Source organism: Lepidochelys kempii, chromosome 8, assembly GCF_965140265.1.
Source record: "Lepidochelys kempii isolate rLepKem1 chromosome 8, rLepKem1.hap2, whole genome shotgun sequence".
Taxonomy (NCBI): Eukaryota; Metazoa; Chordata; order Testudines; family Cheloniidae; genus Lepidochelys; species Lepidochelys kempii.
The window spans coordinates 54,590,905-54,733,255 of record NC_133263.1 but is presented as its reverse complement, the minus strand read 5'-3'; the positions used below and the strand labels follow the sequence as shown (position 1 = coordinate 54,733,255).

Here is a 142,351-nt window from a genome sequence, read left to right as displayed (position 1 = left end):
TCAAAACCCTTACTAAAGTCAAGATATACAACATCTACTGCTTCCCCCCAGCTGCAAGGGGGGAAGCGGAAGGGAAGGGGGGATGCTTTTGAGCCACACAGAGCTCTTCCTCACGTCTGGGAAACTTACTCAGGGTGTCACAGCTAAATACACGATGGAGTGTATTTAGCTTTGAAACTAAGTTTTCTAGACCTGCAGAAGAACTCTGTATAGGCTGAAAAGGTTGTCTCTCTCACCCACAGAAGTTGGTCAGTAAAAGTCATTACTTCACCCCCTTGTCTGTCTCTGACAAAAATTTGTTTTAAGTTATACAATCATTAAGATGGATCAAAAATGAGAATTCTACCAAGCTATCTAGAGGAGATAGCAAGTTACTAAAAAGTGAGTCAAAAAGTAAATAAGTCACTGAGTACAACTTGCAAAGTAGGTATCAGTACCTAAATACATTACATTAGGTCTGAATTTGGCTCAGAGTAGATCGGTCAATGCTATGCACGGCTCATGCGGCGCCTCATGGTCTCGGGCACCATCCGATGGTCCAGGGACATCGACATAGAACACATCACCGGCCACCAACAGTACCAGGAGGTGTGAGCCGGAACGACATCGTGCATCAACTACGAGAAAGGGACCTAGAGACTTTTTCCTTTGGACCATATCAACTGGAACCGTAAACTCACTGAACATTAAATCACACCAAATGAGGATAAATCCATCCTCATCATCGTATCCACTCATTATTCTCCACACCTGAACATAGCCATTATATGAACAACATACCCCCATATCTCAGTGTCTGTACTTTGACCCGTTAACCTTTTACCCCCAATCGGGGATATCGTAGATTATGTATTCCGTATGCCACCCAATCCTAAACCAAACATCACACCCCTTGATAATCTCTACCTTATTCCCTGATAACCAGAAACTTCTATGCTTAAACTCTGTACCATTTTCTTTTTATTTTAACATCATCTTAATAAAATTATTAAATTTGTTGGACAAGATTAGAGCACTGTTTCTTAGCTTGGCTCCCCCTTCTAACCTCTGCTCTCCTCACCAATAACATTTTGGTTGTCCAATACCCTGATGCCATTCAGTAAAATACAGCCACTCATGCAGGGAGAAATCCTCTCACTGAGTGAGGTGCAAGTGGAGTTTCAAGCAACATGTAAGGAGGGAGTTTAATACAACTTTAATAAGTCATACAAGTCAGGGTGAGTTCAGACCCCCAGGAGCTAGAAGGCTTTAGCTGCTTTAAAATGCATTTGAGGTATTTCCTGTCATTAAGCTTCTTTGCACTTTAGTCTTCTTTGGGGGGGGAGGGGGAAGGGAGGAAATAAAGGAGGAAGTGAAGATGCTGGGAATGGAATACATTTTTCCCTTGGGTACATAAAACTAACTGTAAAATTTAACCAAATTGCCTGTTTACTTTAAGTTCTCTGTAGCTTCCCTTTAAAATACTCTCTTTAGCTACATTCCAACATCCTGCTGAATCATAGATTATTAGTGTCCCTATGACTCATCTTGTAGCCTCTGGGCCAGAATATCCTGAAGTTTCAGATTAGGATTTAGCAGCTGAGGTTCCTAGGAGAGTGGAAGGAATAACAGGAATATGTGGGTCATTTTCATTATTTACCCATTGGCTTCATTAACCAAGAAGCAAAGTTTTATACTTTTTTTATAATAGTATTAATTTCTTTAAAATTTTACTAACTGTCTCTTAGAAAAGCCAATTTTAAAAAATCTACTTGTGATTGTAATTTTGTATGATTATGTTTAACATTTCTATGTCTCCCTCTAGTACTGCAGTTTGTAAAAATTTGCAAAGAACTTTTTTAAAGGCTATTAACATCAAGAAACTTAAAGTTTGTCAAGATTTTTAAGTCAGTTACTAGTTGCCAATGAGACTTAACCCTAAAAAATCTGAAAGTATACCAGGGTTTTGTTTTACTTATGGGGCTGGGAGTGAGAATCATAATCAGCCTTATAATAGCACTCCAGTTGCAACTGTAACTACTGCTTCTGCATAATGAATCCTTACCTTACTTTTGTGAGGTAGATAGGTATTATCCTCATTTTACATATTGGCAAAACTTAAGCAGAGAAAAGATAAGGGACTTACTCAAAGCCACAGGTAAGTCAAACAGAACAAGTAAAGAAAACACTCTAAATGATCATAAAGAATGGCAGAATTATTTGTCTGTTTGGTCAGATTGGTGTACTCCCCTCCTCTTTTTTAAATTCCTAATAAACTCATCCTCCTGAACATCATCCTGTCTGAACCCAGATCTCTGTAGCGCTTGGAGGCATCAGCTCTGCCAGACATGGCTACAGACTGGGTTCTGATTTATTGCTACTAACAACGAGACAGCTATCACTATGGGATCTCCCTGCAACTTTTCAGATTCAGGAATGCAGACAAACTTATGTTTGCTCTTGTGTAAACCCAGATCTTCTGCTATGTAGAAAAAGGGTATTTCTCCAGAGATTTGTTTAGTAAACAGGAAACGTCACTCTGTTAGATATGAGCTGATTGACAATTGAAGAAAACTGACATTCTCTGCATCATGTTTATACTTCATAGCCAAGAGCCTTATGTCTACAGTGGAGTGAAATGCTAGATCACTCATAGCAATGGCATATTAGTGAAGCTAGTATTCCAACAGCATCAGCTTCCTCAACATAGTACCACACGTATTTCAGTTTAAAATAATTATATTTTGTTAATTTAAAATGAGAGAATTGAGAATACAGCATTTTGGTGTAACAGCATGAATGGTTAATGAAGACCTAGATCAGGGGTGGCCAGCCTGTGGCTCAGGAGCTGCATGTGGCTCTTCAGAGGTTAATGTGCAGCTCCTTGCATGACTGAGGCTGGAGCTATAGATGCTAACTTTCCAATGTGCTCACTGCTCAACCCTCTGCTCTGCCCCAGATCCTGCCACCACTCCACCCCTTCCTCACAAGGCCCCTGCCCCTTCCCACCAGAGCCTCCTGCATACTGCAAAACAGCTGATTGCGGCGGGTGGGAGGCATGGGGAGGGTGGGGGAGGCACTGATTGGCGGGGCTGCTGGTGGGCAGGAGGCTCTGGGGGCTGGAGGGGGTAGCAAATGGGCGGGGGGCTGCTGACATATTACTGTGGATCTTTGGCAATGTTCATTGGTAAATTCTGTCTTCTTCTCAGGCTCAGGTTGGCCACCGGGGCCTAGATTGTGCCTGGCCCTGCACAGGTATGCAAAAGGGGAAAGCTACAAGGTACCCATGCCCAGGAACTGATTCTAGCTAGTTTTGCAAGCCTCTAAAAAGGGGACAGGTGTAAAAAGAAACATGGGGGATTCTCAGGGTTCAGAGAGCAACATAATTACACAATCACCATCAAACTATAGAAAAAAGTGACGATTGTGAATATCAGCCTCAAGATGTAACAAAAGTACTATGGCTTTGTGGCACAAGCATGTCTTCATGGCTAAAAAAAGATGCATTTTTAGTACAGATTAACAAACATGTTAACTAGGTGAGGTCAACCATGGATTTGGGGGTGGGGATAGAGTGCTGACATCACCTTGCTACCTTGTGGTAAAAACTATAAGTGCTTTTTTCTGCTAGGATTTTACAGCTGTCTTGCCTCTACTAGGATTTTGCATCAAGATAGCTAATGCACAGTAGTTATCTTGCTGTAAAGAACATTTCTTTTTGACAGTGAAGAAAAAGCCTATGGAAACTCATGGCAGCAAGGACTGCTACAAATGTGTAAGGAAAATAGATTTACTTGTCAGCTGACAGAGACCTATTCTTTGCAAACATCTCTTACCTCAGACCTAACAAACTCACTACACCAAATGTCTTACAGGCTATGTACCCATAAAGAGTAACAGGTAAGATATTTACAGAAAGCTCATAACTTGTGAAGATTCAATCATTGCAAGATGTAGGTACGGATAATATTTAAGGAACAATGTGTATAGAACGTATGCTTTATGGATTTGGAGTAAAAATTAATCAGGATAATGTGTCTCGGTGAGGGCTCATTCAAACAAGAGGGAGTTGTCACCCCTCCCTAGTCAGCTGTCAAGGTAATGCAAGGTTCTATCATTTACCCTTGCAACATCCCAGAATGGTCAATGGAAAACCGTCAAAGACAATTGCAAGTGATCAAAACCGCTTGAAGGTGAACAGACCAGTATAGCAGGCAGGAAATTGCCCTGGCTACAAATAAAGACAAAAGACTGTTTCAGTACAACAGAATGTAGGGAAGACACTCTGTATCCATTCACTGAGGAAACCCCGTGAGGAGCAAGGAGCTTTCATGAACATTTGGATTCTGGTTCTTATGAAACCAGCTAGTTCTGCAACAGACTGAACTTTGGGGAAAAGCTTACTTTATTAGATAGGAAGGATAATTACTGATAAGCGTAGACCTCAGTTCGTGTTTTACGATTTTGTTTTGTCTTGTAACCACTTGTTTCCTATCACTTTCTCTCCCTTCTAGTTAAATCTTTATTCTTTTTCAATAATAAAACAAAAGTATGTTTATTTAAGTGCTCACAATTGCCATGTGCTTTACGGGAGCAGTGATTTAAGGTAAAACTGGTAAAGTGGGGTACACTGCTCCTGTGGGTGAAAAGGATCTGGAATTTCTTTGAGTAGCCAGTGTCAGGGGCTCGATATCACAGGGGAATGATTCAAAAGGGACTCAGGGATTAGGGTACACCTATTGTTAACCTGAAAGGTGAACTTAGGGCTGTCATAGCAGAGAGGAGAGTGCTTGAGTGGCTGAAAGGCTAGTGGTTTCAGGAAGCTGACACCCAGCTACCACAAGAAAGATTCCCTCTTGCTGGAGGCAGGGGGTAACGAGGTGGCTCAAAGTTCTGGGTACCCTGAGGGCTGTCACATCAGCCTATAGGTTGACTAGCTGGTATCCACCCCACGCCCGCCAAGGTTCTAGAATGCATGTTGCTTGTTAAAAGAAATGAATATATAATGCACCTTTTCTTCACAAGCTAACAGTGTTCCTGTTTGGGCACCAATTGTGGGAAGACTATATGGCAGTTCTATGGACCACCATTGCATGAGTCACATAGTTGCCTCTTATTTACCCTGGGACTCCTCAGGTCTGGAACCCTGACATCTGGGGAACAAACATCTGAACTACACAGCTTTCCAGTTTGATATATTTTATTAGCTAAGTTAAATAATCAAAAGCATAAAATAAAAATACATATAACCAAATAAAATTAAAATCAAGGGTTTATATAGAATCAAATTAATCTAATATCAGGTTGATCAAATCATATCAAATAAACCCCAAATTATTGAGAGGTAATAGTCAATCTTTTCCCTCACCCCACTATAGGGTTACACAAAACATTGTAATATGATCCAAAATGATATAGTAGAACCTCAGAGTTGCGAACACCTCGGAAATGTAGGATGTTTGTAACTATGAACAAAACATTATGGTTGTTCTTTCAAAAGTTTCAACTGAATATTGATTTAATACAGTTTTGAAACTTTACTATGCAGGAGAAAAGTGCTGCTTTCCCTTTATTTTTTTAGTAGTTTACATGTAACACAGTACTGTACTGTATTTGCTTTTTTTTTTTTTTTTTTTTTTTTGTCTCTGCTGCTGCCTGATAGTGTACTTCTGGTTCCAAATGAGGTGTGTGGTTGACTGGTCAGTTCGTAACTGAGGTTCTATTGTGCAACTTTTTAAATTTGTCATTTGAATTCTGAATGTAAGTAAAAACAACAATTTCTTAAGATAAAACATACAACTCCTAAACCATTAAATATATGCATGTGTGGTTTTGTCTAGCAAAGTTGTTTAACCTAGGGCTTTTTCCGGTATTTCATTATTTATTTTATAGCCACCATTCTAAAACAAATTCTGTTTGTTTTATCTGCATATGCACTGACTACCATCCATCTGCTGCAGTTAAAACAAACAAAAAACCCAAATAACAACAAAACAAAGAATGTGAAGGTAGAGGCATCCCTCTACACATAAAACTGGAAAGAGAAAACAAAATAAAAAAAGACTGATACTTATGCAGGATGATTGTTGCAACTCTTGTGTTTTCATTCAGCTTCAGGAACCTGGTACTTGTCTGAAAAGACTAGTCAGTGATCTTATCAACTCTGATGTTTTAACATCGATGGACTTGCTGCTGAATGGTTAGAAGTTACTTGCTTATAAACGTTGAATCTTAGTTATTGCATGTTGCTGGACTCCCACCTGTTGATGGCAGCTGGCAGGGTGGAGGAAGCACAGGCCCCTTTGTGAGGCACTGTGGCATCGCATGGCCAGGAAGCAAAGGTTTCAAGTCAATGGTCAGAAGCAAGAATATAATGACTTCTACCTTTCCTTCAGTTTTTTAAAGATGGTGGCTTAGCTGTTTATTTCCCTTGGAATTCCTTGTGATGCTTTTTGGGGTTACCTTGAGGTGAACACCACCACCTGTTCACTGCAGGAGGGAGCCCTGTCTGTGCCCAGCAGGGGAAATTCTCTCCTACCATCTGCTGTTGGCAACACAAGCATTCCACTCCAGGCTCGGTGAGCACCACTCTTTCCCTCTGCAGGCCAGCAATTTACACACCCCACTTCGTTACATTTGACTGCTTTCTCTCCAGGACGCCCGCAATGTACACTGATTTGCTGCCTCTATGGAAGCAGTGCACCCCAGTTCACTGGTTTTGTTGCAGTTCAGCACTTTTCTTAGCGCAAGGCACTTAGACATGTCTATAGTAAAACCAAAATTGAAGTTTATTTAACAGAGCTTAAGATAGTGATTTAAATAAAAGCAAATATAAGGGTTTGGAAACACAAGGTTACAGGTAAAAGAATAATGTAAAAAATGTGTAGCCTAAACTTATTAACAAGTTACTTTCCTATCTACTAGGGTATTTCTCACCTAATAATTCATCTTTATGGAGTTTGTCCAGTTCAGAAAGTTGGGATCCACCTTGCATGAGACAACCCCTGCTGGCAGAGTCATGTAATGGAACCAATCTTGTCCTCTCTCCTCTTCCCTTATGCAGTTACAGATCTCTGGGGGTCCCCTGTTGAGACTTTCTTGGGGTTTTATTGTCTTTGAGTATGACCAAGGCTGCATCTTCCTTAGACAGTAAACAAAGTGCTGTCTCCAGGGACATCCATTGTTCTCAAGATTGATTGAATTAGCCCTGAGGCACACTCCCTTGCCTCAGGAAAGGAGTCTCACTTCAGCAGTTTTGCAAGCTACTATTCTTTATTTCACATTCTTATAAACTAATTCCCATCCAAACATCTTGCAATAACCATGACAATCGGCTAGTTCTGAGCTCTCAGCAGAGACTACAGATGAACCCCTTCGATGAAATATTGAGAAGGTGGTTTGACACAGGGCAATTTACCTACCAGGGTATGTCTGGGCATGTCTGTCACATTCCTCCTCAAGAGTCCCTTGGCAGAATGGGTCACTTTTCTTCTGAAGTTAATGGCAGCATCCAGTCAGGTTGGATGGGATCATCTATATGCAAACTAAACCTCCTCATTCCACTAATTTGGGGCTTGGAAAAAATGAGCAGATCCAAAAATAAATCCACGTAGTCAGCCAGACAGTACATACATATTTTGAGATGTTTGAGGTCATGGGTTAGTCCACAGATCTGATCTCAACCATCCTACAAAGTCCCAACTAAAAATAATTTTAAAAATGGAAAATTAGCAAAAAGATGGAACTGAAATACCAGGAAAACACAAATCATATGTCCACTCAGTCATGTACAGGCAGGAACAATTCCTGTTCTACAGACAGAAGCTTATAACTTTAAATCAAGATTGGATGACTTTCTAAAAGATATGCTCTACTTCAAATGATAATTAATTCAAGAAAGTCCTGTGGAGGTCAGACTGCATGATCAGAACGGTCCTTTCTGGCTTTATAACTTTGAACCTCCTCTTTCATATTTTGGTACTTATCAGCTCAATGTTGAACAGCATTTTTGATGCACAACATTGGAGTGAAAGGTTAGACTTCAACTTGGTCAGAGCCAAAAGTCCTTTCTTCCTAAATTCACAGTTTTGGAACTCAAATTTTATATAAAAGCCTAGCTGCCTCATAAATGATAAAACCAGACTATTTAATTTGTAAAAAGAAAAGGAGTACTTGTGGCACCTTAGAGACTAACCAATTTATTTGAGCATGAGCTTTCGTGAGCTACAACTCACTTCATCGGATGCATACCGTGGAAACTGCAGAAGACATTATATACACACAGAGACCATAAAACAATACCTCCTCCCACCCCACTGTCCTGCTGGTAATAGCTTATCTAAAGTGATCATCAAGTTGGGCCATTTCCAGCACAAATCCAAGTTTTCTCACCCCCCCCCCCCCACACACACACAAACTCACTCTCCTGCTGGTAATAGCCCATCCAAAGTGACCACTCTCTTCACAATGTGTATGATAATCAAGGTGGGCCATTTCCTGCATAAAGCCAGGTTCTCTCACTCACTTCCACGGTATGCATCTGATGAAGTGAGCTGTAGCTCACGAAAGCTCATGCTCAAATAAATTCGTTAGTCTCTAAGGTGCCACAAGTACTCCTTTTCTTTTTGCGAATACAGACTAACACGGCTGTTACTCTGAAACCTATTTAATTTGTAAATCTCCCTGACTGAAGCAAGCTACAGCAAGACGCAAAGCAACAGTGTTTCAGGCATTCCTTTCATGTTAGTCTAAAAATAGATTTTAATGGAGTTGCAAAGGCAATTAGTCAAAAATTTGAACCAGTTTCTTTAGTTATAAAGGAATGATGCTGAAAATAGCCATATTGCTAATCACAATTTTGTAAAAAAGCATAATTTTCTGGAAATGTTGCTTCTTCCCTAAGTGCCTGATTCAGGAAACATTCTGCACCCAAACAGGCTACAGAATAAGGCCCTAAAAGAATTGCCTGAATCATGCTAACTTCAAATAACTGGAATTTTAAGACATGAAGCAAAAGATGGTAAAAGCTGTCAACAAGCTTTGCATAATTTTCTGCAATACAAGATGAATATTAATGTCTTTTTCTATTGTTCCTATTCTTTCAGTATTAATCTAATTCTCTTTTCTACAGAATATGTAGAATGTTTTTTTTCCTTTTAAACACAATTTTTTTTTTATGTTTCAGTAAAATATGGGTTCTTCTCCAGCCCCCTCCAAAACAGGGCAATGTATTATGACTTTCATTCTATCATGCCATGAGGGCTGCTGTCAGGAAGATATGCCTATAGATTTCTCAAAAGTAAGCAAATCACTTTATGTTACCATGTTTAATCTGAGCAATTCCCAGTTGTCCTCTCTGCCTACTACTGGTCTGTCTGTTGTAGAGATGACTGGCTGTCAGCTCTGCATTCCCCCTTCAGCTGGTCAGCATTCAACCAATAGTTATCCCCACATCATGTTGAGAGTGATTTGTGTGTGTTGCTGATACAAAGTGTCATGTTTCATCTTGTAAATGAATGTCTTGCCCCTCATTTTCCCTCCATGAACGTACATAGAATTTCATCCCAACACTAATAAATTCCGAGGCACAGTTGTGTGTGTGTGTTCAGAGAAAAGATCAAAATAGTTCAGTCAGATACATGGTGCCATGAAAGATTAATCATAACTTTAAACACAAAGCCTGCCTTAAGCATATCTCCAAATAGGCAAATATCACATATCAGTAGTGCAAAACAGTTCACTGAGTTTAGCTCACAGATCCCACCAGTTCAGATTTAGTACTAAACAGCACATAGTAGCAATGTAACAACTCTGCTAAACAAAATGAAAAGTGAAGTAAATCCATGAATAACCACCTGCCTGCAGACATATCAATTAACGCCGCATACCACACTATTCACTGACATGTATGTCACGTGCCCTTGACTAGGTCTGGAAACTCTCTTATTCCTGATAGAGTTTATCACGTAGTGTTTCCTCACACATGTATAGCATTACATATTGGTGCAATGGTTCACCTTCTCTATTTGCTTCCTCAAAACGGGTATGAATATTTCAGTGATGATACATCCTTCATGCTGAAAGGTGAGTGCTTAAAACATTTCTGAGCACTGGTGTAAGAAACATGGGTATGTTATGAAGCCACTGGTGCACCCCTACAGTTAAAAGGCGAAGACTGGCTATTTACTAACCATGATGCTTTTATGAAATGTGAGGATCTGGTTAAAAAAAAAAAGCCTAACAAGAAACAAAAGGGAGAGAAAAAAGAAGAGAAGAAAGAAGTGAAGAACAAGTAAAAAGTATGGACAAAATACTTTTTTGTATAAAAATGATGTTGCTATCCATCCACCTTCAGGAACTTAGGAAGTGCCAAGGCCTGCAACCTACATTGATTTCTGAATTCTGGAAAAGACTTTCTAAAAGTTGGCATTAGAATTAGAATTGAATTAGAATAATAAAAGTCCCCATACACAAGGCTGCCAATTACTTAAAATTACATTCTGAAAAGCAATTCATTCAGCTCACCCCATCTACCAAGCAACAGCTCAAACCAAATACTAACACCCCATACAGAGGGTCTATACGTCAATCATCTTACCTCTACTCAGAGCACATAAAACAATGTACTTTGGGATTCAACAAATCTGGCCATCCAAGAATCCGAGGGCCCTTATAGAGAACATCCTGCCAGCCACCCTCTCTATATTATATTGAGAGGGATAAAGCATCAATGCCTATTTGTGTACCAAGTGTAAATATATATGTCAAAAGAAGGTATTGAGAGGTACTAGAGTTAGGACTCCTGAGTTTGATTTCCTCCATCTGTCACTGATAATTGCGTGATCTTGGACAGGTTGCTTCACTTCTGTGTCTCAGTTTATATGATGAGAATAACACTCTCCTACCTCTTGTGATCTTTTATTAGCGAAGGTCTGAAAAGGGCTTTGAGATCCTCAGCGGAAAGGGGTTATAGAAGTGCAAATTATTCTTAAACGTAAGCCTAAATTGAAAAGTGAGAGACAGATCAGCCCACTTGCTTATAATCATGCTAATCATTTGAAGAGACACAAAGTATGCTTACAAAAGGTCACGTGGGACAGTCTGGTTGTTTTGTGAAATGTAAAGAGTTTCCAGCAGCACAGTTTATACCACTCTCTTGTCTGTCTAGCATATTCAGCAGAGGAAGTATACGTGGTGCTGGGAGATGAAGCCACATTCTGCTATGCCCTCCATCCTGTGGAGACTTCCCACAGGCTTGTCTAGCTTTCTCAATAGACACAATCATAACAACAGTGATTGCAGCAGACACCCACACAAAATCCAGCAAATAAACTAAACCGAGAGAGAGAGATGGGGAGAGAAATATAGCCCATCTTTGTTTAGAAAGTCTCCAACAATGAAAGCAAAAGGATAAAAACTTGGAAAATTTGAGTGACAATATTCAGATGTTCTCACAAGGGTGTTTGAGAACTTCATTTCAGTCTCCGGTAAAACATCAGGAAACAGATGAGGAAAATCCTCTTTCCATTAAAAACAAAAACCTAAATGTATTTCTTCCTCCATCCTAATTGAATACTGTATTTTGTGAAGTGGAACTGAGTATGTCATGCGAGATCTTGTTTAATAACTGAAGTTAACTTGTTCATGCAGCTCGGTGTCATGCAGGCTGATTAGAGTCCACTTCTCACAAACTGGGTGCTAGCTCAGACTTATCAATGCTCTAATAAATTGGTTAGTCTCTAAGGTGCCACAAGTACTCCTTTTCTTCATACTGATAAGATGACTTGATTTTTTCCAAGCACTGACATAAAGGCACACCTGAAATAGGAACCAAAACTCTGAGTAGAGGTGTGTCACATTTTAACTTAGAAAAAACACAAACTGAAAATGAATTAAGTGCCTTTAAAGATATCTCAGTTCTTTCCACATGCAATACAGCAACTGTGCTGTGTAAGTAATGTACTTATTAAAATTAGCATAGTGGTTTCAAGTCACTGCTTTTATATAGGCCACTCCTAAAGTAGTCTTGGCCTTGTGACTGCCCTGCAAAGAGTATGAGCTAGCTTGGCAAAATTCACGTGTCTGAGATGTCAGTGCTAATTTCCCCCTAATTCAGGGCTACACTTCGGATTTACCAAGAATAGTAATAATTATTATAAATCAGAATCATGTCAGCTGCTTAATACATACACCAAGATTTCATGAGAGCAGAAAGTTAGTGTACGCCCATAGATAAACTGCAGAAGGGAACTGTTGGCTGTACAAACACAGCAAATTTTACAGATTATTTTATTTAAATCTGACTTCGTCAGTTATTCATTTGTAGATTACACCAAGTCAATCTACACAATAACCATTGGTATGTGAATAAAATTTCTCTGCTCCTTTTAATGAGATAATTTCACAAGAAGCAGATTCTATGTAAACTCAAGAGATATAAGTTGGTTGCTTTATGGAGTGGGTGAGTGCTTTATTCAGGGGTGTTCTAATTTTCTCTTTTTTAGAGCCCTCCTTTGGAGGGAATGGATTCAAAAGACTAGAAATAGGAAATGCAACCTTTTACCATTAGGTCATGGTTTAAATACAATCCTTCTTGGACGTGATCAAGAGTTGTTAGCACAGGTGGCCTATGTGTAATAATTGGGCGTCTCAATCTTCCTGTTAGACAAACGTTCATGTAATAAAATCACAATCACCGTATAGTGGGACTATTTGGCACCTTCATTGGCAATCTCAGCACAGAGGCCAAGGTTTGAATGGGACTTGAAACTGTCCATGTAGATCTATTTATTGTTAGTTGAAAAATACATGTTTCTATTGTTTATTTCTGCTTAAATTAAATCATGAGCACAAAAATCCACAGATCAACCAAAGCTATTGTGCACACCCATTGAGAACATGTGTTAAAAAATGTTTTAAAACTTTTAGGACCAGATTGCATAGTGTTAATTTTAGAAGGTGCAGCACACAAGAGGGAGCGCAAGCAGAAAGGATGCACTAATTCAGGACCCACTAATTCTGAATTACTCCACATATTATAGTTATACAGCAGCCTTTCATGGCTGCTCCCTATGGGCCACTGCAGTGACATGGAATCTCTGGGGCACAGGACTGCCTTAACTATGACCTCCTCTCACTTCAACTCTATGAAATGCCCCCTGCTTGAGGGCCTCCTGTAGGGAGAAAAGAGGTGTGTGTGTGTGTGTGCAGGGTATTCCCAAGAGCACATCTTGCATCCCTCCAGCAGTCCCGTTACACCAGTGCAAAGTGTTGCAGAGCAAGAGTGCATTCCCCATGTATGTGCAAAATTTATTGAAATTAGTGTGCATTCTGAACATAATAATTTAGACTCTGGACTGGGTGTTATCTTTGTCACTGTGCTACAACTTTCTCACCTAGAAGAGAAAAAAAGATATGGTCTTCTTGTACTAGGGGATTTTCCTGTCACACAGAAGTATGAGAGTTTAATCCTTCTAGGAGGGTTCACTGACATACACCCAACTATATAAACATTCCTCTCATACTTAGATTTACAATAGTGTGTGGTGAGGTTCTCACTATAAAGACTAGAGACTGTCTACCCAGATCCATTTGGAAAATGGCAGAGAACTGTTCTGTGTTGATTTATACAGCTGTATGAGAGTCCTTTGCATGCATGAGCTCAGGCTGTTTGATAAGGGATTGATAATCCATTCTGTTCTTACTAATTGAGAAATATTCTCAATAGACCAGAGGTCCCTAACTTCCAAGCCTGCGAATATAAAAAGAAGTGTGTGTGTTAAGTGAATGGTGGTTGTTGAACAATACATTGGGTAGCTGTGTAAAAGAACCTGGGCATTCTCATGACGATGCTCTTCAAAAAAAATGAAGAGTTTCTTAAACTTTTAGCAGAATTGCACTAGGGTGTTGACACTATTTCATCAGATGAAGAGAAAAAAAAAGAGATGCTGATGGTGACAAAAAAATAAAAAAATAAATAAATAAAGAGATGAAGCAGTTGAAGTTGATAAAAGATAATGAAAAAGCAAGATGCTTAAAGAGGTGACCTGCTGCCTACTTAGCATTAATACATTTGAACATTACGTTCTTTTTATATTTACTATCTGTTTTACTTCTGTTTAATTTCATTTTTCTTTTGTAACTGTTCAGTCTTGAGTGTTATTCACATTTAAATTCTAACCCAGTGGCTCTCAACCTTTCCAGACTACTGTGCCCCTTTTAGGAGTCTGATTTGTCTTGCGTACCCCCCAAGTTCCACCTCACTTAAAAACTACTTGCTTACAAAATCAGGCATAAAAACACTAAAGTGTCACAGCACACTTACAGAAAAATTGCTTACTTTTCATTTTTACCATATAATTATAAATTATTTGGAATATAAATCTTGTACTTAAATTTCAGTGTATAGTATATAGAGAAGTATAAACAAGTCATTGTATGAAGTTTTAGTTTGCACTAACTTCACTAGTGTTTTTATGTAGCCTGTTGTAAAACTAGGCAAATATCTAGTGGAGTTGATGTACTGCCTGGAAGACCTCTGTATACTCCCAGGGGTACGCATGCCCTTGGTTGAGAACCACTGTGCTAACCTAACATTGCTAAAAAAACCCATACGTGAGCTGGTGTGTTGGTGCAGCAGCACCACCTCTAGCCAGGCAGAGCATTGCACCTGAGTTCACTCAGCCTACCTGGGCTCAGAGTAACAGCCGTGTTAGTCTGTATTCGCAAAAAGAAAAGGAGTACTTGTGGCACCTTAGAGACTAACCAATTTATTTGAGCATAAGCTTTCATGAGCTACAGCTCACTTCATTGGATGCATACTGTGGAAAGTGTCAGTCAATTCCTGGTGCCCTGAAAATCCCTTCTGTTCTTAAATCCATCAGGGGTTTGGTAGGGGAACCCAAGCCTGCCCACTTCACTGGGTTCCAACCTAGACAAGCCAAACCAGGACTCGATGACTCCAGCCAAGCTCTAAGCTTCTTCCTACTGCCCCCTGGTTTCTGTAGGCTCTTCAACCTGCTGGTCTGGCCATCCCTTCTTAGGGTGCTGTCTCTGAGCAGCTTACTGGCAGGAGTTCCCTTCTCCAGCCTGCTTACTCCTGTGGCAACCACCCCACCCCTCTGCTTCCTAGCTCTTTTATCCTTCCAGCTGCTGTGAGACTGCCAATCCGCATTGGCTGGGACTAACTGCATTAACCCCTTGGTTGCTGGGCCAGCATGGGGTATATACATATATATGCACCTTAATAATCATTATTTCATTTTTTTAGAACTTAAATTCATTGTGTTTTGCATTTTTTAGAGTTAAAATAACTCAAGTAACTTGGTTTTTCTTTTTCTTTTTCTTTTTTTGTAATTAAGTTACGTAAGGGTGCGAGTCTGTCATGGAAGTCACGGATTCTGTGACTTTCTGGGACCTCTGTGACTTCTGCAGCGGCCGGTGCGGTGCGGCTGCTGCTGTGGTCCTGCCTCCCCCCAGGTCCCCGGAGCAGCAGTGGCGCGCCCAGGCCATGCCCCCACACATGCACAGCAGTAGCGGAGGTCCTGGACTGCACGCCCCCCCCCCCCCAGCAGCAGTGGCAGTCCCGGGCCACACATCCCCGCCCCCCGCAAGCAGCATCAACGGCCCTGGGCCACACACCCCCATGAGCAGCATTGGTGGTGAAGTGCAATTTTCAGCCAACTCAGCCAACTTTGGGTAGATTTTTACAAGGACAGTAAAAGGCATATCCTTGACACCAAACCATGCAGATGCTAGAATTTCTCAATGAAGTGGTTGTACCAATTTTTTAATATGAGCATAGTTTCCCCTAATCTAAGTTCACAGAAACATCTGGACCACTTTAGCTGAAAAGTTAAAAAAAAAAAATCTGCCTGAGGCAGACACCTGGCTTGGACAATTTCAACCCAAACAGCTAATGTTTTGTAAAGTTATTAGCAACACGGTCTTATAAAGGAACATGTTAGGCAAACTTATCTAGAAGTGTTACTACCAGTTCTGCTTATATTCAAAGAAAGTATGTCAATTGTGGCCCTAATAAAGAAAGAGGTGTAGTTTAGTAGTGTGATCCTAAGCTGTAGCAGTGTGGCTCTGATGTTGACTTCCTCTAGGGTCTTGGGCAAGACTTCATAAACTTAAACTTTGTCTCCATTTTCCTGTCTGTAAAATGGGGCATAATACTACTTACCTATACCTACCTCCCAGATGTCATGCCATAGACCCACTCTGTCACCTTGGACAAATCAGTTCACTTCTCTGTGCCTCGATTGCCTGTCATATCTATTTAGATTGTAAGCTCTTCAAAGACTCTCTCTTACTAAGTGTTTGTATAGTACTTAGCAAAAAGTTATCTTGATTGAGGCCTATACAAACTACATACTAATAAAAAGTTAAGCATTTATTCCAAATTCTTCTCTGCTTTGTATTTCCTGTCTTCTTTGTCTGACCTTTAATTATAAACTCTTTTGGGCAGGATCTGTATTCATTCTGTGTCTTCTGCATGGCTGAACTCTTTGTCAGGGCTTACTAATCAAATAGAAAGTAGTAGTATGGGCCAGATGGTCCCCTCTACTTCTGGAGAAGATCCAGCTCTGGTGGTCTGGCTGGGGAATAGCTGAGTGCGTGCCGGCTCCATGGCATCATCCCCTCCCCCTTTTCCTTGACCCAGTGAAAGCTGCTCAATGGATCCAGGAGAAGGGGCTCTAAGCATAAGGAGAATTACAATCTGTGAGTGGAAAGGAGTGTAGCCAGGAGCATGACTGCTCTCCATGACCCCCAACCCCTACTGAGGATCCCAGAACAAAATAATGTTGATTCTGTTAACATTCTATTACTTGCTGTTAACCTAAACTGATTGGGGTCCAGTGGTGGATCCCATGAAACCATGGCTCTTACAGAGTTATGTTCCCATGAGGGTTGGGGAACGGTGTGAAGGTAGAAGACTGCCATGTGGATGGTTCTGCCATCTATGGATCTTCCAGTATGTGGGGATTTAAGAGGCCAGTTCTCGTTCTGCAGAGGCTACATGGCTAAATTCTGCCCTGTGAAGGAACAATGTGTTGGAAATGCAGTGTGTGGAAACTTCCAGAAATTCTTGTATCCTTGTGTGTATGTGCTCAGTTTTTTTTAAAATAAGACAATTTGTCCTCTTAACTTTGAACATGAAAAGTGCTACGTGAATGGTAAGTATTATTAATAATTATTATTATTATTACTAATGGAAAAGGATAACTAATTATGTCAAATGGAAAAGGATAACTTTGTTAGGGAAGGAAATTATATTTTTAAACTTCTAAGTGGATATTACAAACAATGGAAAGAAAAAAATCACGAAAAATGCATTAAAAATAGACTGTTTCCTTCGAAACATTTCAACTCCATCTTCATTGCTTTTGAAGGGTCAGTAACAAGATATTTAAGGAGGAGATATCACAATGTATATATAAAAAAACTTTGGAGGTAGAACAAAGTGATAGTTTTCTACTTTCAAACCACATTTGCCCTGTGTCAGTATCAGCATTCTGCCCATCTTTTCACCTCTGCTCCTCAGTTCAACATGGGAATAGCAGAAATATGAACTTGACAAGATCTCTAAAGTACACAGAAAATACAGTGATTCAGACTGGAAAAGAGATTCTAATTTCTGCCACTTAATTTTATTTTTTCTTTATTTTTAAATAATAGCATATACATTTTTGTGTTTTAATATAGAAGAAAATATTATGATATTTTAATTGTAACCACACTGAAAAAAGTCAGTCTTTCAATGGATGGCTTGTCTACCTGTTTATAAAAAGTGTTTATAAATTCTTAGTTTATATTGACCTTCTGGATATATAAAGAAACCTCTGCTCTTCTTTTAACGTTTTCTAATTTGCTACAGCTTGGAGCTCAAGAGATTTATTTTATTAAAGAGGTTAATTCACTTAAAATTTTTTAATCTAAGCAGGTGCAACTGCAGCAAGCAATTCAGCCTTTGAGGTCACTTTTGCTTCACACACTAATATGTCATTTTAAAATAATTTTTGACTCTTCTGAACTGCAGCTGTTTGCTATCAAGAAGTTAAACACCAGAATTTAGGTTAGTTTACCATACAGTCCATTTTAATGGATTACTGACTGTTGGCAACTCAGGCTTCATCACCAAAGTTCTTTTAACTTTATCGTTAAAAAGGACACCAGGGCTTCAAAAATCCTGATTCAGTAATGATAGGAAAACAGTATTAAACATCTAGGGCAGGGGTGGGCAAACTACAGCCCGGGAGCCGCATCTGGCCCTTCAGATGTTTTAATCCAGCCCTCGAGCTCCTGCTGGGGAGCAGGGTCCAGGGATCACGCAGCTACCGGAAGCAGCTGCATGTCTCCCCTATGGCTCCTATGTGTAGGGGCAGCCAGGGGGCTCCACATGCTGCCCCTGACCCAAGCTCTACCCCCCACAGTTCCCAATGGCCAGCAACCATGGCCCATGGGATCTGCAGGGATGGCAGCTGCGGACAGGGCCGCGAATAGACCCGCCAGGCAGTGCCTCTGCGTAGGAGCTGGAGGGGGGGACATGCTGCTGCTTCTGGGAGCTGCTTGAGGTAAGTGCCACCTGGAGCCTGCACCCCTGACCCCCTTCAGTGCCCCAGCCCCAGTCCTGATCCCCCTCCCACCCTCTGAACCCCTCAGTTCCACCCTCCTGCACCCCAGAGCCCGCACCCCCAGCTGGAGCCCTCAACCCCCCACCCGCACCCCATCCCCTTGCTCCAGCCCGGAGCCCCCTCCTGCACCCTGAACCCCTCATTTCTGGCCCCACCCTGAGCCCACACCCCCAGCTGGAGCCCTCACCCCCTCCTGCACCCCAATCCCCAATTTCATGAGCATTCATAGCCCGCCATACAATTTCCATATCCAGATGTGGCCCTTGGTCCAAAAAGTTTGCCCACTCCAATCTAGGGCCACATTTTCAACTGGGCCTCAATCTTGCCACTTAAATTTGTGTCTTCAGTTTTGTATGTGTATATTTTTGAATGCATAAGCCCCCCTTTTATATTTATATACACTTAAAACTAAAAAAAATCCTCCCTTGATATGCATGTTAGAGGAGAAATATTAAATGTTTTGGCTTTGTAAGATATTAAACGTTTATCAAGCATCAAAAGTCAATTCTATCATGAATTTTAAGAGTTTCTACACTAATTTGGGGGTTCTATAAAGGTAATGAGTGTAATTCTTCTAAAGTTATACCAATAGTTTCTTCATCTTTAGCTCTCTTAAGTAAAGTCTATTAACTTTTTTTAAGATTTGTGTTTGCCTTTTCCTAGTCCATCTCATCTATTCCAATAATTTTTTTTTGTCAGACACTTGATCACTACTGTCTAGAGTTGCTTTTCTATTTGCTGCTTATCACTCAATCTATTTTTCATAACCTAGAATCCTCCATAAACACTTTCCCATTTCTGTCTCTTTCAGGTGCCAAATTGTTTGGCATACAGATGAGAACAATTCATAAGAGAGTCTCAATATTTTTTCAGTTACTGTGACCCTGCATTCAGTCACTCACAAACAGTCTTTCTGAGATGTGCCACAGAATCCTTTGCACAAGCTCCCACAGAGCTGAAAAGGAGAGGCTGCTGGGATCAGGGCAATGATTTATGGGGTATTCTTGGCATCTGAGGAAGAATAGTTGCAAATGGTTGAGCTAATGTGCATCAGCAGAAGACCATCCATGGCGAATGAGAACAGGTTTGCAACCCACACAGACAAGTATAGACGGAAAAGGGAAGGAGAGCTATGAGGTAAAAGAAAGAAAATCAGATGGGTGAGCAAATAGATAAAGCAGAAAACTAGGGAGAGAATAGAGAAAAGAGATTTCAGAGAAAAAGCATGTAGAAAACAGGAAGGGAAAGTTAGATAAAATCCTCCCAAAAGAAAGAGTGCCTCTTGTCCTTAGAAAGACAAAGTACTGCTTCTACAACAGTTAATTCAGGCATTGGGAAGGAGCAAGAGAACTGAGAATGACCTAATCATCTGATCTAAGGAAATTAAACTAAAAGAAAAAGAAAAACCAGAAAAGGAAAGGGTGTCATTTCTTTTGGCCTTAGAACACTTCCAGTCTGCATCCATTTTTCAAATTGTTTTCTGAAGTGGGTCCCCCAAGATTTCCCCACTTCATTTATACATGGCAATTCACAACCTCCAGCTGCTTCCCTTGGCATCATTTCTCCACTTACTTCTTCCCATGTTACAAATGGAATTTGAGCCTATATATAGCAAAATTCAAGCAAACAACAACAAAACCAGACAAAACAATGCAAACAAGAATATTCAACTTCTGTTCCATGACACAGAAGATCCCATAAGGAATAATCTGGATATATATTGTGCAAAACTGGATTCAATTAGTTTTGCTCCCTGAGGGTGTTTTCAGGCTACGCCCTTCAATTTTTGCTGGCAAAGTAGAATAAACAACAAAAAATGAGAAAAAAAAATTCCTCTTAGAGTACTCACTGAACATAGATATATTCAGAATCACAAGGGCCTTTTCTTCATTTTGCTGTCATTTTAGAAAATATTTAAAGGTCTTTCTCCTCTCTTTGCCCCCACCGCTTTCTTCAGGGCACCAGTCAGTTCCAGGTACTCTCCCTGGTCTCCAAAGTGATTCAGATCTATCTGAAAGAGCTAGACTGAATGAGTTACCAGGTCTGAGGTTAGCAAAATGAACCAGGATATAAGGGTTTTACTGATACAGATCCCAAATACAGGTGCACAAGATTTGTAACAAATATACTCCACTCTTTCAGATACACAAGTATAGGGTAATATGGCAAAAGTAGCTATTTGCTCTTCATCGGTTGAGTTCACATGGCTAGGTCTTACTTTAGTAACATCTGGATATTAAGACAGAAAGTCCAGGATGACTAATGATGGACAAATGCATGATTGATATCTTAAGTTTTCCCCTGAAGTACATTATTATACTAGACAGCTAACATTTTTCCCATACTGACCCCAAATACTGTCTAACAAAATGTCCTTCCAGATGGGTGTGTGAGGTGGCAGATGTTCTCCCACAATGTTTTACTCATCTTTCCCTGACAGTATTGCCAATTTATTTAGGTTCAAGAGTGTAAACAGGAGTTAGTTAGTCCAAATGAGGAGACTGTTCATTAAACAGGAAAATGATGTTAGATAATTTTGGAGAGTTCTCCTTTTACATTACTACTTTAGATAGGTCTGAGCCTAAGAAGTTGTCAACTTCTGAAGAGTCTATGGAACCGGAATGGTCAAAAAAATACAGCACCTTATAAGTCAAACACAACCCACAACCTGTGTCTATCCCTTAAGCACTATTCCAGGCTGCTCTTGGTTTTCAAAAAAACCTGAGGCGTACTTGTGGCAGCTTAGAGACTAACAAATTTATTTGGGCATAAGCCCTTGTGGGCTAAAACCCACTTCATCGGCATGCATCTGATGAAGTGGGTTTTACCCCACAAAAACTTATGTCCAAATAAATTTGTTAGTCTCTAAGGTGTCACAAGTAGTTCTTATTTTTTTTGCTGATACTGTCTAACATGGCTACCTCTCTAAAGTCTTGGTTTTCAGTGATTTCTACTAGTATGGGGAGATGAAGGACCCAGAAAATATTTATCACGAAGTGGTGATGCTAGACAGGACACGCACATGCAGCTAACATTTGCTGTCATCCAGGCATGTTGTTCTGAAATAGAGATGTTAATAGGTCTTCACATGGATTTCTTTACTTGTTTGCACTAAAGAGATGACTATACATTCCTAAGGAACGTATGGAAATTGCCACCTTGCTTTGGTGGTGCTGGATCAGCATGTGCTGGGTCCTGCAGGCGACGGTGCAGAGCAGCACAGTGGCCCTGGGCACGCCCAGAAGCCACTTGGCTCAGGCTGTGGAGGGGAGGGGAGGGCATGCTGGGAGAAGGCTCCCAGCAGGCTGCTTTGCTTGGTGGGCAATGACGCAGTGCATACTGGCACCTGGTGTTCCAATCTACCCCCTCCCCTCCGACCCAAGGGAGTCACCTCATGTGGGAGGCAGCACCTCAGGGTGTGAATCAGGTTACAAACAAAACCCTTCTGCCACCCACCCAACCCTAAGGGCTTCATGGTGGCTGAGCAGCCACCAGGCCACGCAACCAGCGGCCAGAAGGAGGGGGACACCCCCGCCACAAACAAGTAGAAGGGACCGCGGAGGGGGAGGAGCTCATGTGGAAGGCTCTCATCAGGGGAGGGGGCCAAAAAGAGGGAAAGAGGCTGAACCCCCGGGACCCCCAGTTCCCCAGAGGGGAGCAGGACCTGGCCCCGCCCCCGTGCTGCGACGGGGTGGGGCACGAAATAGGAAATCTGAGAGCACAGAAGAGACATTGAAGCCACACCCCGTCACCGCGCAGGAGGAACCTCGCGCGCGCGGCTAGTTTAGAGAAAAGAGCAGCGCACAAGAGGCGGAGTCTTGCTAACGGTTGGTGGTCACGATCCAGATCCGCCATTGGCTGGGTGTCCCGCGCCGGCCGCCCATTGGCTGTGGTTCCGGCTCGGCGGGTAACGGCTCGGGGCCGCCAGGCGCGTGGCTGTCTGAAGCAATGGCCTCGAGTAGCCCCGAGGAAGGGGCGGCCGAGGTGGACCCGGCCTTGGGTGAGAGTTCCAGCTCATGGCCAGCTGGGCCCTCGTCCGGCGCTGGGCGGAGCCGGCGGCCGCTCCTTGCCAGTCAGGGCGAAGAAAAGGCGGAGGCCGACCCATTGCCAGCCCAGTACCCGTCCCACCTGGGGGCCGTGCCAGGGCGGGACAAGGTGGCCTTGTACTGCGACAGGCTGCTGCGGGGCTGCAAGGTGAGCGTGGCCCGCGCCCGTGAGCGCAGCACTGGCTGGGGCAGGCGGGGAGTTCCCTGGAGGCCGCCTGCGAGGGGAGGGGTTTCTTTGGGGGGTGGGAGGGGGTCTTCAGGGCACACGAAGAGGCGAGGCGCGCTCAGCCCCACGCGTGCCCGTCCTCGGACGGTAAACCGCTCCAGCTAACGAGAAATCCACAGCAGGGACCATGCGGACATGCCCTCCGGCCGCTGCCCCCGGAAGGCGAGAGAAAGAGTAAAGAATATAATGGAAGAGGGGAGCAATCGAAACGAAGGGAGGAGAAAATGGCAGATGGAAAGGGGAGGGGCCGGGCAGAAAAATAAAAATCCAAGAAGCGGCAGCTGTAAGGTTAGAGAACACTGGTGCAGAGTGCCACGGTGTTTACGGGGCTTGTTAGTTCCGAGACATGAGAGAGACAACATAAATGATATCTTTTATTGGACCAGCTTCTGTTGATGAGAGTCAAGTTTTCCAGCTTACACAGGTCCTGAAGGGGAGCTTGATGTAGCTTGAGAGCTTGTATCTCCTTCCAACATAATTTGGTCCAATAAAATACATTAGAGCACCCACCTTGTCTCTCATGTTATTTACTAGCTGTGTCAAGTCTACTTCACCATGGTGTTAGTACAAGAAACTATTGACATTTTATTTCTCAGTAAAATAAAATAAATTTCCCATCTGTGGGAAAAGTTGCACACTTCACAGATATGAAATAATCTCACCACCCTAAACTATGTCATGTATCACTCAACTGGCATTTATTTAAAAAAAGGATGGTGGTTCATAGTAGTGCACAGAGCCTTAGTCTTCCCATATATTGTCTTTTGATGGTAAGTTACGCTTTAGAATAGTGAAGCTTGACAGAATTAATTGAAAGGCAATTCAGTGATCCCCACTGTGCTGTTTTGAGAAAGTGTTACCTCCTTTCTTAGTTATAATGGCTGTCTCTGATAAACTGGAAAGCTATTTAAAAACCGTCCTCTTTCCCTAAAGAGTAGCAATATAATACAATTTCAGAATTTGGTTATTATTTGTCAACACATTCACTCACAAAACTCTGATTTAAAGTAATGAATTAATTGTGTACTGTATTTAATTTTAACATTGTCAGTTAACTTTTTTTAAAGTATTTTTCCCTCCCACTGGGTTTCGCTTTTTTTTTTTTGCTTGTTTTTTCTTTCCTGTAAGAGAGTATACTCTCTCTCTCCCCCCCACCCCTATGATTTTTTTCCTTCTTCCTCCTCCCCATTATATCCTTCTTCTCTGCTGCCCTTAGCGTGATATTCAACAACTTATGAATTACTGTGAAGTTTTATATGAATTTAGTTTTAATTAAAAGTGCAGTGCCTTTAAGATAGGTGAGTTTTTTTTCTCGTCATTCATGTAATAGGCAGAAGATGCCAATGAAGCAATGAGTAAATATCTTTTGGAAAAATTGAAAATGAAAGAAAAATGGCTTGGAGTCTGGAAGACCAATCCAGAGCTTTTCTTCATCAATTCTGAAGACGTCCTTATACCTTTTGTTGGAATACTTGTTGAAGTAATTTTCCTTTTTATTTTTTCATTCTAGTTAGTTGTCATTAAAATAAAGCATTTAGGTTTTTAAAGTTTAATGGAAAAAATAAATAAAAATAACCATAGCATCTTGCACACTAATTATCATTGAGTTTTTTCAAATTTCTCAAAGTTCTCAAACACCTGTGTTTTCAGATCTCTATATAGTGTTGAGTATTCAGCTATTCTTCGAGTGCTTGTTCATGTCCATTCCAATCAGGTGTGTGCGTGTGCACGGGCCTGGAAGATTTTTCCCATAGCAGCATCCATCAGGTGCCACCCCTTCAGTTCCTTCTTACCGCCAGTGACGGTTGCCTAGAACTTCCTGTAGCCCTTGCTTAGCAAGTGCATTCTATAGTTCTCTGTATATAGTTACCTTAGTTATTAATAATTAGAGTTTTTAGTAATTAGAGTTGTTGGGGGTCCCTCCCCATTCTGACTCCCCAGAGCCATTGTATGCTGCAGTCCCTGGGGTTTAAAAACTGTGTGGCCTGGGCGAAGTGCATGCGAAGAGCAATCCACATTCCTCATGTTTATGGTGCTTACGGGAGGGTCACCAAAAGGATCGCTGTAAGATCTGCCGCAAGTTCCGCCCTAGAACTGTTAAAGAAAGGGAACAGCAGCTTAAGGTGATCCTCCTGTAGGCAGCTGTACGCTCCCATTCTGACCCAGGCTCAGGGGACCCGGCTCCTAACACATTGTCCTCGACACAGAGCGTCCCAGCACTGTCGTCAAGCTTGGCACAGAGAAAAGACTCGTTCCAGGATTCTTGGCACCGGCACAGCACCTCATGAGGCCCGGCTGAGAGCAGGCACTGATCCCACTCGCTAGTGCCTCAGAAGAAAAAGAAGCTGGACAGTCGGTCACCTCTGGCTAAGTCCAGAGAAATGAGACCCCAGGCGGGCCACAGCTCTGGATCCCCTACTGGGGCCACATCAACTCCTGCCCAGGCAAGGAAGTTGAGTCCAGGTCCCCCACGGTCACCAGTCCCTACAGGCCAGTAGCTACAACTCCCTTTGACGCTGGAAGCTTTTGAAGCTGCTTGGAACCTGCAGCACCTTACGGCACTGTTCTCACCCCTAAGGAGGAAAGAACCTCTCGTGCTGGTAGCCCCGCCCTGCCCCCCAGCACAGTCAAGAGGGAAGCCAGCTGTGATGTCCAGGCGCTCCCCCTCTCCATGTCCCTCAGCACCGGCCCACGCGGACAGAGAGCCTACCTGCTCCCTGAGCTCTCCTTCTCCTCCGTGATTTTCAGTCTTGGAGACCTTGGAGTCAGAGTCCGACTCCTTCTGATCCAGGAGAAGGAGGAGCTGAAGATAGAGGTCTGAGAGAGACAGGAGAGAGCCCCAGGTGTGGCCACCGCAGTGGCAGAATCCACCACAGTGGCCATTCTGGACCCCCGGGCCTTTCATCAAGGCCAGGGAGGGACCCAAGGTCACCACTGTGCTGCGTTTTCTGTCGCCTCAGCCACCTTCATCCCACCATCGTCTATGCAGCTTCCCTTGGCACCTGCCCATATGCCAGTGTCTCCGGCCGTGGCGCCAGCACCAACCTTGGCACCACTGACTTGTCTGACTTCAGCTCCAGCACAGATATTGATACCGACTACAGCGCAGGCACTGACGACCCTGGCACAGATACCAGCGACGGGCCTGCCACCTTTGTCGGCGCAGACAGGGGGATTTGCACCAGCTCCATTGATGGTTCCTACGGTCTTACTGATGGTGGCGCCAACACCGGGTTCAACGTGCACAGCCCCAGTGCTGGTGAGCGCCCCATTGGCACTGATCCTGCCCCGAGTGTCACGGGGTCCCCTGGGGACGGATGGCATGAACATCCGCCTCTTATAAGTGCCTCCTCCTCATCGTTGCCAGACAAGGCATTGGCGGATACAGCCATAGCCCCAGCACTTGAAGACAACAGGGTGCTGCAGAAGTTGCTGTGAAGGGCTGCTCAGAGACTGGGCATTAAGACCGAGGAGGCTGATACCGTGGTGGACATCCTCGCTCCCTCAGGACCTTCTCGTATTGCCCTACCACTGATTAAGACTATTGTGGATGCTACCAAGACCCTGTGGCAGACCCCAGCTTCCTTGCTGCCCCCTCCCAAGCACAATGAGAGGCATTATTTAGTGCCCTCCAGAGGGTACGAACATTTATACCCGCAGTCACCCTCTGACTCTCTTGTTGTGGACACTGCTAACCAGTGTGAGAGATAGGGTTTCCAAGCCCTCCCCAAAAAACAGGGAGGCTAAGCGACTAGACCTTGTCAGGAGAAAGGTCTATTCTACAGAGGGTCTGCAGTTCCGTATTTTGAACCAACAGGCCATCGTCAGCAGGTACTCGTATAACACTTGTATGGCGATCGCCAAATTTACGGAGCTCCTCTCTTCGGACTCCCGAGCCGAGTTCTTGGCCTTGGTGGAAGAGGGGAAGCTAGTGTTCCCTCCAGGCCATGTTGGATGGTGCAGATACTGCCACTAGGGTCATGACTATTGGGGTGGCCATGAGAAGGGGCTCGTGGCTCCAAGTCTCGGGGCTCCCTTATGAGGTCCATCAGACTATTCAGGACCTCCCATTTGAGGATGTGACTCTTTTCTGAAAAGACAGACAAGAGGCTACACAGCCCGAAAGACTCATGAGCCACCCTCAAGTCTTTGGGCCTGCACACTCCCGTCATGCAGTGGAGACACTTCAGACTGCAACCTCTTTTAAGATTCCATCACCAGAACTGCCAGTATGGTTCTCGGAGGAGGAACAGGAGTGGCAGGAGGAGACAACACCTGTCTTCAAGCCAGGGCTCTGGCCAACCCAAACTGCCTTCTGGCCCTAAACTGTCCTTTTGACGGAGCGGTCGAGGACAGCGCACCAGATCAGAGACTGGATCTACTCCACCTTACCTTTTCCTCCTGAGTGTCTACTGTGCATGGTCCCACACTTTGGACCCCTGGGTGCTCCGCACAGTAGAGAGGAGATACTCCATCCAATTCTGTCCCCTCCCGCCCTTCTACCCTCCTTCCCCGTCCCTCTTCAGGGACCCTTCTCACGAGCAGCTCCTTATCCAGGAGGTGTAGTCGCTCCTATCACTAGGGGCAGTGGAGGAGGTTCTTCAGGAACACAGGAACGAGGGCTTTTATTCCTGGTATTTCCTAATATCAAAAGCCAAAGGTGGCATCAGGCCTATCCTGGACCTGCGAGAACTCAACAAGTTCATGAAGAAACTCAGGTTCCGCATGGTCTCCTTGGCCGCCATCATCCCCTTACTAGATCCAGCAGACTGATATGGCACCCTTGACTTGAAGAACGCATATTTTCATATAGCAATCACTCAGCCCCACAGGAAGTACCTCAGGTTTGTGGTCAACAGAACCCACTACCAATTTACGGTGTTCCTGTTCAGCCTGTCAGCAGCACCTCGAGTTTTCACCAAGTGTACGGCAGTCGTCACCGTGTTCTTGCGAAGGTACCAGGTACAGGTATTTCTGTACCTCAACCACTGGCTGATTGAAGGCTGCTCCAGGACCCAAGTGGAAGCTCAGGTCAGATTCAGCAGAGCCACCTTTGACAGCCTGGTCTACTTCTAAATGAAGCAAAATCGACTCTGTCTCCTGTCCAGACAATAGAGTTCAAAGGGGCAGTGCTGGACTCGACCGAAGCCAGGGCATACCTGATGGAGGCAAGGTTTCAGGCCCTCAACAATGTAATTAGAGGCTTCAGACAGTTCCCTCCCACTACAGTGAGGAACTACCTGAAACTTCTCGGACACATGACTGCCTGTACCTACGTGGTGCAGCATGCCAGACTCAGGCTTTGACCACTTCAGTTGTGGCTCAAGTTAGTGTATCGCCCAGCCAAGGACAGCTTGGACCCCAGGATCGTGATGCCTGCCTCACCTGGTCCTCGACTCCCTCCGGTGGTGGATCGACGCTCAGGAGGTATGCTCAGGGGTTCCCTTTGCCGTCTCTGTCACTGGTGACGGATACGTCAGACTTGGGCTGGGGAGCTCATCTGGGAGACCGCAGAACTCAAGGCCTCTGGTTGCAAGCAGATTTGGGTCTCCACATCAATGTCAGAGAGCTGAGAGCGGTGTGCGTAGCATATCAGACCTTCCGTCCTTACCTAACCAGACAATGTGTATCAATCATGACGGCCAATACAACAGCAATCTATATGAACAAACCGGGGTGCATGCTCCTCTCTCCTGTAGCAGGAAGCCCTCATGCTTTGGGACTTCTGTGTACAACATTCAATACATCTGCAAGCATCGTACCTCCCTGGGGTACAGAACAAGCTGGCGGACTACCTCAGCAGGTCATTTCACAGCCACAAGTGGTTCCTTCCCCAGACATCGCAATTTCAATCTTCCAGAGGTGGAGTTTTCCCCAGGTGGACCTTTTCGCCATGCGACGCAAGAGGAAGTGCCAGTTGTTCTGCTCCTTCCAAAATCACAGCCCGGGCTCCAGCACGGATGTTTCATTCCTCCTCCATTGGGAAGGTTCTCTCCTATACGCCTTTCCACCCATACCACTTGTTCACAAGGTGTTCTCAAGATCTGCACAGATGGAGCTCAGGTCATACTGATAGCACCGGCCTGACCCTGTCAGCACTGGTACACACACATCTCCTAGACATATCTGTGGGAGCCCCGATTACCTTGCCACTCTTCCCAGACTTTCTCACACAAGATCGCAGGCGTCTCCAACACCCGAACCTCCGGTCACTTCATCTCATGGCATGGAAGCTGCATGGCTAAATCCGTTGGAGCTTTCCTGTTCAGGCCAGGTTAGACAGGTCCTCCTTGGCAGTAGGAAACCCTCTATGAGAGCCACATACCTTGCCAAGTGGAAAAGATTTTCAATCCAGTCGGCACAGCACCATTTGCCCCTGAACTACCTCCTTCATCTGAAACAGGAGGGACTCTCGGGTGCATTTAGCCGTCATCTTGGCCTTCCACTTGGGCGTGCAGGGCTGCTCTGTGTTTGCTAACCCCATGGTAAGATGATTCCTAAAAGGGCTCGACAGGCTATACCCTAATGTCCGTCAGGCTATCCCTGCCTGGGACCTCAACTTGGTCCTCTCTAGGATCATGGGGCCACCCTTTGAACATTAACAACATGCTCCCTGCTCTACCTCTCTTACAAGATGGCATTTCTGGTAGCGATAACCTCGGCCAGGAGGGTGTCTGAGCTGAGGGCCCTAACATCAGACCCTCCCTATGCTGTGTTCTATAAGGTCAAGGTTCAGCTCAGGCCTCATCCTGCTTTCCTCCTGACGGTTGTGTCACAGTTTCACATCAACTAGGGGTATGTCTACACTATGAAATTAGGTCGAATTTATAGAAGTCGGTTTTTTAGAAATCGTTTTTAAATAGTCAATTGTATGTGTCCCCACACAAAATGTTCTAAGTACAAAAGGTGCATTAACTTTGCGAAGTGCTTCCACAGTACCGAGGCTAGCGTCGACTTCCGGAGCGTTGCACTGTGGGTAGCTATCCCACAGTTCCCGCAGTCTCCGCTGCCCATTGAGATCCCAATGCCTGATGGGGCAAAAAACATTGTCGCGGGTGGTTCTGGGTACATGTCATCAGGCCCTCCTTCCCTCCCTCCCTCTGTGAAAGCAACGGCAGACAATCGTTTCGCGCCTTTTTCCTGAGTTACCTGTGCAGATACCATACCACAGCAAGCATGGAGCCCGCTCAGCTCACTATCACCATATGTCTCCTAGGTGCTGGCAGACACAGTACTGCATTGCTACACAGCAGCAACCCATTGCCTTGTGGCAGCAGACGGTACAATAGGACTGGTAGCCATCATCATCATGTCCTAGATGCTCCTGGCCGCGTCGGTCAGGAGTGCCTGGGCAGACGTGGGTGCAGGGACTACATTAGGAGTGACTCTACCAGGTCACTCTCTTTAGTCCTGCAGGCAGTCTTGTTGTACCATCTTATAGTGAGCAGGCAGGAAGTATGGATGGCTAGCAGTCCTATTGTACCATCTTCTGCCGAGCAGCCAAGAGATGTGGATGGCTTGCAGTCCTTCTGCACCGTCTGCTGCCAGCCAAAGATGTAAAAGATAGATGGAGTGGATCAAAACAAGAAATAGACCAGATTTGTTTTGTATTCATTTGCTCCCCCCTCCCTCCCTCCCTCCCTCCGTGAAGTCCTGCCTGAAATGTGAGAGGGAGGGATAGCTTAGTGGGTTGAGCATTGGCCTGCTAAACCCAGGGTTTTGAGTTCAATCCTTGAGGGGGCCATTCTGTGTGACAGTTGTTTTTGTTTCTCCTTGATGTAAAGCCACGCTCTTTGTTGATTTTAATTCCCTGTAAGCCAACCCTGTAAGCCATATCGTCAGTCGCCCCTCCCTCCGTCAGAGCAACGGCAGACAATCGTTCCGTGCCTTTTTTCTGTGCAGACGCCATACCACGGCAGGCATGGAGCCCACTCAGATTTGGCAATTAGGAGCACATTAAACACTACACGCATTATCCAGCAGTATATGCAGCACCAGAACCTGGCAAAGCGAAACCGGGCGAGTAGGTGACGTCAGCGTGGTGACGAAAGTGATGAGGACATGGACACAGACTTCTCTCAAAGCACGGGCTCTGGCAATGCAGGCATCATGGTGCTAATGGGGCAGGTTCATGCGGTGGAATGCCGATTCTGGGCCTGGGAAACAAGCACAGACTGGTGGGAGCGCATAGTGTTGCAGGTTCGGGACGATTCCCAGTGGCTGCGAAACTTTTGCATGCGTAAGGGCACTTTCATGGAACTCTGTGACTTGCTTTCCCCTGCCCTGAAGCGCAAGAATACCAAGATGAGAGCAGCCCTCACAGCTGAGACGCGAGTGGCCATAGCCCTGTGGAAGCTTGCAACGCCAGACAGCTACCGGTCTGTTGGGAATCAATTTGGAGTGGGCAAATCTACTGTGGGGGCTGCTGTGACGCAAGTAGCCAATGCCATCAAAGATCTGCTGATATCAAGGGTAGTGACCCTGGGAAATGTGCAGGTCATAGTGGATGGCTTTGCTGCAATGGGATTCCCAAACTGTGGTGGGGCCATAGACGGAACCCATATCCCTATCTTGGCACCGGAGCACCAAGCTGCCGAGTACATAAACTGCAAGGGGTACTTTTCAATAGTGCTGCCAAGTACTGGTGGATCACAAGGGACTTTTCACCAACATCAACGTGGGATGGCCGGGAAAGGTACATGATGCGCGCATCTTCAGGAACTCTAGTCTGTTTCAAAAGCTGCAGGAAGGGACTTTATTCCCAGACCAGAAAATAACCGTTGGGGATCTTGAAATGCCTATAGTTATCCTTGGGGACCCAGCCTACCGCTTAATGCCATGGCTCATGAAGCCATACACAGGCAGCCTGGACAGTAGTCAGGAGCTGTTCAACTACAGGCTGAGCAAGTGCAAAATGGTGGTAGAATGTGCATTTGGACGTTTAAAAGTGCACTGGCGCAGTTTACTGACTCGGTTAGACCTCAGGAAAACCAATATTCCCACTGTTATTACTGTTTGCTGTGTGCTCCACAATATCTGTGAGAGTAAGGGTGAGACATTTATGGCGGGGGTTGAGGCGAATCGCCTGGCCGCTGGTTACGTGCAGCCCGACACCAGGGAGGTTAGAAGAGCACAGGAGGGCACGGTATGCATCAGAGAAGCTTTGAAGACTAGTTTCATGACTGGCCAGGCTACAGTGTGACAGTTCTGTTTGTTTCTCCTTGATGAAACCCCCCGCCCCTTGGTTCACTCTACTTCCCTGTAAACTAACCACCCTCCCCTCCTCCCTTCGATCACCACTTGCAGAGGCAATAAAGTGATTGTTGCTTCACATTCATACATTCTTTATTAATTCATCACACAAATAGGGGGATAACTGCCAAGGTAGCCCAGGAGGGGTGGTGGAGGAGAGAAGCACCGGGAGGGGTGGGGAGGAGGGAAGGACAAGGACACATAGCACTTTAAAAGTTTAAAACTTTAAAACTTATTGAATGCCAGCCTTTTGTTGCTTAGGCAATCCTCTGGGGTGGAGTTGCTGGGTGGCTGGAGGCCCCCCCACCGCATTCTTGGGCCTCTGGGTGAGGAGGCTATGGAACTTGGGGAGGAGGGCGGTTGGTTACAAAGGGGCTGTAGCGTTGGTCTGTGCTCCTTCTGCCTTTCCTGGAGCTCAACCATACTCTGGAGCGCATTAGTTTGATCCTCCAGCAGCCTCAGCATTGAATCCTGCCTCCTCTCATCACGCTGCCGCCACATTTCAGCTTCAGCCCTCTCTTCAGCCCACCACCTCTCCTCCTGGTCATTTTGTGCTTTCCTGCACTCTGACATTTTCTGCCTCCACGCATTCGTCTGTGCTCTGTCAGTGTGGGAGGACAGCATGAGCTCAGAGAACATTTCATCACGAGTGCTTTTTTTTCACCTTCTAATCTTCACTAGCCTCTGGGAAGGAGAAGATCCTGTGATCCTTGAAACACATGCAGTTGGTGGAAAAAAAAGGGGGGGCAAGTGGTATTTAAAAAGACACATTTTATAGAACAATGGGTACACTCTTTCACGGTAAACCTTGCTGTTAACATTACATACACAGCACATGTGCTTTCGTTCCAAGGTCACATTTTGCCTCCCCCCAGCGCGTGGCTAGCCCCCCCCCCCCACTCCCTGTGTCTAACAGCGGGGAACATTTCTGTTCAGCCACAGGCAAACAGCCCAGCAGGAACAGGCACCTCTGAATGTCCCCTTAAGAAAAGCACCCTATTTCAACCAGGTGACCATGAATGATATCACTCTCCTGAAGATAACACAGAGAAATAAAGAACGGATGTTGTTTGAATGCCAGCAAACATACACTGCAATGATTTGTTCTACAATGATTCCCGAGTACGTGCTACTGGCCTGGTGTGGTAAAGTGTCTTACCATGGTGGACGGAATAAGGCTGCCCTCCCCAGAAACCTTTTGCAAAGGCTTTGGGAGTACATCCAGGAGAGCCGCAAATGCCAGGGCAAATTAATCATTAAACATGCTTACTTTTAAACCATGTATAGTATTTTAAAAGGAACACTCACCAGAGGTCCCTTCTCTGCCTGGCGGGTCTGGGAGGCAGCCTTGGGTGGGTTCGGGGGGTACTGGCGCCAGGTCCAGGGTGAGAAACAGTTCCTGGCTGTTGGGAAAACCGGTTTCTCCGCTTGCGTGCTGTGAGCTATCTACAACTTTATCATCATCATCTTCTTCGTCCCCAAAACCTGCTTCTGTGTTGCGTCCATCTCCATTGAAGGAGTCAAAGAACACGGCTGGGGTAGTGGTGGCTGAACCCCCTAAAATGGCATGCAGCTCATCATAGAAGCGGCATGTTCAGGGCTCTGACCCGGAGCGGCCATTTGCCTCTCTGGTTTTCTGGTAGGCTTGCCTCAGCTCCTTAAGTTTCACGCGGCACTGCTTCGGGTCCTTGTTATGGCCTCTGTCCTTCATGCCCTGGGAGATTTTGACAAATGTTTTGGTATTTCGAAAACTGGAACGTAGTTCTGATAGCACAGATTCTTCTCCCCATACAGCGATCAGATCCTGTACCTCCCGTTCGGTCCATGCTGGAGCTCTTTTGCAATTCTGGGACTTCATCATAGTCACCTCTGCTGATGAGCTCTGCATGGTCACCTCTGCTGATGAGCTCTGGCCAGCGTGGCAAGCTGCAGGTGACCATGCAAACAGGAAATTGAAATTCAAAAGTTTGTGGGCCTTTTCCTGTCTACCTGGCCAGTGCATCTGAGTTGAGAGTGCTGTGCAGAGCGGTCACAATAGAGCACTCTGGGATAGCTCCCGGAGGCTAATACCGTCTAATTGCGTCCACAGTACTCCAAATTTGACCCGGCAAGGCTGATTTAAGCGCTAATCCCCTTGTCGGGGGTGGAGTAAGGAAATCGATTTTAAGAGCCCTTTAAGTCGAAAAAAGGGCTTCATCGTGTGGACGGGTGCAGGGTTATATCGATTTAATGCTACTAAATTCGACCTGAACTCCTAGTGTAGACCAGGGCTAGGACATCTTTCTCATGGTCTTCTACCCTAAGCCACATTCCAGGGGCAGGGAGCAAAGACTCTACTCTCTGGATGTCCGCAGGGCACTGGCCTTTTACATCGGGAGAACAAAATCGTTCATGAAATCAGTCCAGTTGTTCATGGCAGTGGCAGACAGGATGAAACGTCAGCCTGTGTCATCCCAATGCATTTCATCATTCATAGGTTCCTGTATTCGTGAGTGCTACAACCTGGCAGGTGTTCCTGCACCTCCAATCACTGCACACTCCACCAGGGTGCAGGCTTCATCTACAGTGTTCCTGGCCCAGGTCCCCACTCAGGAAATCTGCAGGGCGGCGATGGGGTCCTCCATACGCACTTTCTCCACGCACTATGTGATAGCCCAGGAGACCAGAGATGATGCAGCTTTCGGACAAGCACTACTCCAATCAGTGGACAACTCCGATCCCACCTCCTAAACTTGGGCTTGGGAGTCACCTGATGGGAATGGACACGAAAAAGCACTTGAAGAAGAAAAACGGTTACTCACCTTCTCGTAACTGTTATTCTTAGAGATGTGTTGTTCGTGTCCATTCCAATACCCACCCTCCTTCCCCTCTAGGCGGCAAGAAGGAACTGAAGGGGTGGCGGGTTGGCAGGGCCCTATGTTGAGCGCCATGAAACTGTGACTCCAGGTGGTGCCCAGACTGACCAGACGGATGTTGCTATGGAAAAATCTTCCGGCCACCGTGCACACACACACCTGATAGGAATGGACATGAATACCACATCTCGAAGAATAACAGTTACGAGAAGGTGAGTAACCGTTTTTTCAGGTCCTCCATTTGCGCATGCTTTTGGAACTATATTCATTCACTAAAATTTTCAAGTGCAGAAACGGATATAGTTTGAGCTATTGTGTATGGTAGTCAGATTGTAGAAAATAACATCTTTGTATACTCTGCCAGTCCGTATTTCTGAAATTTATAGAGAAGCTAGTTGGAGTTTTATCAGTTCACATACCTATCATTATTCCATTGTGGCAGCTTGGATAGGAATCTTATAGCCAACTTTTTTGAGAGGTAACTGTTGGTCACTCACCTGCAGTGTGAGATCCTTGTGGACAAGCATTGGAAAAGAGGCTATTTACCTTACAGAAAGTGAACTTAGAGATGCTTTGGTCCACACAGATTTCATGACCCTTCCTTCCCCACTGATTTGGAATCCTTATGGCAGGGGAGTCCCAGCAATCTTCCACAAAGAAGCTAAAATCTAGGAATGAAAATCCTGCAAGATAGTGGTAAACAGCAGAATTAGTGGTAAACAGTTTTCCTATTTCCCCAGTTTCATTCTGGAGGTGTGTACAGCTCCTGGTGAGACTTACTGAGCTTCTCCTGACTGATAACTACACAAAACTTCATGGGATTTGAACTGCTATCTAGCTATGGAGTAGTGTCTTTGTTCTTCTCCCAACTTTATGGATATAATCACTTCACTGCTTGGGGATCCTGGTATGCAATACGATCTCTTTGTGTTTCTTCTGAGACTGGTTCAAGTGCTTGTAATTGCACGTTGGTCTCTGAGAACTGGAAAAAAAGCATACCTATATCCTGTTTCCTTGAATTTGCAGGTTGGAGGATAACGGTAGGGACAGGATTAGACTATCAATTCTTTTTTAACTAACTTTTCCTTTCTGCAACATGTGATGTGTAGTAACACACTTAAATTATTTTCTATTTTCAATGTAGTTTTTTAAAAAAAATTCTGAAGTTATGGTTAAAAATGAAGTATTCCAGCGTCTGGAAATGCCAAAATGAAGGTCGCTTTCACATTCTTAACTTCTGCTCCTATAAACATTACAGTATTTAATTATGAGATTACATGCTATATTCCCCCCACCCCAGGATTCCTGTGATGGATGCCTCCCTGGGGTGCCACCTAGAACTGGGGTATCACTGAGCCCTCTGACCCACCAGCTCCCTCTCACATTGTGTTGCCATGACAAGTTGCAAAGCCCTCCAAGCTTGCACTTTCACCAGCATTCACACAGGTAGGGACACACCCAGCTGCAGTCACATGCAGGTTCTCTAACCACCAGCCTCCCAGCCTAGGACCTCAGAGCAGTACCATTCTGTGCTGGTCAAATCTGGCCAACATATGGGCTTAACCTCAGTGTGAAGAGGGCCATGCATAGTTGTGGTAACCAAGCTGAGATTTTCCCCAGACACCTTAGTCAAACGCACACCGGTTTGGATTAAAACAAAATAAGTTTATTAACTACAAAAGAATAGATTAAGTGATTATAAGTGATAGCAAACAGATCAAAGCAGATTACCTAGTAAATAAAACCTCATACTGAGCTTAACATACTCATGTTAACATACATGGATAGGTAGAATGTGAATTAGCAAATTCTCACCCTGAGTGATAAACAGGCTGGCAGATTCTTAAGACACAAGCTGCCTTGGCTTTGCAGCTTGGGTTTCCCAGGTTTTCATACACAGGCTAGAAATCCCTTTAGGCTGGGACCATCATTTCCGCTCTACCCCTCCTTCAGCCTTTATTCCGCAGGTGTTTCCAGGTGTGTTGTAGAGAGAGTGAGGTACTATCATGATGTCATTTTCCTACTTTTATATCTTCCCACTTGCTAGAAAGCTCTTTTGCTGTTCATAGAATCATAGAATATCAGGGTTGGAAGGGACCTCAGGAGGTCATCTAGTCCAACCTCCTGCTCAAAGCAGGACCAATCCCCAACTAAATCATCCCAGCCAGGGCTTTGTCAAGCCTGACCTTAAAAATAACTAAGGAAGGAGATTCCACCACCTCCCTAGGTAATGCATTCCAGTGTTTCACCACCCTCCTAGTGAAAAAGTTTTTCCTAATATCCAACCTAAACCTCCCCCACTGCAACTTGAGACCATTACTCCTTGTTCTGTCATCAGCTACCACTGAGAACAGTCTAGATCCATCCTCTTTGGAACCCCCTTTCAGGTAGTTGAAAGCAGCTATCAAATCCCCCCTCATTCTTCTCTTCCGCAGACTAAACAATCCCAGTTCCCTCAGCCTCTCCTCATAAGTCATGTGTTCCAGTCCCCTAATCATTTTTGTTGCCCTCCGCTGGACGTTTTCCAATTTTTCCACATTCTTCTTGTAGTGTGGGGCCCAAAACTGGACACAGTACTCCAGATGAGGCCTCACCAATGTTGAATAGAGGGGAACGATCACGTCCCTCGATCTGCTGGCAATGCCCCTACGTATACATCCCAAAATGCCATTGGCCTTCTTGGCAACAAGGGCACACTGTTGACTCATATCCAACTTCTCGTCCACTGTAACCCCTAGGTCCTTTTCTGCAGAACTGCTGCCGAGCCATTCGGTCCCTAGTCTGTAGCGGTGCATGGGGTTCTTCCGTCCTAAGTGCAGGACTCTGCACTTGTCTTTGTTGAACCTCATCAGATTTCTTTTGGCCCAATCCTCTAATTTGTCTAGGTCCCTCTGTATCCTATCCCTACCCTTCAGCGTATCTACCTCTCCTCCCAGTTTAGTGTCATCTGCAAACTTGCTGAGGGTGCAATCCACACCATCCTCCAGATCATTTATGAAGATATTGAACAAAACCAGCCCAAGGACTGACCCTTGGGGCACTCCACTTGATACCGGCTGCCAACTAGACATGGAGCCATTGATCACTACCCGTTGAGCCCGACAATCTAGCCAACTTTCTATCCACCTTATAGTCCATTCATCCAGCCCATACTTCTTTAACTTGCTGGCAGTTGCTGTTACCTGAGTCAAACAGTTTCCATTGTGTAGCGCTATCTCTTCTATTGTACATAGTTCCTGGGGTAATCCTTGGGCGCGTTTCCTCAATATGCCATTAACATCATTTGGCCTTTTTACTGTTGTAACTGAAAGGTTGCTTGTGGGTATTTTCAACCTCACAACTTGTTTCAGTAACAGACATAGTCAAACTTCATAACTTCACATACGACACTAGCACATACAATCCAACGAGACATTAATGTCTAGCAGATCAAGACTCTTAGAATGATACTTCACAAGGCATGCTTTGTACAAAATATATCCTAATTACATGATAGCGGTGAATATTGGGGTGCCAGGGTATCAATTCCCATTTCACTTCATGTGCAGGTTGGATAAGTTCTAAAGGGACATGGCTAATTTGAGTTCTTCATAATTGACTGAGTTAAAAAAATTACAGCTTTTGATGATGAAGCATCCTTTAAATACCATAAGCAGAAAAAAGTAAAAAAAAATTAAAATAAAATTCTGTACATCTGATGTTTAGAAGGATCTTTTGGATGAGCTCAAGAGCAAAAACACCAAACATACTCAGGGTTATCCCTCTTCCTTTCTGGGCTATACCTGCCTGCTGCCTCTTATGCTTCAATTTTAGCTTTGCTACCAGATTGTTCGTAAATAACTTTTAGTAGGGCTTGGGAAAGACTGTATATGTGAGGCCTCACCCTCCCAAATCGGTACCTATATTGAGAGATTTCTAAGATCAGAAAGGTCCACTTTAATCTATTCTAGGCTAACACAACCTGGATAACACATGCTATAAACTTCACCCAGTAATTTCTGCAGTATGTAAATGAACACTACAGAGTCCAATAACTTATAATTGAACTAAATCATATCTTTTAGAAAGACATCCACTCTCTGATATTAAGATTTCCCTATGTAGGTACATAATTAACCTTAATTATAAATAGTTAAATAGATTGAGCTCCTTACATTTCTCATTGCAAGATGTGTCTTCTAGACCTTGAATAATTTCTGCCATCTTTGAATGCTCTAATTTTGTGAGAACAGGACACACCATTTCAGTGATAGTCTTGTCAATAGCGTATACTGAGGTAATATCATTGTTCTGTTTATACACCCAATATTTTTATTAGCCTTTTTTGCCTTACATTCATTTGGTTATCTATGTGGTGTGCTGCATCCTGAGTGCCCCTTGTGGCTTTAAGGGCTGCCCTGCAGTGGCCCTGCCTCAGTTTTCCCTCTTGGACTTGGCCCTATGGATAAGCCGTTAACAAAAAGTCTGCCCCTTCTGGGATATACAAGTCCAAAACAAACACTTTGTCCTAGTCTCAAACTGGGCCCAGCCCCTCCTTCCTGAAGGGTCTGTCTTCCCTCCGTTCGACTCAAGCACTCTGCCCATACTGTGGGCTCAGCTTTCGCTCTTCCCGGACTCCTTTTCGTCTCTCACCTCAGCTCCTTCTGAGCTCCTTTGAGTAGTTCCCTGCTTCTTCCTAAATAGCCACTCCCTGGCCTTCTCTCCTGGAACTTTCCACAGGCCTCTGCCTGTCTTGTCCTCTCCATTCCAGTCAGCCCTCTACTGCTGGGCTACTTCTTTTAGCCAACCCTGCACAGGGCTAATGGAACATGGCTGACTGTCCCAAGTCCTTGGCCCTTAAAGGAGGCATGTCAACCCTTGTATATCTGCAATGACTTAAATCCTCTGAGTTGCAGTTTTCCACATAGTCAGCCTAATGATGTCAGTTTGCCAAATTTCAGCTTTCTAGCCCAAGCCATTGAGATACTTAGAACTATTCAAGAACAAATGAATTTTTAATAAATCCCTCCCTTCTTTGGTTCAGCTGCTTCTGAGAATTTTTATTCAGACTTTAACAAAAAAATCTCTTTCACACTGAGACCAGACTTGGAAAATTTCATCCTGAAAGGTAAAGGCTTGTTAAAGTTAGAGGTAACTGAAAAAGGTTATTTAATGTGGAAATACTTAATACTAATATTGTTTAGGCAACCTTGAATGTATGTCTTAAGTATAATCATAATTCTTATAAACGTAAATTCAGGAACTATTGCTTAGAACTGCTAAAATGTGCCATTTCATTTAGTTTTAAATACTGGCCTTTACAGCTGTCTGTAGTGTTTAGATTAAAAAGTAACTCATAATTTTCAGTTTACTTATTCTGTAGCAAACTTATCATTTTCTCTTAAAATCATACTACTGCTTTAAGGTAAAATTAAAGGAAGATGTCATTTTCACTAATTATTTTTAGTTTTATAGTATGGTCCACTTCTACAGATGGCAGTCCCATGAAAGTTAATAAGAACTTTGTGTGTGGCAGGATTGCAGGATCATACTAACAAAGAAATAGACATTTTAAAATTTTTTTGTAACTGTATATTTCTTATGTCTTAGGTTACTTGCAAACCATCTCAGAGCACCTCATCTCACTTGAAAGCTTCTGTATCTGTTGCTGAACCATTTTCCTCTAATATTGCAAATATTCCAAGAGAGCTTGTTGAGAATGTTTTGGATGAACTGGACCATTGTGTACCTCTGCTGGAAATCTACCCTGTCGAGGGGCCGGATATGGTAGTATTTGATATTGCCCAGGCTTTGGACGTTGTGAGGTATTTAGCTTTTTCCCCTGTATTTTTGCTATTCAGAGATGCTAAAATGTTAACTGAGGAACTGTACCTAAAATAGAAAGATTAGAAAGATTTACTTTGCTTCATTAATAGTGTAAGAATATTCACAAACAAAAGTCTGAGTTTAAAAAGTGGTAAGGATGAAAAAGTATTTTGATGAAGTCCAGTTAATGCCCCAAAAAACCCTTGCAATTTGATTGGATTTACCTAGTCCAGGAGTGAACAGCTTCTGGACCTGAGATTCAGCAGCTCTATCTGGATTCTGATGCTTTGCCTTAACACTTCTGCTTTTTTTACTCTAAAAGGTGTTGACTCTTATTTTAATGCGCCAACCATATGGTGTTTTCAAGGTTTGCAGTACTGTATCTTGAGTAGAGCCAGTCAAGAATTTTCTGACAAAATGCTTGTTAATGTGTAGAAACAAACTGTTTGCAGAAAAGGATTTCTTTCAGTGAGTCATTTCAACTTGAAAATATTTTGCCATTTCTTTCTAGCTTCACAATGTAGTGTCACCAAGTTGGAAGTGTTCATGGAATTGATTGCCTCTCTGCTGCCCCAGTGTTTTGCCTCTGCTCAAAGAACCTAGAGGTTCCCCTAGGACTCATCTCTAAGCAGGAGTTACTTCCATTGTGCATATTTCTTTTTTCTTCCTCTTCTTGATGCCCCCAGTAGGTTAGGGCAGGTCTACACTTAAAAAGCTGCAGTGGCACAGCTACACCAATGCACCTGCACCATTGTAGCACTTTAGTGAAGATATTATGATGCTGATGGGAGAAACTCCACCTCCATGAGAGATGGAAGCTATATTGACGGGAGATACTCTCCTGTTGACATAGCGCTGTCTATAATGGGTTAGGTTGGTATAACTGCATTGCTTTGGGGTGTGGTTTTTACATACTCCTGAGCGACGTAGTTATACCAATGTAAGTTTGTAGTGTAGAACGGGCCTTAGAGGATTTTTGAGAAGAGGAGTGTACAGGAAAGCTATTATTGAGGAGAAAACATGGTAGTGTAGCAAGCTTAGCTATGATCACCTCTTACTCCACTCTACAGACATCTGACAGGCAAGCCTTAAGCTGGTTGGAGTGGAAATTCTGCAGCAGGACCTGGCATTTTGGAAGCAACAAGCCAGAAGTCCCTAGCTTTTTATTCTTCTCTTTTGACTGTGGTGAAGTATGGGATCAAGGAATGTTCCCAAGAGGCTGGCAAGTCAGCAGGGTCAGGAATCACCTGTGAGCATGACTTGCCTACTGCTTTCAGTTTTCCACAGTACCTGGTGTTTTTGGCCCAGCTGTCTAGTACGGGCCTTAGACAATTTTTCTTGTGCTTAAGCTCTGACTTCTACAGGCTCTGAAAATGTAGTTTAAAAAAATACCCCCAACAACATAGCACTCAAATGTTTCAGATTCCCTGTATTTGGTATCAGTTACCATTTTTTTAGGGCAGCCTGAGGGTTGTGCAGATATGGATTTGTGAAGAATATCTAGCATGCATTTCCCTACACCCTATTACCACTCCTTCTGCTGTCTTAGTCGAGTGGCCTGGTCCAGCCTGCTGATGCCAACTAGTCCTTTGTTACCCTGGCTTCCTCAAGTGTAGTGACAGTATGACCTAGTGTAGTCCTTTGTTTTACTGCTGCTTTCTCTTCCCCTGCCACCAATTTGATTTGATTTTTCTATTTTGCAGGATGCAGAGTGATCTAGCCCATACTGCTAGCCTGTCAGTATCAGTAGACCTTTTTTCTGTCTGGCCTCCCTTAGCTCAGCATGGTCTAACTCAGCTTGTCTTTTTATCACTTGTGCTGACTTTTCTTATGAGTGCAGTAGAGTATCCTCGCCCCTACTGCAAGCATCCTGCCTATACCAATAATAGACCATCAAAATAGCTGGAATCTGCAGATAGGGATGTGACTGAGCTTCTATAATAAATGAAAGGAGGGGGGTAGCTCCCTTTCATGAACACCCAGCCAGCCAGTTAGCTATAAAATCCCTCTTATTGGCTGTTCTTTGCTTGCTTTACCTGTAAAGGGTTAAAGTTCCCCAGGTAAAGGAAAAGGAGTGGGCACCTGACCAAAAGAGCCATTGGGAGGCTAGAACTTTTTAAAATGGAAAAAAAGCTTCCCCTTCCGGAGAAGGAGACATGGAGCACCAATTCTACATGCAGGAATGCTGTGTAAGGGTTGAATCAGGTATGAAAATTCATCTTCCATACCTAGAAGAAATCATTGGACAGGAAATGTTGACATAGACACAATCAGGTTTATTTCCTTATTTTGGCTTGTGGATCTCCTCTGTGCTAAGCCCAGATGCTTTTGTTTTGCTTGTAATCTTTAAGCTGAACTTCAAGAGAGATATCTTGATGCTTAATTTTTATAATTGTTTCTTTTAAGTTCCAGCAAAAAGCCTAAGTTCCGAATGTATTTCCTTTCTTTTTGTTTCTAATAAATGTTACCTTTTTTAAGAACAGGATTGGATTTTTGGGTCCCTAAGAGGTTTGTGCATATGTTGTTTAATTAGCTGGTGGCAACAGCTAATTTCCTTTGTTTTCTTTCTCAGCTTTTCCCCAGAGGGGGTTGAAAGGGCTTGAGGGTACCCCACAGGGAGGAATTCCCAAGCGCTCCTTCCTGGGTTCAAAGGGGGTTTTTTTGCATTTGGGTGGCGGCAGTGTTTACCAAGCCCAGGTCAGAGAAAAGCTGTAACCTTGGGAGTGTAATATAAGCCTGGAGTGGCAAGTATTAATTTTTGAAATCCTTGCAGGCCTCCACCTTCTGCACTCGAAGTGCCAGAGTGGGGATTCAGCCTTGACAGCTTTTTTCTTCCAGTTTCCTTTCATGTGTTCCAGACTGGTCTAGCCTGCTACTTTATTAAGCCTGACAGCAATTTTCATTCAAGTGATATTGCCGAGTGTCTAGTTGCTTACACCATTAGCTTTCCAGCTCCAATGGACAATTCAAATGGCTGTAATCCTGTGCTAAAATGTTAGCATTAAGGAAGGAGAGTTTTGTTCCACAGTTTTAAAACCACTTCAGTAAGATTTTAAGGTCAGAGCATGTTCATCTCAGCTTTCCCTCTGCTTTTATCAACTCTTTCTATCATTTCTTTTTTAAAGCAGTCCTCTGTCTCTTCAAGGAGCAGATCATAGACTGGGGCAGCAGCAAAAGCTATAGATGCAGAAGCAGCAGTCTTTACAACAGTTAAGATGGATAGCCCTCTATATTGGGGGTTGCTCGGTCTTCTGAAAAGGTCAGTTCAGGCCTTCAGTAAGATACCTTAGTGTATGTGACCAAAAAAGCATTTCAAACTTCCTGGTCAAGTGGAAACTTATATTTCAGGATCCTCTCAGACTTCAGCACGTGAAGTGTTTGGCCTGGAACTTGAAGTTTTTGCCTTCTAGAGCATGAATATTTGGGAGAGCTCATGGAACATGCTAGTCAAATCTAGAAATTGTCCACAAATCTGACAACTTCAGAGGATTTTGAGAACTTGATTCTCATGGTGCTCTTGAAAGGACATATATTGGCGTTCCTTCTAGATAGGCACTTGCTAAGACTATGACACAATCTTCCTGCAGATTCAAGGTCTCAATGTTAGAATTGGAAGGAATATGCTACAAGTAGGCTATCATTTTTTGCAACACCCTCACATTTCCCAATTCCTTAAAGCTGTCTCTCTGCAGAGATGCTGTTAGGAGACTAGTAGAATAGCTTCAGATGATCTAATTTTTCCTAAACACATGGGGGAGTTTTCTCCATACTTATTAAAGCATTTTACCTGTTCGCAATTACATTGGCCAGGAGAGTTAGTTGATAGATGGAACCATAGGGTTAGACGGGACTGCAAGGGTCATCTAGTCTAAAGTTTGGGGGGCTTTATCCATCTGGAATCTTTCTATGCAGTTTTTTTGCAGATGAAATGATTCTCAGACCTGCACCAGAATTGCGTCCCCTGAAATGTTCGTTTCCACTTGAACTAATCTATTTGCTTTCCTTGTATTCCACCACTAAAAGTCAGTTACTTGCTTTTAGATGTTGAGATATTCAAATTCTGTTTACATAAAGCTAATTCTTGAAGAAAATCAGATGCAATGTTAATATTAGATGGATGACCTAAGAAAGGTTGCAACAAAAGCATCATAGCCAGTATTCCTAGATGGATAAATTAAGGAGTTTGTCAGGCCTACAGTTTGTTCTTAAAAGATCCTCCTCCTCCTGTAAAAGTTCAGACATATGTCCATTTTCTGGGCAGAATAGCATTATGCTTTGTTTAAGTAATTTTGTAGTATAGCTATGTGGACTTCAGTGCATTCCTTTATCGTTTTAAAACAGATGTTATGTCTTCGACATAGCTTTTGAACAAAAGGTCCTGCAAGCTCTCTCTTAGCTTTCTTTCATTAAAACCCTTCACATGCTGAGGGAAGGCAGAAGAAAAGTAAAACAAACAAAATAAACTTATCCTCAAGCAGCTGTTTTTTCCTTGTGGTTCACTCTTGATGTTTCAAGTTTCACTCCTGTTTATGTAGATATGTTTTACTGGCTACTTCCCAGTTGTAACGGATTACTGAGTACCAGGTGCCCATGATGAAGAAAGGTTAAATTTACTTACCTACATGTAACTTTTCCTTCTCTTAAGTGGGCATCTGGTGCTCTGTGAGATCTCTCCCAGGTTGTCACTTAATTTGCATTAATTTCCAGTTGGAGGGGAAATGTCTCAGTTCTTCCTTTTTTCTCTTTATGGAATATTCCTGCAGAGAGAGATGGAGAAATCTTGTGATCCCCTTATTTTAGGATCTTTCTTTGCTGTAAGTGGTCTCTTCCATTTCCCTGTGTTCTAATCAAAATTAATAATTTGTTGTCTTAGCATGAGTAGTTGATTGGGGAGTTAGAGAGAGGCAACCACTTCTCTTATCAGCTCTAATTGCCAGCACTGCATTGTGAAGCTAGTGGAGTTTATTTTTTTAGTCTTCAGGCTTGGAAGATGAGGAAGAATAACCTAGTTATAACAGATTATGGAGCAGTAGGTGCCCATTACAGAGAAGGAAAAAATGAAGGGTAGGTAACTAAATTTTATCTTTTGGACAGCGACAGCCATAAACAGCCATATGGATGAACTTACAGAAGAGCTGTTGAGATTTTACCTAAGGCTGCTGGGTGAGGTGAAGAGAGAAATCAAAATGCAGAAATTAAGAAGATTTTTCTTGTGGGGAAATAAGATTTGTGGTGTTGCAGCTTTTTATGAAGTGAAAATGTTCTTCACAACTTGAGATCACTACGATAGAAAGTTACGAGGTTGATTGCCAAAACAACATATGGAAGCTTTTTTTCCCCTGCTTCTCATGAAAGAGCAAATGTGGTGGCAGTATAATACAGGGGTTCCCCGGTATACGTTTCCCCCTTATCAGTTGTTTCTTGTATCCGTTGCTCACCAATGGGGGAACATGTTCAGATTCACACTGGTCCCGATCCACATATCCACTTCACATTTTGCAGGGCATTTCTTTGGGTGTGTCCCCTGGTGCTCAGGAGGTGCTGGGAGGGAGGAGGAGGAGCAAGGACTGGACACGCTCAGAGGAGAGGGCAGAACTGGGCGGGAAGAGGCAGGGCAGGGCTGGAGCGGGGTGACCCATTATTTCTTGTGGGGAAAAATTAAATTCCCCGATATCCGTAGTTTCAGTATCCATTGCCCTATTCAGGAATGCAACTCTGATGTATACTGGGGACCCCCTGTAAAGTCAATATATCTTTTAGGTTTTTCTATGACTTCCTTTGGAGGGATTGGGATGAAGATGAAAGTTGTGAGACCTATGCAGCACTGATAGAAGAGAGAATTAAACTGTAAGTATATTACACCAAAAAAGAGTGAGGTTTTTGTGTGTGTGGTTTTTTTTGTTTTTTGTTTTTGTTAAAAGAAGCTGTGAGGGCTCTCCTCATGGTCCATTGGAGCACTATTCACCTTGTCATGGGGTCTCCAAAGGTCAGTTGCCACCTCTCACAGGGTCTGCTGCATTGGTGCTTTAGCCTTCCAGGTAAGGAACACTTGAGTCCTACCCCTTCTAGGGGATTAAAGTAATAAACAAATAAATAAATAAATAAAGGAATGCTATGAACTCAAACACAGTCATCCAAGGAATCTTCAGCAGGATCCTGCCCTTCTGTTTAGAGCCTGTCTTCATGCGGCCAGGCCTTTAGGTCAGTCTTCCTTGGCCTGGTCATCTCATCCTTTGGGAGGTTCATCCAGACAGCAAGCTGCATCTGACTCTTGGCTGAAACCAGGCTTTCCTCGGCAATGAAGAAGCAGAGCTCTGCTTTCCTTCCTGGTCAGCCCTGCACAGAGCTGGGACTTCTTTTAACTCCCCTCTCCATACCTGAGATCTGCTACAGGTGTAGTGACGCAGGGCCAGTTGGGTCCAGAGTCCTTCATTAACACCCTCCTTGCCAGTATGGGGCTTGTACGCCCTATGACAGAAGTATAATTTTTTTTTATTTTCACAGTGGGTGTGATATTGAGAATGGAACTATTCCTGCTCCAATTGGTCAACGTTTTAGAAAAAATCTGGAGAAGTATAAAAACATGCATTTGGAATTGATTCAGTACCAAAGTAATATTAAAGAAGAACCTACAGCAGAAGAAGCTGTTGAATGTTGGAAAAAATACTATGAATTAGTAATGCTATGTGGATTGCTGAAAATATGGGAGGACCTTCGCCTCAGGTAACCTCTATAGCAGTGGTTCTCAAACTTATTTGATTAAGTCCCTTTCTGTGTGTCTGTAGTCATTTACGGCCCCGACACACAAGTACATATGCCTCTGGCCAGGCGCCCAGCTCTGAAGGCAGCATTGTGCCAGCAGCAGTGCAGAAATAAGGGTGGCAATGTGAAAAATGGTATTTGTCAATGTCACTTTTCACAGCAGACTTAGCTCCCCATTGCCACCCTTACTTCTGCGCTGCTGGTGTCCCGGGGCTGACAGTGGGAGCCCTGCCGCCACCTCCAGGTGAAGGATTGGTGGGGGTCGGGGGAGGAAAGCCCAGGCTACATCCTGGTGAGGGATTGGGGTGTGGGGGGAGAGCCCTAGGATAGCGGGCCTTTGGCTGTCCTCTTTATCCCCTCACCTCCTGGTTGTGCGTGGCCCTTCTGCCCAAGCCCCAACCATCCAGGGCTGACAGCTGGAACTCTTAAATTAAAAAAAAAAAAAAAAAAAAAAGGCACACAGCTCACGCCGCCCTTGATTCATTCCCAGATGCGCCCCATAGTTTGAGAACCACTGTTCTATACTTACTAGTTCATACTTGAGGCCCTACAACAAAATCCATTCTAAACATCGTAATTTCTTGCTTGTCCTTTCTAAATGTTAATAGAAGTTAATTAGCACTGTAATTAATTATAAACTATGAATTTAAAAGCTTCCTGCCAGTAGTTGAGACTGTGATATCCTCCCTAGTGGGATTATTACATTAAGGTAACCAACTGATTGCTACTTACTCTCCAGTGGAACTATTAAATCACTAAATTTAGAAAAATCTGTCCTTCGATTTTTCTTTAGTTTATCAGCATACTTCAGTCCTTATCCAGACGCTGTCTGAACTGCAGTATTTCACTGTATAAAAATGTGTACTATAAATCCATATTATATTAAAAAACCCTACGTTAAAAGAAGGTTGAAAGTCAAGCATTCAAAAATTGGTAAATGCCAGTTAGGTTTGCCCAGAGGCAACCTTAATTCAGGCCCTGGTGTGCATATGCTCTATGACAGTCTTTAATTATGTTATTACTTTTTTCCCCCCAGGGGATCCCTGCCTCATTCATTGCACAGGATAGATGGTTCACTGTTTCTTTCTATCCTCATAATTATTTACTGCACACTGTACTCAGTGTAGGATTTGAACAGAATTATTAATTTGCTCATGTTGTTTTCTGTTTTTCTCATTGAGATCTTAGTTCTTTATGAACATTAATGAATTAATCTTCAATACCCCCTGAGAGGCGAGATGATGATATCCCCAGTTTCCAGATAGAGCACTGAGGTACAAAGGTTAAGTTCAAAATTGTTAGAAGTGTCAGTTAATTTTGAAAAAAGAAAAGGAGTATTTGTGGCACCTTAGAGACTTACAAATTTATTTAAGCATAAGCTTTCGTGAATACAGACTAACACGGCTGCTACTCTGAAACCAGTTAATTTTGGGTGCTGAATCTGAGAAGCCTGAAGCTTGGTTTTTAGAGTACTTAGCATTTTATAGCACTTAATGGGCACTGTACTTTCAACATATAGACTTCAGTTGCAGTTATGTGTGCTCAGCACTTAACGCAAATGAACCCACATGTGTCTCAAGCCAGGTACCTAGAAAATGAGGAATGCACAATTAGTGACTACCTGTGAAAAGTTTTCTTTAAGTGACATACCTAGCATCACATAGGAACTCTGTGGCAGAGTCAGGGATAGAATTCAATTTCCATAATGTTATTCAGCTGCCCTAGTGATAAGATCATCTTTTTCTTCCTGTAGTTCTCTGCCTCATTCACTAAACATCTTCCAACTTCTGGAACAAAATGAGGCAGCAGTCCTACAATAGTCTCATTCAGTATACAACCTTGATTCATTCCTACAGCATAGTTTGTCCTGTGACCTTAATGAGGCAGGAGTTCTGTAGGGAAAAAATATACATGAACACATAATTAAACTCTCTCATAACATGCACAAGGAGGCTGAATTAAGGCTGCACAGGAAAACTTAACATTTTCTAACTTCTGAGTTCTTGACTTTGCAACATTACTGTTAGTTTAATGTCTTATGTAGTAAGTCTTTTTTTTAAACTTAAATAAAATAAAAAATATAAATCCATTATGTAGGAACAGATTTAACCCCCATATAGGCCAACAGCATATTTGGGATCTTTTGGTTCACGACACAGCTCTCTACCACTTGAGCTAACGTAGCTGATAGCAATAGAAGGTTGTTTATCTTCTGATGGGACTGCCATGAGATGGGGATTGGAGACACATACTTTCAGTGGGTTTCACAGTGATTTACTAGATAGCAAAGTAATGTTGAGACTTGGGAATAATGGGTTTAGTTCCAGGTTCTGCTGGGGAGCATGGTCTAGTGGCTCCAGATACTTTTGCTCCTGCTTTTCTTCCCTTCCCCCACCAAGCCTATCCCTGTCCTCTTCTGTTTCTGTCCTGCCTCCCCCTCACCTCCAATGCCTTCTAATCCTCCTCCCTGCCCTGCATCTCTTGTAGATTTAATTTCTCTTTGCTTTGTAAAACAGAAGTGGTTTATTATATTGAGGGAGGAAAAAATATAAAGCATAGGTAATTGGAAGAGTCCCTTTTCTAACCATAATCACACTTTAAGATGTGCCTACATTTTAAGAAATGTGTCTGGGTTATTTTGGTAGGTTTTTGTTTGGACACTCTATTTGAACATTTCATTGGGGATTGGTATAATAAAGGAATTATGTTTTAACAAAAGATGGAGTCAAACTGTTGATCTGGGCTAGAAGATGCTTTTTGAAAATGGCTTTAAAATATTTTTTGGCCTACCTGTACTGATCAGACAATCTTTGTGAATGGATTATACTGGGAACAGTGTTTAAATAGAATTCCATATTTGTTTTCAAAGATGGGTCAAAGCCCAGGACCGTAAAACCAAATGCATGAAATATATTAATTTATAGGATTCTGGAGATGGCAGCTAAGTAGTAAGTGACTTGTCTAAACAAATTTGTGCTGCTTTTACATATCTTGCATTTAACACTGTGAAAGTTTTGTGATGCTGGAGTTATCTGGTATGTTTGTCATAGATGAAGATGCTATTTAAATGCATGTATCTGTTAAAATCTAATCAATTCAGCTTAAAACTTCTTAAAGTCAAACTATTTTATATACTGTCAGAAATGCTTTGTCTAAAACTAATTGTAGTACATAGATTTGGTCTAAATTACAGAGCTTATGGACCTCTGACCCCAAGGATACTGAGGCGTAGGAGAGGAAACAGAGATGATGGGAAAGCTGTAACTCATATTGTAGCTAAAACAATGACAGCAGAAATGGTGAGGAAGACTTCGATTATGTTTTATGTGAGTCAGAAGGACTAAATGTGCTAAACAAAACCAAGGCCAAATGATCTAGGGGCTATTAGTACATAACTGTCTTGAAGGAGATAGTTATTCAGAAGTGACCTCTGAATTTTTACTTTCTGATCTAACTGAAGTGGTCGCATAGAATCCTCTCAGTCTGTGGGATGAGAAAGAATATAAAGTTCTAATAGGCAGTCCATTAGTTTGAAATGGACACCCATTCAAAAAGGTAGCTCGCTGGTGAGAAACTTTGTTGTCAAAACAACGTAAGACTAGTAACTGCACAACAAGCGGTGTTTATTTTGCCTCTCTTTGTAGAAACAACCTGTTGTCATTCCTCTGCAGATCACTTGGGGAAAACCTTGGCTACTGTGGCTTGCTGGCATTCCTTCCCCCACACTTCCACATTTTCTTTCTCCTTCTCCCTCCAGCAGACATATAACCATAGAGCTCATTAGAGGAACTGACAGACTTAGATGTGCAGCAGGGTGTTCATGGGGATGTCTCTTTTCTGGCTTGGAGGGCAGTAGTTCCACTTTGCCATGGCCAGCAATAGTCCTAGAAAAGGGTATCTCACACCAGTTAGTGATAGGCTGTCATAGGCTCATCCGTTAGAGATTGTTCTGGGTGTTTTGGAGATGAGGTGTCCATTATTACTTATTGCTCTAGGGACCAGTGGACACCACAGCCATAGAAAAAGGTCATGAAGCTAGACGCTCTATCTCCACAGAAGGGAACTTCATGTGTGTTTGAATTAGCTAGAAGCCTTCTACCTGTGAAAGTGACTCTTGGTGCTTTATCCAGTCTTACCACCCCAAGTTCTTGCAGCCTGGCTTCATTTAATTCTGTTCCTCTCAGATGGTTCTTTGTCCCACTCATTCCCACTTTCTCCCCTGGTTTTTGTTCATCCAGAAATTCTGCCTTAATGAGATATTTATCCCTTGGATCTGTCTGTCTTGGCCTTTCCACACTGCCTCCTTTTGTTTCGCGGTAGCTAACAGATATACTTGGCCTCACCTCCAGGTGTGGACACCACTCTAGGACTGAACTGAGCAAGATACCATTCAGTGGTCTAAAACTCTTTGAAGTTCGGGATAACAGCAGTAAAAGAAGTTGCATATCTGAGTAAGCTTCCTGTGCCCCTGGAGAATTAGGAAAGAATTACAGTGGAAGTTATTTAAAAAAAATACTTCTTGTTCATTCAGGGGAAAAGAATACTTCTCAGGATCTTCATGGGTTTCTGGAGGTAGGCAAAGCTTCTCTAGCCTCGCCTTCAGTAAGTAAAAGACGACAGACCTGCTCAGACCCCTTTCTCTCTGGAACCTTCGTAGCGTGAGCTTGACAGCTCTGAGCCTCCAGGCGTCTGATGCTTTGATTCCCTTCTATGGAGTTCCAGGTGCCTTGTGCTGTTGTGTATCCCAGGTATGCTCCCGTCCCCCTGAGTGGACATATGTTGAGCACCTGTGGGTCTAGAAGGCATATGAAAAGACCCTTGCAAACATTCTTTGGGATTGCCCACTATCTGAGGGAATCCAATACCTGGCTTGGGACCAGTACCTGATCCTGTATATGTTCCAGGGAATGGGTCCAAACTTGGAGGAGAAACACCTGGAGACACATAAAATGGTATCTTGCCCATGGGGTGACTTATATACACAAAACCAAAAGGCCAGTAGTTGGAGACACTGAGGTATGGATGGCCTTGTGTTCTTTAGTATAGATGTAAGGTTCTGAATTTTTTGGAATCTGTCCAGTGATGGGTAGATTTTTGCCTCAGTAATGTCTATGTCCACTCCCACAGCTATCCTTGTGGAAGTGTTTTTTGGTGTTTATCACAAAACTATGTGCTTGAAGCAACTGCAGTATCCAAAATGTGGCAGGTTGGTTTGCTGCTCTGGTTGGAGCTCTGATTAAAATGTTGTCCAGGAAAGGATACGGGTGAATGCCCTGAGATTGAAGTCTGGCTATGACCATTACCAGTACCTTGTTAAAGACCCTGAGGGCAGAAGAGAGGCTGAATGGTGGAGTTTTGTACAGGGATGGCCTGTGTCATAAACAAAGCTGAGTAGGCAGCGGTGGCACAGACATATGAGGACATATAGGTGCATGTAGCTGCTAGGTCAACTGAGGTGAGGAAGCCCCTTTGGGACAGGGATGTTACCATCACAGCAAGGGTTTGCATGCAGAAGCTCATTCTCTTCATCCTTTTGAGTCATTTTAGGTCCAGGAATGCTCTGACCCTCCTGTAAGCTTTTGGATAATGAATAGCCTATTGCATATAGCCTAAGAATCTTTTGAGGGCTACTTTTCTGTTGCTGGGATGTCTAAGTGAGGTTTCATTTAGCATCAGTTCACATTTGATGAGATTGCCCGAGATGGGGGATTGGATGAAGAAGCGATGGGATGGGGCCCTTTTTTTCAGGGATTAACTGCACTACCTCTCTTACCCACTTGTCTGTGGTCAATGGAGACTATTCTCAGAGAAGCGGTAAACTGCCTCTAAGATTCAGATTTGCGTGGAGATACATTTGCTTATTGTCGCAGTGAGACCTCAGAGGTGTGTTGCTGCCTGATCAGCTGTTCCAGATGTAAGATTTTTTGTTCCTTTTTGCCTGCTTTGCAGGAATTGCCACCTGGCTGTGGCCAGGATGGGGTGTCTTGCAGCTCTTTATCTAGTGCCCTCTGGATATATCATTTTCTGTGTCCTGCTCCTTATGGTCTTCCCCACTTAGTCTCTCTGTGCTTCAGCTGCCCATCCGTAAAATGGGGATGACAGTCCTTCCCTACATCACAGGGTGTTGTGAGGGTAAATGCATTAAAAATGGTGAGGTGCTGATATACTGCTATAATGGGGGAAGGCATATAAGTACCTCAAATATTTGGGGAAAAAGGCATGGAGGGAAGTTCTCAGGGTTTCCAAGTTCCCTGCTGTTGACTTGGGAGCCTAGACCTGAGAGCCTCAGCTGGAAAGAGCTTGAGCTTCCAGGATCCTGGGTCAGTTGGCTCCCCATGCTAAGGGGGAGTCTGGAAGCCCTGGGGGACCTGTGGCCCTTAGGCAGTCCATATAACAGGGTTGCTGTGAAGTTGTGGATCCTGACTCTAAAGCGGGTAGGTGAGTTGGCAGAAAACCAGGCAAGTTTCCATCAAAACTGTGCCTGTATTGTCTTAGAACATATGTTTATTTTTACATGTTTCTGCAAAATATTTGCTTTTGATGAATTGGCATTTTTGGAAGGAAAAACATGTGGTTGGAAAATTTCCAATTAGCTGTAGCCATATTGGACACCCAGTAGACACTGCATGAAGTTCGTGGTCATGGTCCTGCAAGAAATCCTCACTTCATTAAATTGGTGGAAAGACCTTCAGATGTACGACAGAATACCCTTTTCTTCTTTGAGCAGTGTGCTTGTGGGTACTCCACTTTAGGTGGTGGTGCGTCCCAGCCCCGTCGATCAGAGATTTATGGTAGCAGTGTCCGCGCAGGTCGCACGTTGCAGTACCGTTGGTGCCGTGTGTAGCGCGCGCATGACCCAAGCCCTCTAGTTCCTTCTCAACCGTTCTCAGCTGAAGACGGAGAAAAGGGGCAGTGTTAGCAGTTCTCCCTAAAACCATTAAGAAATAGCTTTTAGATAAATATTTAGATAAGTTGTTAGAGAGAGAGATAGAGTTAGTGTTAAAAAAAAAGTTTTTTTCTTGTTAGTCATAGAATATCAGAGTTGGAAGGGACCTCAGGAGATCATCTTGTACAACTCCCTGCTCAAAGCAGGACCAATCCCCAATTTTTGCCCCAGATCCCTAAATGGCCCCCTCAGGGATTGAACTCACAACCCTGGGTTTAGCAGGCCAACGCTCAAACCACTGATAGTCAACCACCCCTAGTTAAAATGCTGGGGTTTCCAGGCTTCAAACTATGTGACTCCTGCTGCGATGCCATGCTTGTTTCAGACGGACACTCTTTATGAGTACGCTGCCTGGGTGAGGGGCATATTTCCCAGAAATGCCCCCACCGCAGCAACCCAAAAGCCAGAGCTTGATGGGACAGGGATGTCTGGCTTAAAATGATCTTGATGGAGAAGTCCCTTCAGCCTGAGGAGGACAAGCAAACATCCTCTCCGGGCCCTCCTCAAGATGGAAAAGGAGATATACCCTCTAAAAAAAACAAAAACCAAAAACAAACTCAGAAAGGTCCGCGAAAACAGAGGTGGTCTCCTGCAAGGTCGCTACCCACCGATGCCATCTTATTCTCAGGTGAGCACCTATGACGCTCCAGGCACTTCCTGCACCCCCGAGGTTAGAGCAAAAGAAACAGAGTTGAGGCACCAACGAAAACATGCCTCCTCCACGGCACCAAGCTCACTGGTACGGGATTCAGCACTGAGTGTCTCAGGCACCATGCCTCCACCCCCAGCACTGACAACTCAGTCAGCACTGGTAGACACCACAAAATCGGCAGCGGCCAAACACCGGTCAGCAGTGACTCCATCAACGAAAGGGAAAGCACCCACGGCACCAACGACTTCTCAGAAATCAGCACCGACATAGTCTCCGCTGCACCAGAGAAACTTAGAAATCTCATCGGCATCACATTTACTGATACTCCGTGCCAAGGACTCCCACGCAGGCTCCAGAGGAGATCACAGCCCACAAGACATGGCATGGTTCCCCAGTGATGGTGATGAGGAGATGCCGGGACAGTACCCCCCAATCTCCACGTCACTCCTCACCTAAGCGCCACCGACCAACGTGGAGCCATGGGTCCAAGACACCAAATGACCCTCCTATGGCTTTCCCAATGCAATGGGCTCATTCGGAACCATGGAGCTCAAAAAGGGGTAAGCATTTTGGACTGTCCACAGTGCAGAGACGCTAACTGTGCTCTAACCCAGCGTCTCCCATACCACAACCCTTGGAGACAAATGAGGGGAAAGAGGACACAGAAACGGGCACAGACCATGACACATCATATGTATAAAATTCATCTTCTTCCCCATATGAGGCGATTATGCCCCCACTGCCAGCCTCAGCAGATGACTTTAAACAGTTTCAAGAGCTGTTCAAGAGAGTCGCACAAAGCCAAGACATCCCGCTAGAGGAGGTAAAGACAAACCAGCACAAGCTAGTACAAATACTGCAACCCGCATCTACTTCCAAAATTGCCCTTCCCATCAACGAGCCCATCTTGGATCCTGTGGAGACAGTCTGGCAGACACCTGCTTCTATTCCGCCCACCTACAAAAGAGCGGATAGAAAATATTACGTACCATTCAAGGGGACAAACTTTCTATTTGCGCACCCGCTTCCCAACTCCCTAGTTGTCAAGGCAGTAAATCACCATAACAAACAGCCACAATTCAAGCTTACACCCCATGACAAAAAACAAATGACTTGACTTGTTCGGACACAAAGTATATTCCTTCTGCACCCTTCAGTTTCAAATGGCCAATTATTCAGCACTATTGGCCAAATATGACTACAACAATTATGGGAAACTTGCCCAGTTCATATCTGAGCTCCCAGAGGAAAATCAGACAATTCCAGGCCGTTGTCACTGAGGGCCAGCTCATATCCAGAACAGCCCTTCAGGTGGCATTGGACACAGCAGACATGGCAGCCTGAACAACGGCCACAGCACTGAGCCTCATGGTTTCAGGAATAGCAAAAGAACTCCAGACAAAAGTAGAGGACTTACCTTTTGACCAGGAATAACTCTTCTCTCAGAAGACGGACAAGGTCCTTCATTCAGTGAAGGACTCTTGGGCCATGGGCCGCACTTTGGGAATTTACACCCCACTGCAAAGAGAAGGAGATACCAACCATATCAGAGACCTAGAGACTCCTTAAACAACAGGCAACAACAGTTTGTCAGATCCCAAAAGTTCAAGATGGTCACATTGGGTATGATACTTCCAGTGCTGCAACAGGAGGACTGGTTTTCAACCCTTGATCTCCAAGATGCTTATTTCCATATCACCATTCATCCTGCTCACAGGAAATTTCTGCAATTCACGGCAGGATGACAACGCTTGCAATACAGAGTACTACCATTCGGCCTATCCATGACACCAAGAGTCTTCTCCAAAACTCTAGCGGTGGTAGTGGAATGTCTACGCAAACAGGGAATAATGATTTTCCCATGCCTGGATGATTGCTTTATCAAAGGCCCAACTCTACAAGGCAATGGACGCAGTCCAGTCGACTATCACACTATTCTGGGAGCTCGTTCTACAACTAAACGAATGGAAATCAACCATAAACCTGGTACAACAACTAGACTTTATTAGGGCACAGCTCAGTGCCATAAAAGCCAAGGTGTTATTACCCCTTACCAGATTCAGGAGCCTCATCTCAGAGGTACAAGTCAGTCCACAAGTTCGGGCTCGCGCTGTCCTACAATTACTAGGACACATGGAGGCCATGACGTTCACGCTATGACATGCAAGACTACATATGCGATGCCTACAAGGTTAGTTATGCATGGTATACATACCAAGCAAAAACAACCTACACGAACGGCTCAAAGTTCCACAAAATGTCCTGAACTCATTACAATGGGAAACAAATCCACAAAATGTCTGTATGGGTATCCCTTTCCAACAGGAACCCGATCACCACAGATGCCACACTGATATGCTGGGGTGCTCACATGTGTCAACACACAATACAGGGCAAATGGTCTCCGGGAGAGACTTAACTGTACATCAATTTGCAAGAGCTATGAGCAGTCCGCAATGCCTGCAGACATGTTCTACATCAACAAGCAAGGAGGAGCTCACTCACATTCTCCATGCACAGAAGCCATGAGACTTTGGAATCGGTGCATACAACACAACATAAACATCTCAGCATGTTACTTTCCAGGCTGTTGGAATGCAACAACAGACATGCTCAGCAGGTACTTCTCTCAGGATCACAAATGGGAGATGAACAGAGAGGTCCTGAGTTCAATCTTCAAATGGTGGGGCACTCCCACTATCTATCTGTTCACATCCCCTACAAATTGCAAATGTGCGATGTTCTGCTCAAGAGCAGGACTGGGACTATGGTCATTAGGGGACGCCTTCCTCATCAAATGGGAGGCACAACTCACGTATGCGTTTTCACAGATACCAGTGATATCACACGTGATAAACAAGATACAAGCAGACAGGGCCAAGGTTATCCTTATATTCCTGACATGGCCCAGACAGGCATGGTATCCTTCCTTACCTGTTACGCATGGCAATATGCACCCTGCGAGCTCTCCCTTGCCAGCCGGATCTGCTGACTCTACACAATGGTTGCACTCTCCACCCGAACCTGGAGATACTCCACCTACAGGCATGGCTCCTGAATGGTTCCACCATGACAAAATAACCTGCTCGGAACAAGTTAATCACGTGTTATTAAACAGCAGGAAACTGACTACAAGAAATATCTACCTTCAAAAATGGAAGATGTTTTCCACCTGGTGTCAAGGAAGACACTTGACAAGCGATTCAGCACCACTACCATTCATCTTAGAATACCTATTGGAGCTGAAAAGCACTGGCTTAACAATGAGCTCCATCAGAGTCCATCTTGCGGCCATTTCAACATTCCACCGAGACATCGAACTTTGACATTTGTACACCCAACTACAAAACGCTTCTTCAAGGATTTCATAAATGTTTACCCAGACGTTCAATGACCTACACCAACATGGGACCTCAACCTGGTACTGAAATGCCTCACCAGACCACCATTCGAATCATTAGCTACCTGCTCATTACTCCACTTATTGATGAAAGTAGCCTTCCTAGTCACCATTACCTCGGCCAGAAGGATAAGCGAGATTGGGGCGCTCATGGCAGATCCTCCATACACAACATTCTTCAAGGACAAGGTCACGCTACGCTTATACCCTAAATTCTTACGGAAAGTAACTTCAGTATTTCACATGAACCAAATCTATTCACCTACCAACCTGGTACTCCAACAGAAGCTGCCCTACATGCTCTAGACATTAGAAGGGTGCTAGCGTTCTACCTTGAAAGAACCAAACCTTTCAGCAAATCCCCTAGACTTTTCATCTTTATTACCGAGCGCTTGAAAGGAGACTTTATATTCACTCCGAGATTATCCAAATGGATTTCCACATGTATTCAAACATATTACCATATCCGGAATACAGAACCACCGGAGCACATTAGAGCACATTCTACTAGGTCCATTTTAACCTGAGTAGCGTTCCTTAATAATGTTCCAATACTAGAGATCTGTAAGGCGGCCACTTGGGCCTCCGTCCACACATTCGCAAAGCACTATGCAGTCACACAGGACTCCAGGGCTGATGCCATAGTGGGCCTCACAGTACTTTCCTCAATGACTCAAACAAACCTGAAGTCCCCACAGCCCTTAGAAGAGCACTGCTCTACAGTCGCCTAAAATGGAACATCCACAGGGACAGTACTCAAAGAAGGAGGAAAGGTTACTTAACTTGTGCAGTAACTGTAGTTATTCAAGGTGTGTCCCTGTGGGTGCTCCACTACCCACCCACCTCCCCTGTACTTCGGAGTTTGCAGTTAAGGCTGCAGTAGAGACAGAACTGGAGGGCTCGGGTCGTACGTGCGCCACATGTGGCAGCAACGGCACTGTGAAACACAAACTGCGCATGTGCGAGACCATAAATCTCTGATCAACTGTGCCGGGACGCACCACCACCTAAAGTGGAGCACCCACAGGGACACACATCTCAAAGAACTCCAGTTACTGCACAAGGTGAGTAACCTTTCCTTCTGCTCTTCTACATTCGAAGACTGTTGACCAGACTCCTCCACTTAGGGAGGCCTCCTAGAGCACCTTTAAACTTGGGACCTATGGCCCTCTCAAGAAGCTTGTCTCTACATCCTAAAGCTCAAAGGCTTCTGTCTGGCATGCATGCACCAAAAACTAATGATATACCTGAGATACATCAATGTTTTCATCACCTGGACAACAACTTAAACTCCCTCATAGATTTCCACCACAACTTCAAAGACCACCACCCATCCCTTAAACTCTCTCTGAAACACTCCCACACTAGCATCAACTTCCTGGGCACCTCGATTAGCTTCAACAATGGAACCCTACAGTCAACTAATATATGAGAAACCCACGGATCACCATACCCGCTTCATAGATCGAGTAACCACCCCAAACACACCAAGAAATCTGTTATCTGCAGCCAGGCACTCGGATACCACAGAATATGCTCCGAGAGTCCGGGTATACACCTCAATTCACTCAGTACTGCTTTCACCAAAGAAGAACACTCCACCAGAGAAGTAGATCACTTCATGGAACAGGCACCCAAATACCCTGAGAGAATGTGCTTCAATACAGAAATAAACCCTCCTCAAACCACACAGCTGTAATTGTCACCTAACACCCAACACTGGAACCCACACAGAGGTACCATCAAAACAACCACAATCCATATGTGATGGGGACCCCATCCTGAAAGATATCTTTCCTAAAAGTCCTCTTCTGTCCTTCAAACAACCCCCCCAACCTCTCTAAGCTCATCATCAGAAGTGAACTCCCCATGGACTAGAACATACCAATTCAAAGTGGCACCAGACCCTGTCACAACAGATGCAAAACCTGCAGACATATCTCCACTGCTACCGTGATCAACGCCTCCCACACCTTTCAAGATCCATGGGTCCTACACATGCCCATCACAACATGCGGTGTACCTCATCCAATGCACTAAATGTCCCAACAAAAAATATGTGGGTGAAGTCAGACAATCACTATGCTCTCAAATGAACGTACACAAGAAAATGATAAAAAGACAAAACACCATATCACCTGTGGTTTAAATGCTTTGCACAAAATGATCACTCTATATCTGACCTATCAGTCCTCATCCTCAAAGGAAACCCGCACCACACTTTCAAAAGATGAGCTTGGGAGCTTAAATTTATGACTTTGCAAGGCACTAAAAATCATGGATTGAGTAAACACACTGGATTTATGGTTTCAGAGTAGCAGCCATGTTAGTCTGTATACACAAAAAGAAAAGGAGGACTTGTGGCACCTTAGAGACTAACAAATTTATTTGAGCATAAGCTTTCGTGAGCTACAGCTTATTATCCCCCCTGCTGACTTTCCCTCCTGCCTTTCCTTTCCCCCCATCACTGCAGGGTTGTTCACCTTGAATGGTCCCTTGAAATATGTATGAACTACTTATGCTAAACAATCTGTTCCACTTTGTATTTAGATGTGACACTCGGAGTACGTTTTCCAGACCTGAAGTAGAGCTCTGTGTAGAGCTCGAAAGCTTGTCTTTCTCAGCAACAGAAGTTGATCCAATAAAAGATATAACCTCACCCACTTTGTCTGGTATGAAAGGCATTTGCACTATTACTCCAGGAATCTATGACCAAGTGCCGATAGACAACACCACAGTTAGTCATTATGCCTTCAGACCAAAGGGGGACAAGCTCATCTGTTTCACCAAGAAACTAGGCAGCTTTGAAGTTGGTGCTTTCTGAATCAAATCACACTAGTGGCTCTACATCTTCTTGGCCTTTGGAATACCTTTGCAGACCAACCAAGCAGGCACTTTTCAGACAACCATGAGTGGTTTGTCAAAGATTCAGTCCTAAAGAACATCTTTCACAAGTCGGGATTCCCAGGAATAGACCTGTTTACTATGGACCTGAACAAGTGTCAGACATTTAGTTCCAGAGGTGGTCATAGCCCAGACTCTCTGACAGATGTTTCACAGACCTCATCATGTTCTGCTCCAAATGCAAGGTGCATTTCTTTGACCTTGCCCTTCTCTAACAGAAATACAGACCACCGTGTGTATATATATATATATTAAAAAAACAAAACAAAAAACCCTAACAATACATTTCACTGCACACACTTCTCTCCCGAGGAGAGGGGAAGAGAACAAACATGCAACAGATGTTAGCCATGTCGTTTAATGCACTACTGGAAGGTGCTTGGATACTACGGTATTAGAATGTATGTAATATAGTATCCCCTGGACACCAGCACTGATGTATGGCTGATTCAGATGATACTGAGGGTTCTGAGGAAACTGAGGCAAGATGCAGGACTGATGACTGATATAGCCTGGCCCATTCTGGGTCTGGCAATTCTTGTATTGGGCTGTGATGAATTTCTCAGTAAAGTCCCTGATCATCTTACCTGCTTTGACTGACATGGTCTCACAGAACAGTCAGATCCCGCACTGGGGTCCGGGACCCAGCTTTGTTGCATTTGATAGCCTGGATGTTAGCTGGATGATGTACAATGAAAAAAACTGTTCAACTTACAGAACATGCTGCTCCAAAGCAGGAAACTCTTAACTAGACTGACTTAGCTTTATAGGTAGAAGTTTTCTCTTCAGGCATTGTAGCACAATCTGTCTCTCTTTACACCCATTTCAGCAATATTGGACTACAGAATCATAGAACTGGAAGAGATCTCGAGAGGTTATCTAGTCCAGTCCCCTGCACTCAAGACAGGATTAAGTATTATCTAGACCAGCCCTAACAGGTGTTTGTCCAACCTACTCTTAAAAATCCCCAATGATGGAGATTCCACAACCTCCCAGGCAATTTATTCCACTGCTTAACCACTCTGACAGAAAGTTTTTCCTAATATCCAACCTAAACTGCCCTCGCTGCAATTTAAGCCCATTGCTTCTTGTCCAGCGGTTAAGAACAATTTTTCTCCCTCCTCCTTGTAACAACATTTTATGTCCTTGAAAACTGTTATGTCCCCTCTCAGTTTTCTCTTCTCCGGACTAAACAAACCCAATTTTTTCAATTTTCCCTCATATGTTGTGTTTTTTAGACCTTTAGTCATTTGTTGTATGTACTAACTCTGAAGCAATCCAGACTGTCATGTCCATAGGGGTCCATTTAGCAGCAATATATGCACATCACCCTTCTGTGTAGGGCGATACTGTTCCCCCCTTCCCCCACACACACACGGTAAGGCTCCTTTAGGGGTACCTTCATGGTTTTCCCACCAGTTATGGAGTCCGGTCCTTCTTGGGACCTGAGTATAATATTAATAGGGTTGATGGGTTCTCCCTCTTGAGCCCTCATCTTGCTTCCTTTACCACTTATTTGTGAAGACTGCCTTTTTAGTACTCATTACATCAGCTCAAAGGACAGGGAAGATTCAGGCCTTCATGACTTGTCCCCTTATACAGTGCTTCATAAGGATAGAGTCACTCTCATGCCTCATCCCAAGTTCCTGCCTAGAGCGGTTTTAGAATTTTATGTGAACCAGATTATTCATCTCCCAGTACTCTTCTGCAAGCTGCATGCAACCTTGGGGGGATATTAAACTTCACATATTTGATGTAGTAAGGTCATTGTTCTTTTACATTGTTAGGACAAAATCATTCAAGAACTCACCTAGACTGTTTAAGGCCTTTGCAGAGAGTGAAGTGTCAGGCAATATCCTCTTGTAGACTATCAGAATCGGTCTTCAGCTGTATAAGAACATGTTCTGAATTAGTCAGGTTTGATTCATTTAGTCACATTTAGAGCTCATTCCACTAGAGTTCAGGCCACCTGTTTGAAGAACGTTCTTATGCCTGAAATCTGTAGAGCAGCTATATGGAGCTCAGTATATTACTCTTTGGTAAAGGCTTCCAGATCAAATCCTCACTTTGGTAGGGCTGTCCTTCAGTCTTTGTTTAAGTAGGACTCCTAGTACCCACCACCAAACAATCAGACAGCTGCTTGTTAGTCTCCAAGGGTGGAATCCATGTGGACAATCGCTTGAAGAAAAACTGTGTAGTCTAAACAGATTAAATAGATTCCATGGGCCACCTTCTTCCCTGCTATTATGGAGCTGTCCTCTGTGATTCTCTATTGGCGAAGGAACTGAGGGATAGTTGGGCCACTTTGTCCTTTTCGCCCTGCCATTGCAGGGGGAGGGTGTCATGAGGACATCTAGTGTGCAGGTGTGCTTCTAATGGATACTGCTTAGCAAAAAATCTTATCTTAGAGACATAGTGCACATACGTACCAAAAGCATCATCCATGTGGATAACTCATCTCAAAGAACCAGTTACTGTAAGGTAACAGTTGTTTTCAATCAGCAGGTCACACCCTTGAGTGCACACTTTCCCAACTTGCTGTCAGGATTCAGGCAAGTTCAGGCTGACAGTTTAGAACTTCGAAGGATGAATCCTTCATAGGTTTTATTACATGGCTGATGTCTTCTCCAGTCTAGGAAGGATTCCATAGTCAGTCTATTAATGTATATGGCATGCCTTTAGAATCTGGTATGTTAATTCAAGATTTGCCTTCAATTTCTTTTTGTTGTAGTCATCAGGGGTCTGAAATCAGTACCTCATGGGTGCATGTACTAATTGGGAGCCCTCTGAGATTCTTCTGGGAAAGCGGAGCTTCACATCCTCACATTTTCTAAAAAGAAAAGGAGTACTTGTGGCACCTTAGAGACTAACCAATTTATTTGAGCATAAGCTTTCGTGCTCAAATAAATCGGTTAGTCTTTAAGGTGCCACAAGTACTCCTTTTCTTTTTGCGAATACAGACTAACATGGCTGTTACTCTGAAACTTGTCACATTTTCTAGATTTACTAAAACTGGGGAAGCTTCTACCTCCTTTCAAGTTTCCCATCTCCATCTGAAAATTAATCTTCACCCTGGAGGATTCAAGACCTGTGGCTGCCACATCTGCTTTGTATTAATAATATTCTACAGGGACCTAGTGGCATCATGGACCTCTCTTCTTCCTGAAGTGACTTTTTCTTATCTGAATTGAGACATCATTCTGTCTTAATCCATCTCATTCTAAAAAGATTAAATGGCATCTGATTTTTCAATCCCAAAGAGGCCGATCTCAGCTGATGTACTGCTTTATTAGCATTATTATAAGAATGATGTATGGCATTTAGGTCAGGAACCACGAACTGGATTCACTTCTGAAAATTGTTGAATTGGGCAGTGTTCTACCAATGCCAAAAACAGGAGTTAAATGGAAAATTAGTATTTAGTGACCAAATTATTTAAATGGAGACCCCATTGTGCTTGGTACTGTACAAACATTAGAAAGTGCAGTCTCTGGCCTTAACGAATGTACAGTAATGGGAAAGAACAAATGAAATAGCACTACTTGTGGCCAAACTAGTAATGCTAAAGGATGGGTGGTGCTGGCAGGTGACCATAGTCAATTAGCTGCCCTAAACAAGTTTCAATGCATGTGCCTCTAACCCTCCTCCCTCAGTTCACTACATCTCTTCATTTTTTAAAAGTGTTTTTGTCGGGGTTATTTGTTATAACACTTCAGCATTAAACTGCCACATTAATTTGAATAAAAAACTGTTACTCACCTTTCGTAACTGTTGTTCTTCGAGATGTGTTGTTCATGTCTATTCCAATCAGGTGTGTGCTCACGCACGTGCACGTTGGCTGGAAGATTTTTCCCTTAACAGTCTCCATCGGGTCGGCCTGGGCGCCCCGTGGAGTCGCGTCCTCATGGCGCCTAATATATAAAACCCTGCCGACCCGCCACCCCTTCAGTTCCTTCTTGCCAGCTAGAGGGGAAAGAGGGTGGGTATTGGAATAGACATGAACAACACATCTCAAAGAACAGTTATGAAAGGTGAGTAATCGTTTTTTCTTCTTTCAGTGCTTGTTCATGTTGATTCCAATCAGGTGACTCCCAAGACAAATCTAGGAGGTGGGGTCAGACCTGTCCACTGATTGGAATCCTGCTCTACCAAAGGCCACATCATCTTTGGCCTGCCTAGTAATTGCATAGTGCGTGGTGAAAGTGTGTATGGATGACCACGTTGCCACCCTGCAGATTTCCTGGATGGGGACTTGAGCCAGGAACGCTGTTGATGAAGCTTGCACCCTTGTGGAGTGCACCGTTATTGGGGGCACAGGAATCCCTGCTAGATTGTAGCATTCAGTAATGCAAGCCACAATCCATGATGAAATGCGCTGTGCCAAAATCAGCTGACCCTTCATCCTGTCTGCTACTGCCACATAGAGCTGTACCGACTTCCTGAATGGTTTTGTCCTGTCACTGGAAAAAGCTAGCACCTTGCGGACTTCCAGAGTGTGGTGCCTCTGCTCCCTGCTGCTCGAATGAGGCTCACGGTAGAAAACTGGGAGGAAAATGTCCTGGTTGATGTGGAACTGCGACACAACCTTTGGGAGGAAGGCCGGATGGAGTCTGAGCGCATCCTTGTCCTTAAAAAATATGGTGTAGGGCGGCTCCGATGTTAGGACCCTGAGCTCAGACACACTCTGGGCTGAGGTTATCGCCACCAGGAATGCGACCTTGTAGGAAAGTTAAAGCAGGGAGCATATTGATAAAGGCTCAAAGGGGTGCCCAGTGAGCCTAGAGCGGATCAAGTTGAGGTCCCAGGGAGGAACCGGTTGGTGGACGTGGGGGTACAGCCTGTCGAGGCCCTTCAGGAAGTGGCTGACCATGGGGTTAGCAAAAATTGAATGGCCCTGTACCCCCATATGGCAGCTAGGTGCACTCTTATAGAAGACAAGGAGAGACCTTCCTGCTTCAAGTGTAGAAAATAGTCCAAAATATGGCGCACTGAGGCTAGCGCTGGGGGCAAGTTGCGCTGTGCTGACCAGATTGAAAAAATCTTCCACTTGGCCAGGTACGTGGGCCTAGTGGAGGGTTTCCTACTGCTGAGAAGGACCTGTCTGACCTGTTCTGAACAGGAAAGCTCAAATGGATTCAGTCATGGAGCCTCCATGCTGTGAGGTGGAGCAACTACAGGTTTGGGTCTTGGAGACGCCCGAGATTCTGTGTGAGAAGGTCCGGGAAAAGCGACAAAGTAATCGGGGCTCCCACAGACATGTCTAGGAGAGACGCGTACCAGTGCTGACAGGGCTAGGCCAGTGATACGAGAATAACCCGAGCCCGGTCTCTATGGATCTTGAGCAGGACCTCGTAGATGAGTGGTATGGGTGGGAAGGCATGTAGAAGAGCCACCCCCCAATGGAGGATAAACGTGTCTGCTGTGGAACTCGGACTGTGATTCTGGAGGGAGCAGAACTGCTGACGCTTCCTGTTACGTCGCGAAGAGGTCGATCAGGGGACAATCCCACCTCTAGAAGCCCAAACATGTGACGTCTGGGTGAAGGGACCGTTCGTGACTGTGGAACGACCTGCTGAGGTGGTCTGCCAGCTCATTCTGGACCCCAGGAAGGTATGATGCTTGTAGGTCGACTGAATGTTCTACACAAAAGTCCCATAGCCTGAGCGCTTCCTGGCACAGGGGAGAGGAGCGTGCACCCCCCCGTTTGTTGATATAGAACATTGCAGTTGTATTGTCCATCATGACCAATAACACATCGACCTGTTAAATATGGGCGGAATGACTGACACGTTAGGGTCATTGCTCTGAGCTCTCTGACATTGATATGAAGGAGGAGATCTGTTTGCGACTAGAGGCCTTAAATCCTGTGGTCCCCCAGATGAGCTCCCCATCCCAAATGTGACACGTCAAATCACCAGCACCAGGGATGGCTGTGGGACAGCAAAGGGAACTCCCGAGAACACCTGCTGAACATCCGTCCACCACCGGAGCGAGTCAAGGATAGAGTGAGGAATGGTTACGATCCTGTCTGAGCTGTCCCTAGGAGGTCTGTACACTGATGCAAACCACGGCTGAAGCCTAAGTCTGGCATGTTGTACTATGTACTAACAGGCTGCCATGTGCCCGAGAAGCTTCAGGCAATTCCTCACGTGGTGGTGGGGAACTGCATGAGTCCCTGGATCATGCTGTTGAGGGCCTGAAATCTCGCCTGCGGGAGGCATGTTCTGGCTTGAGTTGAGTCCAGTACTGCCCCTATGAATTCTATCCTCTGGACTGGGGACAAAGTCAATTTGGCTTCATTCAGGAGCAGGCCCAGATTCTCGAAGGTGGCTCTAATAAAGGTTACCTGAGCTTCCACCTGTGCCCTGGAGCGGCCTTTGATCAGCCAGTCATCGAAGTACAGAAACACCTGTCCCTGATGTCTTCACAGAAAGGCGGTGACGACTACCGTGCACTTGGTGAATACTCGAGGTGCTGCTGACAGGCCGAACAGGAGGACAGTAAATTGGTAATGGGGACCATTGACCACAAACCTGAGGAACTTTCTGTGGTTTGAGTGATTATGTGAAAATACGCATCCTTCAAGTCGAGGATGTCATACCAGTCTGCTGGATCCAGTGAAGGGATGATGGAGGCCAGGGAGACCATGCGGAACCTGAGTTTCCTCACAAACTTGTTGAGGTCGTGCAGGTCCAGGATAGGCCTGAAGCCGCCTTTGGCATTCGATATTAAGAAATGGCGGGAATAGAAGCCGTCGTCCCTGTGTTCCAGTGGAACCTCCTCCACCGCCCTTAGCACTAGGAACAACTGCACCTCCTGAACGAGAAGTTGCTCATGAGAAGGGTCCCTGAAGAGGGACGGGGAAGGGGGGTGGGAGGGCACAGAACTGGATGGAGTATCCCCTCTCTACTGTGCAGAGTACCCAGCAATCCGACGTGATATGGGACCAGGCATGGTAGAAAGGGGATAGTCGGGAGGAGAAGGTAAGGTGGGGTAGATCCAGTCTCTGGTCTGGAATGCCATCCTCGATCGCATCTTCAGAAGGCCGGTTTAGGGCCAGAGGGTGGTTTGGACTATCCAGAGCCTTGATTAGTGGAGGAGTGTTGCCTCCTCCTGCCGCTCCTGTTCTCCTCCAAGAGCTGTCCTGGCAGTTCTGCTGCTGGAACCTTTGAGGAGGTTGCTGGCGGAAGTGTCTCCGCTGTGTGGCGGGAGTGTGTAAGCCCAAAGATCTGAGGGTGGTTCGGGAATCTTTTAGGCTGTGGAGCCGTTTGAATGGAGGTCCTGAATGGTTTGCTGGACCTTGTAGGGTAAGCTTCACCATCGCTGCACAGGTATTTTTAGAGTACCTGCTCACAGTGGCCTGTTGGTTAGCAATACGAAGCTGCAAACCACCAGTCGAGTAGACCTTCGTACCCACAAGGTCAAGGTGTGTAGCGTCCCTATTCTTTGGGGAAAGATCTTGGAAACTCTGTCTCTCCCACTGGTTAGCCGCATCAACCACCAGCGAGTCCGGAGGCAGGTGGGAGTATAAATGCTTGAATCCTCTGGAAGGCACGAAATACCACCATTCATTGCGTTTGGCAGTAGGTAGCAAAGATGCCGGCGTCTGCTACAGGGTCTTAGTGGTGTCCACAACCGTCTTTATGAGGGGCAAGGCTACATGTGAAGGTCGCGAGGGTGCTAGGATGTCCACCACGGGATCTGCCTCTACCACTTCCTCAGCCTTGATACCCAGACCCTGGGCAGCCCTACGGAGCAATTGCTGCAGAACTCTGTTGTCCTCCAATGCAGGAGCTATGACCATCCCCACCAATGCTTCATCCGGCGACGAGGAGGAGGAAGCGTGTGTTGGTAGTGGAAGCTCCCTCCATCTGCCCAGGAGGGGTCACGTGACTCCCGGGGCAGCATTGGAGGAAGTGGTGCCGGGACCATAAGCATCAGAAGAGGCATTGGCCTGTGCATCAGTCTCACTGGAGGGAGCTGCGTTGGCACGCTCACAGGAGCCGCTGGTGTCGGGGGGCTCGGTGCCGACATTGGTACCGGGGCCATAGGTGCCTGCATCGAGGTAGGCGTTGACAGTGGTGCAGGTGTGGGAGACGGGTGCATCGATGCCATGAAGGGTGGTGCCGAAGTCGGAGCTGAGCATGGGGCCGGAGTCCACGACGGAGCTGGAGGCGCCAAGGGCAGATGCGCAGTGGAAGGCGGTATGAAAGTGGCGAATGCCATGGAAGATGTTGCTGAGCGTCTGTCCTGGGTTCCTCCCTGGCCGTGGTGAAAAGCTCAGGGGCTCCAGAAGGGCCACTGAGGTGGATTCTGCCACTGCAGAGGCCACGCCTGAGGCTCTCTTCTGTCCCTACCCGACCTCGCTCTAAGACTTTTTCTCCTACCCAAGCAATAGGAGTCGGATTCTGACTCCGAGGTCTCAGACACTGAAGACCATGGAGAAGCCAATCCTCGATGCCTCAAATGTCGAGAGCTCGGGGAGTGAATAAGTTCTCTGTCGGAATGGGTCGACGCGAAGGGGAGCATCTAGACATCATAGCCAGCTTCACTTTAGAGTGCACCAGAGGACGTAGCTCCGTCTGCGCTGAGGGTTCCTCCCTGGCAAGCGAGAATGGTGCCGTCAGGTGGAGGAGGTCCTGAGCAGCCTGGCACGCTTCCAGAATGGATGGGAGCTGCAGCTGCTGCATAGGTGCCGGTGATCGAGGTGGGGCCGGACTCGACTCGACACGGCCCTGGAAGGAGATGCCGAGGAGTGGCCTGCTTGGGGTCGCACGTCTTGTGGCTTAGCCAGAGGAGAATGGTCGTCCGGCTTTTTCTTTTTTTTGAGGCACTGGTGAGAGGGAGCGGTGCCTACTGTCAGGCTGGCCCCGTGAGGATCCGTGGTGGTGCTGAGTGTCTCTGGAAGAGTCCTTCCTCAGCACTGAACTTGCTGACGACGCTTGGGCACTTCACGTTGAGGACGCTGCTGCAGGGGTCGGGTCCCTCGAGCCCAGGTCAGAGTGGGCATAGGGCTGCCTCCATGAGGATCACCTTGAGCCACTGTTCCCTTTCCTTAAGTGTTCTCTGATGGAACTCGCAGAACGATCTTCCGATGGGTCTCCCCCAGGCACCGTAGACACGACGAGTATGGGTCATTTTTTGGCATGCGCTTGGCACAGGCCACGCAGTTCTTGAAACCCAGGGACCATGGCATACCACAGCGCTGAGGCCGGAGTGGGGGTGGAAAACCCCCAACTAACACTATATTATACTAAACTATTAACTCAAACAGCACTAAGAACTAACTATATATAACAGAATAGTGAAGAAAACTTGCTGAGCAAGAGCCAAGGGAAGTTCCAGCCACTGTCACTGGCGGTAAGAAGGAACTGAAGGGGTGGCGGGTCAGCAGGGCTATATATTAGGTGCCATGAGGGTGCAACTCCAGGGCGCGCCTAGGCGGACCCAACAGATGCTGCTAAGGGAAAAATCTTCCAGCCAATGTGTACACACCTGATGGGAATTGACATGAACAAGCACTCGAAGAAGAACTGGCGTGTCTTGAGCAGATTCTTCCATCTCTCTACCTTTTCCCTTCACATGATTTTGTTTCTTTTGCTTTTAATCTTGTTTTTCCTTTTTTTTTTTTTTGTATTATGAATAGGACCCAACCAAATTCATGGCCATGAAAAACGCATCACGAACTGTGAAATCTGGTCTTCTGTGTGCTTTTACTCTATACTATACAGATTTCCTGGGGGGAGACCAGCATCTCTCAAGTTGGGGGTCCTGGCTCAAAAGGGAGTGCAAGGGGGTCACAAGGTTATTTTAAGGGGCTCACGGTATTGCCACTCTTACTTCTGCACTGCCTTCAGAGTTGTGTGGCCAGAGAGCAGCAGCTGCTGGCTAGGCACTCAACTCTGAAGGCAGCACCCTGCTAGCAGCAGCGCAGTAGTAAGGGTGGCAATACCGTGAGCCCCTTAAAATAAGGATGGTAATACCATACCATACCACCCTTACTTCTACACTGCTGTCTTCAGAGCTGACTGGGGGCCCAGCTCAGCAGGCCAGAAGTAAGGGTGGCAATACCATACCATGCTATCCTTACTTCTGCACTGCTACTGGCAGCAGTGCTGCCTTCAGAGCTGGGCTCCCAGACAGCAGCCACCGCTTTCCAGCTGCCCAGCTCTGAAGGCAGCACCGCCACCAGCAGCAGCGCAGAAATAAGGGTAGCAATACCGCAACCTCCCCTACATTAAACTTGCAACCACTCCATAACTCCTTTTTTGGGGTCAGGACCCTTACAATTACAACACCGTGAAATTTCAGATTTAAATCACTGAAATCATTAAATTTGCAATTTTTAAAATCCTATCATCATGAAATGGACCAAAATGGACCATGAATTTGATAGGGCCCTAATTATGAATTGTTCCTTCTACTAATCCCTCCCCTTAATTTTTTCCTGTGCACTTCCTCACCTTATCTTTCTCTCCTCCTCTCTTCATCATTTACTTTTTTATTCTCTTATGCCAATAATATACTGTAACAGTATGATGCCATTAAGCATGCCCACTTGGGGCATGATGTGGCCTTGCAGTCCTGCCACCCCCTTATTCTGTTGAGGTCATGCAATGATTTACTCAGACTTGGGAACTGAGAAGAAGATACGTTCTTTGTGATGTTTTATTAACTCCTTTTACAGAGTATAAAAAGCCGCATCTCATTAAGCCCCTCAACTCCAACCCCTCTTCTGGCCTTGGGGCTAATGCTCTTCCAAGTTCAGGAGTTCCTAGCACCCATCCCAGAGCTGGGTTATCATGCAAAACAAACTCATGCTTCTCAGATGAGGAGTACATCCACAGCTCTCCTCTTGGAGCAGGATTAAGCTTCAGGCTACCTGGCCCTTTTTTAGTCATTCCTTTCACGCGTCAGCTTGGAGGTGAACAGGCCATAGTTATCCTCCTGTTAGAGCAGTGGTGGGCTACCTGCAGCCTGTGGACTGTATGCGGCCCGTCAGGATAATCTGCTGGCAGGTTGCCAGACAGTGTTTACATTTGCATGGCAACTTGCAGCTTCCAGTGTCCACAGTTCGCCGTTCCCAGCCAATGGGAGCTGCTGGAAGTGGCACGGGCCACAGGGACATGCTGGCTGCCACTTCCCGCAGCTCCCATTGGCTGGGAATGGCAAACTGTGGCCACTGGGAGCTGTGGGCGGCCATGAATGTAAACAAACTGTCTTACAGCCTGGCAGTGGATTACCCTGGTGGGCTGCATGTGGCCCGCGGGCTGCCCACCACTGTGCTAGAGTCTTTGGGAGCACTTCCCTCCAACTGAGCCTTTTATCAGGCCCAGGTATATGTTAGCTAGTTAGCTGCCAGATGGCCTTGCTTTCCTTAAAGAATCTGTCATAGGTAGATTGGTCCTGACTCCCCTTAAAAGGGCCAGCCACCCTATGACATATATGCATCCATCTCTTTTTCTTGCCTTATCATACACACTCTTGGGCACTGAACCATATCACATTCACTCCCTAATATCTCTTCCCCCTCCTCTCGATCTGTCAGAGACCATCTACCTGGTACCTTTCACATGAGGGTTGAGTTTCCCCTTCCCAATACTCCATTCTGAGCACCTCCTACCTCCAATGAAGAGTTTTGGGCCAAGGGGGAGCAGCAATGGCGAGTCTCCCCTCATGTACCTGGGACCAGGCGCATTCTTCCTTGGTCTCTACATGGGCTGAAGATTTTCTCCTTGCAACAGAACATGGAAGGGGAGCTACTGGTGGGGATCAGCTGCCACAGTTTAGCCAAATGACTCCAAACTTACAGGCTACTCTGTTTTGAGCAACTAATCCCCAAGTTAAGGGGGAAGGAGCAGGACGGGGCTGGAGATCAGACAGGGTCTTACAGAGAAAAAAGCTCAGCTATGGAAAAGACGGCAGCTGGGAGGAAAGGAGCAGATTCATTTTTGTCAGTCCCTTTAAGCTGCTCTCTGCAGCCAGGCAAGCTCGAGAATGTTCCACAGGGGCCTGGGATGGGCAGGAATGTGTGACTCCACAGCCAACATGCAATCTTGCTGTTTGAAATGAGCAAAGGTAAATGACAATGTAAGAAACAACAGCGTAGCAGATTTCAAAAGATTGGCTGTTAATTCAAAAGTTTCATGGTGTTTGTGTGTGTTTTGTCTTACCTTGATAGTTGCTGCTCCCTCTTTCCTGTACAGGTTAAGGATTTTTCTGTTGACACAGTGCTTCAACAACATGATAATTTAAACATGGCTTTGGATAGCTGTTACAGTGGCGATAGTGTGGTTATTTTCCCAGGAGAATATAAGGCTGCAAACCTCTCCATGTTAACTGAGGATATTGTTATTCAAGGTCAGCAGTGCATTCTACTTATTTTTAACTTTACAAATTGTAACTATATAAAGCAGTCCTTCAGATCAGCAATTACTACAGGTAAATAGGGGGGCAGGGAGGAACTCACTGTGAATTCTAATGGGATTAGTAACACTGAATCTGAAAACATCAGACAGAATAAAAGTTGTGCTAATCACCCCTGGTGTAAAGTACTGTGCAACTGAATTTAGTATATAAGGAATTTTGTGATATATTCATTCAGTAAGAATTCATTGTTAGGGCTCCATGTTTGTCACAGAAGTCACGGATTCCATGACTTTCCACGACCTCTGTGGGAGCCAGTGTGGCTGACCCCAGGGCCCCCCAAAGCAGCTGCTCAGGTGGCCCTGGGGACAGCCACACCAGCGCAGCCCCACATCCAGCCACTGCTGGAGTGGCCCTGGCGCCAGCTTGAGCAGCGTTCCCCAGATGGCCAGTGCAGCTGCCAGAGTAGTTGCTTTCCCAGGCGTCCTGTGGCAGCAGTCCCCGGGTGGCCAGAGTAGTCGCTTTCCCAGGCGTCCCGTGGCAGCAGTCCCCAGGCGGCTGGTGCAGTTGCTAGCAGCGGTCCCCGGGTGGCCGGAGTAGCCGCTTCCCTGGTGGCCCCTGGCAGTGGTCCCCACTGCAGCCACTGTCAGCAGCCCCCAGCAGCTGGCCCCAGCCCCGCCAGCAGCAACCCCCTGGGACGACCACTCTCCATCAGCAGCCCCTTTAAGATTTAGTCAGGGGTATTTACAGTAAAAGTCATGGACACGTCACGGGCCGTGAATTTTTGTGTATTTCAGGGAAAGGGTTGGAATGGCGGCAGGGAAGGGGCGGGGCCTCACAGAAGGGGTGGAGTGGGGCGGGGCCGGGGCAGCTCTCGGGCCAATGTATGAGTCAGGTGGCCCTCGTGGTCATTTGAGTTTGAGACCCCTGGCTTAGAGCACCTCCATTAGAGAGCTTACAGAGGTGCAGCTGCTGTAAACTCTTAGTGTAGCTGTGCCCTTAATGTTGGCTGCTTTATACCTGTTCCTGGGTTCCTAGTTTGGATTTTTGATTCTAGTGTATCAGACGTTCTCGATTACATCAGGCACTTTGCCTTAATGGGCTTGCCTGTTTTATGCCACAGTATAACCAGATTCCATCACCTTCCCTTTCAAGGTCTTTGAGGTGCTACTTATGAGTGTAATGACCACTTGTGAATAATGTAATCATCACTAACTTGTGAGAATAAAACATATACTACAGTATCATGTATTCTACCTAAACAGTGAACTCTCTGCTAAAGATCACTAACAGGCAACATTATTAGACCACTTCAAAACATCCCTTCAACAAATCTTTGCTGATCCCTTAGATATTTACTTAAGACAGGCTTTACTGTATAAATAGAACGAAATAATTTTAAATGCAAAGTATGTTAATGTAGCATTATGGTCAGTAACAAACTCAGAATAGAGAAATAAAGTTAAGGTTCTTTGAGGTGGCCTCAGCCTATTTCTACTTGAGATCTGTGGCTGAACTTTGGGACCCTTCTGCAGATCAGTTAGTTTCTTTAAGGCTACATCAGTGTCCTCTCATAGCAGCAAATGTTCACCGCATGGACTGCAAAAGGCTATGCAGACCCAGCCCTCTCAATTCCTTTACTTATGCCGTCAGCTGAAGATATAGTGCCTTCTCTCTTTGCTTTGAATGAACGATTGGCTTCTGTTGTTTTCATTCCAAACTTTAACTTATTACATTGGGTAAAATGGTTGTTGCCTTGCACATTTTATTTTGGACTTAGAATTCTCTGATTTTTTGATCCCAGCTGCTCACACTTCCAAGGATTCTGATAAGAAAGGTGGATTTAAGTAGTGTATGTTATTTCCCTCGTGGTTCCTTGAGGCAGACACATGCATTTGCTGTTTGTTCTGCTTGCAATAAGCCTGTTCCCCAAACTGCTCCACTGTGTACAGGGCCTTCAAATCTCAAGTCTGCACCAGTAAGCAGCAGAGGTTTTATGCCATCCTCATCAAAGAGGCTTTAAAAGCTCAAGTCCTGACTCTGATGTTGAATCAGCTGTCCTGTGAAGAAATAGAGTAGACCTCTTCGAGACTCAAAGCCAGGAAAATGAGGAATAAATTCCACAATAACGTCAGTTCAAAACAGATCAGGGTCCATGACTTCTATGAGTACTGAAGTCTCTGACGCCAATAACATCAGCTCTGACGTGAACCTTTTTGATATAGAGTCAGATCTCTTAAGGAACCTGCTGATGTAGGTCATTCATTGGTGCCAGGAGCTCGCAGATATCCAGTGGTAGTGGAAGCAAAATACACTCCAAATGTGGATCATATAGGAGCTCTGCTGAATATTCTTTAAATCCTCAGGACTCTCCATTGGTGGAACGTCACAGAATAGTTAGAAGGAAGTTTCATGTCTTTGGACACATTGCAGAAGATGACCGTTTGTGAGAGACTAAGCTCCGGATACATTTTCTAGAATGGAGGTGGATTCTAAAAATCTCTTCTGCTATGGCTTCATGGGTCACATTCAATTGTTAACAGAGAACAGTGCAGCTGCGTATTGTATTAGCAAATAGAGTTATCAGAATTTATCTCCACAGGGATACTTATTTCTCCACGTCTTCAGAACTTTTGTGTTTTGAGCACCAGGCTTATAGAACTAAGACTGAGGAAAGCATAATAATGTTTTGCTATTTTTACTTGGCATTTGACCAGCATATTAAATGTGTATCATTAATAGGTCTTGGTTCAGCGCAACATGGCACATGCAATCAAACAAGGAGGTCTGGAGAGGGAACAAATTTGGATAACTTAAATTCTTTGAGTGATTGCTCATGTCAATTCCAAGTAGGTGTGCGCACGCCACGTGCACGATCGTCAGAAGTTTTTTCCTAGTGGTACCCGTCAGATCGACTGTGGAGCCCCCTGGAGTGGCGCCTTCATGGTGGTGTATATAGGTCCCTGCTGACCCGCTACCTCTTCAGTTCCTTACCACCAGCGATGGTCATTGGAGCAGCTCCTCTCTTGCATTCACAAGTGATTCCCTAGTGGGCGCTCTTCTATCTGTAAAAAGTTTGCATAGTTGTAGTTAGTTAATAGTATAGTTAGTTAAGTTTATATTGAGGGTTACACCCCCCCCCCCGCAACTCCAGGACGGAGGCATGCCTCGGTCTCAGGGCTTCAAGCCGTGCAGGTCTTACCTCAAGCCCATGCCCAAGGGAAACCCACATGACTCCTGTCTCAAGTGGAGAAGGACACCATTCCGACAGTAAAATTTGCAGGGGCTTTAAGCCCAGGACCAAAAAGGAGCGGGGACTTTCAGCTGAAACTCCTTTTGATGAAGTCAGCCCTTCGCCCTCAGCTGGCCCAGGCGTGTAGCATGCCAGCCTTGGTGTGGGAGTCTACGGCGCCGAGAAAAGACTCATCTAAGGAACCTCAGCACCACCATTCCCGGCACTGAGAACCAGCTCCAGTATGAGGAACTGCTCGTAGTCTTCAGTGCCACACAAAAAGAAGAGCGCAGACAGGGGCCACTCCCCTACTAAGACAGCAGACCAACCTCGGGCCTGTCTATGCTGGTGCTGTTGACTCTGGCCTCTTGGGGAGGGCTGTCGAGTCTGGTCCTGGTGGACTCCCCAGTGCAGGAGGAGCTAGAGGAGGAACTGGATCTTTCCTCCATGCCAGACACCTTTGAGGTGGCAAGGGACTTGATAGTCATTACGGCACAGTCTCCTGCCCTGCTGGCCCATGCTCCGGCACAGACAGTGCCACCAGCGCTCATCTGTCATAGGGGCAAGCCTATGATGCGGCACCATTCCCTGGCACCATCTAGGTCTGCAACACCCAGGTCAGCTCAGAATTCTCCTCAGAGGTGGACTCCTACACATCCCGGCAGAGCCAGTACTGCTCCTGGAACAGCCCAAGATAGGACAAAGGGCAGCTGGTGCTTATAATGTCCAGGCTGCCGCAGTGGCGGGGGCCGACTCAGTGGCCCTTTTCGACTCCATGGGCCAACCACCAAACCCACGGGCCCAGTTCCAGGTCCCTGTTGATGGTGTCAGGGGCTCGGATGCTTCTATCGACCTCCTCTGTCACCAGGGAGCCTCGCTGTGCTCGGGATGTGGAAGCCCAGACCAATGAACAGTCAAGGCTGGATACTGACACGGGCGCTGGCACCATAGTGGCTGTGGCACTGGGTACTGCAGCTGTCATCTGCTCCACTCAAGGGGTTGCCATGCAAGTGGATCTCTGTGAGCTGGAGGGTCAGGAAGACTTAGTACCACCAAGGGCGTCATCCTCGTCCTCCCCGGATGAGGCGGTGGCAGGGACCTCCACCACATTATCTCCTATGGACACCAGGGCCCATCAGGACCTACTCAGGAGGATGGCCCAGAACCTAAACATGGAGGCAGAGGTGGTCTCTGAGGACACGGACCCAATGATGGACATTCTGGCCCTTGAAGGGTCCTCGAGGGTGGCTTTGCCTCTCATTAAAACTATACAAAATACCACCAAGGCGCTGTAGCATACACCCACCTCCATCCTGCCGAGGGGGTGGAGCATAAATACTTTGTGCCGTTTAAGGGTTACGAACATCTCTTTACTCACCCCCAGCGGGGACCCTGGTGGTAGAGCGGCTAATCACAAGGAGTGGCAGGGACAGCTGGGGCCTATGTCCAAATCCAAGGATTCTAAGAAGCTGGACCTCTTCGGTCAGAAAGCCTACTCCACCAGGGGGGCTCCAGCTTCGCATAGCGAACCAGCAAGTGGTCCTGAGCCATGATGCTTATAATTCCTGGAGTTCTCTGGCGAAGTTCCAGGAATTGCTCCCAGCTGACTTCGCTCCGAGTTTGGGGCGGTCCTGGAGAAGGGCAAGGTGATTGCCAAGACCTCTCTTCAGGCTGCCCTGGACTCAAGACTCGGCCACCCACACTATGGCCATGACCCTGAGGCACAGCTCTTGGCTGCAGGTCTCAAGGCTCCTGCATGAGGTCCAAAATACAATCCAGGATCTGCCCTTCAACTGCTCTGGCCTCTCTGTGGAAGACAGACAGACTCAAGGCTTCATAACCTTAAGGATTCACGGGTGACCCTCAAGTTTTTGGGGCTGCACACTTGGAGAAGAAAAGGAAGCCATTTAAGCCCTAGGTCGCCACTCTACCCCTCTTAGACAGGACTATAGCAGGAACCAGGGCAGAAGTAATAGGAGGTGCCCATCTCAGTCCTCCTCCAGCCAGGGCCAGGCTAAGCAGCCTTTGAGCTCAAAGCCAAACTTTTGAAGGTGTGCCCGAGGAGGGAACACCAGTTCGTTACCTGGATCCTTCCCCTCCTTTTGTGAATGATCTATCCCCTTTCTACTGTGCCTGGGCTCAAATAACCTCAGACCAGTGGGTCCTGAGCACCTTAGAATTGGGATTCTCTCCAATTCTGTTCCCTCCCACCGACCTTCCCTGTCCCTTTTCAGGGACCCTTCTCACGACCAACTTCTAAGTTTAGGAAGTGCAAATGCTCCTACAGCTCGGGGTGGTAGAGGAGGTTCCTTTGGAGTTCAGGGGCAGGGGATTCTACTCCCATTACTCCTTAATCCCCAAGGCCAAGGGTGGGCTTAGGCCTATTTTAGACCCACGAAACTTCAACAGATTCATGAAGAAATTGAAGTTCCGCATGGTGTCCCTGGCTTCCATCATTCCCTGTCTGGATCCGGGGGATTGGTACGCTGCCCTTGACTTGAAGGACACATACTTCCACGTCTCCATAATCCTATTCCACAGAAGGTTTCTGCGATTTGTGATCAGCAACACGCATTACCAGTTCATGGTCCTCCCCTTCGACCTATCAGCGGCCCCATAGGTATTGAAGTGCATGGCAGTCGTGGCAGCTCTTCTTCGAAAGCATCAGATACAAGTCTTCCTGTACTTAGACGACTGGCTCATCTCGAGCCCAGGTGGAGGAACACGTGAACCTGATGCGTGCGATGTTCCTCAGACTCTGTCTCATCCTCAACATGGCAAAGTTGACCTTAACTCCCACTCAGAGAATAGAATTCATTGAGGCACTCTTGGACTCCACTCAGGCCAGGGCATTCCTGCCCAAGTCTTGTTTTCTGGCCATGAGCACCATCATAGAAGGTCTCCAGAAGTTCCCCGCCATGAGGGCCCGAAATTGCCTAAAATTGCTCGGACATATGTCAGCTTGCCCTTACGTGGTGCAGCATGCAAGACTGCAGCTCTGTCCCCTTCACCTGTGGCTGGCTCAAGTTACAGGCCGAACCGGGACAATCTATACAGACTGGTCACACTCTCGCCTCGGGTTCTCGAGTCCCTCCACTAGTGGCTCAATCCATAAGTAGTTTGTGCAGGAGTACTCTTCTCCAAACCTCAGCCATCGCTGTTACTAGTCACAGATGCGTTGGTGCTGGGGTGTGGAGTGTATGTGGGCGACCTCAGGACTCAAGATCTATGGTCCTAGGCGGAACTCTCTCTACACATCGTCAGGGAGCTGTGTGCGGTGTGTCCAGCTTGCCAGACATTTCAGGCCCATCTCCAGGGCAAATGTGTATCGGTGTTGACAGACAACACCACAGTGATGTTCTATATAAACAAATAGGGTGGTGCTCGCTCCTCTCCCCTGTGCCAGGAAGCCCTCAGATTGAGAGACTTTTGCATCACCCACTCAATACAGTTCGAGGCATCATAGCTGCTGGGCTCACAAAATGAACTGGCCGATCACCTCAGCAGATCCTTTCATGGCCACAAATGGTCTCTCCGCCCAGACATCATAATCAATATCTTCCAGAGGTGGGTGGGGGGTCTCCCCAGGTAGACCTGTTCACAGCACAGAGCAACAGGAAGTGCCAGCAGTTCTGCTCCTTCCTGAACCACAACCCCGGCTTGATCGCAGACGCCTTTCTCCTCTCGTGGACGGGGTGCCTGCGGTATACATTCCCGCCTTTCCCTCTCGTCCGCAAGGTCCTCCTCAAGATCCGGCAGGACAAGGTATCGCTGATTCTCAGAGTCGTCATGGCCCCGCCAACACTGGTTTTCCACTCTGTTACACCTCTCAGTGGACATGCCCATGGCCTTGCCCATTATTCTGGACCTCATCACGCAGGACCACGGCTGCCTCCAGCACCCCAACCTGGAGTCTCTCCACCTCACAGCATGGAAACTTCATGGCTAAACTCGTTAGAGCTCCAGTGCTCCGATTCGGTTAGGGAGATTCTCCTTGGCAGTAGAAAGCCCTCCACTCATGCCACTTATATGGCCAAGTAGAAAAGGTTCTCTATTTGGTTCTCACAGAAGAGCACCCCTCCGCTGCAGTCTTCAATTCCCTTTATGCTGGGCTATGTACTCTACTTAAAGCAGCAGGGGCTGGCAGTCTTATTGATGAAGGTGCACCTGGCTCCTATTTCCTCTTTCCACCTGGGTACAGTGGGGCGGTCAGTATTTGCTAACCCCATGGTTGGATGCTTCTTCAAGGGACTAGACAGGCAATTGTGCACGTGGCGCGCACACACCTACTTGGAAGGGACATGAGCAATACATCTCGAAGAACATCAGTTATGAAAGGTAGGTAACCATTTTTTATAGGCAAGTCATTCGTTGTAATTAATTTGGTACTAAAAAAAAATCTCCTCACTGAGAAATACTCATTTTAACCCAAATGTTGTAAGAGTTAACCAAACAGCAAAAAGGTATTCTCTGCTTTTTGTATAGTGTGGAAATAAATGTTTACAGTGCTTTTCTTCTTTCAACTAGGAGCTGGAAAGCCAGAAGAAATTGTGATTGTTTCAGAGCCTACTCATGAGAGTTTTGTGGTATCCAAAGCCCAAAATGTGAAACTAATGCACCTCACTTTAGTACAACGAGGGACTGTTGATGGTATTGTGGTGGTTGAATCTGGTCACATGACTTTTGTAAACTGTATATTGAAATGTGAAGGAACTGGAGTCTGTGTGCTTACTGGAGCTTCTCTGACTATTACAAACAGTGAGATTACAGGAGCTCAGGTACTGAGTCTGCATGAATGAATTTCAAAAAATAAATTTAATATGCAAGCAAGTATAAAATGTTAACATGCATATTGAAGCTTTTTTTTTAAAAAAATAGGACAAATACTGTTAAATTGCAAGTGGAAATACCTCACGTTCAAATTCTGTTTTGAAAACTTACATGTAATTTTCAGTTAACTTCCAGTTTTCTGTAGCTAATTCATTTAAGCTCTTCAGGGCAGCAGCCTCATTTTTATTTGTGGTGTTACTAGGGTGGAGTGCCATCCTCACTTATGGAATTAAGTGTTAGCTGGGAGTTGCTTTCCTACTTATTAAAAACCAAACAGAACTATTAAGCAATATTTGTACTTTTTACATGTAAAACACTTTGATGTAGACACTAAAATGTATCCTTGAAGATGTAATTTTAAAGTAATAAATGCTAAGGAATGAATAGTAAAAGATTCCACTCCACCCTTCATTCCAGTGTGAGCAGTAGTTGCAAGGTCCCATAATTGCATAGTTTTATGGGTTTCCATTCCTCACTATAATAAATTGCAGTGGACCAATTTTGACATCTTATATTCATATGAAATTGCAGAACCACTTTTTATATACTTGATTGTAACTCTGAATGCTTTTCCTGTGGCAGTCCTTATTTTCAGGATTTAATTTTTTTGTTTTAATGTACAGGGTGCTGGTGTTGAGCTGCACCCAGGAAGCACAGCCATTTTGGAGGGTAACAAAATTCACCACTGCAATAACTTCAAAACCAGTGGGAGTTCACAGGGTGCCCTAGGTGGAATTAATATTAAGGTAACTAACTGTGCTGTATTCTCCTAGCAATTGTCTGACACTTCTATAAAGTAATAGCTGTACTGTTGCAAATGCAGAAGTTAGTGGAAGCTAAAGAAATTAGGAACTTCATGTTTATTCTAAAAATTGCATTTCTTTAGTTAACATTCGAAACTCAAGTCCTCGTCTATCAACCGTTAGTGTGGAATTTCATGAATCCTATCAGGCAACCTCTAGTGTCCCAGCACACTTCTCAACTTCTTAGACACCAAATGTACAGCAGTTACTGAGGTGCTAAGTATCAGGGCACTGAGAGCTGACCGTGAGTAAGGGCATTTGGTACCTAGGAAAGTGAGAGGCTGGTATGCTGGGTGGTGGTTGGAAGGGGTCCCTGTGCCCAGGCTTCTTGGCAGGGATTGATGAAGTGTTCCTGCTGCATGGGCTTCTTTTGAGGCAGCACGGAAGGGGTGTTTTTAGGGGAAAGAGAGGCAGTCCCAAGATCCACTATAGTTTTTAACTCAATCTGCTGCCTCGTATGTAACGCTCAGATTTTGTCATGAATATTTTTAGTAAAAGTCACAGACTGGTCACAGGCAACAAAGAAAAATTCACGGACAAAATTATCCAAATAAAATATCCATGACAAAATTGGAAGTCACTGGGCAGTTGTGGGGGCGGTTCGAAGCTCCAGGGTCCCTCTACCGCCCACAGGGGTACCCCACAGCTCCCAGCTGCTGCGGGCTGAAGTCACGGAGGTTTTGGGAAGTCACGGAATCCGTGACTTCCATGACCTCCATGACAAAATCTTAGCCTTACTCATGTGAAAACTACACACTGCAGAATTAATCTGAGTTATCTACACTCAAGTTACTTCTTGAGTTAGCCTAGCTTGAGTGAGTGGTCACATTGCAAAACACTCAAGCTGTTGTGTTCACACTAGCACTGCACTGACACATGGCACATAAGATTTCTGATTTCATGGTTCTTTGTGCTGCAGTAATATTAGCTGCTCCATGACTTTCCCAGTGAATTGTGGGAGAACATGTCTTTCCTTTCTGGGCCCACAAAGAAATTGTGGGAAGTCAGTAGAGGTTGCCATTTGAGTGGAGTTTGCATTCATCACTCTCCAGAAAGGTAGTGTGAGCAGCTGAGTTGAGCTCAGTTGAGCTTATACCTCTTGATGGGCCAACCAACTCAATGTGAGCACCATCACACTCAAGTTCACTGCAGTACAGACAAGCCCTGCACTAGAATTGTACCTTAGGTTAGCTAACTAGAATTAGCAATATACCTTTATTTCCACTGAAGAGAAGTAGTGAAGAAGTTTCCCTTTATTACTGCTTTGATTGGTTGTTACAGATGATCTCACTTGCTCTGCTCAACAGTTAAGAATTTACCCTGAGTTCATGATTTTTTGTAGGTCCCTTTCTGTCACATTTTAGTTCCCATCTGTAAGACTTAAGTATGAGTTAACAGGCTAATCCTTTTTTGTGTGGTTAGATCTATAGATGATCTGCACAAGGCGGCAGTGCTCATCAATTGTACATGTAACAGCATTTTGCCCATGAGCCAATACAGCTTGTTTTCATAGTTTAACTTAGCCCTGGTCTACACTACGAGTTTAGGTCAAATTTAGCAGCGTTAGATTGATTTAACCCTGCACCCATCCACACAACGAAGCCATATTTATCGACTTAATGGGCTCTTAAAACCGATTTCTGTACTCCTCCCTGGCGAGGGGATTAGCGCTGAAATAGACATCGCCGGGTCGAATTTGGGTTAGTGTGGATGCAATTAGATGGTATTTGTCTCCGGGAGCTATCCCACAGTTCTCCATTGTGACTGCTCTGGACAGCGCTCTCAACTTGGATGCACTGGCCAGGTAGACAGGAAAAGCCCTGCGAACTTTTGTATTTCATTTCCTGTTTGGCCAGCATGGCAAGCTGATCAGCACAGTCGACTGTGCAGATCTCATCAGCAGAGGTGACCATGGAGTCCCAAGAATCGCAAAAGCGCTCCAGTATGGACCGAACGGGAGGTACTGGATCTGATCGCTGTATGGGGAGACGAATCCGTGCTATCAGAACTCCATTCCAAAAGACAAAATGCCAAAATATTTGAAAAAAATCTCCAAGGGCATGAAGCACGGAGGCTATCACAGGGACCTGCAGCAGTGCCGTGTGAAACTTACGGAGCTCAGGCAAGCCTACCAAAAAACCCAAGAGGCAAATGCCCGCTTGCGGTCAGAGCCCCAGACTTGCTGCTTCTATGATGAGCTGCATGGAATTCTAAGGGGTGCCCCATCAACTACCCCAACACCTGTACGTGGACTCCTGCAAGGGAGTCTCACACAACAGGGATGAGGATTTTGGGGACGAGGAATATGAGGAGGAGGGGGAGGTTGAAGATAGTGCAAACCAGGCAAGCGGAGAAACCATTGTCCCCGACAGCCAGGAACTGTTTATCACCCTGGAGCCAATATCCTCCCAAGGCAGGCTCTCAGACCTTGAAGGCAGAGAAGGCACCTCTGGTGAGTGTACCTTTGTAAATATAATACATGGTTTAAAAGCAAGCGTGTTTAATGATTAATTTGCCCTGAAGACTTGGAATGCATTCATGGCCAGTACAACTACTGGGAAAGTCTGTTAATGTGTCTGGGGATGGAGCGGAAATCCTCCAGGGATATCTCAATGAAGCTGTCCTGGAGGTACTCCCAAAGCCTTTGCAAAAGGTTTCTGGGGAGGGCAGCCTTATTGCATTCTCCATGATAGGACAGTTTACCACGGCAGGCCAGTAACACGTAGTCTGGAATCATCACATAAGAAAGCATGGCAGCGTGTGGTCCCGGTGTTTGCTGGCATTCAAGCAACATCCATTCTCTCTCTCTCCCTGTTATCCTCAGGAGAACGATACCATTCACGGTCACCTGGTTGAAATAGGGGAATTTTTTTAAGGGGACATTCAGAGGTGGCCATTCCTGCTGGGCTGTTTGCCTGTAGCTGAAAAGAAGTCATCCCTGCTGTTAGCCACGCAGTGCAGGGAGAGGTGAAGCCATCATCCCAGAGAATTGGGTGTGTGAGGGCATGGGGGGTTAGTTGGGTTTCTGCTGCACGTTAACCTGAAAACATCAGCTCCTCCTTTTAAATGGCCATTCTCCCTTTTTTTCCCCTCCCACAGCTGCAAATGTTTCAACGCTGCCACTAGCATCTCCATCCCAGGAGGCTAGCGCAGAGAAGAAGGCGAAAAAAACCACACGTGTGATGAAATGTTCTCTGAGCTCATGCAGTCCACCCAAACTGAAAGAGCCCAGCAGAATGCATGGAGGCAAACAATGGCAGAGTCCAGGAAAGCACAAAATGAATGCGACAGGACAGGAGGGACGCGCGAGGGGACAGGTGGTGGGATTAAGAGGAAAGGTGGCAGCAACATGATGAGAGGCAGCAGGATGCAATGCTGAGGCCTACTGGAGGATCAAACTGATATGCTCTGGCGTATGATTGAGGTGCAGGAAAGGCATAGACCGCCACTGCAGCCCCTATGTAACCAACCGCCCTCCTCCCCAAGTTCCATAGCCTCCTCACCCAAACAACCAAGAATGCCTCTGGGCACCCAACCACTCCACCCCAGAGGACTGCCCAAGCAACAGAAGGCTGGCATTCAGCAAGTTTTGAAGTGCAGTGTGGCCTTGTCCTTCCCTCCTCCTCCACCCCTCCCGGGTTACCTTGGCAGTTATCCCCCTATTTGTGTGATGAATTAATAAAGAATGCATGAATTTGAAACAATGACTTTATTGCCTCTGCAAGCAGTGATTGAAGGTGAGAGGGGAGGGTGGTTGGCTTACAGGGAAGTAGAGTGAACCAAGGGGCTGGGTTTTCATCAAGGAGAAACAAACAGAACTGTCACACTGTAGCTTGGTCAGCCATGAAACTGGTTTTCAAAGCTTCTCAGATGTTCAGCATGGCCTGCTGTGCTCTTCTAACTGCCCTGGTGTCTGGCTGCGTGTAATCAGCGGCCAGGCGATTTGCCTTAACTTCCCACCCTACCATAAATGTCTCCCCCTTACTCTCACAGATATTGTGGAGCACACAGCAAGCAGTAATAACAATGGGAATATTGGTTTCGCTGAGGTCTAACTGAGTCAGTAAACTGCGCCAGCGCGCTTTTAAACATCCAAATGCACATTCTACCACCATTCTGCACTTACTCAGCCTAACAGCTCCTGACTACTGTCCAGGGTGCCTGTGTATGGCTTCACGAGCCATGGCATTAAGGGGTAGGCTGGGTCCCCAAGGATAACTATAGGCATTTCAACATCTCCAACGGTTATTTTCTGGTCTGGAAAGTAAGTCCCTTGCTGCAGCTGTTCATACAGACCAGAGTTCCTGAAGATGCGCACGTCATGTACCTTTCCCTGCCATCCCACGTTGATGTTGGTGAAACGTCCCTTGTGATCCACTAGTGCTTGCAACACCATTGAAAAGTACCCCTTTCCGTTTTTTTGTACTGGCTGCCTTGGTGGTCCAGTCCCAAGATAGGGATATGCGTTCCGTCTGTTGCCCCACCAGAGTTAGGGAATCCCATTGCAGCAAAGCCATTCGCTATGACCTGCACATTTCCCAGAGTCACTACCCTTGATAGCAGCAGCTCAGTGCTTGCGTTGGCTACTTGGATCATAGCAGCCCCCACGGTAGATTTGCCCACTCCAAATTGATTCCCGACTGACCGGTAGCTGTCTGGTGTTGCAAGCTTCCAGAGGGCTATCGCCACTTGCTTGTGAACTGTGAGGGCTGCTCTCATCTTAGTATTCTTGCGCTTCAGGGCAGGGGAAAGCAAGTCACAGAATTCCATGAAAGTGCCCTTACGCATGCGAAAGTTTTGCAGCCACTGGGAATTATTCCAGACCTGCGGTCCCACCAGTCTGTGCTTGTTTCCCGGGGCCAGAATCTGTGTTCCATGGCATGAGCCTGCCTCATTGCCACCAGGATGGCCAAATTGCCGGGGCTTGTGCTTGTGCTTTGATAGAAGTCCATGTCCTCAACACTCATCACTGTGCTGCCATCACCTCCTCGCCTGCTTTTGCAGGTTCTGGTTCTGCATATACTGCATGATAATGCGCAAGGTGTTTACAATGCTCATAACTGCCGCGGTGATCTGAGTGGGCTCCATGCTTGCTGTGGTATGGCGTCTGCAGGAGAACAGAGTTGCAGGGGAAGCGGTGGTTGGATGACCAGTTTTGCTGACCTACTTCACCGTCTGCTGCCAGGACACAACAGCTGAGCGGGCTGCACACTTTCCGTGGTATGGCAAGACAAGAGTAGCCAAGCAGAGTTGCAGCGGAAGTGGCCCTGCAAGACCACCAGGAGAGTAGAGTGCCAGCAGAAGCGGTGGATGACGACTGTCATATAGAGGACCTGCGAGGTGGATTCATAGCATCAGGAGGGCAGAGTGGCAGCGGAAGCTGTGAATGACGATGACAGTTAGCAGTCCTACTGCTGAAAGCAGTATGGCGCCCGCACGGAAAAAAGGCGTGAAATGATTGTCTGCCATTGCTTTCACGGAGGGAGGGGCAACTGACGACATGTACCCAAAACCACTTGTGACAATATTTTTTCCCCCATCAGGCATTGGGAGCTTAACCCAGAATTCCAATGTGCGGCGGAGACTGTGGGAACTGTGAGATAGCTACCCATAGTGCAACGCTCCAAAAGTCGACACTAGCCTTGGTACTGTGGACGCACTCCACCGACTTAATGCGCTTAGTGGGGACACACAATTGACTGTATAAAATCGCTTTCTAAAAAATCAACTTCTATAAATTCGACCTTAGAGACTAATGGTCCTATCTACTCTGACTACTTGTAGATCACAGGCTGTTGAGTTTCACCAAGTTACTCCTGTGTGGAGCCCAACAACTTGTTTGACTGAACTAAAGCATATCTTCCATAAAGGCCTCCAATATTGATTTGAAGCCATCAAGAGATGGAGAAACCACCACTTCCCATTGTAGTTTGTTCCAATGGTTAATCACTCACTTCAGGTACCAGGCTGAGCTTGTAGGAACTGGCACTTTAAAAAAAATTGAGCAAGACTGATCTGGTAGTCATTGAGACTATTACAATATGGATATTGCTGTAGGAGTAAAAAATAAATACATAAGGAATAAATGAACAAGGAGATCTTGTAAAATTTCCTTATGTTTAAATTCTCAGCAAAACAGTTTTTCACAATGTTCTCATCAGTATCTGTACTAAATAGTGATTTGGACATGGAATAGGTCATGTGTCTTGTGTAGCTGTGCTGTCAAAACTGCTCAGCAGTATTAGGATTTCAGTCAGAAAATGAAGAATGACAATTTCAGACCCATTGTGAACTGTTGCTAGGGCAGAGCTGGATATGGTGAATGGATTGAAGCTACTAGTTATACTATACTTTGTGAAAGATACTTGCTTAAATATGGTAACGGTAGAAAGTGGGAAGCTTCAAAGGATGTTCAATCAAATTTCAATAAATTGAAACTAGTCTTAGTACTGAAATCAGTAGTTTTAGAAGTTAAAATGTATTTGCTCAGTCTTTTCAGATTTGAATTAGGTTGCCCCTTTTAAACGTTATGAGAGAGTCTACGAATTTGGGATAAGGCATTGCCATTTTGAGAGGAATACTTAACTATAAAGGAAAGTGAGTTTCTTTTGAACGTGAACAGTGCAAGCATTCTTTTATGCCATGTTTAAGTGTGTAAGAGCACAATGCACCCTTCAAAACTAGTTTGTTTTGAATCCTTAACAGGTTGTTCCTGTCCCTAAACTGAAGATGAAAAATAATCACATTTATAGTAACAATGGTTATGGAGTGACCATACTTCAGCCTATGGACCAACTCTCTACTACAGGAGGGATACTGGAATTTACTGCATCAGGAGATGCAGAGGAAGATATGCTTTCCAAACTAATGCATGAATTGAGCCTAGAGATGAGTAGTAACACACTAGATGATATCAAAGGTCTCAGCATAGTTAATAGTTAAACATGCTTTTGATGTATGTTTTGGTATATAACAATTGTTTGGTTAAAGCAACAGTACTCCAAGTTGAAGACTATTAGTCTTAAATGCTTCTTTGAATTAATGTTATGGAAAATGACTAGAGTTACCCTTACTGTGCTTTGCTAACGTTTTGAGCATCTAACTGTAACACACACCTTCAGTCCTGGATTACAATGAGTCTCCTTTGACTTAATAGTCTAAATGGGGAACAGATATTTTTCCTCTCAGCAGGCTAGGAAAGTAATTTTATAAACACTGAAGAACAGCCTGTGTCTACAGTAGTCTGAGCCTTAGTTTTGCCACTGTTACTACCACTGGTAGAGCTGCACTGGCAATAACAGTTGAGCACTAATGTAGAACACCCTTACATAGTCATTATCCAGACCTACTCTGAGTAGGATTAGACAACTTTGGCTAAAATGTCAGTGCTAACTTATTCATAGTAACCACAATAGAAGGGTCACTATCAGTAGAGCTGCACGAGGAAACGTAGATAATGGAAAATCTCTTACCTGGTAATTTTCTTTCTGCTAGCAGAGTCTTCCACAATTCTGCTACATTTGAGCTATTTCTCTCCTGGCTCCAGTTTGCAGAGACATTTCAAAGCTGTGCTAGCTAAACCCCCTCCTCCTCCAATCTACTGCCAGATGATTCATTCGAAAGCTGTGTAAAAACTTGTAGAAAATAATTAGTAACAATAATTCCAATTCCAACCAAATAACTAAGTACAGCAAGTCCTTGCTTGGAAGGTAACTATCCAGATAAGATGTTCACCCTCAGCTGACAAGCCATCTAGGGTGGGTAGAATTGTGGGAGATGCTGCTAGCAGACAAAATGATCAGGTAGGAAATTTTCCATTCTGCAGCCCAGCATCTCCTACAATTCTGCTACATATGAGAAGACGCAAGCAGTGAACAGGAGTAAGGAGGGTAAGAGAAGAAAGAAAAGGAAAAAACATTTTCAGGATTGCTCAGAAAGCAAGGTTATTACTGGATTACAGTCTGCAGCACGCTCCTGCCAAAGGAAGTCTCTTCAGAAGACTCTCTATAGTGTCTGATAAAGGTGTTAGTCCTCCTCCATGTCGCTATTCTGCAGACCCCTGTGGTGGAAGCACATGCTCTTTTGGCCCAAGAGGTTGCCAGGGGTCTTGTGGAGTAGGCCTCAATTCCTTCTGGACCAGACTTAGGTCTCCACAATACATAGTCTGATCTATCCAACCAAGGACAGCTTGGATACCCTAAGGCCCTGGCATGTTGGGTGAAAAGAAGCCAACAGAGAGCCTGATCTCCTTATAGATTCTGTACACTTAATATAAATCTTTAGTGCTCATCTGACATCTAAAGTGTGCCATAGTTTCCCAGTCAGTGGCTGTGGACAGAATGAAGGGAGGAGTCTCCTATGAGACATGGAAAGGAGAATTCTCCTTATGCAAGAACACTTTTGAAATTCTTAGCACCACCCTTACCATCATGGAACACATAATAAGGTTCCTGCATAGATGAGTTCCAGAATTAGCAGCCTTATCTGGTGGTTGTGATAGCAACCAGAAAACAGGTTTTGATGGAGAGGTAACGTGATACAGCTATGTCCAAGGCTCGAAGGGAAGGATGGTTAGGGCTTTCAACACCAGTGGTAGGTCCCACTTCAGGAAAATCAGTCTGATAACTGATCTGGCCAGTAAAACTTCTATGAGGAGCCTGGATACCTGAGGCTTATTGGCCAGGGAGCCAAATGATACTGCAAACCAGTACACTACGAAGGGCTGACACTTGGCAAGCTGTGGTGTTTGGCATGAACTCTTATCCACTCCTTTCTGAAGAAAGTCCAATTTAACTGGAGTCCCATGATCTCTTGGATTTACTCTGTGCTCGACACCAACTGCTGAATTTGGTCCAGCCGGTGAAATAGGATTTTAGTGTGGAACCCCTCCTAGAAGACAGCAGAATCCCTATCACTTTGGAAGATGTGCCACATGGGGCTAACACATCCCTTTTAACAGCCAGGCTGTCAGATGAAGATGGGCTGCATCCAGATGGAGAAATGGTCCTTGATAAAGGATGTCTGAGCTCACCAGTAGCTGCAATGGTGGTTTCAGCTTTAGATCTATCATGTCAGAGAACCCGGGTCTCCATGGCCAGAGGAGAGTTAACATCATCCTCGCTTTTTCTTGCCTCATCTTTTGGCTCATTTTCCCTATGAGAAAGAAGGGTGGGAACATGCACAGTCAGCCTTGAGACCATCTGTTTGACAGAGCATCTGTTCCCATAGACTTGGATCTGCTTCCCTGGGGAAGTATTTCAGCCACTTTGCATTCTTATGATTGGCAAGCCGGTCAGTTGATGGGAACCAAACATCTATGTGATCAGATTGAAGATAATTCTGTAATTATTAATTGTAATGGCTGAGCTAGTTTGCCTTTCGGTTCAGTTCCTCTTTTATGTGGATTATTTTTAGGTAACGGAGAATCTTTTCTGCCCACACCTTTATCTCCAACGCTGCTTCTCCCTCCTTAGTTGTTTATGTATGCAACCATTGTCATGCTGTCTGACTTACCATGATGTAGTTGCCTTCCACATGTCTCTGGAATTTCAAACAGCTGGTTTGACCCTCTGAGCTCCAAGAGATTGATGCTGAGATTCCTTTCCCCGAGCTTCAGATGTGCTCCCCATCTGTCTAGGCTGGCATTGGTAAGAATCTGACAGTCTGGAAGGTATATGGAGACTGACTCCCTGAGATGGGCAATCCCGGGCAAATTCCACAGAGCAATCTGGTTTCAGACTAGTACCTGATTTTGCATGTGCTCCAGGGATTGGTCTCATACTTTCAGAAGAAAGGCCATGGAGGCACCTGATGTGTGACCTTGCCCATGAGGAGATTCCTGTGCATGAGACCAGGAGGCTCAGTAGCTGAAGCTGCACGGCTATGGTTGGGCTCATGCACTGGTCCAGCATGGATATCAGATCGTGAATCTTCTGGAATCTGTTAAGTGATGGTTGATAGATCAGTGTTGTTAACGTGTTCTTCCACATCCAGATGAATAATCCTTGTCAACGGAATCCAGGAACTTTTCTTTGTGTTTATCGCAAATCCATGTGCTTGCAGAAGATTCAGAGTCCAGATCGTGGCCCTACGTGCTGTGGGACAGGGCTCATCCAGAAAGGGATACAGGTGAATACTCTGGGATTTGAGTCTGCCCATGATCACTGCCAGCATCTTCATAAATCCCTGGGGACCAAGAGACCAAATGTCAGTGTTCAGTACTGGTAGTGATCTTAAAAGCCTGTGGTGGAACGTGGAGGCTGAGTCTGCCAAATCCACTGAGGTTAGGAAATGGCCTTGAGACAGGAATGTCACTATCAAAACTAGGGACTCCATCCAGAATTTTCTTCATCTGTTTTTGAAGAGGTTCAGTATGGCCCTGACTTCTCCAGCGTACTTCTGAACAACGAAGGAGGAGTAAAAACTTTGAGCAGTGTTCTTCTGGGGGAACGTCTATCACTCCTATGTCCAGATGGGAAATCTCATTGCAGACCTACTAACGCTTTGTGGGGTCACTCGTTATTGGAGACTGGATGAAGAAGCGAGGAGGCAGGGCCCTTAGCATGAGGAAGTATCCCTGGTGCACCCTCTCTCGCATCTACTTGTGTGTGGTAAAAGCAAGACGTTCATCTGGAAATTGAGATTCTGCCTCTAAACTGAGGTCTAGGTGGAGGCACACTCATTCATTGTCATAATAAACTCATGGAGGTTGTGGAAGCCAGCCTTAGGTTTTCTGATCACTTCTCAGTTCCAAGGTTCTCTCAACGTGTGTTATCTTTCCTCTGGAACCTCTGTGAGGAAGGTGGAAAAAAGGAGTGTCTGTCTGATAGTAGCTTTGTAGTCCGTTTTTTGAACATTAACTGGAGAGGGGAGGGACTGTTAGACTCTTGTCTAATTTTTCTCCCAGGGAAGGTCCTGTGAATTCAGAGGAGCACAGGATTTGTTTGGATTGAATATCTACCTTACAGAGATGAAGCCATGTATCTCTTGGCTGCTGAGCTGGATGCTGTGATATGGGCAGAAAAATCTTATAGCATCCATTGAAGCATCTGCCACCAATGCTGCTGTTTGGGAGATTTTCTTAAGTCCAGTTGGTCTCTGCCCTTTAGGGCTTTAAAGTCCTCTAGCCATGACATTGTGACTCAAGTAAAGCCTGTGGCTGCCAGAGATGCTCTGAGGAGGCATCAGATTCCCTTCCAAGGGTGGCCTTCCACCTTGCTGTCCACTGGATCCTTGGGGAAGAAGTCCCCTTCAGTTGGAATAACCATATCTTTTGGTAGAGGTGCTATAGGAGCATCAATCTTAAGTACATCTGAGAGAGCATTGTTTGGCTCTTTCTGCTTGTAGAATCAGAACCTGCCTGTTAGTGTTCACCCTTTTCAAGAGACTCCCATTCCTCTCTGATTACTTCTTCGAAGAGTGCAGGGGAATCACTGTGTAAGGAGAAAATTTGGAAGGGAGGTATTTACTCTGAGGCTTACCTTAGAGGCCTGCTTAGATTGGATCTGGATTGTGGATACCACTTTTTTGCACATGGTTTCAAACTTCAGGATTTAGCCCCTGGGCCAGCTGAATGAAATCCCAATCCTTAGGTCTCCCTGTTCTGCTCTTTCTGCCCCGTTGGGCATTTCTGGAATGAAATCGCAGCTTCTTGAAGCAATAGGAATCTCAACATGCCTGTCCAACTCCAAACTCTGTGCCTAGCCGTGCTATGGTCAGCTGGCTGAGAATAGGCAGGGCATAATTTGCTATCTGTAGAGCCTTTCAGGCTTAGCCACCGTGGTGCAGCTGCTGCGCTATCCCTGAAAGGAGGAAGAAGAGCTTAGCAGAGAGGCACTGCAGTGGAGACTCTGGGTGGCTTCAGCCACCTGCTTCTAAATACTTGGTCCAGGAGGAGGAGAGAACAAAGAAGGCTGCTTGCTAATGCCTTAAAATGAAAAAATGTAAAAGGCAAGGTTAGGAGCGGAGAGAACCACCACTGATTGCTGGGTGGAGGCAATATCTTGCCCTCAGGTCAAGAAAGGGACTGTGTCTAGCACAGGCTATGCTACAGCTTTTAATTGCCTCTGAAAGAAGCAGACAGGAGTGGGGGAATAGCCTATAAGTAGCAGAATTGTGGGAGACACTGGGCTGCAGAAAGCTGTACTATATAGAATTTTCCCCATTATATAGATTTATATTTTCTCAGTGTAAGACAACTAATTTAAATTTAGTTTTCATTGCCTGTAGTTTGAGTCCACAATAGGTTACAGCATCAATGGTGGTTATCAAGAGATCAGCCCACTGCCTTCTCCCACCTTACTAAAACAGGAGTAAGAACTTCCCAGTACCATTAACAAGAGAAACCTTGAGGGATTCTTAGCAGTATTCATATATCACTTAACAAGCTCAGTAGCCGAGAGGATAAAAATTGTGCAAAATCTGTTCTCCCTCAGCCATATGTATCTGTTTCAGTTTAAAGTTGGGTTTTTTGGTTTATTTTTTTGTTTTTTATATACACATCTAATTACAAAATACAGTTTTCTGCGTATTTGTTTCAGCGTACATCCGCAGTAATTTAGTATAATAGGGTATATTATACCTTATACTAAGATTAAGGAAATCAAAAGTAAGGAGAAAAAGGTGCACCATACAGTAAACTAGAGGAAAAAATAGGAGTGGATAGTTCAGATAGTTGGTAATGGAATAAAGCAATACATTACCAGTTTACATCCAGCTCAGGTTGGTTATTACTGAACTCTACTGCTAATTATTTCTGTCGCTTATGGGAGGGGTAGGCTGTTTCTTTTAGAGTTTAACCCCTAAAATCAGAGGTGGTGGTGGGAAGGGGAAGGTTGTGACACTCAAGTTCTGTCCATAGCTCTGAGACAGCACCCGATTACAAGCATGAGATATCACATTCTCTGGCCTTGGCTCTGTTATCATACATACACACATGGAGTTCTGCTGGATTCCCTGTGCTTGCCCCTCTGAGTTAGTTTGGCTCCCCTTTGCACTAGGTCAGATACATGCAGGACTCTGAGGGTCCTTTGCCCTTACTCATTGTCCTAAAATGCTGCCACTCCTAGTAGAATGGGTAGAGAACAGAAATCCTCTCTCATCATACAGGTTATTTCACTGCTTAACTGTCAACATTGTATGTTAATATCTGTTTAGATGAATGGGGTTTTTCATACCTCTGAGTTAATTTCAGAGTCTGCAAGCATTGCTACATTAACCTCAAACACTTCTCTTGAAGGTTCCTGTGTCTGACCTAGAGAAACCTCGCCCATGTTATTACCTTACTAGACACAGTTCTCTATAGAGCAAGGCAGCACATACTAGTAGCCAACCAGTAGACAACCAAAATGGATGTAAATCTGCTGTGAAAGGTGACAGTGTCATCTGGCACTGCAGCAGGGCCTATTTGCTCAGTGCATTCTAAAGCAAAGGAAGAGATTCCCCACACATCAGCTGTTCAAATTATCGACTAAAGGTGTAGCCAATTGTTTGACTACACTCATGGATCATTCTTAAAAGGGTTCAAGACCAAATAATCCAATTTAACTAAATATACTATCTAAAGCAGGGGTGGGCAAACTTTTTGGCCTGAGGGCTACATCTGGGTGGGGAAATTGCATGCAGGGCCATGAATGTAGGGCTGGGGCAGGGATGGTCTCGGGCAAGGGATTGGGGTGCAGGCTCCTGCCTGCCCTGGCCCTGTGCTGCTCCCGGAAGTGGCCAACACCATGTCCCTGCAGCCCCTGTGGGAGGGGGGGGAAGGCAGAGGGCTCCATGCACTGCCCTTGCCTGCGGGTACCTCCCTCAAAGCTCCCACGGGCCGCAGTTCCCTGTTCCCGGCCAATGGGAGCTGCAGGGGACGGTACCTGCAGGTGAGGGCAGTGTGCAGAACCCTCTGTCCCTGCCCCCAGGGGCCGCAGGGACATGGTGTCAGCTGCTTCCGGGAGTGCTGCGGGATCCGGGCCATAGTTTGCCCATCCCTGGTCTAAAGACGAAGCAGTACAATAAAAAGGAGACATACAAATGCTTGCAGCCATAAGCTTCAAAGTTATGCATTTCAGCTAGTAGTAACGATTTTACAAGTTACAACTCTTTACACATCACTTTCAAGGTTAACCCACTAGTTTGTGCCAGCTTTGTCCTTGGTATCGCCCTGTACTTTCCCATATTTTGTTTTGAATATTACACTCCATGTGTTAATGAGCCGTGAAAGTAAATCCTAACTGTGCTTGCTACAAAGCATTCATGCATCTTTGCTTTGCCATGTTTCCTATTTTCTAATTGTAAAGACGATTTCAGCTTTGACAAGTATAGTAGGATATTTGACATGGGTGAACAGAATTGTGGGGAGAGCACAATACTTAACGTAGCTTCCCAACACATATGTATGGTGTATATTATATTAATACTGTGCTCATAACTATTAATGTAGCGTATTCTACACCTAACTATACATATTGGTGAACAAAGTCCTATGATTTCAAACCTCTGCTTCTGTCCATTCAGTCCAATCGTGGTCTGAAGCAGCAATGACTAATAATCCCTTGCAGTTCTGAAGTAATTGTTGATATCTGTCCCACATGCTCTTTTACCCCCTGGAGACCATGAAGAGGTTTCTCCCAAATTTCTCATACCTCCTATAGACAAATGATAAACCTAAAAGGAAACAGCCATTCTCAAGTCCAGAATCCAATCATCATACAGAGACAAAACACGTTAAGTCTTGTGAACAGAACACTTTATTAAGAACAAAGTATACAGACTGTGGTACTCTGTAGTAAGGACTCTATTTTACATAATATCACCACTAGTCCTAAACAGTTCGTTTCAAGCTACTGTGAACAAGTAGGATAACAAACAGACTTCTGTATTAGCATCAAAGAAGTTCCAGAAGGAAACATGCACATTTTTGTAGAGTACAAGACAGACTTCAATTGATTTCAATAACCACCACGCCCCCTTCCTTGGCCCCCAAACCCACCTCCATAGTTACCTCTATTCCCACCACCCTGGTACCCTCTATATCCCCCACCCGAGCCTCGATACCCTCCCCCAGACCCTTTATATCCCCCACCACCTCTATAACCTCCCCCAGAGCCACCTTGGTATCCTCTTCCTCCAGAGCCACCTCGGTATGAGTTATATCCACCGCCATAGCCTCCACCACCATAGCCTCCACCTCTGTAGCCAGAGCCACGCTGGTTAACTCCCCGTCCTCTGAATCCACCTCCATTGTCATATCGAGCCATTTTTGGGGGACGAGGACCATCTCCAAACCTAGGAAAGAAAGAAAAAATTTAACACTCAACTTTAAAAGGATTCAATATTTTCACCACCACCAGAGTGGAGAGTTCCAAAAACGTAAAACTCCACTCCTCTTATGCAGCAGAGCAGTATGCTCAAATCCCACACCCAACTTAGACATTTACTCCCTGTAAAGCTTCATTAAAGAGCAGCCCAGAGTGATCTCATCTGGTCCAGGACCAGACCCATCCCGAAAAAATTCTAAAGCAGAGATAAAATTATCCACTGACGTGGACTTTGTCAAAAACAACAACTCATAGGTAGGGGTGACAGTTTTCAGCTTATGTGGGAAGTGCTGGGCTCTCTATTTTGCCCCTCGTGATATGTTTAAGAAAAAAATAGAAGTTGGTCCCTCATTTTGATCAGTTACCCATACTCCATACAGTTGAGTCTCCCCCACGTTTGTTAAATTATCTACATCAGAAATAAGGAATGAAACAGGTTATTAGAGGCAGGGCTGCCTAATAAGGCTGCCTGACATGTCCCACTATAAGACTCGGTTTTCAATCGTTTATAATTTTGCCAAAGTCCCCTTATGGGGCTGAAGTTTTCCATGCCAGCCACTTGCCTCAGGCTGAATTTCAACCAAAGTGGCTGAGCCGTTTCCGTTTGAGGCTACTGCTAACAATGGTCCAATGATATACACAGTTTCTGTTCTGCTTATATAACAGCAGAATAACGAACATTAAAGTCTCTGAAGTCATTAACATGTAGCCCTGTAAATTCACCCAGCATTTGAGAAAATAATGGGGAAGGGCCTGCAGGAGAAGGGAGAGAGGACTGGAAATAGGATGTGCTTGACATAGTTCGGGAAGGAGAGGGGGTGGGGTGGAGGAGAGAGAGAGTCAGCCTGTTCCCCAAAGCACAAAGGATACTGAAACAGGAACCCCCTCCCACCATGCAGCCCTTCAGCAGTGGTACTAGGACTGATACTAAAGCAGAGAAAAGGTTCTTTGTTAGAACTTTCATTTGTAGACATCAGAGCTCTACAGCTCCCTTTCCCCTATACATAGGCATGTTTACCAGTGGTATGGAAAAGCACAAATAGGTATTGTATTGTGAGACTGGTGTGGACTGAGACCAACTATTTTCAGATATTTTTATAAAAACTGCAAAAGTGGTTCTTGCCGTCTGTAATGGTTTGCTTTACTGAGCAACACAGGTACAGTTTAGTGGTTTAGGAGCGTGGAACACTTCCTTGATTTCTATCATTCTTATACAGACTGGATGAGGAGCTTCAGCACCCATTCGCTACAAGAGAAATCCCAACCCTGATGTGTGCTTTGCCCACACTGAATCTGACTAGTAATGTTAGAGTAGTGTTTTCTACTCTTAGGCAGCCATTAGGACCAAAGGGAATCCTAGCATCATCCAGTCTGAATAGATAAGCACTCAAGAAATGATGCATGGATCTCTTCAGGAAGAATATTTGTGGTAGAATGGAGAAGTCAAACACTATCAACCAAATACATTTCTCTCCTTGCCTGCAGTTCAACCATTACTATATCTCCAGAGATTTGGGAAAAGTCATCTTTACATCTTAAATCTGTTCTGCATAATGAGCAACACAAATTGATGTGAAGGATATGAAATTGCAGATGATCTAAATATCCTTGAGTAGGTGGAAATCACACATGCTCAGGAGTATGTAAAATTCAGTAGACAAGTTAATGCCCACCACTGCAAATCCAAATTAACCCTACAGCTGACAGAATGTTCAGGCCATATGATGTACACACCAGGGTACCATGGCCTCTTGGATTACAACTATCATATTCTGAATTTGACAGTAGGGTTAAACTGAAATTAGCTTGTTCAAACACTTCATACCAAGATCAGTCTTCTAGTGTGAAGTTTATTGCAAGCCAGTGAAACGGTTACTCTCTGCAGAAAGTAACCATCTGTGCATACCAAGTTGCTATAGTTTAAGCATACTCTCCCAGGTGTTTTGAAAGATTTCTACTTCAAGGCCTAAGGGTTATGTTCTTTCAGTTTCCTGAAACTACTATTCCCCATTTTTTATAATTCTGCTAGTAATGGGAGGGTGACATATGTGGCTTGGGGAAGGAATTACAGTCAGTAGACTCTGGGAAATGCACACCATCACATACAAACAGTTCAAAGTCATGCATGAGTAGAACAGCCCCCTCAATTCATTTGTGAAATCCAGAAGATCCTTGGTGCATGCTGTATCACAAGGCAGCCAATCACACCAAACCTCATTAACTCACACACTATAGGAGACATCATTTTACTCTCCTTTTGCCATCCTCCATCAACCTGCACTTTCACTGCTTGCACAGTTTCTTAGGAAGATTTTCAGACATTACGATTAATTGAAAATATGAGTATATTAAAAACTTCAACACTGATTTATCTACATCAGGCAGCCTGCTTCCAAACTAAATCCCACAACAGGAATTCTTGCTGGCATAGGAGTTCAGACACACACTTTGGCCTTTGGAATGTTTAGGCATTCCAAGTTACCAGGAATGTTTTCCTACTCCAAGGATCCAGCTGTATAAGTGAACAGATTGGAGCTAACCTTGTGTTGCCCGCCATGAGGTTGATGCCAGCCGCTGAAGGCCTGGAGATTTGGCGGATCACATTCAGCATTCGCTCATTCACTGGGTCCAGCTGGCTAATGATTTCAGGATCTTTAGTTACTTCAACAACAAGAGCTTCCATTGCTGCACGTAGGGCAGTGACACAAGCAGCTGCATCATGAGACATCCGCAATTTAATCCTAGAGCAGGAAAAACGATTTCAAAATGAAGATCTCTCTAGATATAGAACATCACAGCCTACAGGAGAGAGGCTATAAAGAAAGCACAATGTTCCACAGAGCAGGTATTCAGTGCGTCTAGTGCCAACCACCACAGAAAACACTTAGAACTTCGAAGTTAAGAGTTATGGATAACACCCTAACAATGGGAAATGCTGCCATCTGGAACTGAAAAAGTATGATTGGCAACGTATGAGATTCCCCAGCACTGAGAGAAATCAGAAGCCAATTAGAACAGCTGCTACATTTTTGACTCCCTGCTCTTTGGACTGGAAACACTCCAGGTACTACCAGTTACTACTCCATTAACCTCTGGGACTAAAAGATGCCAAAACGTTAAAGCAGGCTCAAAAATACAGGGGCTCTTCAAGGCTCTGTTAAGGACACAAAGATATCAAAAACTACCAGCCATCCCAGAATATCAAATTTGACAAATGTTAGTGAACTAAGCCTCAACTCTGGGAAGTAGGGAGGCATTAACCTCATTTTAAAGATTGTCTTTTTACCTCCATTTCCCAGTTACTTGCCAAAGGTCACAGGAAGTCAGTAGCAGAGCCAGCACTCCTGACCCAGTCCTGTGTCTTAATGATGAGGCTATCTTTATCTTTCCTCCTGCTTGTCTATGAGGCGGTGACCCAAATTCTCCACCACCTCTAATTCAGATCTGAGCTCAGGGAAAGTAGCTTTTGTGGAATCCAGCCAGTGCCTCATGTTTTCAATTTAGGAACATAATCTACAGAAAAAACAGGAGCTGCCAAAATAAACTGTTCCCCCATCCTTACACAGACCAACGATAATGCTCTGATGAAATTAATCTGTTACTGCACAGCCTGACCTACATTTCCCATTCTAAACATACTTATAGATATGTTACCAGCTGTTTCTCCTCACAGTTATCCACGATCAACTAGGAAGTTCATACCAGTCATCCACCAGAATGATCTCTCCATCGGATAAGACTTTCTTTGAGGCAAACAGAAGCAGCTGCAGCGGGCTCACCAAGGTCATTCCTTTGGCAGAGATAGCTCGTGTTCGGATCTGCAGGTAGAAGAGGAACATGGTTTCCCATTTCAAGAACTAAGACTGCTCTTTCTTTCAGCGGCCATGGAAACTAACAGAATTTTTTTTTACAAACAAGATAATCCCTAGGAGATTGTCTCTCAACGGATTAGTAATAAATACAGAGCTCATCAGATCAGGAGAGATGCTGTGAATCAGCTTTGGTTGGCTGAAACAAATTCATTACCATTTAAAAGCTGTCAGTTGTCCATGTGAAATGAATTTTGTGGTCTCAATGCAGTTCCCAAGGAACAGGTGTCACTTTACAAAAAAAACACCAAGTTTTTGCCAGTCTCAGCACAATGCCCCAGCATCAGATGGAACTCTCCTCCCACCCTAAAGATAGTCCAAACAACAGGTCTGGGATGCTGCACTTTGCAAGTTTCCCCTAGAGCGCCCTACCAATTTGTTCTTTGGATAGTCAGGAACCCATATATTTATGGTGATTACACAACTGTCCCACATTTGCAGATTTGTAAATTCCTGCATAACTGTGCTAAAAACCTAGGCTCTTGTTTACATAAGCAAAAACCTGAACTTGGTACTTGTGGAGAATACCTTCAAAATATGATCTGAACATAAACCAATTCAGTGACATCTGCCCAACTCTGCAGACAGACAGAGACAATGGCTCTGACTATGTGAACTGCCCCATTCATGTCAATGGTGTGTTAGCAAGCCAAATTACGGTTAGAGATCAGCAATAAATATATCATTGCCCATTTGTCACCGCTGGCTGTTGTGGCAGATATTGGGGTAGAGTGCAATGAGGCAGCCCAATGTTATCCAGGGTTGCTAGAGTGACAGGAGCAAGGAATTCATGCCTGCAGCCCCCACAATTTATTATTCTCTCTCCCTCCCCATATTGCGCAGGAGTGAAGAGGAGATGGAATCCCCTCCCCAGCACCAAAAGGCTCAAATGCATTCTGGGTAACAAAACCCAAGCTACTTGCCCTCACTTTCATGGGTTCCTCAAGCCATAGCTGTCCCCTGTTCAGCTCCTTAACCTCCATCATGCCCCTTGACTATCTATAAAGCAGTTACTTGTCAATACTTGGGGTTGGGAAGGAATTTTCCTCCAGGGCAGATTGGCAGAGGCCCTGGGGGTTTTTCGCCTTCCTCTGCAGCGTGGGGCACAGGTCACTTGCTGGAGGATTCTCTGCCCCTTGAAGTCTTTAAACCATGATTTGAGGACTTCAGTAGCTCAGATAGAGGTTAGGGGTTTGTTACAGGAGTGTGTGGGTGAGATTCTGTGGCCTGCATTGTGCAGGAGGTCAGACTAAACGATCATAATGGTCCCTTCTGACCTTAAAGTCTGTGATTCTATGAATACAAAAATATGCAGCACACTGAACACTTGGGGGACTGTGCACAATATAAAATAAATGAACATGGAATTCTGAACCAACTGACCTTGAGCAGGGAGCAGCAAGAGGATAGGGCTAATTCCAGGGTTTTTTTGGCCATACAACAGAAGAGACTTGGAATACAGGATTCCAGGGCTGCCAATCCATTCTTTCACTAGCACTAAAATTTTCATTAAAGAAATAAAACAGTGCCCGAGAGGCTCCTTTTGAAATGAAGCAATAAGAATGGGCATAAAGTTTGGTAATGTTCTCAAAGTCGTATTTCATGGTTCTCCTTACCTTTTCACCAAAAACAAAGAAAGGAGATGGATACTTCATGTCCTGGCTGCTGAAAGGGCAGTTGACGGATGACTTGTGGATAAGCGCATTGCGCCCCTCAGTGGTAAGAATTTTCCTCTTCTCCTTGTGGTAGCAGACATTAGGGTATACACCAAAAGCAAGCAGGGAGATGACAACATCTAGATTGTTATCTGGTCCAGTGTTGTTAAATATCTGAGTCATCAAACACTCTGTTGACAGAGAACAGAAAACAGGCTACTTTCCAGATCTCACATAGTACAGTGCAACTAAGTTATTCGGGATCTCTGATCTGAACATTTACTGACTCGACTATTTATTTAGGCATTGGTTCTCAAAACATCTCTGCCCTCAGAAAAGGGTATTTTAATGCTGCATCACATCAACGTTAAATAATTGTATTTGTAATGAGTAAACCGAACACACATTTTCTAGTATTCAGTGAGAAAAGAGCTGAAAAATAAACTACAAATTGGAAAAGCCATTCCCCTTCCCACATTCTCAAGGAACAAGGGCATAAAGGCTTGTCCAGGAGGACAATAGGACCTCCTGAAGAGGTCAGGTTGGATGTTGTAATAGTGCCACTGCTTGTCACAACAAACCTGAAGTCCCAGGTTGGGGGTTGTTGGGTCATCCAGCCCAGAGAGAGAATTATTGTAGCATTTATCCTTGAGAGCAGAGGGAGAAAGACTACTGGATATTAAGAAAATGAAAGGGAGAGCAACACTTTGGATTCCCATCGACTTTTTAACATGGAACAAAACTTCCAGAGATTTTTGAATCTAGAACCTGCCCCATCTTTAGGAAATGCTGCAAAACCTTCCTCTTCAAAAAAGGGCTTTTCCTTCCACTACAAGAATGGACATGTTCTGCACTGACTCCTAACCCAAAGACCCCAACCCAAGCATACTCCTCAAACAAAGTCAATCTTACAAAAACAAAATAAATGTACCCCCCCACCCCCAACCTTACCCCATCAAAGTTTTTACCTGGAAAAGGGGTGAGAGGCAGGGACCACAGGAAGTCCACTAGGGACCTGGCTATTACTATTAATTTTATACAGAAAGCACTAAAATTTACTACTTTTCAAGTTGACAATAAATTCAGCCTAATCTGGATACTTATAGGTGCCTTCCTTAAATTTGGTCTTATCTCTAAACAGAGACTCCATCTGAAAGTAAATCTGACTTCTTGCCACTTGTACATGGCTGTGTTAAATCATGTCTTGCTCAATCCTATATTGATGACTAGCTGAGAGATTTTGTTATGTATTGTAATATTCTCACTGTTTAATGGAAATGAAAACTCAAATACAAAGAATTCTAAGCTAATATGCTATGTAGTGAAGATCTGAGCACAAGCCCAGAAAACTACAGAGCATGAAAGGCAGTGTTCAGATCCTGGGGGTGGGGTGGGGAGGGCAATGCCCTTAGGATAATGCAACAGCTATGCCAAGTGATTTTGGGAGGGCAGTCTCTAGCTCTTCTCATCCAGAAGGACTATCAGTGCAATATGGAGCATATATGGCAGAGAAGTATGAGAAGCAAAACCATGGAGGTGGATCTGAAAAGACAACCACCACTTTAAAAGGTCAAATTCCTCATAACCTTGCCATCCAGAATTTATCATCACTGCGGTACTAAGTTCACAAGCTGTTGTAGGGCTCGTTTACACTGTGCATTAGTCCACATGAAGTGAGCTGTAGCTCACGAAAGCTCATGCTCAAATAAATTGGTTAGTCTCTAAGGTGCCACAAGTACTCCTTTTCTTTTTACTAGAGGGGTGCAAATTCTAGTGTGCACTAGGGTGTTGCATACTGATTGGTCTGCATGGACCCTGCTGGCACACACTAAATTCCCTAGTGTTCATTAATGTAGTCCCAATCTGTACACTAATGCACAGTGTAGATAAGTCCTTAAGCTGCTCTCAGCTAGGAGAGGCAGAATGCATGCAGCAACACTCAGGTGGAAGCTGCTTTAAAAGCAAAAAAGTACTGGAGCAAATTCACCATGAGCCCACATGCCATGTATTCACCATTATTGAGCTATCGGCCAGCCAACAGGTTGGAAAGCTACCTCTCAACTCTCAAAGATTGATGGGGACAATACTGAAATGACTGCTTCCATGGAGTATTACCTTCCGGAAAGCCAGAATTGATAAGAATATCTTTAAGCTGGACTTTGGCTTCCCAAGTCATCCTGAGTGTAGCCATGTTGAGCCTTTTGTGTTCACAGAATCGTATTTCTGCATCTTCACCGCCCATTCTAAAAAGGAAACAGTCAAGACAGACTCACTTGAACTCAAGAATATCTGTACAAGAGAAGAATGAGTGCCACAAACAGGAACTCTAACACAGCCATTTGGACTATCTAGTCAGGTCACATAGTTGCTCACCCAATATTACCCTTAATCTTCTGTTCTGTGCTAAGCCAACATACCTTGCATCATCCCAGGCTTGGAAGACTGAAAGCAAGGCTACATGATCTGAAAACCTGTTCCCCGCAAAATTCCTATGGACGTAACCCAGCCGTTTACCCTCGCTGATGAAAGGCTCAGGGAAGCAGGTGGCGGCAGAGATGGTACACACAGCATCTCCTACACTGAAATAGAAACCATAGAAGTATTTATGACTGGGTTTGTTCCTAGTCTTGTTGCCAGCAGAAGTTACAGGCCCGTTGACATGAGTAAAAACTTCCTGCTTAAGGACACAAGCCTCATTACCTCAGTACTCATTCTTAGAAAGACTTCTTTACAGCAGCTCTTCCCAGAATAAAGGCATTAATTAGATCAAATGACAGTGGCTGGAATTTCACAGCACATTCATGAATATTATGCCTCTTCCCCTCCCCTATCTGTTTTCACAATCCTGTTCACCACCCTCTTCCAGATTATCGGATCTCCAACACCACCCCTCATGATTAAAACCAACGCCCGCATACCTCTGTTGATGAATATTCAGTCCCGTGGTTTTCACCTCTTGTCTCTTAAATGCTAACTGTCCACATCTCCCCAACCACAGTTCACTCCGATCTTACAAGTGTTCAGTGTCCCATTCCCCAACTTCATAAATATTCAGTCGCTACTGGTGCCATTCAGTTCCTCCCTAGCTCATGAATATTTGGCTCCCCACACCCAGTGATGTTATTTGTCTCCTAATCTCATGAATATTCAGTTCCCTCCCCTTCCTCCCCATGCCACCACCCACAGCCCATCTGGATGCATTTTTTTTTTTTTTAACATCACTGGATGCCTGAAGATTCAGGAACACAGGGCAAGACAGCAAAGAATCACCACTGATACTGAGGAACTTACTAGAAAATGCAGCCCATTATCATCATCTTGCCCAGGCGAGGTTCAATGGGGAGTTTAGCAAGGATTCTCCCAAGAGGCGTTAACTCATCATTAGAGTCCAGGGCATCCAGCTCTGAAACAAGTTATTAACCTATCAGCAAAGATGGTTCTGGCAGTTGCCTAGGGCTAGTCTACACTGGCAGCGCTTTAACATGGCTTGTGTGGTTGTGGCACAGTGCAGGGAGAGAGCTCTCCCAGTGCTCTAAAAAAACCACCTCCACGAGGGGCATGGCTCCCAGCATTGATGCACTGTCTACAATGGCGCTTTACAGCACTGAAACTTGCTGTGCTCGGGGGGGTATTTTTTGACACCCTTGAGCGAGAAAGTTGCAGCGCTGTAAATTGCCAGGGTACACAAGCCTAAAGTCAAACCAAGGACTTAATTAGCCCTTGGCTGAGAGATTGATAAGTTTAAGAACTTAAACTATTATGTTCACCCAAGTGTTCTGAAGGACCTCAAATATGAAATTGCAGAACTACTAATTGTGATATATAACCTTTGCTTAAATTAGCCTCTGTAACCAGACAACGGAAGAATAACTACTGTAACACCGATTCTCAAAAAACGGCTCCAGAGGCGATCTGGCAATTACAGGCCAGTAAGCCTAACTTCAGTACCAAGCAAATTAGTTGAAACTACAGTAAAGGACAGAATGGTTGGACACAGATAAACACATTATGCTGGGGAAGAGTCAACACAGCTTTTGTAAGGGGAAATCATGCCTCAACAATCAGAATTCCTTGAGGGTATCAACAAGTCTGAAGACAAGGGAGATCCAGTCAAAATAGCCTACTTGGACTTTCAGAAAGCCTTTGACAAGGTCCCTCTCCAAAGGCTCTTAAGTAAACTAAGCAGTCATGGGATAAGAGGAAGGTCCTCTCATGGATCAATAACTTGTTAAAAGATAGGAAACAAAGGGTAGGAATATATATAGTCAGTTTTCACAATGTAGAGAGGTAAATAGTGGGGGCTACCTAAGGATCTATATTGACCACCTGTGCTGTTCAACATATTCATAAGTAATCTGGAAAAGGGCATGAACAGTTGGGTGGCAAAACTAACTTGAGTACCACAGTCTCAAATGAAGTCCAAAGCTGATTGCAAAGAGTTACAAAGGGATCTCACAAAACGGGGTGACCAGGCAGTATAAAAGTGCAAAATAATTATAACAGAATCCATCAGCCTAGATCAGGCTTGTTTTGAACCAGTTTCCCAAACGCTTTAATGCGATGGACTCAGTCGCATCTCATATACAAGTCTCACATCTGAAGATACAATAGTAGCCATCTTTATAAGATACTCATAAAATGTAACAAAAGAAGCCTGAAGCTAGGAAGTCAACTAGAGGAACATTTGTGTTTCTCTAAGTGCTGCTCCAGTTGCAGAAGCTCACTGCTACCCAGAAAATGCATCCCAGAGCCACAAAGGGGTCTGCAGACATCAGGTCCCTCCAGCCAAAGAAAACCTAGAAATAAATGTCTACCTAGCAATATATATGTCAAATCTACTTACAACTGACCTTGATACCCTCAACCATTCAAAGCTGTACATGTCACATTTCTGGGTTTGCTAACAAAGAACCTTGTGGCCCAATACAAATACCTCTGAGCGTGTGCTCTGCTTCAATCACTGCATCCAAAGGTGGTGGTTCTATCGCTTTGGCCAAGAATTGTCCAATCCCTCCCAGACGCAGAAGTTTGATGCTCAAAGCAATTTCATGCAGTGGTGTTCGGAACATTTCAGGTGTCATGTGAGTTTCAAGCCTAAAAACAGTGAGGGGTGAACACAAAAAGTCAACCTTCTGGACATATGCATTCCCGATCCCAAATACAGGTCATCCCAACAAGTGCAACCTAGCCTTCCTACGTGAACATGTTCACCAAGTCACCTCATCAATCCACCCTCAGTGAATTCCTGCAACCTGCACTGATGAACAGTACTTCTCTTCAGTAATTTCATGTCCCTTCCAACTGGAACCCCCCCCCAATCTCATCTCCTTGCCCTTCCACAACCAAACCTGAATACTAGAATAGGTCTTCCATTCCTCAGGCAGGTCAATTTCTTCCAGCCTGCCTATTACCACTACCCTGCTTCCAGCTTCCATGCTGGTTACTTTATCACCTCCACTCCCAACAGCCTCTGCTGGTCCCTGGTTCAGTCAGGTTAGCAACAAGGAGGAGTGCTCTTACTGGAAACAGGCCAACTTTTTACTTCTAGCAGCATGGAGGTGTGGTGGGGATGGAGCTCTTGGGTCCCTTTCTCCCTGACACAGTGCCCTCAGTCTCTCTGCCTTGAGGATCACAGTTCAAGTGTCAAGCCCTAGAAATGACTGAGTTTTCGAACAGTTAGTATCTCATGTGATGTTCGGGATAAACATGCCTCCCAAATGAACATGGTCCCATCCATTTCTACTTCTTACCCTTGCTTCGACAGTTTGAATGGTCTTTCTCCTTCTATGCTGCATAAAGCTAGGCTTTCAGAGATTCCAAGGCCAGAAGGGATCATTGTGATCATCTAGTCTCATCTCCTGAACACCACAGGCCATAGAATTTCCCAAAATAATTCCTCATGCATATCATTTAGAGAAACATCCAATCTTGATTTTAAAACTGCCAGAGATGGGAGGATCCACCACAGGTCATCCCATCATGTTTGGTAAATTGTTCCAAGGGTTAATTACTCCCACTGTTAAAAATTTATGTCGTATTTCCAGTCTGAATTTGGCTTCAACTTCCATCGACTGGCTCATGTTATACCTTTCTCTGCTAGAGCAAAGAGTCCGTTCAATATTTGTTCCCCATGCAGGTACTTATACAATTAGGTCACCCCTTAAACTTTCTTTGTTAATCTCACATTGAGTTCCTTGAGTCTATCGTGATAAAATATGTTCTCTAATCCTTTAATCATTCTTAAAAAGAAAAGGAGTACTTATGGCACCTTAGAGACTATATATGCTCACATAAATTTGTTAGTCTCTAAGGTGCCACAAATACTCCTTTTCTTTTTGCGGATACAGACTAACACGGCCACCACTCTGAAGTTAATTATTCTTGTGGCTCTTCTTTGAACCCTCTCCAATTTATCAACATCCTTCATAAAATGACAGAACCATACACAGTATTCCAGCAGCAGGTGCACCAGTGCCAAATAGAGAGGTAAAATAACGTATACTTCTACTAGAGAATCCCATTCAGGCAAGGATTGCATTAGCCTTTTCAGCCACAGCATTGCACTGGGAGCTCATGTTCTCCTCATTATCCTGGGAAGCAGTGTTAAAAACTATTTTTTTTTGCGGGGGGCAGAGGGGTGTCATGGTGACTAGAGTTCCCCATCCTGTAAGTATGGCCTACATTCTTTGCTCTCAGATGTATACATTTAGCCTATTAAAATGCATACTGATTGCTTGCACCCAATTTACCATGCAATCCTGTTCACTCTATCAGTGGCCTGTACTCTTCATTATTTATCATTCCCTCAATCTGCGTCATCCACAAACTATCAGTAGTTATATATTCTTCCACGTCACTGACAAAAAACAATGTTAAATAGTGTAGGGTCAAGAACCATTCCCTATAGGATCCCACTGGAAATACACGACAATCTCCTGTTTACAATTTTTCTGTTTAAGCACAGTAATTCCTAGGGTTCCATGTTCTCTGTGGTAAGCTGAACCTAAATTCTGATACAAGACCACATGATTTCTTTAACAGCACACAACTAGTTTGCTGTCAGAAGTTCCTAATGAATTAAGATGATCACATTATACCATGTCTAAATATTTAATTCAACAAAAATTTTAGGGATGTTTTTATTATATGCTCCTTCAGAAACTAAGATTTCTTAACATCAAACATAGTTATCCTGCAGCTGTCGTCCAGGGGAATGGGTGTACTGTGATGTTTTCACGGTAGTGGATGAAATACAGTAGAATCTGACTGCTGTGTAAGCCCCTGCAGCTGGGCAGTGAGGGTCACACAGCTTTGTCTTTGGGGGAAGATTTGGCAGATAGGAATGAGAAGGGGTCAGGTTTCAGCAGTTTGGTAATGTTAGAGTAGCTGGAAGTGGGAGAAAAACAGTTTGGCAGCAAAAAGAGGTGTTAGCAGCTTCTGGCCAGAGAGTTGGGAAAAAGGAAGAACATCTGTCTACCTGCCTCCTCCTCTCCTCCGAGGTCTCTCCCCCTCATCTGGTTCTCACCACCTTCCACACCAGCTGTCCTCTCTAGAAGAGGAGTAGGGTCCCAGCATCTCTCTACACAAGCATGCACTTTTTGATTGGTAGGATCCAGGTGTCTTTTGTGGCATCTCATTCTAGAATCCCTTTCCTTTTCTTCTCAATACCTTGGGCCTCAACAGTGTCTCACTGGGTGAAGCACGGGGCTCTTTCTTCCCTGTCATTCTATCAGGCTGCTGGGCCATACTTGTCCAGTCAAGTGGGGACTGCTCCTGAAGTCACATCTCAAACAATTTCCCTGCTTTCCGTGGCAGTTTTCTAAGGGACCCACAAATTCTAGAGTGGGAACTAAATTCTGTGTCTGAGGAAATGCAACAGTTCATGGCAATCATATCCCCACAATTTTGTGTTAATCTGCTTCCTCTGCTTGGTTTGAAGCAGCTCACAACAGCATGCTCTGTAATTTATGGAGTGCTCCTCACCTTTCAAAGCGAGTTCTGCTGCACAGATGGAAACAGAATCCAGACCGCACTCGGCCAGCTCGCCCTTTCCGTTGCTCAAGGTTAGTTTTTGATGCCCAGACTGTGGCATAGTTTGTCATATTGTTGTGAGCAGTGAACAGCTTCACCTTTTGTCTGTAAAAGCAGTAAAAAAAAAAATGAAGATCAAATACTGCCAAAGCAGGTCTACTCTGTATCATTTAATGAAGCAAAACTGGAATAAAAAAAATTAACTGTGCTAGTCTTTCTGCTTAACGAATAGTACCCCCACTCACTGCATCAGAACCCACATTTCCCGGACTTCTCTCAAAAGTTTAAATCTCAGCTCAAAGCTCTAATGCAATTAATGATTCATGACTATAACATGCTCAAAGTGCACACAGCAAGTCAGAGTGCATAACAGACTAATATAGGAAGGCTTAATATTTCCCCAGCAACCATACGAGAGTTTGTAGTATGAAATAATCCATTTGGAAAACAGTGTACAGGAATCCCACTGACACCCATATAAACACCACTAGCGTGGTATTCAATGGACCAAGGACAATTTACAGATACACCAGTATGATTATTTAACTGCATAGATTACTTGGGGAGCACACAACTACCGCAGATTAGGGTCTCCAAACTCATTCTTGGGGCTACAGCAATACAAGGAAGTACTGCATGTTCGCAAAAACTACTTGGTATTCCAACAAATAATGTGTTGTGTAAAATAAAGATCTGGATCGGGAACTCACTTGCAAGAATCTATAACATAGACAACATCATTGATGGTAATGCTAGTCTCAGCAATGTTGGTGGATAAAATCACCTACGAAAACAGGAAAATTGTATTAGAATACATGTATTGTAACAAAGAGCCAAGGATGGTCTGTAAGGCAGCATGCAGAATGCCAGCATTAAAAAAAAAACTCTTCTCAAAAGCACAGGAGAGAGCCACTATACTACATTCTGTCTCTGTGTAGGTGGTATAGTTTCACACCTTGGTCACTCCAGAAGGCACTGGATCAAACACTCTGCGCTGTTCATCTCGAGGAATTTGTGAATGCAGGGGCAGAATTCTGTACCGGTGGCTTCCTACAATATGAACACCAGGAGGTTAAACAACTATAACCTGTTATGTATCAGATATTAAAGTTCAGCTCGCTCTTATCCACCCACTGCTTCATACCTAAACACCTTCCTTCCACTTTCTCTCATCCATCTACTCAAACCGAGCTATATAGAGTATATCTACTCAAACTCTCATCCTATATAGACACACAGAAGGCCCAACTCTTTCAGTCAACTCATCTTTACATTTATCCAGTAACTGTTCTGAGGGAAAGACACTGAGTAGAAAATAACTGAAAGCTGTTTGTACCGAAGTGTGGATTCATTTCCAGATGCTTTTGCATGGTGTATATCAGATTCCAGCCAGGCAAGAAGACAAGCACAGCTCCTGGAACATTCAGGGTCTCGATGTACTTTAGCAAGGCCTCAATGAGCTCAAAGGGAGTTTCCTTCTCGTTCAACTGGGCCATACAACGTTTTGTTTCTGGACCATATTCATCACTACATATAAGATTACAGTTGGCCTGTAGGTGTAGAGAACAAACAAAAAACGTTTAACCAGATAGGACTCTGATACTATGGGGATGAGGGCCACTCAAACCAGATAGATGAATGGGATGGATGGATTGGAAACACTGTCCTAGGCTCAATACTGGCTTACAACACTCCACAGGTCAAGCTGAACTGCCTTATTCCCCATCTTTTTTCTATACATATTCTCTTTTCAGAATTATAAACCACTATAAATTATAATTTAGAGTAGGAAACTATCAAACCAATTAAATCTCCATTAGAATGGATGAAGCCAGAATTACAGCATCAAACTGCTTTTCTTTAAGGAAATACCAATGTGTAGGTTTGGAAAAAAAAAAAAATGTTTCTTTTAAGGAGAAGTGGTCAATTTGAAATCAAGTTAAAAAAAAGAGTAAGTAGGTGTTTCAGGTTCTACACCTGTGCCCAAACCCCCTGCCAATTTTTTGTGATTTTACAACTAAGCTTTTCCTGCTGAGGTGTTTTTCTCTCCTCTGTTGCTATAAGACAGACTACAGGGCCAGCTGGGGAAAATTAGGAACTATATAGAGTAAACCTAGAAACTGACTACATGACCCCAAACAGCAGTCTCAAACGCACAAAGTAAGAAACGCACACAGAAAAGTTTCCCCCCATCATAGTTTTAGGTAGGGCCCTACCAAATTCGTGGCCATGAAAAATGCATCACAGACCATGAAAACTGGTCTTTTGTGTGCTTTTACCCTATACTATACAGATTTCATGGGGGAGATCAGCGTTTCTCACATTGGTGGTTCTGACCCAAAAGGAAGTTGCAGGGGTGTCGTAAGGTTATTTTAGTATTGCTACCCTTACTTCTGTGCTGCCTTCACAGCTGGGTGGCCAGAGAGTGGCGGCTGATGACTGAGGGCCCAGCTCTGCAGACAGCAGTGCAGAAGGGTGGCAATATCACACCATGCCATCCTTACTTCTGCGCTGCTGCTGGCAGTGGCTCTGCCTTCAGAGCATGGCTCCCAACCAGCAGCCGCCGCTCTCCAGCTCTGACGGCAGTGCTGCCACCAGCAGCAGCACAGAAGTAAGCATAGCAGTACCACAACCTGCCCCCTACAATAGCCTTGCAACCCCTCCAAAACTCCTTTGGGTCAGGACCCCGACAATTACAACAAAGTGAAATTTCAGACTTAAATAGCTGAAATCATGAAATTTATAACTTAAAATCTTATGACCATGAAATTGACCAAAACGGACCTGAATTTGGTAGGGCCCTAGTTAAAGGATCTTAGTCATTACAAGTAACGGCTAGTAAAATCATTTCTGTGAGAACCGTGCTTTAAGTTGACTTTGTTCCTTTAAAAACATATTCAAACAAATTGAAATTCAGGTCCTTCATTCATCTGCTAAAACTCAGATTCAGGACTGTATCTTTTTACAAAAGATACCATCACCCACAGCCATGTAAGGAACACATGGCAGGCATAGTTGCTGGCAATATCTACTGCAGCAAAAGAAGCAAGCTTGAATTCACACATCAGTTCAATTTTTTAAAACACAGGTGACGTGATAAAATGGGACTGGAACTTTATAAGGTAACTAAATACAATAAAAGCGGTTTTATCCGGCATGCTGGAAGAATGGGGGGTGCTGGTAAGCGCAAAATGCCAGTTAACTAAGGGGGAGGGAGTTTGGGTGCAGGAGGGGGCTGGGAGTGCCAAATCCGGGGGATGCTCACCTCAAGCAGTGATCTGTCCTGGCTACTTCTAGGCAGAGACGCAGCAGGCAGCTCTGTGTGCTGCCCCCGCAACTCCTATTGGCTGGGAACCAGGAACAACTGGGACAGGCCGCCACTTCCAGGGAGCCATCCGAGGTGAGCAGCGCCCGGATCTGGCACCCCACACCCTCCCCTGCACTCCAAGCTCCCTCCTGCACCCAAACTCCCTCCCAGAGCCTGTGCTCCGCTCCGCATCCCCACCCCCTGCCAGCCCCACACCAACCGGACTATAAAAATCGGACTTTCAATGAAGATCAGAAATGCCGGTTTATAGAGCTTTCCAGTTGGTGAAGTGCTGGATAAAACAGCTCTTACTGTACATCAATTACAAAAGCATTCAGAAAATTCAGTTAAATATAACAGCAGCAATCCCAAGTACTATTTCTATAGTTACAAGGTTTCTCAAAGCATTTTAGTGCAACAATGTTGCAGTCATTCAAACACAGCCAGCTAATTAGATAGGAATTCATTTTATACCATTGTTCTGCTGTCTGACCACTACCTCTGTCCCCTGATTAGTTACTCTTGCTCACCCATTAGTCTTTGTATAATAATGTAGGAACAATACTTTCCTGAAACACTGCAAATATTTAACCCTCAAAGAGAATCAGTGAAAAATTTTACTATACAGTACTATAATTTAACGTGGTTAAATTGTGCTCTGTCCATAACAGGTCAAATGCTTCATTGATGTCCAAGAAAGAAAGGAGTACAGCAATGCATGCATTACGTTGGTGCGCTGGTTCCAGCCAGTGCTTGTTTAATTTATATACGTAAACAAGCCCAACATACATCATCATCTTCACCACCTTCTTCATCTTTGTCTTTCTTCTTCTTGTCCTTTAATGGAGGAACAAACTGAGTCATCTGAATACAATCTTCCAGAAAATACTCTGCAGGGACAGATCCATCAAGTTAGTATAGAGGATGCCCATCAACCAGTCACAAACTTCAGCAGAGGGACATATTCTAACCATGGCTCTACACAGGCCCTTTCTAAAGATAGCCATAAAGTTTCAAAAGAGCAAGCTGAGGGCTCAGAGTTTGAAGCTAGTGCTGGAAACGAGTGCTTGATGACAGCCTTGGAAACCAAACTCCCCAATTTATCCAAAGAATAGGTACAGTATGGGCAATGGCACTACAAGCTTCCCCACACTCTCCCACCATTGTTCCTCACCCTTGACAACCAAGCCTGTCCATTCAGGCTCTATCCATGTATTTTCTATAGCAGCTTTTACACTGGCTCATTTAGGCTGGTTTATTCAAGACAACAGGTGTATGCATTAGATAGCAGCAACTCATTTTTAAAATCACTATCACTATTTAACCCTCTAAGAGAAACAGTGAAAAATTTCACTCCATAGTAGTTAATGTTCTCTGACTTCTTTGCAACATAGGGTATAGACCAGATCTCAGGATATGCTGTGATTCATGTGAACTGTTTAAGCTTTTGTCCCTTCTACTCTGTGCAAGATTGAAAAGAGAATGAATAAAAGCAATTACTCTAAATACACATTCAGCCAGTATTTTACCTTCCACTGGGTAGGTTCTACCGTAGACCTCAATGATGGGGCAATTGAAGAAGTATTCACAGAACATGGTGGTATCAATAGTGGCAGACATAAGGATAACTCTGATTTCAGGATATGCCTCAACTACGTCTCTCAGCACCACCATGAGGAAGTCAGTCTGTACACAGAGAAAACAGGAGCGTTAACAAACTAAGCCAAAATATTTTCGGAAAAAGTTACTGTCCAAGACTGCCATAAAAATTTCATTTCTCCAGTAACCCTAACAATAGATAGTTGCTTATGTAATCTCTTATTCACATGAACAGCACTTATATGTTGCCTTCTACTAAGAAGATTTCAAAATAAACTAACTTCTGAAAAACAGCTAGCATATTAGAGAATTAAGCACCTAGTTATCAACTCCCTATTCTCAATTCCCCCGACCAGACTAGACTAGTGTTTCAGTTGCTTCTAGAGTGCCTCCTTAAAGTGGTTTTGACTTCCATGTCAACAAGCTCAGAACAGTTAACACGAAAGAACCCTCTACGGTTCTAGTTTCCAGTCCACATTAAAAAAATACAACTGAACAACTGCTGTAGTTCTACACACAGGACGTTCTACACCCGTAAATAAGAAGGGAGGTAATCAATGGGGCACTATGAAGTGGTAATCCATACTATGAAAACATCTATTGTCTTAAGTCTGGCTTATCTATTTAGCTTGCCCTGCATTCAGACTACCTCTTAGTTTAAAAAACCACCAATTCTGTACAAAAATTTAAACTACTCAATACATGCCGTTAATAGCATCTCTCCTATTAGGAGAGGAAGAGGTACATCTCATTTAGTCTGGATGCCAGAAACGCACGTACATTCCCTTGTAAGAGGATTCATAGTACAAATGAGGAACCTAACTTTGACAAATGGACTTTAATCACGTGACAAGATTCAGCTCTCTGTTACTGCAAGCTGAAAGATACCATTAATGACTGCTTCTTGGAGCACCTAGTCCTGGAACCCATAAGGGCAGAGCCAATCCTTGATTTAGTCATAGCTGAACAGCTCAATAATAAAAACCACAATGTAATTAAATTGAACATCGGGCGGGGAGAAAAGAGAGAGAGAGAAAGAGGACTGCCAAAAAAAAGGGGAATGACAAAACGGAAGAGGTTAGTAAAATGGAAATTAAAAGGAACAGTCAAGACTGAAATGCCTACAAGTTGCATGGAAACCCCACAAAGGCTTAAACTGTATGTATACCCCAAATAAAAAAATAGCAAGAGGACTAAAAAACACCACTATGGTTAAACAGAGTAATTGAGATGGTTAGATACAAAAAGACATCCATTAAAAATTGGAAGTCAAATCTTACTGAGGAAAACAGAAAGGAACAAAACATTAAGAACCATTAGGAAAGAGACAGATAATGAGAGAAAATGATGCCACTTTATAGATGAGAGAAAACTGATGAGAGAAAATGATGCCACTTTATAAATCCATGGTATGCCCACACCTCGAATACTGCATAATTCTGGTTGCCCCATCTCAAAAAAAGCTATATTAGAATTGTAAAAGGCACGGAGAAGGGCAACAAAAATAATCAGGGATATGGAAAAGCTTTCACATGAGGAGAGATGAAAAGGACTGGGACTACTCTTAGAAAAAGAGACTATCAAGGGTTGATATGATAGATGTCTATAAAACCATGACTGCTGTGGAGAATGAACAGGGAAGTGTTATTTACCCTTCACATAAGAACTAGGGCTCACCCTAGTTCACCCTATGAAATTAATAGGCAGCAGGTTCAAAACAAACAAAAGGAGGACGTGTTCACACAATGCAGAGTCAACCTGTAGAACTCGTTGCCAGAGGATATTGTGAATACCAAAATTATAACGGGGTTCAAAAAACAAACAGATAAGTTCCTTGAGGATGGCTAATAACCCACTGACAGACCTAAGATGGTAAGGGACCCTGGGACTGGATGACAGGGGATGGATTACTCGATAATTGCCCTGTTGTGTTCATTCCTTCTGAAGCATCTGGCACCAGCCGCTATCAGAAGATAGGATAAACAGGCTAGATGGACCACTGGTCTGACCCAGTACGGTCATTCTTATGAAAACTACGGTAAATTCAGGTAGATTTAAAAAAAAGTGTTTTTAATTAATTGTGAATAAATTCAGCACAATATCCCCACTTTTATATTAAATGTTGCTCATTTTGCAGTGCTTTCAAGTTTTCAGTTTGTTGCAGATTTTTGTGTTGAAGATAAACTACTGCATTGTAGTTGTCAACTTGATGATTGTGGCTTAAGTACTAGCGTATTAAGTGGTATATTACTGTTGATAGGAAAATGGAAGGGAAGGACAACAAAATTTCAGTCTATCCAATTTTCACTCTTATCTTCAGAACTAAACCACTTTGTATAAAGAGTACTTGCACTGTAGTGGTCTATTTGCTAGAGAAAGCCAAAGGGTGCAGGAGAGAGTCCTACTAAGACCTATAAAGGGACGTAGGAAGAAGCTGTGAAGCCTTGATCTTCAGCTGGAAACAGCTCAGAAGTATTTCAACAAGTACTACAATTGAGATCAATTACAGAAGACTTGGATCCATACAATTTAGTAAAATGCACAATTCCCTTTCACATAAGACAGCAACACATACACAGCATACAGAGTAAACACAAAACACTGGCTGAAAACAGGTAAAGCAATCCAGACCTCCAGCTCAGTAACTCACATTAATGTCTCTCTCATGGATCTCATCCACAATAACGTGACTAATTCCACGGATCCCAGCCTCCAGTTTTCTTAGGAGGACACCTTAAAAAAGGAATTCACGTTAATGGGGATAGTAACAGCTGCATGTTAAGATGGATCATAGCAGTTCAAACATTTATAACAAAGCCTCAGCTATGCTTTTATAAAAGGGCTGCCAAAATCCGTTTACATCAAGAACTGTGCACAACATTTTGAAACCCTTTGTCTAAACCCCACATTTACACCTGTATGTAATGAGGGGAGGGGACCCACGTATTGAGACTAGAGAGACTACCTTTCCACCCCCCACCACCTCCCCTAACCTTCAGGTGGCTACTCCTCATCTCGCTTAGAGAGAATACTGTGGATATGGTATCTGATCTATATTCATTCTCAAACCTCTAATGAGCCCAATGACCAAACTAAACTGGCACATTTCCCTTTCCGTAATTGGAGAAAAGTTTGCTGAACAGGTGAACAAAACTTTCCATTTTCTTTCAGATTCTCCCTGAAACAAGGACTGTTTTCTCACTGTCATCAGTGCCACTAGTGCCAGGCATCTATGTTGTTATTCAGATATTAGGCTGGTTGGGTAACAAAGCAATACAGACCTACAGTGCAGAACATCACACTGGCATGGGGGCGGGGAAGTACAGATTCAAATCGTACACTGTATCCACAGCTTTGCCCAGGTTCTTCTCCTCTCTCATATGACACACGCTCTGCCACAGAAACTGCACTGATCCTCCTGGGCTGAGAGGTGAAACATTTTTTGCACATTGTAAAGATGAAATTGTGCAAACTTACCTACTGCATAGACCTACAAGTACAGAGAGACTGGGGAAGTTAGCTGTGCTCTCTCCCCAAACTTTAATGTTGCAGGATAGTCATTTAAAGACAAATCGCATTGGTGAACACCCAAAAAAAGATGAGAACTACAATCCAAACTCTTAAAATACTCATGAAAGTACATTACTAACAACACTGGCTTGAGCCATGTATACTTTGGGCAGGAAATATGAAAGTTCTATACAGCTCTGCCAGTGCACCTCAAAACATTTCTATCTTAAGCAGACCCTGCTGCGCAATGTGAATAAATAGAAGCTCGGATTTAAGTCAGTAGCTGCTTCTAATGGACAGTATCACACTGCAGATACTGCAAGAAGCAAAACTACTTAAGCTGGGAATGACGGAGGAAACCAGATCACCAGAGAGGTGCAAGCTCAGTGTTTTCCTTCAAAAATGGTTCTTCTTGCATATGCCAGCTGATTTCCATATGCCCCCATATCCCTTATGTGCTGGATCCCATTCCTTCAGATAACCAATCAGTCTGACCTGCCCCACCTCTCAACTAGGATATTCCATTACTAAGTATCAGAAAGGACCGCACTATGTATACAAGTACAGAGTTTTCTGGTGCTCTCCACAAAGATTACTTCATCAAGTCTTATCAGATACCCACTGCAACATGAATCATTAAACATACACATGCATAGTGAGTTATGAATTTAGTGTAATCAGTGTAGCAGACGCTTCACAACTGTCTAGAATGTGATTTAGTTTCTCCAGCCTTCGTGAACTGTTTTAATTAAATTCAGATTTAATAGCATGTCCAGATGGGTATTTTATCCCAATCTACCATGAGACCTAAATAATTTCAATTTATAACTTGTTCCTCACTTGTGTTACTACAATGTTGCATTCTGCAGCTTTGCCGTTTTTGATGTATTCATCCAGGATGTATTGTGGAACCTGTGTGGTTTTGCCACAACCAGTGGCACCACGAATGACAACAACAGGACTGTGATGGATTGCATCAAGAATTTCAGTCTCAAATTTCTTCACAGGCAGTGTCTCCCTCTCTTGTAGGATCTGAAAAGAGACCCAGATCTTTCCTGTAATATTCAACAATCCAACCCATTCTGCTCCCTATCTACATCTTGACTCAGGATGTCCCACTCTTGCAAAACATGTACTCTACTCCCCATTAGTGGGATCTGTGAACCTGAGAGATCTCTTCCTGCAAAACCCATAATGGTAGCATTCTTGAACTTGGGCAAAACTTATTAAAGCAACCATTCCTACAGCAGTAGTGCCCCATGTCTCTGAAAGCACTTGCCAGCAATCCCGAGTAAAACCTACAATCCCCAGCAAAAAGAATGGTCTACTGCACTCAGAAAGAGAAGCAACTCCAGGGCTAGGGTGAAGAAAATTACAGCAAGCATTGCTTCTGCAAACTCACAGCATGCCAAAATCATAGGCAGCAGACTTACGCTCTGTAACTCTTGATCCTGCTCCAGGCGGTACATGAGATCATTTTTCAAGTCCATGCTTATCTGCTCTGGGGTGGCCTGGAAAGTACATGAAGGGTTAAGAGACTCATTAGGAAGATATCTATTTAAAATTTACCACAACTTATTTAAATGAAAATAACCACATTAATGCAATAAGAAGTTTAAGTGGTACTAATGCAATTTTACCACAATAACCTTAAGTCTGACCCATTACCTCTATATTCCCATCATCCAAATATTCAGTATTAAGTTATATGTGCAAATCTGTAGTTATAAAAAGATGCAGTCTGAACAAATCAGGAGTACACCATCAATATTACTTTGACAGTCCATTATCAGAAGACATCAAAATACCTGAAACTTCCAAAGACAGGATATGGGAACCGATGGACCAGTAGTTTGGTTGAATATTTAATCACAAAGATCACATGCAATAATCCTTCATGTTATGGCATTAGAATTCCATATGAAAGTTGATTTACGGGACAACAGGTTATTTCCCCTCATACCGCAAGAAGGGACTTGCTAGGTCTTCCTTGAGATCATCAGTAGAGATTCTCTTTGAGACACTGTGCCAAGTTGCAGCTTCCTACTCTACATAACTTTGGGTGCAAGAATATATTTAAAAAAAAAAAAAAAAGATGAAAATGGACTTCTAATTTGCAGTAAGAGGCCCTTTGGAAAAGGCTACTGTGATGTGCAAAGATGTGACGTTTTATTTTTTAAAGCTATGCTAGTGAGGACTTAGCTTCACCTTCTAATCAGTGATTACTGAAGAAAGCAGGCAATCCCAAAAGAAACAAGAGCTTTTCATCTAGTTCCCTGAGCTATCCTACCGTTTCTTTCCCTACCCAGACCAGCATGCTAAAGTTTGGATGGATCATTTTTCTAAAAAAAATGGAGTTTTCCCAGAAAGTTTTCAGTAACAGTCTAACTCTGTTTTAAGCCTAGATACAAATGCATTGTACTCTAACTGAATGGAAAAACTATACATCAAGGAACTGCTAAAGTGATCACTCTGATGGCAATCTTTCGCATGCATCATCCACAGATTAGCCATTCTGCACAAAAGGGCAGGATGCAGTAAAAACCTTAGCTGAACTACTACCTCCAATACCTAATAAGTAGGGCTGTCGATTAATCGCAGTTAACTCATGCGATTAAGTTTAAAAAAAAAATGAATTGTAAATAAAAAAATTAATCGCAGTTTTAATAGCACTGTTAATAAATTTCAACTGCTATTTTATGGTTTAACTATTTTTGGATGTTTTTCTACGTTTTCAAATATATTTATTTAAATTACAACACAAAATACAAAGTGTACAGTGCTGACTTTATATTATTTTTGATTCCAAATATTTGCACTGCAAATATTGATAAACAAAAGAAATTATATTCAAATTTTTCAGTTCACCTCAAACAAGTACCATAATGCAATCTCTATCGTGAAAGTGCAATTTACTAATGTAGATTTTTTTTTGTGTTACATAAGTGCACTCAAAAATAAAAATGTAAAACTTCAGCGCCTACAAGTCCACTCAGTCCGACTTCTTGTTCGGCCAATCACTAACACAAACAAGTTTGTTTATATTTACGGAGATAATGCTGCCAGCTTCTTATTTACGTCACCTGAAAGTGAAAACAGGAGTTCACATAGCACTTTTGTAGCTGGCACTGCAAGGTATTTACGTGCCATTCGTATGTCCCTTCATGCTTCAGCTACCATTCCAGAAGACATGCTTCAATGCTGATGACACTCCTTACAAAAATCATGCACTAATTAAATTTTGACTGAACTCCTTGGGGGAAGAATAGTATGTCTCCTGCTCTGCCATGTATTTCATATTACAACAGTCTTTGATGATGACCAAGCACATGTTCGTTTTAAGAACACTTTCACTGCAGATATGATCAAACACAAAGAAGGTACCAATGTGAGATTTCTAAAGATAGCTATAGCACTCAACCCAAGGTTTAAGAATAAGTGCCTTCCAAAATCTGAGGGGGACAAGGTGTGGAGCATGCTTTCAGGAGTTTTAAAAGAGCAACACTCCAATGCGGAAACTCCAGAACCTGAACCATCAAAGAAAATCAACGTTCTGTTGGTGACATCTGACTCAGATGATGGAAGTGAACATGCGTCGGTCTGTACTGCTTTGTATTGTTATCGAGCAGAACCTGTCATCAGCATAGATGCACGTCCTCTGGAATGGTGGTTAAAGATAAAGGGACATGAATTATTAGCACATCTGGCATGAAAAATCTCTCGCAATGCTGGCTACTGCAGTGTCATGAAAACATCTGTTCTCACTTTCAGGTGACGCTGTAAACAAGAAGCAGGCAGCATTATCTCCTGCAAATGTAAACAAACTTGTTTGTCTGAACAATTGGCTGAAAAGAAGTAGGACTGGGTGGACTTGATGGCTCTCAAGTTTCACATTGTTTTATTTTTTTTAATTACAAACATCTCAAACTTGCATATAATGGACTGTTGCTAGGGCCGTGTTTTGAAAAACAACGCATAATTGTTTCAGCCAAGCAAGCAAAGCTCAGGGAGGAGATAGGGACATAAACCGATCAGAAAAGTAGAACACAAGACTCTTGCGATGGGTATCCTATTTTGACCAGGTTATGCTGGTACTCAAGTCAAGCCAGCTGCATCCGCCAAGCCACCATTTCCTTTTCTTTACTAGGCCACTGTTCTCTATGTGGCTGGAAGCCATGGAAAAGCAGACTGGTAAGAAAGTGACACCTCCGTGGAGCAGTTTCTCCTTTTGAAAGCAGGATTCCTGGGGATTGGGAAGACAGGCTGAGAATAGTTATAAACTGAAATTTAAAGAAGCCTATATGCTTGCCTTATGAAATAGGGAACTGTTTAAGGGCTGCGAAGTGATAGTGTGAAACAAAATGGCCAAATAACAGGACAAGCAAGGGGCTGCTGTCAGACAGCCAAACCCAAAATCAGTTAAGTCAATCCAAGAAGTCCCATGGATTATCGGATCTTTCCTCAGAAACCTGGAAAAATGCATTTACAAGTTCCAGGAATATGAAAATAGGAACAGATCCATTCTAAGAAACAGCCTTAGACTTACATATGCCAGAGGACCCTCATCAATATTGCAGCTGGTCCAAGGGTTCCAGTTTGACTGAGGGGGTGACCATGGGACAACTCCCATTTGATTCTGTCTCACGGATGGTTCAAAATGGGCCAGCTTTCCAATGTTGAGCAAAACTGGACAGCTTGGATCTTCAGGCTACAAGTTCAGAAAAAAAAAAAAAAAGTTTAATTAAACTGGTAAGATTGATGGGGAAAAACAGTGTAATAAAGTGTCTGAACTATGGCTGTTGATTAATTGCAGTTAATTCATGCGATTAACAAAAAAATTAATTGCAGTTTTAATTGTGCTGCTAAACAATAGAATACCAATTGAAATTAATTATTTTTGGATGTTTTTCTACATTTTCAAATATATTTATTTAAATTACAACACAGAATACAAAGTGTACAGTGCTCACTTTATGTTATTTGATTCCAAATATTTGCACTGCAAAAGTGATAAACAAAAGAAATTATATTCAAATTTTTCAGTTCACCTCACACAAGTACCATAATGCAATCTCTTTATTGTAAAAGTGCAATTTACTAATGTAGATTTTTTGTGTGTTACATAAGTGCACTCAAAAATAAAACAATGTAAAACTCCAGAGCCTACAAGTCCACTCAGTCCAACTTCTTGTTCAGCCAATCACAAAGACAAACAAGTTTGTTTACATTTATGGGAGATAATGCTGCCCACTTATTTACAATGTCACCTGAAAGTGAGAAGAGGTATTTGCATAGCACTTTTGTAGCTGGCATTGCAAGGTTTTTATGTACCAGATATGCTAAACATGCGTATGCTCCTTCATGCTTTAACCACCATTACAGAGGACTTGCTTCCATGCTGATGACGCTCGTTAAAAAAAATGTATGCAATTAATGAAATTTGTGACTGAACTCCTTGCGGGAGAATTGTATATCTCCTGTTCTGTTTTACCCACATTCTGCCATAGATTTCATGTTATGGCAGTCTCAAATGATGACCCAGCACACGTTCGTTTCAAGAACACTTTCACTGCAGATTTGACAAAATACGAAGGTACCAATGTGAGATTTCTAAAAAAAATAGCTACAGCACTCGACCCAAGGTTTAAGAATCTGAAGTGCCTTTCAAAATCTGAGAGGGATGAGGTGTGAAGCATTCTTTCATAAGTCTTAAAAGAGCAACACTCTGATGTGAAAACTACAGAACCCAGACCACCAAAACCAAAAAAAACCAAACAACCTTCTGCTGGTGGCATCTGACTCAGATGATGAAAATGAACATGTGTTGGTCCACACTGCTTTGGATTGTTGTCAAGCAGAACCCGTCATCAGCATGGTGGTTGAAGCATGAAGGGACATATGAATCTTTAGAGCATTTGACACATGAGTATCTTGTGACACCAGCTACAACAATGCCATGTGAACACCTGTTCTCACTTTCAGGTGACATTGTAAACAAGAAGCAGGTAGTATTATCTCCAGTAAATGTAAACAAACTTGGTTGTCTGAGCGATTGGCTGAAAAGAAGTAGGACTGAGTGGACTTGTAGGCTCTGAAGTTTTAGATTGCTTTATGGAGTGCAGTTATTTGTACATAAATTTTACACCTGTATGTTCAACTTTCATGACAAAGATTGCACTACAGTACTTGTATTAGGTTAACTGAAATATACTATTTCTTATGTTTTTACAGAGCAAATATTTGTAATTAAAAAAGTGAGCACTGTAAACTTTGTATTTTGTGTTGTAATTGAAATGAATATATTTGAAAATGTAGAAACCATCCAAAAATATTTAAATAAATTGTATTCTATTATTGTTTAAATCGCACAATTAATCTCACGATTAATGTTTTTAATCGCTTGACAGCCCAAGTCTGAACCATACACTCACTTGTGGCATGACCTCAAGAGAAAGCTCCTGAATGATGCTATTCAGCTGATTTTCCAAATCAGGAGAGACCACCACTTCATAAGGCTCTACCTGTGAAATTAAAAATACTGTAATAAAACCCCAAGATATCCACAAAAAAAGGCTCGGCACAAGAACCTCACTGGAGAATATAATGAAACGCTAAGAGGCTTCTAAGGAGAGAGAAGTTAAAAGGGACACTGACAGCTCAGAACTCATATTTATTAAAGGTACTTTTTGTACAAAATGTAAGTTCAACAATAATCTATGCTTTTAAAAAAAACTGTTGTTTTTTTGTTTGTTTGTTAAAATGAACATGTAGACATTCCTTTCACTGTTTGCAATCAAAATACTGCAGTACTGTTAACACAAGAGAACCTGAAACTGATTGGTCTGCTGAGAAGTTAAATTAAGTTTGCCAGAAGCTGGGAATGGGCAACATGTGATGGATCACTTGATGCTTACACCAGTTCTGTCCATTCCCTCTGGGGCATCTGGCATTGGCCACTGTCAGAGACAGGATATTGGGCTAGACGGACCTTTGGTCTGACCCAGTATGGCCGTTCTTATGTTAAGTTGAAAAAATTATATTTTTTATTTTTAGTTTTACTATTCTAGAATGTGACCATGAATAAAACAAGCCCTTATTTTTCAATACGCCCGCATACCTCTCTGTTGCTCCAAGCGCGCATATGCACGCACACACACACACATAAATACACATGTAGTTACTTCTCTGTTCATCCCAGCCACTCATCTTTCCCCAGATCAAAATCAATTTCTGGTTCTGGACATCAGAAAATTGCATTGGCTTCCCAAGTTTAAACACAGAGCATAAGCAAGCAGGGACAAATTTACACCAGTTCACTGCTCCTTCTGACTCAGTATCTACTTCTCCTATAGCAGACTCACTGTTTCTCCTTCCTTCTTCTTTGTCTGCCCAGTGTAGGGCTCGATGACCCCAAGATGGTAGAGCTGTCTGACCAGGGACAGAGCACAGGACTGTGCTGCCAGCTTTTTGTTTGATCCATGCTCACGAGCAAAGATTCCTGCAGCACACAAACATTAAGGTTACAGTAGCCAATGATGCATGTTGTCTGTGTGGGTAAACAGCTTTAGCACAAGATAGCAATATGAAATGGGTTTAGTGGCTACTTAGAAGTAGGTTTCAGTAATGATCCCTACTGAGAAGAGGGACTCCCAGTTCCAGCCAGGCTGTAACCAACACAAGTAAATTAACAGTACAGTATTAATGATGGCAGGTTTACCTTACGGCATTCAGCCTACCCAGGCTTAACGGGGCTTTTTCACAACAGTTGTGAAAGCCAGGACTCCCTTACAGCACTCACCTGGACCAGGCTATGCTGCAGGCCCATTTTCAATTTCAAGCCATCAGTCTACAAATCCATAGAGACTTAACACTTGTTTTTCTTGTGTCTTCAAACACCTGACAGTTTGGTCATTTTATGCCACCACACTACATCAATTTTACTGCATTATGGACATTATAAAAAGATGATCAATTGACTGATGAAGTTTCTAATTGTGTAGATATCTGCTGTAAGTTGAAATCACAAGATTGAGACTTGTGTGCTTGGTATCTTTAAAAAAAAGAACCCACAAGTTTCTAACTAGCTGTCTTGAAATTGTGTAATTTTTGTGATTCTCCAGGGTTCCCCCTTCAACTCCCACCCATCTTCCTCCATCCTAGTCCCGTATATCTCTATCCTGGGTCACTGTCTAGATACTTAACCTGAGCAAGGTGGGTTCTTGAATGTTCCTAGTTCTAGCTCTTTGCTTGTTTTGGACTTTACTGCAATAGACTTCTATGAAGGCAGAGGCCAGCTCGTTAAAAATAATTTCTAAAAGCAATAATTCAAGCAGTGCAATAATACTAGATACCTGCATCCCTCAGGTGGTTGAAAGCCAAGAGTCTTAAGCTATTTCACTAACCAGACATATGGGTATTTGAAACCACCATACACTATGTAACCGGTTATCACAGGCCATCCCTTTACAGTGTACAAAGGAAAGGCCTATGTGTTTAGTGAACAAGCAGCTGAAAGGCTTACTGGGGCCCACTGGGGCACTGGCAGCAGTGCATTATTGCATGAAATACCATCCAACTAGTGTTGCATGTACTCATAATTATTCTCATGTTTCTCTGCTCTAAGACCCATAACTAACCAGAAAAGGAGGACACTTACTTCTGCCCAGCTGCTTGACATAAATGGTCATTTCTGCAATAAAGCTCCTGTAACACACAGAGAGACACAGTTAAGGCTTTCATTCCTGAGAGCGGCTGAACCCGACATTTCCAAGATGGCCAGGCTTTCCAACTGTTTAGACAAAGCTCATCAAAACTCAATTATAAAACAATTTCCTCAATTCTAGAACAAATGAAACATTAAACCTTAAAATGTGTTTTTCTCTGAAAACCCTTGTACCGTGACACCTTCTCAATTGTGAGATCTTCTCCCTGTGTATTTTGAGCAGTAGATTCATACTACAACAACTAATGACAAATACAATTCTAGTGCTTTTAATCCCATAAAAGCTAATTCAGCTGAGTGAACTGGATTCTAGTTTAACTGATCTATCAATTGTTCCAGTTGCAGATCCAGATTCTTCCCTTACTTGTACTCTATGCAACTTGACAGATAATGGGCAACATCAGGGGGCTGGGGGGGGGGGAGAGGAACAGTATTTGGACTGATATCCTAGTAAAATGCAGCTTAACTTTTGAACTGAAGAGTGACTTTGAAGGACTGGCAATTGGAAAAAAAAAAATCAGGTAATTTGAGTATGTCTGATCTGGACTCAAACACAGAAACCCATGTCCTCATTTTACAGGTACTTTTCAGGACAGAACCTTAAACTGACAGCACAAGACAACTATCTGATGAGCCCCAAAGAGGATGGATTTGGGAGGGGCGGTTGGATATCTTCACTTGTTTACCCCAGATTCAAGGTATATATGTTTGGACACAAGAACAGGCTCCTATCCTGCCTGGAATCAAGTGGTGAAGTGTGACCAAATAGGCAGATAACAGAGTTGCCTTTGTATTGTAGTCAACAGTTCTGTTAACAAGATTCCTATATGCTGTACCGCCTAACACTGAAATCTAGAGCAATCTGCTCAGACTGCCCTCATTTCCATGTGTTCTGGCTTTGCCTTCAGTCAGAACACAAACATTCGGACTGCTAACCATATAGCAAACTCGTTAAAGAGACTACTGGTACATTGATTAAGGCTGTGATTTTCAGAGAAGCTTAAGGGAATAAGACACCCAACTTCCACTGAAATTCAATGGGCATTGGGCACCTACCTCACAAGTTTTGGCTTTTTTTTTTTTTTTTTTTTTAAATCACAGCACAAATGCGTGTTCGAAGATTAGAAATTAAAACCATGTTGTTATAACTTTGGGTTTAAACTTGCAAATCTGATCCAAGGTGTTTGGGCTCTAACGGATGCAGTTCCTCTCTGAAAACTATGCCTCTGGTGCTTCCACTGCTGCAGGCAGAACCTTGCAGCTAGGACATGGCCTTGATTTCTCGCTGTAAATAAAACAAAGGTTAGGTGAGGCTTTAAGTTCAATGTTAGACTCCTTCCTGCACCACCAGTGAACTGACCTTCAGGCACAGCGGCTTCATGAGTCAAAGGCCACTGGCTCTCAGGGATACATCAGCCACCCTTTCATTAATGACCGATGCCAGTATGTTTCTCAGCCAGGCTTATAGTCAGCACTCAATCTCATTCTCCTCCACCTAAGGGGGGAACAGCGACACCAGAAATCAGTTTACAATAGACTCCCATGTGATTGCTTAGTTCGGCCTAAGCAGAAGCACATGTGTGAATGAACACAGATCTCTGGTGTCGCCGTCTGCTACCCCTTTCAGCATGAAACAAGAGCAGCAATGCTGTACCCTGACTGCCAGTGGAGCCCCAAAAAGGTAAAAGTCTCATCCCATCATTTGCTAAAATACTCATTTTGTATTCTGTGCACCAGAAGTTCTACATTTACATTCCTGTCACTCAAAATAAACCCTCTTGATTCCAAATGTATGCTATTATCAAGTACTTGTACCCACTCAGTTTTGAAGGGACAGTGACAAAAAAATCCACTGAAGATACATATTTTGCCTTTAAAATTCCTCACTTATGGAAGCGTAAAACTGACACTCGATATAAAGAATATTAAAAAAAAAAAATCAGAACTGGCAAGTTATACATAGACTTGGAAGGATTACATTTTTATTGGTAAATGTCAGCAAGTTTAGATTTCATCATACACATACAAATGGACAAAAGACATTACCATCAATGATAATCAAAATTTACAGATATGCAAAGTAAGAAAAATGCTGCCTGAGAACTTACAAGGAAAATAAGCTTAAATCAAACTGTCTCTTGACATGTGATATTTACAATTAGTGTTTGGTTTCTAAAGCTTTAACTCTCTGAATCTCAGTGTCTGCCATTAAACAACTGTTTGACAGACTCAGTTTTGTACAACTGAAAATTTAAAAACATTGATATTGTGTCAAAATTATTTTAAAAAAATCGAAAATTGAATTCTGCCAAGCCTAGATATACGTGAGGATTGTGCTTCCTGAAAATACTATCACCCCACTTCTGCAATTCAGAGAGATAGTGCAACTATTCCTCTGCTTTTACTGTATATATACCAGAAGGATTAATCTAATATGCAAATTTACTCCTGGCCTCTAATATCAGAATAGGTCTGAAGAGTCAGATGCACTGCAACAGGTTTCTCTCACAATCCACTCTCTTTCCAACATGCTGATCCACGTGAGAGTAATCCATACGAGCCTTCCTGGGAGTAATAAATACTACACCCTGGAATGCTCTCTGGAAGAACAGCAAGCAGGCTGAGAAACATACTAGCACCAACCACTACCCCCACTTTCCTCAACTACATGGATTTTAAGGTCTCCACCCACAAGGGACCCGTACCACCACATACACTAACAGCAACCTGCAGATAACAGAAGTAAACAATCTGCTGAACAACACTTAGAACTTGAATTTTATATGTACTCAGTAGTTACAGTTAGTCCTCACCCCACTCATTTGGGAGAGGTAAGTGCCCAACATTTGGAAACTGAAATGGAAGTGAACTGACTTGAAGCAATGGCAATACAAGGTTTACATGAATACCAGGATGTCTTGGTGTCAAACACATAATGTGTTCATATATCTGAAAAAGATTTTTATGAAATTTCCCACCATTAACAGGAATTGACTGGAGAGGTACTTCAGAGTTCCTGGCAATCTTCTGTAAGTAGATCAAGGGATATTGGAATTAGAGAAAACAAAAATCCAGCTGTCTCTTGATAATAGCATAACCTTCGGAGAACACATTTGGGATGGCAAAGGGCACAGCACCTTTCAAAAGGCTTATCTATACAGAACTGATGTATTAGAAAACAAAGTATAATAGCGTTTCTCACCACAAAATGATTCTAGTAAGATAGAAAACAGACTTTCCCTGCCACAAAAAGTTGTTTTTTTTTTCAAAAATGTGAGAGTCCCAAGTTTGGATGAAAACTCAAACTTGTGAATTTTTCCACAGAATGGAAATAATTCCATTTCAGAAGAACTGAAATAGTATTTTTCAGCTTGCTGCCTCACTCACCAGGGAGCCAAACAGCCTAGGATCCTGACCGGTTGGCAGGAAACCAGGCTGGCCAGCCTTCCTGGTTTCTGCCAAAACTTTCAATACAATCAACACATTCCCACAGAACACTGATTCCATTGAATCAGCATATTTCAATGGAAATTTTCAACCAGCTCTATCAGTAACAATTGTTAAGTATCCATTAGATACATTCCCTGCTTAACCTAATTTAAGCATTACACATTAACATGTCCTTAATGTATTTTATAGTGAGTAGCACAAATGATTATTTACTGCTGAGACAACTGCCTAGCAATCAAACTGAGACCTCTCAGTTAACCAGATCATAGCAATATTACCACTATAAAGTGCAAAGCAAAAGGCATTTCTTTAAGCAAGTGCCAAAACTACCAGACAAACATTTCTCCACAGTGTCATCCATATCCCAGTGCCAAGGATCTCTTCCCCCTCCCTCCCAAGGTCCAAAAGCACAGACGCCATTCTTCTAACACATTGGATAGGACACTGCAAAGCCAAATACACTTTTTAAAATCAACTTAGAAAGGAAAAAAGGAGCTGCTGAAGATTAACATGAGGCACAATCCCCTCTTTCCAGGGACTACTCCTCATTGGCTTTTTTTAAGAGCTGCTGACCAAGGAACAAAAGCTTTCCCACACAGGACTGCAGAGTACTACAAACTAGATAAATAGGATAGCTCCCAGAAAGGATTCCTCTTGCCCATGAATGTTTCTAACCCTTGTTACAGAAGGATATGAGTGAAACTAGCAAACCTGTTGTGATCAGGCCCCACTTGAGTGTATTTATATTCTCCCTGGACCTTCTCCTTTTGGAAAAACTGGTTCAGACGCGCCTTAGCATTCTCCAAGGTCCAATTTCCATGAAGACCAGCATTTAAGTCCACTTCTTCTGACTCCAAGGTCTAATATTGAAAACAATTTAAATTTACTGGCTCTAACTGTAAATGTTTGTTACAAGTATGTTTAAAACAAAATTTACAAGTCAAGTTTCCTAATTGGTCAGTGTGCCAAAGAATAGTCAGGAATTTTCACAAGAAATCAAAGTGTCTTTAGGGCCTCAAGACTATTTCCTCAGACTGCAACAGCAAAGAGTCTGTATAAACAATATAAATGTTGATATGACGACAATCTAACCGTCAGTGTACCCAGAATTATTCTGTTACTAATTTAAGATAGTAAATTAGTTACAGTAGTTAGCAGTTTGTTGGATGTTAACAGTAACCAGATAGTTCCTTCACTGATAAATCTTCTGCCAGTTAAAACATTACAAAATACTGAACTCCTAAAAATTACAAGCACGGCTGCAAATTCTAATCAATAATTAATGGGTGTTGAAAATACTTGTTTCAGAGCTAAAGTAGAATTAGATAGGTTAACTTACAGCCTGTGCCTCCTGCTCCTCTTTCCTTGAATAGTAATCCTTCAGATTGGCTCCACGGTCCCACTGAGCTCCACCATAGCCAGAGCTTCCAACTCCGGCAGCCGGACCACCACCTAAGGGGGGGAAAAGAAGGTTAACCCCTCTCCTAACAATTGCGAGATGCATGCTGAGAAGTCAGGTGCTCTAAAGAGGAAAGATAAAAATTTGAACTATTCCCGGCCAAGCCTCCGAAATACTCAACTACTTTTAGTTATCTTCTTTATGAAGAAACACACATAGGAGACAAAGATACTATAAGGTAAAATATGTATTACACACACGTATATATAAAATGTAAGTTACAGATATTCAAAGTCTTACCTGTTTCACTCTTCAGTGCCAAATGTGGAGGAAGAGGTCCGCCCAGAGTAGAAACACGTTCACCAGCATCTCCCCGTGCTTCAGGCACTATTCCATCCGGAGCATCAGCAGCTCCTGCCTGGAGAAGGGAAACTGCCCATGAATGGCAATGCCACCAACTTCATATAAAACGACAGAACTTTTCATTCAACCCTCATGTCAGAAAATTTGTCATACAATTTAAAGATATGTTTGTTATAGAACATTGTTGTCAGAAGCTTCCATTTAAAACATTTAAAAAGCTTGACTGCTGAGCATTTAAGCGCTTTCAGGGGTCCTACTGAAACTCACAATTTAACATTCCTAGTTGCTTCAGGCGACAGGAAAAAAGTGAGCTTATGGTCCATGGCTTATATAGCCATGATAAACAAGATACACTGAATGCACTGTATAATTACACACAAAAACCTATGTTAAAAGAACATTATTAATATTGCAAAAATCAAGCATTCAAACGTTAAGCAGTTAGCTAGACAATCTTAATTCAGCCCCATTATATACATGCATTATAACAGTCTAATTACACAGTCACATATGCTCTAATAAATTGGTTAGTCTCTAAGGTGCCACAAGTCCTCCTTTTCTTTTTACAGTCACATATAGTTTTCCCACAGGACCCCAGCCCACTCAGTTAGCAGAAAAGATCTCCTCTAGGAACGAATCATGGTTGTGTTGTGAAGGAGATTTGGCTGTAAGACACCATTCTTCATTTGCTGTAGAAGTTGGAAAATGAGAACCTATTGCGGTTTCCAGAACACAGCGGGCCTAAGCCCACCGGTAGCTAAAGGCCCTCCCCAGGCTAAGGCAGAGGGAGACAGTGAACCTAGGCCACAACTGAATACTGGGAACAACAAATGAAAAAAACAGGGATGGGAGTGAAGGTTGTAGTGTGAAAAATCAGGGAACTGGAAGGGGACCCCAAGCAGAGAACCACTGACAGCACCCAGACCGCTCAAAGACATCCAAGGAGTCAACGGACACTGCCCAGAGGAAAACTGCTCACAAACATGACTGCACGAGGGATCAGAAGTAGGCCCCACAGTCGCAGAGCAACCCCCGGCAAACCCCTGCCCCCGGCAAATTCCTCTTCTGACCATCTTGGCCAGCACCATTACAAGGTGCAGTGAATGAGTCAGGGAACTGAAGAAAGATACAGTCTCATGGTTAGGGCAGGTGAATGCTGCCTGGAGAAACAGATTCTAGCCCTGCCTCTACCAGAGAGTTCTTACATGATGCTACGCAAGTTACTTAAACCAAACTTTTCACAGGTGGTCATTAACTGAATGTTCCTCAATTTCTGAGTGCCTGACTTGAGACCCAGGGTCTGATTTGTAGAAGTACTGAAGTCAATGGGAGCCTGTTTTATAATGCTAACTATTCTGAAAAGACAGGTCCCAGGGGCCTCAAAATGGGCACTCAAGATTAGTGACTATTCTTGACCCTAATCTCTCTGTGCCACAATTCTCCATCTGTAAAATAGGGTAAGATGACCCTCCCATCTCACAGAGGTTTCTCAGGTGCTGCCAACCCTGCCTATAATAAATCAGGGCTTGAAAAATTCACTCACCAGTAGTGAGCAGGAAGCTTTTCCTGATGAATAGGATGATCAAAGCTACCAATTTCTTCTGATCACAAACTTCCATTAAAAATAATCTTCATAACTATGGGGTCTAGACTCTAACCAGGCAGAAATGGTACAGTACCGCTTGCCTGGGTCTACAGACTGCTCCAGTGCCTCAGCAAAGCTATGAGCAACAGACCAAAAGACAAGATTACCATCAATTTACAGCTGATATTCAGTGTTCTGTGGCAAAGACATACTTGACACTTTTACATCACAATTGCTTGACCAAACTATGACCAGTGCCAGCGGTATCCAAACGAAAAGACAACCCAAAAGCAGCAGAAAGCCACTGCTTCCCAGGAAAAGGGCAATATGGCAGAGGATCTTAAATCCATTCCTGGTTTCATTACACAGTGATGAAAAATAGCTTATAAAACTATTAGAGCAGTCATAAGAGACTGGCTCCTGCAATCTCCTCCAGTATTGTATTCCTAGGGGAATCCTGCACCAAAAAATTAAAAATTCTACATATTTTATTTGTCAAAGTAACAATATAAATCACAACAGTTTCAATTATTTTTGGTCATTTATTTCAAAATACCTGTCAGCAAGAATGTCTGTAACAATACAGACAACAAAAAAGAGTCAGGAAATGTTTTTTGACAAATAGATTCCTTACTAGGCATATTAATATAGAACTCTGAGTAATAATTCATTTAAACTACAATACAGAACCATATTTCCCGCACCCCTCAGAAGCGATGCAAAGACTTTGGGGAGTCAGGAGTAATGGAGGAGCTGAGGGAGAGGGAAGTAAATTGCTGAGAAGGAGCCTGGGTGCGAACTTGGAGGGTTGTTGGGTATGGGTGGGAAAAGTACAGAACAGGGAGGGATTGTTAGGGAACTTCCCCCATGCAGACCCTGGCTGACCCCTAGCCTCTTCCATTCAGTCAGGCACATCTGCCCCTTTCCCCATGTGTTCCTGCACCCCTCATGTGTTCTTGCACCCCCTGTCCAGGTGTTCCTCCATCCCCACTCAGACACCCACTCTTCCCCATCCCCATGTGGTCCTGCAACCCTCCCCGTGTCCCTGTACCCCCAACCAGCCACTCCCTTGTCCCTATGTAGCCGTGCACCTCCACATTCAGCCCCTGCCCTAGTCTGTCCTCTCCCACTAGTCCTTATGAGCCCGCCTGCCCCCGCCCCCAGCAGCCCCATGCTATCTGTCTCCCCATAGCTCCTGTTCCTGGGTCTTCTACTTCACCTCAGGCTGAGGTGGAAAGCCTGGGTCTTCTACTTCACCTTAGGCTTTCCCCTTCCAGGAACAGTGGCTCCTACATTTAGATCCAGAGGTCCCAGGTTCAATCTCTGCTGCTAACAACCTACTTAGCAGCACAACATTACAAGTTACCTCCTGAGAGGATCAAACCTGCTCTCCTCCGTGACAGATGCGGACAAAGATACTTACCCCTAAAGCTGGAATTTCTTCACTCTTGATTTCATTCAACCGAACTAAGTAATTAAGGAAGTCCCTAGCAGCATTGCTCTGTGCATCTTTCTTGTTTGTGGAATTGCCCATTCCAGTGTAGTTAAAACCTTCCACCCGAACCTGCAACAGACAAAAAAATGACTCTCAGGTAAGTGTTTACAACACCAAAACCTCACCATGTGAATACCCAACCAATTCCAGTGGACTCTCAATCAACATGGAATCTCAGCTCTTTCTATTCACTCCTGGCTCCCTTACTAGTTGAGCATCTTCCCCAGAGCAGATAGCTGGGTCTCAACTTTTTAAGTGCTAGCGGCTTTTAGCCATGCCAGAGGCTGTGCACATACCCTACACCCCCTCCCCATTATTTCTTTTCTGCTTCATTGGGCAGTAAGTCATTCAGGATGTCAACATTTTTATTGGAACAACAGCTAGGGCTGAAATGGGGTTTATTATGCTGGCACGTGTTACTGCTTGCCTCAACCAGTTCTTTGCTCTATAGAGAAATTGAGCATAGGGCCTGGTTTTGGTCAGCCAACAAACGTGAAGTGGCAGAAGCCGGCTAATTACACTAATAAGGCCCCTCATTGTAAATCAATGAATTGTCCACGGTGGTGCATAAATATTAGACACAATACATGAAAGGGCCAAGCCTGTAAGCAGAGCCACCCAGGCACCGCTCCTACTTTTTAGGGTGAGAAAGGGGAAAAGGATGAGGTAGCAAAATGGCCGTGGAGCCAATGCTCCTTTCCCTGGCGTGGGGCTGTACGCAGACGGGGGACAGGGAGCGGGTGTCCATGCCGGGCGGCGCGGACGGCATCCTTGACTGGCCCCTTAACTTCGACTTGCGCAGCTAAACCCCAGGGCCGGCCCCGCCCCGCCCCGCCCCGCCCCGCGCGGTTACACCCCGCGCCTGCGGCTGCGGCTGCCGGCCCAGTGTACGGAGACAAGCCACGCCGGCCGCGGCGCCGCTCTACGTGCCGCCGGGACCGGGACCGGGACCGCGCCGACGCTGCGGTGAGGCGCCCGCGCCCCCGGCCAGCCCGCCGCGCCCAGGGCCGCACCTCACACATGAACTTCTGCCGGTTCTTGTTGCCCACGGCGCGGATCTCGTAGGTCGGCGTCACCTTCCTCTTGCCGCACCAGGCGTACAGGAAGTTCTTCACGTCCCCCATGGCGCGGCCTCTGCGGGGACAGCGCGACCGTTAGCGCCGCTGGGTCAGGGCCGGGAAGCGGGCAAGAGCCGCGCGCCTCTCCAGCAATGATGGGGGAGAGCGCAGCTCCTAGCCAACGACGGCGCATGCGCACAAGCAAAACGCGGACTGCGCACTCTATCAGGCCCCTCTTCTGGACCCAGCCCCTCCCCTCCCCTCCCTCCTACAGCGCATGTGCGCGCACGTACTCGCCCCCCCGTAGAGAGCGGAGGCGCTCGTCCTTCTCCCCGAGACTCTCAGCCTCTACCCGGTGTCGGCTGGGGGGCGAAGCACCTCGCTCGCTGAGCGCCACAAAATGGTGGTTGCGGGGCGCATGCGTATAAGGGGTATCAGCAAAGGCCACCACGGCCGAAGGCAGGAAGCCGCGCCCCAGGGTGGCCGGCCGGCCGCAGGCCTAGTTCCGGGGCCCGTCCCTCCACGGCGCCGGCGGGGCCGCTCTCAGCGTGGCCGGTCCGAGCGGGGAGCCTAGACGCCCGCCGCTGGAGCGCAGGGCCAAGGCGCCCGAGCCCGGCGCTGCAGCTGCGCGCCCCGGTGCGGTCCTGCCCGGGAGGCAGCGGAGCCTGAGCCCCTTCCCGGCCCGCTGCTGTGCTGGGGCGGGCTGCTGGCGGTTCGCTCTGGGCACGAGCCCGACCGTGCAGGCAGCCCCGGGCTGGCGGGAGCGCTCGGGCCCTGCTGCTCCCGGGGCAGTGGGAGTTGCACAGCGGATGGGCGCTTCCAGCGGATGCTTAAAACTCTTGGGTTGGCGCTTATTTCACTTCCATGAGCTGACCTGCTCTATGGATACAGGGCGCCTTTGGCGCTGTCCCTGCACGCAGCGATTGGCGCTTACAGGCAATGTGCTGAGATCTCCCCATAGTCTTCCTGCAAAGCCTAGGGAAACGAGATTGTTTGGGGAGAGGGAGTAGAAGTTTCCAGATAAAATGGAAGCTGTCTTTAAAAAAAAACTTTAAAAAACAAAGCAGCTTCCAGACTTCCTTTATACATTTAAAAAAAAAGGGGGGGGGAGCCCAATTATTAAAAAAACATAAAAGCAAAGGTCACGGAAATGCATGAGATGAAAAATGAGGTGTTAAAGCTTTGTGCAGATGGAGGGCCAGGACTGCCAAACTGAGACAACAGGAAGAAGGGGAGGCATTTTAGAAGCGGGAGGGAAATGATAAATGTCCTAATGAAACACACAACAACATTTTTCATCACAAGTGGGGGTTGATGAAGATTCTGCTGCTGGGGGGAGAGGGGTGTGTAGGCAGGGATGGTGTAAAGCAGGGATCTCAAACTTAAATCACCACAAGGGCCATGCGAGGACTAGTATGTTGGCCCGAGGGCCACATCACTGAAACCTTTTCATACAATGATACAAAAGTATAGTCAAAAATGAAGATAATATAGTATGCTATTAAAATGTATTAACTTTTAAAAAACTAATGCGAAGAGTGGTTTTAATAGAATATAAACACAGTAATGCGCCTCACTCAAATGATGAAACATGCATTTACTTTTAGAATTACTTTGGTTAAAGCCCCCCCTGGCCCTACCCCCACTCCACCCCTTCCATGAGGCCTTGCCCCTGCCCACCCCATCCACAAATCCCCACCCCAGTCCCACCTCTTCCCCCTCCCTCCTGGAAAGTCCTAAGCAGGGGAAGTGCTGGGAGGTAGGCGGAGGAGTGGGGGGAGGGGAACTTGGCTGCTGGTGGAGTGGATGCCTCTGGCGGGCTGCAGGAAATAACTGTGGGTCACGTGTGTGAGACCCCTGGTGTAAAGGGTCTGCTGCAACTGAGTTTCAATATAGAAACTCAGCCAAAGCTGGGTTTCAGTATAACCAGGGCACCTTACAAACCTGGGCCTTGCTTAAACTAAGTTTTCTGGTAATCTTTCACAGGGGGAGAAAGTCCTACACTGAGATGCAGTAAGAATGCAATCCTGTAAATTGAGCAATCTAGCACCAATCCATCAAAGCACTGATGCCAGGGGCTGTCCCTACCCATACGCAAAGTACACAGCTGTATAGGGCACCAAATTCCCTGGTGCCCTACGCAGCTGCGTGCTGCTCCAGCCCCTGCTCTGCCTCTTCCTCATGGCCCCCACCCCTCTTCCACCCCAGCCCTGCCTCTTCCCATTCCTGCTCTGCCACAGCCCTGCCCCCACTCCACCCCTTCCCCAAAAGCCCCTGCCCTGCTCCACCGCAGCCCTGCCTCCACTGCCCTGAGGCTGGCAGCAGGGCCAGGCCTGCACTCACCATTAGTGGGAAGTGCAGCGACCTGGCCCCAGCAGCGGTTGAGGGCTGGGGGGCAGTTTTCCCCACCCCACTGCTGCAGAGGCCTGCCCCTCCCCCCCTGCAGGAGGGCTGTATAGGGCCCCAGAATAGCTAGGGACAGCCCTGACTGATGCACATACTTAACTTTAAGCAAATTAGTAGATCCATTGAAGTCACAAAGATATTCACTCCCTTAAAGTTAAGTACATGCTTAAGTGCTTTGCTGGATTGGGGCCCGAGTGTTCAGTCCCTCTGGGGGAGAACAGAAGGAAAACCAAAGTTGGTAGAACAGTGCTTTATTGGTATATTTAAAACTTGTAACCTCATCCTGTAGAATATCCTTTCAAATCAATAGACTGCATGTAACCATGGTGGTTAAGCAGATTAGTCAGAAGTTTCTCTAAGCAAGAAAAATGCAGTATTTGAGCTATATGCAGAGCTATTATAGCAGTGTTAGTCCCAGGCTATTAGAGAGATAAGGTGCGGAAGGTGATATCTTTTATTGGACCAACTTGTGCTGTTGAGAGAGACAAGCTTTCAATCTTACACAGAGCTTTTCTTCAGGTCTGGGAAACATACTCAGTATCACAGATTTGTTCCACCTTGTATTTAGCTGTGACACTCACAGAGTAAGTTTGTCTCTCCCTGCTTAGTGAGGCTGAAACTTCCAGCTAATGTAGTTAACCAGCATGGTTACATGTTCCATTGAATTGAAAAGACAATCCATGGTATGAGGTTACAAGTTTTAAATACCTCACCCACCTTGTCTTTAGCTAGACATTTCAGAAAACCAAACAAAAGCAAGAACATCCCAATCCTTGCCATTAAGGGCAGGAAGCTAGTGTTGATCAGGGGGTGAACTATCCTAAACTGAACAATTGATGGAAACCACTTTTGACCCCTTGCTAGCTGAGGGGGAAAAAACACAAGTCCTAGATATAGAATGTCTGGCTCTGCTTCAGCTACTGTAAGAGAGACACGGTGGGTAAGGTCATATCTTTTATTGGGCCAACTTTTGTTGGTGAGAGAGACAAGCTTTTGAGCCACAGAACTCTTCTTCGGGATTGGGAAAGGAACTCCCAGCAAAATGCAAGATGGGTAGATTGTTTAGCAGAAGTAGCTAGTATATACTGTAACGGACCATTCAAGGTAGAGTGACCTGTTAATACCTCTGCAGTCATAGGACAAAAAGAGGGTGAATAGGTTATAGATTGTAATACTAAATCCTATGTCTCTGTTCAGTCCACGAACTTTGGTGTCTAGCAGAGTAATGAATTTAAGCTCCCAGGTTCATCTTTTGAAAGCGTTCTGCAGTTTTACTTTGCGGATGAGGACTGTGAAAAGTGTTCACCCAGAGGTGATAGGTTGTTTTTGTCTTTCATCATTTTCCTGTGAGTTCATTCAAGAGCACAGTGATGATCTGTTTTCACCCACATAATTGTTGTTGGGGCATTTAGTGCACTGGATAGAGGTACACCACATGTTGTGATAGGCATCTGTCAAACCAATGATCTTCAAAGGCGCGTTGTGGGTGGTGTTGATCACTGTAGCAGTAGAGATGCATCAGCAGGTTTAGCATCTGTTGTTCTGGCAGGGTCTAGTGCTGCTTTGATTTGCTGTGTCCTGGTCTGTGGGGAGCTTGTAACAGAGTTCAGCATACAAGCCTTCATATCAGTAGCTGCAGCCTAACCTGAGATCTTAGGACAATGGCTGATTTTTTCCACCACTGGAAACTTAGGCCTAGCCCAAGAACCCCCATGGTAACTGCTTTCCATCTGTGCAATAAAATTGTTAATACCAAATTTGATGTGCAGTTCTGAGGTGAGAGCATCAGCCAGGAGGCTAACCCAAAGTATCTTGGCATTACACTGGATCAGAGTTTAACCTTTTGACAACAGCTTGAAAATACCTGCGCTAAGGCTGCAGGAAGCGGCGCGGGCTGA

The 142,351-nt window shown here is 44.4% G+C and overlaps 2 protein-coding genes across 4 annotated transcripts; one reads left to right on the top strand and one right to left on the bottom strand.

The window, feature by feature from the left end:
* The first annotated feature begins 22,505 nt into the window (after positions 1 to 22,505).
* SHCBP1L (SHC binding and spindle associated 1 like) lies at positions 22,506 to 89,638 on the top strand. The gene is made up of 10 exons (XM_073356620.1): positions 22,506 to 22,811; positions 24,220 to 24,369; positions 40,586 to 40,800; positions 46,562 to 46,648; positions 47,306 to 47,524; positions 50,757 to 50,862; positions 73,672 to 73,825; positions 81,591 to 81,841; positions 82,517 to 82,639; positions 89,402 to 89,638. The coding sequence occupies exons 1-10, from the start codon at positions 22,566 to 22,568 to the stop codon at positions 89,636 to 89,638; spliced, it is 1,788 nt and encodes a 595-aa protein (XP_073212721.1). The 5' UTR covers positions 22,506 to 22,565.
* A 7,778-nt stretch (positions 89,639 to 97,416) lies between these two features.
* DHX9 (DExH-box helicase 9) lies at positions 97,417 to 138,450 on the bottom strand. 3 transcript variants are annotated; one of them, XM_073356616.1, is made up of 28 exons: positions 138,341 to 138,450; positions 138,003 to 138,123; positions 136,918 to 137,058; positions 133,847 to 133,964; positions 133,487 to 133,599; positions 132,859 to 133,007; positions 128,632 to 128,678; positions 127,337 to 127,473; positions 126,407 to 126,496; positions 124,522 to 124,683; positions 121,409 to 121,486; positions 120,816 to 121,007; positions 119,747 to 119,888; positions 119,116 to 119,198; positions 116,396 to 116,552; positions 115,656 to 115,756; positions 112,896 to 113,109; positions 112,515 to 112,609; positions 112,270 to 112,343; positions 111,512 to 111,664; positions 108,462 to 108,622; positions 106,820 to 106,931; positions 105,946 to 106,107; positions 105,644 to 105,771; positions 103,490 to 103,719; positions 101,707 to 101,822; positions 100,545 to 100,745; positions 97,417 to 97,972 (listed from the first exon to the last, which is right to left on the bottom strand). In XM_073356616.1, the coding sequence occupies exons 2-28, from the start codon at positions 138,111 to 138,113 to the stop codon at positions 97,636 to 97,638; spliced, it is 3,804 nt and encodes a 1,267-aa protein (XP_073212717.1). In that variant the 5' UTR covers positions 138,114 to 138,123; positions 138,341 to 138,450; the 3' UTR covers positions 97,417 to 97,635. The 3 variants fall into 3 exon arrangements, with proteins under 3 accessions (XP_073212717.1, XP_073212719.1, XP_073212718.1); XM_073356617.1 differs by lacking the exons at positions 97,417 to 97,972; positions 138,341 to 138,450 and having other exon boundaries at positions 100,658 to 100,745; positions 101,659 to 101,822; positions 138,003 to 138,303; XM_073356618.1 differs by lacking the exons at positions 132,859 to 133,007; positions 133,487 to 133,599; positions 133,847 to 133,964; ... (1 more) ...; positions 138,003 to 138,123; positions 138,341 to 138,450 and adding an exon at positions 130,058 to 130,149.
* Positions 138,451 to 142,351: the final 3,901 nt, after the last annotated feature.

What these genes read in the sequence shown, in the direction of transcription:
- SHCBP1L (XM_073356620.1), top strand. Translation starts at nt 22,566, where the DNA reads ATGGCCTCGAGTAGCCCCGAGGAAGGGGCGGCCGAGGTGGACCCGGCC. An exon ending in CAGGCTTTGGACGTTGTGAG is followed by an intron (nt 40,801 to 46,561) that starts GTATTTAGCTTT and finishes TATATCTTTTAG; the next exon opens with GTTTTTCTATGACTTCCTTT. An exon ending in TAGGTGGAATTAATATTAAG is followed by an intron (nt 82,640 to 89,401) that starts GTAACTAACTGT and finishes AATCCTTAACAG; the next exon opens with GTTGTTCCTGTCCCTAAACT.
- DHX9 (XM_073356616.1), bottom strand. Translation starts at nt 138,113, where the DNA reads ATGGGGGACGTGAAGAACTTCCTGTACGCCTGGTGCGGCAAGAGGAAG. An exon ending in GGAAATGAATCCACACTTCG is followed by an intron (nt 112,610 to 112,895) that starts GTACAAACAGCT and finishes TTCATATTGTAG; the next exon opens with GAAGCCACCGGTACAGAATT. An exon ending in CTCATGGCGGGCAACACAAG is followed by an intron (nt 97,973 to 100,544) that starts GTTAGCTCCAAT and finishes TTTCTTTCCTAG; the next exon opens with GTTTGGAGATGGTCCTCGTC.